The following is a 134,246-nucleotide window of genomic DNA, read 5'->3' on the forward strand; positions in this document are numbered from 1 at the left end:
TGAAAGACAGCTGGATTGAGGATGAGAGAGAAAGAGGGAGAGAAGGGGACTATTGCTCATCATAATATGACCTGAGCCGAGGAAAGGGATGGAAAATTACAGAGGCTCCTAAGTGCACTTTTTGATGCTGAAAGAGCAGGTAAGGCTCTTTGAAACCAGCCCATCAATGCTTTTTTCATGGCATAGTGGCAGGCCATACAAGCATGGGTAAATAACATCTGCAGCACTCAGTCAGTGTGACCCAACATACAAACACTCCTCAACATCAGACAGGTGTAATGTGTGTGTGTGTGCATTTACTTGTTTATGTGTAAAGCGCTTTTTTTCTTTCCCATTAGAAGTAAACTCAAGCGTTGCTCTCGGTTTTAGGCATTGCTTCTCTCCTCCCATTTTCATTCTCCCTCTGCCCTCTTTTACACAGTTTTCTAGTTTACCTTCTGCCTTTATCCTTCCACAAATGTCTCAGGTCAGTTCGTCGTCCACGTCCTCTGACTCTTTTTCTTTAGACCTCATTTTAATTCTTTACACCTTTAAATATACACTGACTGTCCAGTTTTCTCTCAAGGTTTGTTTCAAAACCTGTTCTTAGACCAGCCAGCATCACAGGTTTTCTGAATATGCTGCTCACTGGATCTGTGACTTCAGTAAACACTTAATGACTCTATGCTATCTTTTGCTATTTGCTGGTATCAATCTGTATTCATATTCATTTTCTAAGTCATGGCTCCAATTGCTGTACTGTGCAAAAGTAATATACTAACGTGCATCATATCCTGTCACCTCTCAGTCTGTTGGGAACATCCAGGATATTTATAGAATTCCACCAAGTTTGCTCAGAATGCTTTTTACTTCCTTACCACCACACTTAAAACAAAGAGCATTGTAAATTAAGAAGATTTTAATTACAGTTTTTCTCAAATGTTAAAACACAAAAGCCAATCCTGTAACCCAAATGACCAGTAGTCTAAACACATTTACTAAATGTAGCCACCATATTCCAGTACCATAAACACATGTCACATGAAGACACAATTCACAAAACACAACCCTCTGTACTCATAAATCTAAACACATTTTTCCTTGCTAAAACACATGTTGCAAAACAACTCTGCTCATATTCTCAAATGAAAGCCCATGTGATGCAAAATGCTTGCCACAGTCACCAATCTTTGAACACAGGGAACACACCTGGCGTCAGTCACTACACACAACGACTCAAAATTGAAGACACCTGTTGCTAATGATGTGACCCCACCTATAAAAGCATAGTTTGGTGAAGATGCCAAACAATCACAATGGATGAAGGCATTCGAGCGTGCGGAAGGAGAAGAGCTGCAGGCCAAAGAGGAAGAGGGGTTGAGATCAGAGGAGGAAGAGGTGAAGGCCTAAGAAGAAGAAGAGGAGTTCGGAGTAGAGGAGGAAGAGAAGGAGGCCAACAAGAGAGAGGAGAAGGTCCAGGTGGGAGAAGAAGACAACCTCGCACCATCATAACAGATGATATGCGAGCAACAGTAATTGATCATGTCATTGGCCATGGCATGACAATGGCTGAAGCGGGACGAAGAGTACATCCAAACCTGAGTAGGTTCACCGTGGCCACCATTATCAAGGCATTTAGACAACACAACAGGTATAGTACGCTATTGCTTTCTTTGTCACACTACAGTTTTACAGGCCTGTGAAAGTGGTCTGTTACTTTACATGTAGTTTTACATATAAATCAGTCAATTGACAACACATGTTTCTTTAGAGCTGAAAGGATGCCACATAGAGGTGGGAGGGTTGCCATATTCACAGCGGCACAAGAAACCCTCATTGCAGATATGGTCCGTGAGAACAACTGCATTAGACTCCGAGAGATCAGAGACAAAGTCATTGCAGATAATGTAAACTTTGAGAACATTGATGCTGTCAGCGTGTCCACAATAGACCGAGTTCTCCGGCGCCAACAGATGAGGATGAAACAGGTCTACAGGGTTCCCTTTGAGCGCAACTCTGCGCGACACATAGAACAACGTTACGAGTATGTGCAAGTACGTATACATCCATGTCCACAGTACAGTTAGTGGACATACTGTGTTGCTTAGTGGCCTACATTACTTCTGGACAATACTGTGCTACCTGATTGACCGTTCTGAACACCTGTACGCTTTTCCATGTTCACAGAGGATAATGCAGTTGGACGCGATGGCCAGACCCCATGAGTACCTCTTCCTGGATGAGGCTGGCTTCAACCTCCAGAAACGAAGGCGAAGAGGCCGTAACATCATTGGCCAAAGAGCCATCACTGAGGTTCCTGGCCAACAGGGGGGTAATATTACTCTTTGTGCAGCTATGGGTACGGAGGGGCTTGTCCACCGGCATGCTGTCCTTGGGTCTTACAACACCCAACGTCTCCTCACCTTCCTAGAGGAGCTAAAAGACATCCTCCTGGACCGTCAACAACACCATCCTAGGCTAGCACATCACATGTATGTGATCATTTGGGACAACGTCCGCTTCCACAAAACACACCAAATCAGAGAGTGGTTCACCACCAACAGTGACCACTTTTTAAACGTCTGTCTGCCACCCTACTCCCCTTTCCTGAACCCTATAGAGGAGTTCTTCTCATCATGGAGATGGAAGGTGTATGACAGACAGCCATACACAAGAGAACCTCGTACGGGCAATGGAGCTGGCCTGTGCTGACATCCCAGTGGAGGCCTTCCAGGGATGGATTCGCCATTCCAGGGCGTTTTTCCCGCGGTGCCTAGCAAGGGACAATATAGCCTGTGATGTGGATGAGGTCATGTGGCCCAATGCAGCTCGGCGACATGATGCCGCACAGTGACAGTGTGTAATACTGTAAAAAGACCGTGTAGACAATAAAAAAGACTTCACACCCTGATCATGTTTCCGAGAGTACTGTTGTGTGCGATAGATTCTGTTTTTGCATTGAGTTGTGTTACAGTAGTGTACGTACATGCAGGATGTTTTTATAGATTTATAGTCTTCATGTGAAACTCACAAATCTAAATGCCTAATCCTCTGCAGGGTTCTATGACGATCCGTTACTGTACGGTTTATAAAAATATGCATTGGCAGTTATGAACCAAAGAACCTTCTCACAAATTGAGCATTGTGTTTTCAATTGTTTTGCTGTAGTGTGTAATGCTGTGTATAGTGTTTACAGTTTTGACAGCTTCGAGCTGCTCTCTTGGTGTGGGAGTTTGAGTTTTGCAGTGGGAAGGTGTGGTTGTGTTTATGTAGCTTTAGAGAAGGGTGTTGTGTTTGGACACTGGGGGACCTGGTGGTAACGTTTGTGACATGTGTTTTAGCATTTGAGAAAAACTGTAACGCCTGTGCACTTCGATGCTTGTCACTCATCGTGATGAGCTGTCACTTATCCTGAGGCTCAGCAAACCATCGCTGTGCACCTTCCATTGGTGTGGTAGAAATGATATCCTAAAGGTGACCATTTGCAATTTGATATTTTTTTTATTCTGGGTGTCTATGTCTACAATTAACTATTCAAAATAAACCATATTTAACTTAAATATGGATTAGGCCTGGTGCAACCCTCCAGTTTATTTACTGTCTGAAACAAGCTATTTTAGCACCGTCAGATTCTCCATCTTTCTTCTAAACGCCATAATTAAAGATTTGACCAATAAGTTAGAGCATAGTTTCAAAACATGGAAGTAGCTGTAATGTTCAAAGCCCATACACACTGGAATTTCACCCAACAATATTTTTTGGGAGTCATAAGTGATGATATTTTGTCAAGTCAATAAGAGATAAGTGGATACAAATGAAAATCAAATGTACAAGGTTGATCAGTCTATACCATATACCAGGGCTGGGCAATTCCAGGCCTTGAGGGCCGGTGTCCTGCAGGTTTTAGATGTGTCCTTGATCCAACACGGTTGATTTAAATGGCTAAATGACCTCCTCAACATGTCTTACCAGACCTCCAGAGGCCTGGTAATGAAATAATCATTTGATTCAGGTGTGTTGACCCAGGGTGAGATCTAAAACCTGCAGGACACCAGCCCTCGAGGCCTGGAGTTGCCCACCCCTGCCATATACCTTTAATGACATTAAAAAAGAATTTGGTGCACAAGTTGAATTTATTTTGGACTCTAAACCACACGAGGTCAAATGTGCACACAGACCCCCAATAGTATTTGGTTACACGTCACTCTTAGTTAACTGTGGCGGCACGGCAGCAGCACACAAAAGCCACTCTGGACAGACACACACACACACACAGACTTTCATACACCAAGTGACTTTTTGCACAATACTCAGTCTTTTACACATTTCTATTGCACTGTTGTGTCTGTATAGTTCTGTTCTGTCTAGTGTTGCACTGTCTTTGTTTTGTCTGTATCTTTGCACATTGCACTTTATGTGGTCCTGTGTTAATTGTCTATTACATGTAGCACCATGGTCTTGGAGGAACGTTGTCTCGTTTCACTGTGTACTGTACCACTGCACATGGTTGGAATGACAGTAAAGCCACTTGACTTGACTCTTCAGATGCTTTTGGTAGCCATCAGCAAGCTTCTAACATAGTTCTGCCTGGATATTTGACCACTCTTCAAATATTGGTAAATATTGATAGAATTTGTTCAGATTAGTTGGTTTATTGTCACAGACACGGCTTTTAAGCGTAGTCAGCAAATAGCATTGGGGCTGGGGTTTTTATTTCCTTTTCATTAATTTCTCCAAAAAGGAAAGAGGGGGATCAACGTATTATTAAGTTTGCATTAACTGATTTGGCGAGGCTACCAAGCCAGCTCTTTCTGCCAACCCTTAAGTTAAAGGTTGTCCCCAGATGGTAATGAGAGCAGAGCAGATGCCATTACCCAGACAAAATTGCATGCAGATACAGATCATATTAGTATCAGATGAGGCGTGGATATCTGTACAAAAGAAGACACTCTCCACTTATAATCTCTTCTCACTGTGACCCTCCTCTCAAGCCCTGTTTGCACTACTATTCAGCCATCCATCAGCCTGGGTTTTTCCACATCTCGCATCCTTCCTTTCCTGACTGACGGACATCACTCGACTGCCTCTGGCTTCCTGGCCCCTCCCTCTTCGTGTACAGTCAGACAGATGGACTGATGGGTGGACGGATAGCAGTGACAGAGGAAAGGTAGATTTGCCACTCCACCTCTGCACTGCTATGATATCGAACTCCCGCCCACTCCTGTCATCGCCTTGGTAGCAAATAGATTGCCCTTACAGTCAGCCACTTCACGCGTATGAATAGCTCTCCCCTCTTCCTTGTTGTGCTTTTTTTCTCCCCTTTATTTCCCTTAAGCTCTCCACTCTCTCACAATACATCTCTCCGGAGTTTCATTTTTCTTTCCACCTCTGGCATATAAGCAACACTGGCGTGACGTTAACGATCAATTTAACAATATATATTGAGCACAGTTCCCGGGATAAAATTGTAATCAAGAAGTGTATCGATTCAGTGTATTGTTCTGTGGTTTGCTGCGAACGCTGGAACACAGTCACATAATAATGCTTGATTATGGGGCGATACATCCCAATATTAGTTGCAAAAACAAATACACAAAGTTAATATCTTGGATTGAGTTCATCAAGAAAAAATACATATATATATATATATATATATATATATATATATTTGTCAAGAGTTACTCAGTGGATTGGTTTGTACTTTGACAAACTGTGAGGGTGCTGAACTCCATTTAGGTTTTGCAAGGTACTGCATGCTCTGGTTCCTACTTTTGTTGACAAATTCAGAGTTGCAGCAAGGTGAGTGACAGCTAGTGAGTAGCAGTATATATTATCAAGATTGCTTCTTTGAGATAAAGGATGATCATGCTTCACAGTGCAGAATAAATGGATCAAGATAAGCAGATGGGCCAAAACAGGGCACAGAAACACAACCTAAACACCAGATAAAACCCCATCACATTCTGCAGCCTTATCCAGATTCACTTTGAAGCCCTTCTTTTGGACTTCCGGACAAGTGAAGACAATCATATGTCCACAACTCTTGTGTCTTTATCTTCCGTGCATACAGGTCAGACTCCTAAAAGGTGTGGTAAAGTGAAACATATAAAGTTCCCACAGTCCATCAGATTTAGGCTTTCCTAAGTCTTCCTGTTAATTCTTGTAATTCTCGACCGTAATCTGTGATGTAAACATCAGAGTTGTACTCGAGCAACACTAAAGTACCTTCTAGCAGCAAGTCTTGCTACTCAGCATCTATCTTGGTAACACATCGAGGTAGTTATTGTGGCAATTTGGGGGCGTTTTTATAAAGCCCCTCCCTTTATAAGGTGTGCAATGACTACATTTTAAATGGTGAAATTTAGAATGATTTAGAAAAAAGTTTATATCTCTACCGGCCTTATTTCTGAACCTCATGGTTCACATGTTTCCCTGTCCAGCTGGTACATGGCTTTTATTTACACAAACATTCATACAAGTGCTTTTTTTCTATGCCTAAATGCTTGTTTTAAATCTAACATTCACAGTCTGATAAGCACATCGGGCTGAACTTCAGTATGTTGCTCAAGGAATGCAGACTGGAACAGCCAGGTATCGAACCACCAACTAATTAGTACACTAGATGACCTACCCAGCCACCCACTGGTACTGAAAGCACCAGACGTGATGCTGTATTCTCTTGAATAAATGTTAGCAGTCAGACAACAGTTTTCCTGCAGAAAGTCTCTTTGTTTCAGGCTGTTGCAGCATCTCCCTCTGTATAATCTGGAAATCCCCGAGCCGCTGTACTGATACATCACTCAGATATGGTATAAACTGACACGAGCATACACTCGTGGCTTCAACCCAGCCACAGAATCCACAGAAACATCCCAATTCCTTCTAAGTGGAATTCAGATTTTCTTCGTGGTGTCCATAAAGGTCACCAAACATTAATGCTGACTACATTCATGCCTCCTGTAAGTATCACTGTATGCACTAATGAGTTGATCCAAACCTGTATAATGACAATGTGACTGTCTCTCATTGAGCATTAGGATGCGGGGTAAAGCTCAATCAGAAACACGGACTGCTTCCGAGCGCTGCTTTTCATATGAGTTTTATCTCCTTCTGTCTTTGCACACACAAAAAAAACACATCATAAAAGTTGGCAGTGTTTGAAAAGAGAAAATGTTGTCAAGGATCAGCAAGGAGACTGTTGGTGAGAGTTGTCCTGGTATTGTGTCAAAAGAATTCCAACTACACTTGGATGAATTTAACTTAACATACTTGGATAATGTATGTGACTCCCAACAAAAGGACATTTGTTGTGTTTCATCCACCTTTCTCTCTCTTTTTTCCATAATTTCTGTCTGTATCTCTATGACTGTTATTGAAAAACATAAAAATGTCAAAGAAAACAAACAAAAAAGTGCGACTGAGTGTAACTCTAATACAGATGTTTCAGGTTTCTAAAACTTCAGGATCACAGTTTGGGAAACAGACTGTGTATAAAATGTGCAGCAACCCAGGTTACCCTTGGGAATTTGCTTCCACAACACCTTACTGCACTGTTCTTCTTCTTCAGAGAGGAAGTTGGAGCGAGGAGCGGGCCAGCTGTGCCAGATACACTCAGCAGCTGGCAAAAGTGACAGCCCCCTTGTGACAATATGCTGTAGTACCTCTTGATAATCCATTTCAAAGAAGCAAGCATGGCTTGCGACACTCTTGGCAGACGATGAAAATTCCACTTTGAAATCTGAGCGCACGGCTTTGATTGTATTGCTAATGCTGATGTGAGTGATGTGACACTTGCATCCACCTTTTTTTACCGGCCCTGTATTTGCCTGCTTCAGCCTCCAAAAGAACACAAACACAAATACACGTTTTCCCCCGATTTTATTGGCACATGATGCAGTAGTATCACTTATTTATCGTCTGACAAGCTATTTTCAATACCTTTAGTAAGTAAACCTATCGATTTTTCCCATTATTATATATATTTCAAAGTAGAGAAGCGCTTTAATTAAGAACATGTTGATGGCGTCTGTGATAGCATGTCGCTGAGGTTTTACTTGTTTTGTTTTGTTTTTTTGAATGTGGTTATCTTAGCTCAGCGGCAATTACGAGACTCTTGAGAGGAGTCTTTATCTGGAGTGTTTTCTTGAGTTTCTTGTCCACGTCTTCATATTTCCAACTGGCAGCAACACACCTGTCTGCGCCCGCCTTCATATCTGACAGAAAAAGAATGCCAACAAAGGGAGCATTCAGCTGTGAATTATTCAACTTCCTACAGCAAGCTTCTGAGTCATTGTCATATTGAAACTGTGAAACTGTGAACTGCTTTTCACTCTTACATGAACAGTTATATGATTATGTGTCAGAAAAAGCTCATATTAATGATGCTCCTCAGCAGTGAGATAACTATCTGTGATTTGCATTATTCAAAGACAGTCAGTCAATTCAATTCAATTCAATTCAATTTTATTTATATAGCGCCAAATCACAACAAAAGTCGCCTCAAGGCGCTTCATAGATACAGAGAAAAACCCAACAATCATATGACCCCCTATGAGCAAGCACTTTGGCGACAGTGGGAAGGAAAAACTCCCTTTTAACAGGAAGAAACCTCCGGCAGAACCAGGCTCAGGGAGGGGCGGCCATCTGCTGCGACCGGTTAGGGTGAGAGAAGGAAGACAGGATAAAAGACATGCTGTGGAAGAGAGACAGAGGTTAATAACAGATATGATTCAATGCAGAGAGGTCTATTAATACATAGTGAGTGAGAAAGGTGACTGGAAAGGAAAAACTCAATGCATCTTGGGAATCCCCCGGCAGCCTACGTCTATTGCAGCATAACTAAGGGAGGATTCAGGGTCACCTGGTCCAGCCCTAACTATATGCTTTAGCAAAAAGGAAAGTTTTAAGCCTAATCTTAAAAGTAGAGATAGTTTCTGTCTCCCGAATCCAAACTGGAAGCTGGTTCCAAAGAAGAGGGGCCTGAAAACTGAAGGCTCTGCCTCCCATTCTACTTTTAAATACTCTAGGAACAACAAGTAGGCCTGCAGAGCGAGAGCGAAGTGCTCTAATAGGGTGATATGGTACTACAAGGTCATTAAGATAAGATGGGGCCTGATTATTTAAGACCTTGTATGTGAGGAGCAGGATTTTGAATTCAATTCTGGATTTAACATGAAGCCAATGAAGGGAAGCCAAAACAGGAGAAATATGCTCTCTCCTTCTAGTCCCTGTCAGTACTCTTGCTTCAGCATTTTGGATTAGCTGAAGGCTTTTCAGTGAGTTTTTTGGACATCCTAATAATAATGAATTACAGTAGTCCAGCCTGGAAGTAATAAATGCATGAACTAGTTTTTCAGCGTCACTCTGAGACAGGATATTTCTAATTTTAGAGATGTTGCGCAAATGGAAGAAAGCAGTCTTACATATTTGTTTAATATGTGCGTTGAAGGACATGTCCTGGTCAAAAATGACTCCAAGGTTCCTCACAGCGTTACTGGAGGCCAAGGTAATGCCATCCAGAGTATGAATCTGGTTAGATACCATATTTCTAAGATTTTCAGGGCCGAGTACAATTACCTCAGTTTTATCTGAATTAAGAAGCAGAAAGTTAGCGGCCATCCAGGTCTTTATGTCTTTAAGACATTCCTGCAGTTTAACTAATTGGTGTGTGTTATCTGGCTTCATGGACAGATAGAGCTGGGTGTCATCTGCATAGCAGTGAAAATGTATGCTATGTCTTCTAATGATGCTGCCTAAGGGAAGCATGTATAATGTAAACAGAATTGGTCCTAGCACTGAACCCTGTGGAACTCCATAATTAACCTCAGTGTGTGAAGAGGACTCTCCATTTACATGCACAAATTGGAGTCTATTAGATAGATATGATACAAACCACTGCAGTGCAGTACCTGTAATACCTACAGCATGTTCTAATCGCTCTAATAGGATATTATGGTCGACAGTATCGAACGCTGCACTGAGGTCTAGCAGGACAAGCACAGAGATGAGTCCACTGTCAGAGGCCATAAGAAGATCATTTGTAACCTTCACTAAAGCTGTTTCTGTGCTGTGATGAGCTCTGAAACCTGACTGAAACTCTTCAAATAAACCATTCCTCTGCAGATGATCTGTTAGCTGTTTGACAACTACTCTTTCAAGGATTTTTGATATGAAAGGAAGGTTGGAGATTGGCCTATAATTAGCTAAGACTGCTGGGTCTAGAGATGGCTTTTTGAGTAAAGGTTTAACCACAGCCAGCTTGAAGGCCTGTGGTACATAGCCGACCATTAGAGATAGGTTGATCATATTTAAGATCGAAGAATTAATCAATGGCAGGACTTCTTTGAGCAGTTTTGTAGGAATGGGGTCTAAAAGACACGTTGATGGTTTGGAGGAAGTAATTGTTGAAGTTACCTCAGAAAGATCAATTGGAGAAAAAGAGTCTAACTTAACATCAATGGTACTAAGAGTAGCTGTAGATAATATTACATCTGTGGGATGATTACTGGTAATTTTTTCTCTAATGATAAAAATTTTATTTGTGAAGAAGTTCATGAAGTCATTACTAGTTAACGTTAAAGGGATGGTTGGCTCAACAGAGCTCTGACTCTTTGTCAGCCTGGCTACAGTGCTGAAGAGAAACCTGGGGTTGTTCTTATTTTCTTCAATCAGTGATGAATAGTAAGATGTTCTGGCTTTGCGGAGGGCTTTCTTATAAAGCAGCAAACTATTTCTCCAGGCTAAATGATGATCCTCTAAATTTGTGACACGCCATTTCCTCTCCAGATTACGAGTCATCTGCTTTAGGGTACGTGTTTGAGAATTATACCACGGAGTCAGGTACTTCTGATTAGAGACCTTAGTTTTCACTGGAGCTACAGTATCCAGAGTCCTACGTAGTGAGGAGGTGAAATTATTAACAAGATAATCAACCTCTGTTGGGGTAGCGTTCAGATAGCTGCTCTGCTCTGTGTTGGTACAGAGCATTGAAGATGATAACAGTGGGTGGATTATATTCTTAAACTTAGTTACAGCGCTTTCAGAAAGACATCTACTTTGATAAAATCTACTCTCCACCGCTGTGTAATCAATTATTGTAAATGTAAATGTTATCAGGAAATGATCAGACAGCAGAGGGTTTTCAGGAAACACTGTTAAATGTTCAGTTTCTATGCCATATGTTAAAACAAGATCTAGAGTGTGATTAAAGTGGTGGGTGGGTTCTTTTACATTTTGAGAGAAGCCAATTGAGTCTAATAACAGACTAAATGCCATGTTGAGGCTGTCATTTTTAGCATCTACATGGATGTTAAAATCACCCACAATAATTATTTTATTTGAGCTCAGAACTAAATTAGATATAAAGTCTGAGAAATCAGACAGAAACTCTGTGTAAGGCCCAGGTGGACGATAGATGATAACAAGTAAGACTGGTTTCTGAGTTTCACAGCTGGGGTGGACAATGTTAAGCATCAGGCTTTCAAATGAATTAAAAGTCTGTCTTGGTCTTTCATTAATTAATAGGCTGGTGTGAAAAATTGCTGCCACACCGCCCCCTCAGCCTGTGCTTCGAGGTTTCTGGTAGTTAGAATGACTCGGGGGTGTTGATTCATTTAAACTAACATAATCATCCTGCTGCAACCAGGTTTCTGTAAGGCAGAGTAAATCAATTTGTTGATCAATTATTAAGTCATGTACTAACAGAGACTTGGAGGAGAGAGACCTAATATTTAATAATCCACATTTCACTGTTTTACTCTTTGGTTCAGATGTGGATACTGTATTGTTCTTTCTTTTTGATTGTTTATGTTTAAGTTGTTTGTTGCTGGTTTTTAGTTTGTTTTTTGTCTTTTTGGAAGCTGACACAGTCTCTATGGAGATGGGTTTTTGGGGGGGTAGCAGGAGGAGAGAAGCTGCAGAGAGGCGTGTAAGACTGCAACTCTGCTTCCTGGTCCCAACTCTGGATAGTCATATTTTGGGGGGTTTAATAAATTTGTCCATATTTCTAGAAATGAGAGCTGCTCCATCCAAAGTGGGATGGATGCCGTCTCTCCTAACAAGACCAGGTTTCCTCCAGAAGGTTTGCCAATTATCTATGAAGCCCACATCGTTTCTGGGACACCACTCAGACAGCCAGCAATTTAAGGAGAACATGCGGCTAAACATGTCACTCCTGGTCTGATTGGGGAGGGGACCAGAGAAAACTACAGAGTCCGACATTGTTTTAGCAAAGTTGTACATCGATTCAATATTGATTTTAGTGACCTCCGATTGGCGTAACCGGGTGTCATTACTGCCGACGTGAATTATGATTTTACTGAATTTACGTTTACCCTTAGCCAGCAGTTTTAAATTTCCTTCAATGTCGCCTGCTCTGGCCCCTGGAAGACAATTGACTATGGTTGCCGGTGTCTCTAGCTTCACATGTCTGAGAACAGAATCACCAATTACCAGAGTTTGACCCCCGGCGGGTGTGTCACCGAGTGGGGAAAAACGGTTAGACACATGAACGGGTTGGTGGTGTACCTGGGGCTTCTGTTTAGGACTATGCTTCCTCCTCACCGTGACCCAGCCGCCCTCTTTCCCCAGCTGCTTGGGGTCTGCCGGGGAACAGCTAGCGGGGCCTACGCTATCTTCGGCTGCACGAGCTACAGGGGCCTGGCTAGCTACGGGTGAATGAAGGGTGCGAAGCCGAGTCTCCAATTCAGTAATCCTGGCCTCCAGAGCTGCAAATATGCTACATTTGTTACAGATATCATTACTGCTAAAGGAGGCCGAGGAGTAACTAAACATCTGACACAATGAGCAAGAAAGTGCAGAAGGGACAGGTGAAGTAGCCATGGTGCTAACGAGTCGGCTACGAGCTAAGCTAAACTAGCGAAACAGTACAGAGACAGTGAGTGAATACTTTGGCTATAAATTAGGTAGTGAGTACACAGAAAGTGTGCTTCGGATGAAGCACGTGAAGATTATACTATGAAAGAAGAATGTATTTAAAAGTTGTTAATTAAATTGCTAAGCAAATAAGCTACTCAGAAACACCACTGTGTTTGAGCAGGAACAGGAAGTGATACTCTACCGCAGAGCGAGCGAACACCAAGTCAGAGACCAGCAGTAAGCTGGATGATGTTTAATCACCCTAATAACTGTTATAAAAAGCAGTTATGTTCTATATCATATTCTAAAGTTACTGAAGACGCTTGACAGCAAAATCCTGAACTTTGGCTTGTTCCACATGACACTATTTGCATATCGCGTCACCAAAATGAAAAAGTTGAAAGGTCCCGTTTGTGACATGAGTGGTCAGACTAGAATTTTCACAGAGTGCTGGAGGTGGTGCAGGAGGTGCACAAGGACATGACTCTGAAGTGGATCTGGGTCACATTTAAATCATGGGATCAGTTTTCACCTGCTTGTGCATTCACATGTTGACAGTTATATTTTTGCTTACATTTATTCTCAGATTATTTAGAACCAAATTATTTTAACAGGGGTAGATGTTCAGTTTTTACCAGTAAAAGCTACAAATACCATTACATTACATTTGCATTACAATATAAGTCTATGAAGAACTGCACAGATCCATGTGATCACTGATGACACTGAAAAAAATAACATTTCCTCTCTACCAGAGGCCTGGGGCTTGAAGGTCATGCACAGTATCTTTGCTGTTCCTGCACTAGATCAGAGATCTCAGATATCATTCTTGGGATCTGCTGGAGTCACTCGCCAGTTTGGGGGTCACTGCACCGAGTGCTGTAATTACCACTGGGACCTCTGTTATCTTCCAAATCTTCTCTCAGCCCTTGGTATTTCTCAAGCTACTTATGTTCCTTCGTCCTGATGTTGCTATCACTTGGTTTAGCTACATCTGTCACTATGGCTGTCTTCTTCTGCTTGTCCACAACTACTATGTCCAGTTGGTTAGCCAGTTCACCAGTTTGCATCTTGATATCTAGAAGTCTCACTGGATATCAGCTTGGTCAGTCTCAGCCACCTTTGATAGTGTATCCTATTGTAACTTCCAGGCCATACTCGACACATCCACTCAGTTATGGTTACACTTTATCCATTTGTGGATAACGGATCTCTTGGTGGTTCACTGGAGTCTAAAAGCCTTAGAAAAGGCTTTGTAACCCTTTCCACACTGATAGAATGACTTTGTTTCCCAGTTGTTTTATATTGCGGCATAATGGATCTTTTAGCCCATTTCACTTTGTCACACAGGTTCTATTTATGAAATATGCAAGTGTTACAAATATGCATAAAGAATAAAAAATACATTTTGAAAGCTTTAAAAGGTCTATTCAATGACAAACTGTGCCATGAAACATCAAAAAGAAGATACATTGACCAAAAATGCATTTTCAAACGGCGTGGGAGGGTGGGGGTTTAAGCCTTGGAGTGAGGATTTGACGGTGCCACAGCAAAGCTTTTGAGCAGCTTCCAGGGGGCCAGAATTTCTAGGTGCACCCCTGTTTCTCACATCCTCCGGAAGTTATTGATTCACACTTCCGAGCTAATTCTCCATGTGGTGAAAGCTTGAATCACTGTCCCCTTTGGTTCATATGCAGTCACAGACCAGCTAGCACTGCAGCCAAAAAACAAAACAAAAAACACAAAGCCGACTTATGTAGCTTAAAAAAAAATACTCATCACTGCTGAACTTTTTGAGTCTATCACTTTTTGTGTCGCTCTGTCAGGCGCGTAGCTTTGGGTATGCTCTTTTCTGAATATGTCAGCATGGGGTTGTATGTTTACTCCAAGAAGTCCTCCAACATTTACCACTGAGTGCCACATAAAATAACTCCTCGCGATCCCCAATAGCCTCATATCCAGCAGCGTTCAGTGTTTTGCCTTTAATGCACTGACCTGCCGGGAACCCTGAGTAAATGGAGGCCCTGCTGTTGCAGCCGGATCACAACACAACAAACCAAACAAACACAACAAGCAGGGTTCAAGTCAGAGGAGACCCCATCACAGCTCTAATGGAGCGTTCACTGGTTTCATATTTACATATGGCATGCTTTAATTTCTTCTCCCTCTTTTTTTTTCCCAAATAATTGTCTCTCTGAGGATGAGTGTGAACACACGCAAGTGTAGCGTAACGGTTCTGTTTGTTTTCCACCGAGTTCAATCACAGCGAGGCTGCGTAAACAACACACGCCGATCGTCGCTACAGCATCCAAGCCTCCGCTGTGAAGACATGGCAGGAGTCAAGCAGCTCGTCTCAATGCCTCTGCTCCCTGCAGTAAGGCTTTGGCACACACCATCACCGCACGCACATCCATACAGGCGTCTCTATGTTGACATCACCTCTAAGAATCCTAATCCATTTAGTTCAGCCGCCGTTCCGTGTTTGTGGCTTCACGTGTGTGAGTGTAATATGTGCCCATTTCTAGCATAGGATTATTGAACTAAGACTTGTAATTGAAGCTTGATGAGCCAAATAACGTTAGATAAATCTCTTTTTTTCATAAAGCATAAGGTTTGTGAGACTTAGAAAAGTCCTTATCTCCCTATACAGCTCCAGGCTGCTGTTGCCCGTTACTAATCTCTCATCCAGCATGAAAACGCAATGCCGTGTTGAGTGGCATTTGCTCACAAAAGTGCTAAGCTAAGATTTATACTAGGTGTTAAAAACATAAAAGTATACTGAAATATACTGTGACAATTCAAATTTCATGAGCCTGCACAGCATTAATGTTACTTGAGTGGCTGTGGCTCAGGAGGTAGAGTAACATCCATTTTTTTGAAAATCAGTGTACTTGAGCAAGACACAGTGTAGTGCTGTGAGGATGTGTCAGTGCATGAATGAGGCCTGTACTAACTGGTCAATAAAAGCAGAAGAGTGATAAAAGTCAGTCCATTTATTCAGGTGGATTCATATCAGAGTAAATAATATTCATCATTTCAATACAATACTTTGTTCTGCTGCAAAACCTCAGGTTTTTCCATTTCTGTGGAGGAATTAGCCAAATTATTCGGCTACTGTAGGCAGTATAAAGATGGAAACAGCTACTGGGGCTGAAAAGTGAAGTACCTTAAACCTGTATTCTTTTTAATGGCCACTAGGAGACAGTAGCTGTGGTTCCAAAATTAGTTCTGTTGCTATAAAGGTCTATGGGAAAACTGCCCTCTACCCTGACCTTGTTAAAGACTTTCCCGATGTGTTTATGGCTTCAGTCATTTGGAGGACAATCTGTTCTTAAACAAAATCATGGATGCTTTGAGGTTTTCTTCACTATCTAAATAAATGTGTCTTATTCCATCTCAGTTCTCATTTTCAGGTTTTAGATTTCAATTTAACCACTTTTGTCTTTGTTCTTTCTAACAATTTCTTCAGCATTGAGTTAGTGACAGTGTTTTCACTGCCACACAGCAAACAACTTATTTAATTCAGCAAACTTTACTTTCCAAATTGTAAACAAATATGGTTTAAAACAGTACTTAGATTGCTGCCATTGTGTAACTTGGTTTAACGCAGTAACCTGTCATTTAGGCTCCGACCTCCAGACTGTCAAAACTTGGCTGATTCGAGTGAGCGGGATTCATCTCTGAGATTAAAGCTCTACATGTGCGCAGCTGCTGTTTTTATGCGCGAGGAACACAGTTGCACAAGTAGCAATGAATACGATTATGAGTTGCAACTATTTGGCTCCGTCCATTGGCCCCTCAGTGCAGTGAAACTGTCCTTTGCCCTTAACAGAAAAACAGTCCCAGAGCATAATGTTTCCACCTCCCTGCTTGACTGTGGGGATGGTGTTCTTTAGGTCATACTCAGCGTTTCTCTTCCTCCAAACTTGGCCTAAGAGTCAGATGCCAAAGAGTTATGGTTTCATGTGACCACAATACTTTCTCCAAAGCCTTCTCTGAATGGTTGAGATCTGGAGTGTCAAACTTACAAACTTCAGCTCTGCTTTGTCTTAATGGGCACACCATGCAGCCAGTCACATGCAAAAACCGACTGGGATCATACCATTGTGTCAAGGAGGAAAGGGGGTAAACATTCCCAACACAGCAAGCTTAGTGGTACAGGCCACGTGCACAGAGAAACGGGGGAGCTGGATTTAAATGCAAGAATGTCGGGAAAAAGTGAATAAATGAGCGAAAATGTGAAATGACAAGCGACTGGCTGCATTTCAAAACATTTAAAATGAGGAGCTGGATAAAGTGATTCCCGTTTTTATTTTCAGTCATTTTTTATTGTGGAGAACAAAAGGTTTGAAACTTCATTGAAACCATTCTGTGTTCTCTCTAGTAGAAGCAAATGCATAAAAATAAGGCTTTTATGAAACTTCTGAATAAGAAATTGCTTCCTTGAAATAGAAAATTTACAGTTCAGGGTTGAACATTAGATAAAATAAACTATATGCAAAGTGTCTTTGAATGGCAGAGATGCAGAAATGTCTGCATGTAGCACAGAGCCATGGCTCAGTGTCTAAATGAGTCTCACAGGCCTGAATGTGCACTTGAAGCCATTTAAAATTCTGAACTTGTTTGGTGTGCTGCTCACCACAAACAAGCACAAGCAGACATTTCGAGCTTTTAACTGTAGCTTCTCCTACTGATGCACACAAATACAACACAACAACACGAAGTAATTAAGAAAAAAACAATTACATTTAAGAAAAGTTTTAGTTTTTCACTCTTTACTACTACAAAAATGTATTTTATTTTACAACTACTGTTTAAAATAAAGCTGGACAGTCTGGACAATGAGCTTTTTCTGTAATTTACACATTTATTTCTTACAATTTAAGTCCGAATAGTTGTGCAGACCGTTTTCTTTCTTTGGCACAGCAGCTTTTTCTTCACCATGTAGAAAAACAGCTAAATATGTAACCTCTCTGACAGAAAGAGAAGTTTTACTGGCCTGCATCACTGTATAAGGTAGAGAGTGCCAGGATGGAGCTTGGTTTCAAAGTAGTATAGGCATAGGCAGCAACTGTGGGCAGGTCAAAATAGCTGAAACAATGTGCCCTGAGATTTGAGTTGACACGTGGAAGGGTATGATGTGTGCTGGCATTGACATCAGCTGATCTGAGTATATTATGGCTGAGCTCAACTTTGTGGCCTTCCCGAACTAACAGTATAATAAATTATAAACCTTGAATAAGAAGGTATGCGTGAAACTCCACAAACAGGTTTCCTAATGGCATTAAGCCACCTTGTGTGTATGTGTGTGCACGAGTTACCTCGAGTCAGTGACATCTATGAACTTGTCTTTTTAAAAGGTGTTGCTGTTTCTATTCTACTGTCATCACAAAGCTTCTATAGTCTCCTCATGAAAATTCATAATCATAAACAACCACCGCAGAACAACACATGAATGTGATGTAGGTGTGCTGCACAATGAAATGAAGATGTAAATAAATAATTTTAACAAGTGTCACCTCTCTGAGCTTTTGGGGATTGTGACACATCCCATGTGGCTCCGCCGTTTGTCAGCTAAAAGAAGAAAAAATCTAATCCTGTTGCGTTTCACCTAAGAGCTTAGGTACGCAGCGCCGCTGTTTCGGGATAATTTTTGTCTGGAGTGGACTTAGCATACATCAACCCCATTTTCGCTTCTTATCTTTCCTCTCTCTTGCTCATCACCCGCTCTTTGCTTCGTTCGACTTTGTTTTTGCGCCTTGTTGACAGATTCTGATCTTTTGTCTGTTGTTTAAACCAAGTGAGGATTTAGCCCTGCACTGACACAGCTTTTGGCCTCGGATCTGAACTGTTTGACTCCCGGCAAACAGCTTTTTTTCTTCTTCTTCATCTTTTTTTTTTCCTTCTCCGCACCCGGTGTAATCCTCACAGATAAAGCAACCTCTTCGAACACAGCGGAGTGTAGCAGTTGCTTAGGCAACAGACTATCCCATCTAATCCAACCTGTTCCCATCTCCCCAAAGTCTGAATACCTGTCGAATTGAAAAGCTTCCTAAGCTCACCACTTGTTAACCTTGAGTCTTGTGAATAGCATTTTCAACGAAGATTTCAATAACAATGTGTTACCTTATTCATCGACATTAAAGCTTGAGAGACCTCTGACTGGTCCAGCTGTGGTAACTGTGAGGATAAGATTGCACTTGGTTCGACTTTTAAAATAAGAAGCGACTCAAGAAGCAACAATTTTGTGACCTCGACAAGAAGATTTGCTGGCAGCAATGTGTCCAGCAGTTGGGAACTGACTGTAATGAAAACAGAGCTGACCTTAGCTTACCTCGCAGAGCACCACATTGTTTGTCTTCGTGCCCCCCTCCCCCCAAAAAATCATTGTTCAATTCAACTCTTAGTTTCCCACCTCAGAAAGAAATGATGGGGGAGAGATGGTCTCGCCAAGTGCTTTATAATCTTCCCTGGGGTGCCAGGAGCAGCAAAGTGTTGGGGACATAGTATTGATTTATATAAAACTCAATGTTCCCTCCGCTGCCCAGATCTGAGTGTGTCTGGACCGTGAGAGCGATAAGGGATTGGACTAATGTGAGTGCAGGGCAAAAAAGGCCTTGATGCCAAATGGATAAGCTCAGACTTTTAACAACCTGAAAGTTTGCACTCTCGCTGCTGTATGTTATTTTTTTTTTTTTCTTTCTTCTTCATCGTGTCATTGCATTACAGTGCTGGGTGTTGATGAATTGGCGCATTAAGGATTATGTTCTCCAAGAGATGCCCCTGGTGATTTGGGGTAAAAACTGGAATATGTCAAGTCACAGTCTGAGGAGAACTAGAAGCTACTGCATAGATTTTGACCAGATTTATAAGCCTAACTAGGCCAGCCCACACAGGCTCAGAGAAGTTTGCAGACTTTACCTTGTCATAGTTTTTTTATCTGATGCTATCTAAGGGCAGCTAAATCTCGAAACTGCTGCCTGGAAAGCATATACACCCCCTGAGTAGATGCAAACGCCCATATAAATACAGTATACTGCTTGCAAGGTGCAAGTTCAGCTTGAAAACATTCTCGCTCAGACAAACGACTGAAGTTATTTATAAACATTTTAATGTCAAATTTCATTTTTCTAATTGTCCTTAGAAACTAGGACTTATTATTTTCCAATTATCCAAAGAGGCTAGCCATTTATTTTTCTATAATTACTTTCTTATATTTTCCTACAATGTATAATAAACACATCCTTAATGATCAGTTCTATTATTCACTTGTTAATTAGGAAACCCTGTTTACTGAAATCTAAACTGAAACCATTGGTGTCTGTAAGAGGAATAATTATCTCTGGACGTTTTAATTTAAAGTGGATATGAGGAGACAGTTCTGGATGACGTATTGTCAACCTCTACCTGAGTAGAGTCGGAGAAGTTGTGAATTATTAAAAGATGAAAGTGTTTTCAGTATAATTGACTTAAAGAGTCACTTTTACCCAATAAAGGATAACTTCATAATGGCTCAGTCACAGTTAGGGATGTGAATCAAGAGTTCCCTGTAGTTCAATCTCTTGAAATTGTTAGTCTGCCTGCCCACTGATCCCGCTTATCGGTTCTTGCACTTGCGCTAAAGTAAGCTAGTTTTAGCTCATGTGCTGGAGAAGGAAAATAGTGACGCAGTCTACAGCGTGGATAAGGACATTAGTTTTATTTATATTGCACAAAAGAACAAGAGCGCGATGGTTAAGTAGAAACTGCATCCAGGATAGAAACAACTGCATTATGCTGCTACCAGAACTTGGGCTCTTTGCAAGCATCTGGACAGACAGCATGCTAATGCTAAGCTAGCCAAGAACCCAGAATGATGTTAAAGCTGAGTGAACAGCCCAGCAACCAGACCCTGAACTTCAACAGGTAATAACGGCATTGATGAGCAGTCAGGCTGCTCTTCATGTTCCACAGGAGAATCACTGTAATGAACGTTATGAAGTGTCTTTGTGCTGGTTTTCATCTTTGATTTGTGGTTTTGGCTTTGTGTTCATATCTAAATGCTAAGACAAACATCATATGTGTGTCCTCATTAGGATGGGGATTTTTGTTCTGTCGCATGGAAGGAATTTGCAATCAACAGAAATTCTCAGCTTCAGCTACACTGACGTTGAGAGTAATAGATTAATGAATATACATTGGAGTTGGAGAGACTATAGAGTTTGTGATTGCTTCCAACATGATAATGGCAGTTGCTATAGGGGTAAGAATACATATAGAAAAATACTCTTGTAAAATATCACCATTAATATAAATGTTGGATTTTAATATTGCCAATGTCAAATCGCCAGATATATGGTAGCACTTCAATTCATTTAGGCATGTAAAAACGGACGAATCGACCTGCTAAAGTTTTTAATCAATTGACTCTGTGCACGAGAAAATGCTAACTTCCTGGTTTGAGACCGGATGTGGGGTTGTACATTTCCGGTAGCTTTACTTTGCGGTCAATCGCTACTGCGAAAATATACTCCAAAATCATGTCCAAAACTCGAAAACGGAAAGATCGCGTTAAGTTACAAAGAGCAGAAGGTGGGAACACTCACCATTACTATGTCATAAAAAAATCTAATGATCAAGATCGATCAGTTGTTTACATCACTCAACACAAGCAGAACTGCATTACTGCAGCAGAAGACACATCGTCCACATTCAGAAGCACATCTCTGTATAGTGACTGGTCTTATGATTTAAACAGGCAAACGTTCAGCATTCAAACTACAGGTGAAGAATAGTCAAACCAGATGTTTCCCCGTTATGTCGATATCAGCTAGTCAAGTACACACCCGCACAGCATGTTAACAAACCGTGAAAAAAGCCACACAAAAAAATGAATGATTGCTGGTAAGGGTTTCTATACATTAGTATGTACGAAGGGTATGTTGTGACTTACCTTCAAAATTACAGTGGTCCCTCGCTAATAACGCGGTTCACCTTTCACCTCGCTGTTTCGCAGATTTTTTAGTGCAAGTTTGCATGCTTTTTTTTTTTTACATCACATTGTGTCCTGATTGCTGCAGACGATCTCCTCCGTGACGTCTCTCCTGTACAGTACAGAATCGCTGCATCAATCGCTAGCAGTGTGACTCTGAAGTGCAGTACTGTATGTCCACGATGTCCACGAAACGTTTTGCACCGTCAAAAAATAAAATTGGCTACTTGATTTCACCTATCGCTGGTTATTTTTAGAACATAACAGCCGCGATAAACGAGGGACAGCTGAGAAATATAACATTTGAATCCATTTTCTCTTTTGCTCTGAGGCGCGGGGGAAAATATCGACAAGTCGATGAACATCATTTACAGATATATTGGGTAAATGCCCAAGACATCTATAGAAATGTAAATCGCCGCTTGATTCATTCATTTGCTTAACTTGTTTTGGACCGTAAACAAGGCGCGAATAGGACACCGGAAACAAAGCTCCCCACAGGAGTTTCCGCACCGGAAGTAGCATATGCTAACGTGCACATAGTCTATTCTCAGAACGATGAAGAAATGTGATTAAAGTGACTCTGGACATGGCAGAACATGAAAACATGGATCCATATTGTGTTTTATGAGCAGCTCAGACTGGTGGTGGTGGTGGTGTAATGGTGTGGGAGATGTTTGGCACACTTTTCACTATGTAATACAAAATCAGCACACAAATAAATATACAGCCCACCCAAGTATTGTTGCTGATCATTTGCATCCCATAGTGTATCCAGCTTCCAACAGAATAATACACCATGTTACAGAGGTTGAATATTCTCAAACTGATTTCTTGAGCATAACGATGAGTTCACCGACTCAAATGGCCTCGACGGTCACCTGATCTCAGTCCAGTAGAGCAGCTTTGGGGTGTGGTGGAACGCGAGATTCACATCATGAGTGTACAGCAACTGTGTGATGGAATCATGTCAACACGGACCAAAATCTCTGGGGAATGTTTCCAGCAACTTGTTGAATCAATGCTACAAAGACTTAAGGTGGCTCTGAAGGCAAAAGGTGATCCAATCTATTACTACCAAGGTCAAAGGAGCTTGCAAAGAAAAGCGTCTGGACTTCTTTAAGTTACTTGAAGACGTTTCACCTCTCATCCGAGAAGCTTCTTCAGTTCTGAACTTCAGTTCTGAACAGTTCGGTGAACTACTTATATAAGTAGAAAGAAGTTGCACAACATGGAAATATTCTTGATTAGTACATCCATCCATTTATTTTCTCAAAGGCTTTTCTTATTCAGGGTCACAGGATGTTTAGTACGTTACTTTAGCAAATCAGAGAAATATCAGGAACACAGCTTTCATGAAAATGAAGAACTGCTGCTGCGTGCTGGGATTTCTGTCAATATTTTTTTACCATTGTTTCAGGAAGCCATTGTGCCATTGCTTTATGGGTATGACAGCAAAGATGTTGAAAAGCTGTGTAATCCATCACAGAAGAAATAAAAGCTGTGATCCTTTTTTTGTTGTTCTGAAAGTTACTTGCAATGCATTAACTCATACACATCCAAATATCCAGTAACTGATGGAATGTGTAAGCCCTGCAACACAACAACCAAAGTAACTGCATTCCTGTTATGCTGATCCATTAATGAAACAATAGGTTCATTAAGGTATAGAGCAGTCATTCATATGAGGGTTGGCAGACTTGACTTGTGGTTTGGACTACATGCAGTTTTATGTAAACCTGGCTGCCTTGAGCAGTAGGGAAAGCGCAGCCAAAACATGCATAGCAATGTTTAGCATGAGTGACTGATAAGAACCTCTGCCGTGCAGAAACACTGATACAGTTTCCAACTAGGTATTCGTGCTATTGCATCTGATTCATATCTAGCTATAGAGCAGATTTGTGTTCTCTCTGAGCTGCTTCTTTTACTTTGTGAATTGTGAATAAAGGTTTATTCTCGCAGCTTATTATGTCAAACTTTTCAGTTTTTTATTCATTGTACCAACTATCATGAACGCTAAAATTGTGTACACTGTGTGGCATATTTTTTTGTGTTTGCCTTTCAAACACGAAACTCACGGACAGACTCGTTCAGCACAGCTCTCATCTGGTGTTTCCATTACAAAGAGGAGCGCGCATGCTTTGATGGGGAAAGGCACTCTCTCGCTCCCTCTCTAAAACCCTAATTGTACCTGCTTCCAAGCCTATTTCTGGGACATCAAAGGATCAACTAGCCTAAGTGCTCATGCCACAGTGTAAGGGTGCATATTGAAGCCTGTATTTAGAAACTCCCATCATTACCATGCTGATGTAAGGAGGGTTATTTTCTCATATGCGCTCCATACCGAAGAGTGTATAACGTGTACATATGAATCAATGGCGCCATCACATGGACAGCAGAAGTACTTACTACTAGTGGATGATAATTTGTTTGAATAAAAGATGAAACCGCAAGAGACGGAGCACAACAAGTCTGGGGGAATTCATGCATAGCGCTAAATAGAAATTGATTTTGGGTAGCAAATAAGGGACAGTTATGGAAGCAGCCTCCCTGCTTTGAAAGTGAAAGCCTTCTTGTTATTTAAAAGTGTAAAGAGAACAGATATCCCATTCAGTTCCATGTCTAAAGGTTCAAATGTTGACCTCTGACCTCCCAAATTACAATACAAATTTCTCGCACGGCTCATATTTTTTGCTTCTCTGTTGAGTGACGAGAGCCAGCCCGAGTCATTTCAACTTGTGATTTTCTATGATGGCTTGAAAAACATCCTCCAACAGCATCTGCTGCTGGAGGAAGGCCAGAGTGATATATCTGTTGCTAAGCAACCACTTTGACTCTTATTTTGTTGTGCAGGACCACTAACTAGATTTTCAGACAAGGTTGCATCAGTTCGGTTTGATTCCTCTGCAATGTTGGAAACATGCAGAAATCAAAGGAAAGAGTGTGTATTATTGATGTGTCTGTGCAAGCTCTATGCGAAAAGACACATTTTGATATGAAGTTATAGATGAGAATGCAAATATAGGAATGGAAAGTGGCTGAAAGTCAGTGTCTATAATGATGCTTGGTACAGTTTATTCTCGTGCATCATTTCAAAAAAATCCACCAGATTTGCACGCTGTGAGGCGAGCCCTCACGGTCAGCAGTCAGAACTGCAGCAGTAACAAGGAGGAAAAGCCCACGGAGGGAATTAACATAATTGAAAAGGCCCATCTGAAGCAGTCCTCCTAAATAGCATGCTCCTTTTTTTCTCGTATCAAATCTGGAAAAATACACATCATTTAAAATTCAGTGATACGTCCTGTGCATTATCTGCAATGAGCATGTCAATAAGGCTCCATACATTATTTAAATGTCTTATCGGTAAATGGTTTCTTACACAGCTCTGCAGAAGTAGACCCAGAAACATCAGCTATTTTGGTCTTTTAGAACAACAAAATGACAAAGTCCCAGCGTGGTAATATGCTGGTGCAAATCTGCATGTACAGTGAAGCTCCACTGCAACTTGGGGAATAATATGTGGAATAATCAGTAATGCAATAGTGCTGTAGTTGGTTTTGTAGCTTACCTTTTCACACTGATGATGCAGATGTCCTAATATACAGAGACTTTAATGTAGCGGAGTGAAATCAAGTGTTTAAAAGTGTCTGTTGCTTGGTGGTTCTCAGACATCTCTTTTTTATAAAATAAATAAATAATTTTACAAGGTAAAATTGTGCCCTTCTGCTTCCTTGTGTTGAACTCTATTGTGGTAGCTTCTTTCAAGCAAACCTTTCAAACTTTTTTTTATTATATCACCCATAGGCTATGTACTCTTGGCTGGTTTGAAGACTGCATGCAAAAAAGACAAAAACAAAAAAAACTGTATGCATTTCTATGGTGTCTCCATTCCTGTTCACCGTGTACACCTCAGACTTTCAATATACACCACCTACAAAAACACTGGGATTAGTATTCCGCAGTGGCTCAGTGTATTCGTGATGGGCAAGAGGAGGTGTACAGAGGACTAGCTGTTGACTAGCAGGTTTGTGGAGAGACAGAAATCCTCTGCTTCACCTACCCACTGAATCAGATTCTACAAATCAGTGGGTATACTGCAAGAATTTTCACGTTCTGTAAAATATTGAGAAATAAAAATAGGTTTAAGTGAAGTCTGGTGCCTCACAACCTCGGGTTTAGAAGCTAAATCCATTTTATGGTACTTTAGGGGCTAAACCTTAAAACAACTGCTCTGGATTTCTCGTGTCTTCTTTATTCCCAGAGGCTCTTAGATGAGACATGTGGAGGAGAAATGACAGTCGTTGTCACTGTGATGTAATGCAGCAGGTGACTGGATGAAGAAGGCATCAGTTTGAGTGAGCAATGAAGCCCTGTTCAAGCAACTACTGTATAGTGTGGACGGCAGTGACAACACCTGGCTTTATGGGCAAAACAGATTTCATTTGCAGTGCTCCTATACACATCATGCTACAGTAGGCTCCAAAAAGCTACCAACCAGTGTTCTGCAGGTGACCTTGAGCTCTAGTAGAATCAGAAGAAAACTGAAAAATACAGGTTGTATAAAAAATCAGTGAATACTGGACTGGCAGAACCACCAACCTTATGAATTCTTCCTTAAAACAAATCCTTTTTTCATCCTCTCCACTGAATGGCTTTGATAACTGTATTTATTCATCTGTCAGAATAATGTCATGTGCCAGAACTGAAAGCCCACAATTACATTCAGTCTTATTGTGGGTACAGCAACCTTTGATCCAGGTGTTTTAAGAGAGCTGACAATAAAGTAATAAGCCTTAGTCCTTCCTGAAGGCTCTCTGATGATAAAGATTATAATTGCAGCACTGTGCAAAAGTCTTGAGCCACTCCTTATTTCTTTGTATTTTGCTCCCAAGAAGACAGACTTTCTTGTGATTTTTAAAGTGGTCTTGAGCAATAGTTCTCCAGCTTTTTGAAGAACTTTCTATATTTTTCTTTAGACATGGGTTGTTTTTTCACTCATTTTCAGTTCAGTCCTTGTGCCTGACCATTTTCAGAGGAATGCTTTTTTGCTTGTTAGGAGACTTAAGATTGTGACTTAAGGCACCTCACTCAAGAGATGAACAAGTGTTGTGTCTAAACATAACAGACAACTTAGGAAAAAACTAATGTAAAACTGTGTTTGTAGGCATTTTGTTACTAGCAACATGTGGCAAAGCACATATTTGTTCTCATTTCCTTCAGTTGAATCTATGAAACAAATTCAAAAAATGTTTGACAGACAGAAATGAGCATTTTTGCACCAACAACCCAAAAGGCTATAAGCTGAAACTTTTTAGAGAGGGCGGAAAAAACCTGCTATGGTTTCAAGTTGCCTTTCAGCCTGTAGTGTCGGGAATCTTCTCAGAATTGATGGAAATAAAAATGTAGATTTTGATCCTTTGTCCAATACTATGTGAAAAGTGTCTTATTAGCAACAGCTTAGCTTCTTTTTCAGCATGACAGTGATCCCAAACAAACTGTCAGTGCAGTAGAAGCATACCTGGATAGAAAAAAAAATGGAGGATTACTGAAGCAGTGTGAGATCTTCTTGACTGAGAACAGAAAATAGATCCGATTCCAGCATCGAGAACTATTTCTGAAGACTGTAACAACAAGAAAGTTTGCCTAAGAGTGTTCAGGCTGTACTGAAAGTGTTCCTACCAAACACTGACTTTCAAGCTTGTAGAAACCCTGTTTTTCTTGTATACTACAATTCCATATATGTTTTTGTGTTTCCCCATTTTCATATCAAAATAGGGTTGACTGAAAGAAAAAGGGTTGACTCGAGACTTTTGCACATACAGTGAAAGTTTTGCTGTGTAAGATATTGCAGGCATTACAGTTAGGTTTTCTGTTGTCACCGACAACAAACATTTGACCTCAAATATGAATGCGAGAAGTTTTGCTGAAGTTTTTGCTGAGCGGGGCCTGCAGATAAGTTGGTATTACAAACTAAGCATATTTAGTGTAATTCAAGTTGGCAACACTGGCCATAATATTTAGGTCCCTGTATTTGCTCTGCATCTAGCCACTTTGCAACCCACCTCAACCCCACCTTTTCCTTTGTTACTGCTTTCTTCTGCCTTGCTACTGCTGTTCTGAGTGTTTTCAATGTGTGTCACTGAAAATGTCTGATAGTGTAAAAAAAAAGAGCCAATATGCCAAATGTAAATATCTGTAGTTAATATTAACTAATATTACCCACCATAAGATAATCTCAAGTTTAGCAAGGCTGTGTTTTATCACTTATGAACAGAAAGAGGAAGGTTTTCATGTTTCATTGGTAAGAAGTATAAAAGACATACATATGGGCAAATTAGGTTTAGACTGATGTTTAGTCCATATTCCACAAGATCAATTAAGAGGCATTTCCACTGTAAAGTAAAAACTCAAACAAACTAAGACGACACAAAACCAGAAAGAGTAACCTGTACGAACGTGTACCATGCTTCTATACTCTATTATATTTTTGCTGCAAATATTGTACTTTTGTACTCCATACTATTTCTTTTAAAGCTTTAGTTACTTACTATTTTGCAGATAAATTGCAATATACCCAGGAATAAAAGAAATAAAAATCACCAAGAGTTGCAATGATCCAATAACATAAAGAACATGAATCTGAAAAGTGCTTCTACATAATGAGTACTTCCTTTAAATACATTTTGATTATCCAACTCATGCACTACTAAAGTACTTAAAGAAGATTATTTTACGTAATTAAAAAGTCTAAAAACTTTGTTTTCCTACTTTACAACAAACGGATCTAACACACAGCCTGAAAATCATGTTTATGCTTTTTGATGCCTGTCACTGAGTGAACACTGAGGAACAGTTTTCAGCACCAAAGTTACCAAAGTCACAGCTGTGGTCTACTACAACAGCTGGGGAACAGTCTGTTGTACCTTTGTGCTTCTTCAGGTATTAAAAACTGTTTATTGTTATGCTTGTGGGAAAAGTGAACTAATAGAAAATACTTTTATTATGCATTCCGTGACTGCTGGCTTAACAATATAACGAGTTCTCCTATGACATAGCACAGTAATACTTGTAAGAAGATGTAACACTTTGAGATAAGTAGTGGGTTTAAGGTATGAACAGTGTGTCAAACATAAGGCCCAGGGGCCAGATTTGGCCTGGACAGCTTTAGAACAAGTGAAGGAGAGGTATACATTTTGGACCTTTAGCTGTATTTTTTCACTGATAAAGACCTCCACCATGGCCACTCATACAAATGTAATTAAGTAACAGATATATGACAGAATATCTCCTGTGTTTTTTTTAAGTACAGAGTTTAGTTTTATACCAATAGTACAGAAATTTTCTATGGATTGACAAAATCTTTCTGTTTTTTTAATTACAGGACACTCAGTGGGAAATGAATTACTGAACTTTCGCTGTAATTTTACACATTTCTTACACTTTAACAGATGACAAATTGTTTTCCTTGTAACAACAGCAGGGTTTTAAAATCAAGTTTTAATAAAAGAATCTGGTTTCTTTGTTGTGCATCTGATTAATTAGAATGACTTTGTTACTGAAATACTGACTGTTGCTAGTTTTCTTTGCTATTCAAGTAAACCTGGAGACAGTTTTGCCCAGCGTGCTTTTACCCCATCGTGCTCTTTCAGTGGTTCTTGGTGGTCCCACTCTCTCTGTTCAGTAGCTACGAATACATTAACTGTTTTTTTTTTTTCATACAGCGCTTTTAAAAAATATTAAATAATTAACATCAACAACTCTTCATCCCTCACTAAGAACCTTCTTTATGGGATGTGAGACTGAGACGCATACAGTATGTCATTTTGACCAGGACTTCCAAATCCAGTTTATGGACTTTTATACCTTTCTGCCTGAAAGTACAAACTTGGTTGCACTGGGCTAAATGCAAATTTTCAACCAAATAAACTTTTTTTTTATTATAAATTATTATTATCAAAGTATACTGACGGACAAGGTGGATTAACATAGGAATACCACATAGGGATACCATTCATACTGGCATTTCCCTAGGGCTAAACACAACATGGAAGATCATATTGGGAGTCTTTCAATCCTAAGCCAGAGGTTGCCAGGGGTGGGAATAAATTCACAAGCCTCAAACACAGAAAAGTATTTTGGACTTATGTCCTTAAGGCCACCAGTTACCCAGGTCTTTTTGAGGCCTTACACCTTATGCTTTTTTGTATTCAGTACCTTGGTCTCACATTAGGGTGGCTGTTTTTGTAATTGACTAGAGCTGACCTAATGTTTTATCTTTCATTAGTAACAGTGTATGGGGCGGCGTTTGTAAACTGAAACATGCTGAAAGTCGCTGCAACATTTTTCCACATTTAGCTCAAAACCTTACAAAAACATGTTGTTTTTAGTCACTTTTTACAACATTTAGTAGAATATTTGTAACTTTTAATGTTTAAAACACAATTTTAAATGTTAAATCTAAATATTACATTTAAATCTAAATGTAAAACTTTAAATCTAAATGTTACAAGAAACTTATTGTACGGGTCAACGGAAATACCAAAATAAAAGCTTTACGAAAACTTCCGGCGCTAAAGTGATCCTGACAGTCACCGCTCGCCTACCAGCATGTCCAGGGATTTAGCTGAAAACATCGGAAGAGCCGTTTTGTCGGCCATCCAAAGGTTCAGCAGTAGTGCACCCTCAGCAGCTGCAGTCTCCACTTCACAATCGCCGCAGCACGTGTGCAGCTAAATCGCTGGACATGCAGATAGGCAAGAAGTGAAGCAGCTCATGGCGGTGAGAAGTGACCGTCAGGACAGAGCAGACACACAACCTGACCACTACCGGCACACTTTAGTGCCACATAACAGTGCTGCATATTTAATATTAATTTGACTATCCTGAGTTATATATATATATATATATATATATTGTGGTGTCTACACTATCTTTGGTTAGAAACGGGGCCGTGTACTTCCTGGATGATGGCCTCACTACTGCCCCTAGAGACTGAAGAAAATGATGCATGTAGTAAGTGTTAGCGCAGGTGTTTTGAGTGAACCCATTGTTGTTTTGTTTTTACTAGCTTTGTATCGCTACACCCTGAAGAAGGCACAACTAATATACTTTTTTTAAATGTTTTATGTTAGAATTGTGTTCTCAGATGTTCGCCCACCTTTGGAGAGGTAAGAGCTCCCTTTCTGATTTTTTTTGGCCTTTTTAGCCTTTCTGTGTTGTGCTGGATAAAACTAGAAATTAGCAAAAACTGAAAGTGCTTTCCTAGCATTATTTTTCCACGTAAAAAAAGAACTACTTGTCTTGATCCCAGATAACGGCTTTTCCTTGCACAACATAACTTTTAGTTGTAAAGTCAATTGGTAAACTTGATTTATTTTTTTTAAATTATGTGTTTGTCTAGTTTTGTTTTTGTTTATTGGTTTTGTCTTAACTAGGGGTAGAAAATGTAATGTGTTGATTGTGATTAATTAATGAAAAAACGAGTTAAAAATAACAAATTTAATGGAAGTTTGCATTCCAAGCAAAGGGCAACTTTGCTAGGACTGATCGGAGGCAAATTTCGTTTTCAAAAGACTACCCGTGCAAAAATGAGTTTGCATACCACCAGAGCACTTCAACCTTATGGTACCAACTAAATGCAAAACATGTTGCAGCAAGCACAGAAACTGTGGGAGCTGGTACCGCTAGCAGTTCGAGTACAAACAAAAGGTGTCGGCAGTTCAAACTTGATGAAATGACTGGTTTCAGGACCAAAATTATTAAGTCAACATCGGACAAACTTACAAATTTTCTCGCACAATGGATTGCTCGGACTGTAGACCACTATCAGGGGTTAGAAAATAGGGGGTTAGAAAATGTCCTTCAAATTCAGATGAGTTTGTACAGCGCAAAATCCACCATTAGCCAAACAGACTGCAAACCGCTGCAGTGGTGTTCCAGTCGAGCAGGGACCCACCCACAGCTGTCCGCCCTGGCCTGGCCTGCAAGTATTTGTTTAGTCCTGCCACTTCTGTCCCATGTGAGTGACTGTTCTCACTTGCAAGTCACATGGTAACAAAACGGAGAGCTGCCTTGAGCTCTGAAAATGTGAACAGGCTAGTTTGTCTCAGTAACTGGCTGAAAGAGATGTACAGTAAATAAGAATGGAGATATTGTGAGTCCAATGGGTTTGTTTTTTTTGTATTTGCACTAAAATGTTCAATGGTAACACTGTTTTAACCTAATGTACAAAATAATTTTGGCTAAGGTTACTCAGAGTTTAAAGGTGAAACTATTCAAGTAACCTTTTGTTTTTTGTGTTATTTTTTTTTTTTTTTCAGAAGAAAAACTGCACTTTGTGTTGAAATTTTAATTATTGTTATTTAAAGACGATACCATTTTGAAAATGTACTTAAAGTATTTAAAATAACACTTTATTTTTAAGTCTGTTATAAAGTCTGCGTTTTTTTATCTCTGTTTTGCATTGCAATGCAGTTTAAATGTTTTTTTTTTTTAATTAAAAAACCTTTTGCGCTTTGGGGCATATTTTCTTGTGCGATCAAATGTGCTTAATTAAGATTAATTAATTATGAAGCCTCTAATTTATTTTTTTAATCGAGTCCCACCCCTTATCTTAACATATTTATTATTTTTTCTTTACTAAAACTGCATTCAGAGAAGGGCCCCTGCACCAGTGCATGTATGCTTTTTTGCTACTTTGAATGATCATGATACACACCAATTTAAATGATTAATTTTAAGATAAAATTATTAAGCTTTTCCTGATATCTTTCCTTTGTACTTTTAGGTACAGACAGAAGCAGACCGATACGGACTGATGGTGGGATTACAGCAGAAGGCAGAACAGATGAAGGTGTGCAGGGTGAGAATGGAGAAAACAGCAAAACATTGATACAGTTGTAATTTTCATCTTTTACCCATCTTATTCTTTCTTCCTATTTTCATCCCAGTCTATCCTCTCTGCCTCCCGGTTTTCCTCCTTGTCTCCCCATCTTCCTCACTTCTCTGGGACTTCTTCACTCTCTCTATAATGCTCTGTTTTCCTCCTTGTCTCCACTCTGTCTCACTATCTTATTACCTGTCTTTCACTCTGTCCTGGGTTTTTCCCGTTTTTTCCCCAGTTTACTAGAGTTGTAATAGTTTTGTGTCATATGATTAGTTTTTATTATTTTGTTTTGACTTTTTCTTTTTAATTCAGTTTAGTGTAATTTAGTTTTCAGAGTGTTTTGGCTTGTTTCAGTTTAGTTTTCATTTTTAAAAAGTGTACTCTTTAGTTTTTATTATTTCAGTGTTACTTTCAATCTATTGCTTCTTCTGTCCCCAGCTGGTGGTCGGCAGGGGAGGTCGTCCACGAAGCGTCACGCTTTGTCCTCCAGTGAGCGGCGCACTGCTGCAGCAGAAGGCCAAACCATTGGAGTTGTCGCTTCTGGATCAGCTGTTCCAGCTCTATTCCTACCTCCACCTTCCTCTCTACCCATTTTCCTCCCTCTCTACCTGTCTACCTCTCTTCCTCACTCGCATCCTGTCTTTTCCGCTTCTTAGAATTCCTCTCCGCCTTCTTTCCTTGTTGTCCTTTGTCTTTACATGTCCTTACTTCCTTTCTGTTTTAATCGCTCCTTGTATTCCTGTTGTACTTCGCTTTCTCAATGTCTTCTTCCCTGAGTGCCCACAATTTCCTGTCCTTCTGCTATTCCTGTCTCCCTCTCCCATCCCTCTCTGTCTCCTTCTCTCATCCCTTCTTCCCTCTCTCCCTTTCCCTCCCCCTCTCTCTCTACCTTTTTCCCTCTATGTAACTTTTCCCTGTTTTATTCCCTCTTCCTATCTTCCTCCCTCTCCTCATGTGTTCTTCCCATCTGTCTCTTTATTCTTTCCTCTCTTCTCTCCATTTTCCTCACTCCCGTTCTGTTTTCTTCTCTCTTCTTTTTCTGTCTTTCTCCCTCCCTGTACTCCTGTCACCCTTCCTCTCTTAACATCTTCTTCCCTGTTTTCCTCCTGTTATCTCCTTAGTCTTCCTCCTTCGCTCTTCTCGCTGTCTCTTCAGTTTTCATTTGTTTTCCTCTCTATTTTTGTTTTTCTTCCCTCACCTCCCTCTTCCTTTTATCCGTTTTTCTTCCTTCCTCTTAATTTTTTCTTTTTCTTCCTTCCTATCTCCCTTCCTTCCTTGCTGTCCTTTTTTCTACCTGTCCTCCATCTTTCTATCTTCCTTTCTCCCTGTATTCCTTTCATCCTTTCTCTCAGTTTCTTCCTCTCTTGTTGTTCATCCTCCCTGTTATCGTTGCTGTCTTCCTCCCTCCCCTGTTGTCTTCTTCTCTTCGTCTGTTTACCTCTCTTTCCTTCTTGTCCTTAATCTCTATCCTGTCTCACTCCATAACATTATTCCTGTAGTCCTTCTCCTTCCTTTCTTTTTGTCCTCGTCTTTGGCTATCCTCAGTCTTTCCTCCTCCCTCCCTGTATTCCTTTCATGCTTCCTCTCTGTCTCTTCCTCCTTCCATTGCTCTTTTTCTGTCTCCCCCTCTGTCCATTTCCCTCACTCTCTACCTCTCCCTCCCTTCCTTGTTGTCCTTCATCTTTACCTGTCCTGTCCTGTCTGTCTGTCTTCTTGTATTCCTGTCATTCTCCATCTCTTAACATCATCTCCTGATTTTTCTACTGTTTTCTTCTCAGTCTTCCTGTCTTTCCATTTTCCCACTCTCCCTCTCTCTCAATGTCTTCTACCCCGTCTTTCTCTCTTGTCTTGCCCCTATTCTCTCCATTTTCCTCGCTCCCGCTCTGTTTTCTTCCCTCTTCCTCTTTTTCTGTCTTCCTCCCTCCCTGTATTCCTGTCACCCTTCCTCTCTTAATGTCTTCTTCCCTGTTTTCTTCCTGTTTTCCTCTCAGTTTTCCTCCTTTGCTCTTCTTGTAGTCTTCTTAGTTTTCATCTGTTTTCCTCTGTATTTTTTTCTTCCCTCATTCTATTCCTACTTCCCCCTTCCACTCTACCTGTCTTCCTTACTCTCTTCCTGTCTTCCCACTTCTTAGTTTTTCTCCCTGCTTTTTTCTGTCCTTGTCCTTCTTTCCATGTCCTGCCTTTCTTTGTTTTCATCCGTCCTTGTATTCCTGTTATCCTCCCTTTCTCAGTGTCGTCTTCCATGACTGCCCACCTGTCCTTCCACTATTCCTGTCTCCCTCCCTCTCTTTCCTTCTCTCCCTCTCCCTCTCTAACTTTTTGCTTCCCTCTTCACATTTGATTCCCTCTCCATGTCTTCTTCCCATCTTTCTCTTTATTCTTTCCTCTCTTCTCTCCATTTTCCTCGCTCCCATTCTGTTTTCTTCCCTCTTCTTTTTCTGTACTCCTGTCACCCTTCCTCTCAACATCTTCTTCCTCCTGTTATCTCCTTAGTCTTCCTTAGTCTTTTCTGTCTTCCTCCTTCGCTCTTCTCGCTGTCTCTTCAGTTTTCATTTGTTTTCCTCTCTATTTTTGTTTTTCTTCCCTCACCTCCGCCTTCCTTTTCTGTTTTTCTTCCTTCCTCTTCATTTTTTCATTTTCTTTCCTTCCTGTCTCCCTTCCTTCTTTCCTTCCTTCCTTGTTGTCCTTTGTCTCTACATGTCCTCCATCTTAATTTCTCTCTGTATTCCTTTCATCCTCTCTGTTTCTTCCTCTCTGTTGTTCATCCTCTCTGGTATCGTTGCTGTCTTCCTCCCTCCCTTGTCCTCTTCTTCTCTTTGTCTCTGTTCACTTCTCTTTTTTTTTTTGTTGTCCTTCATCTCTACCTATCCTTTTTTCCTCGCTCCCACTATTCCTGTTGTCCTCCTTGCCTCAATGTTGTCTTCCCTGTCCCACTGCCTCTCTTCCTTCCTCTCTACATATTTTTCCCTTCCTCTTGTCCTTTCTGTCTTCCTTCCTGTATTCCTGTCATTTTCCATCTCTTAATGTCATCTCGTTTTTTTCCCGTTTTCATCTGTCTTCCTCGCTCTGTCTTTGTTTTCCCTCCCTCTCATGTCTTCTTCCCCATCTTTCTCCCTTTTCTTTCATCTGTTCTCTCCATTTTCCTCACGTCCGCTCTGTTTTCTTCCCGTTTTCTTGCTTCCTGTTTACCTCTTTCTTTTGTTTTCTCCCCTCATCTCTGCCTTCCTGTTTATTCATCCCTTTCTTCTTTTCTTTCCTTCCTATCTCCCTTCCTTCCTTGCTGTCCTTTTTTTTTCTACTTGTCCTCCATCTTTCTATCTTCCTTTCTCGCTGTCTTCCTCCCTCCCTTGTTTTCTTGTCTTCTTTGTTTCCCTTCGTCTCTACTTATCCTTTCTCACTCGCTCCCATTATTCCTGTAGTCCTTCTTGCATCAATGTTTTCTTCTGTCCTACTGCCTCTCTTCCTCGCTCCTTCTTTTCCCATCTTCCTCTCGTGTTTCTCTATTCTTACCCCTCTTTGTCTCTCTGTATTCCTTCTTTTCTTTTTGTCCTCGTCTTCGGCTATCCTCAGTCTTTCCTCCCCCCCTCCCTGTATTCCTTTCATGCTTCCTCTCTCTTCCTTCTTCCATTGCTCTTTTACTGTCTCCCACTCTCTCCATTTCCCTCACTCTCTACCTCTCCTTCCCTTCCTTGTTGTCCTTCATCTCTACCTGTCCTGTTTGTCTTCCTTCCTGTATTCCTGTCATTCTCCATCTCCTATTGTAATCTCCTGATTTTTCTATTTTCTTGTCTTCCTCTCTTTCTGTTTTCCTCCCCTCTCTCTCTCCACATCTTCTTCCCCTTCTTTCTCTCTTGTCTTCCATCTGTTCTCTCCATTTTCCTCACTCTCGCTCTGTTTTCTTCCCTCTTCCTCTTTTTCTGTCTTCCTCCCTCCCTGTATTCCTGTCACCCTTCCTCTCAATGTTTTCTTCCTGTTTTCCTCTCAGTTTTCCTCCTTTGCTCTTCTTGCAGTCTTCTCAGTTTTCATCTGTTTTCCTCTGTATTTTTGTTTTCTTCCCTCATTCTATTCCTACTTCTCCCTTCCTCTCTACCCGTCTTCCTCACTCTCTTCCTGTCTTCCCGCTTCTTAGTTTTTCTCCCTGCCTTCTTCTTTCCTTGTCCTTCATCTTTCCATGTCTTTCTTTCTGTTTTCATCCCTCCTTGTATTCCTGTTATCCTCCCTTTCTCAGTGTCTTCTTCCATGACTGCCCACATATTCCTGTCCTTCCACTATTCCTGTCCCCCTCCCTCTCTCCTTCTCTCCCTCTCTACCTTTTTGCTTCCCTCTTCATATTTTCCTTCTCTTCCCATTTCCTGTCGTTATTCTCTATTCTTACTTCTCTTTTTGTCTCCCTGTCTCCTCTGTTTTCCTCCCTGTATTCCTTACTTTCTTTTTGTCCTCGTCTTTGGCTATCCTCAGTCTTTCCTCCTCCCTCCCTGTATTCCTTTCATGCTTCCTGTCTCTGTCTTCCTCCTTCCTTTGCTCTTTTACTGTCTCCCCCTCTCACTCTCCATTTCCTTCACTCTCTACCTCTCCCTTCCTTCCTTGTTGTCCTTTATCGATACCTGTCCTGTCTGTCTTCCTTCCTGCATTCCTGTCATTCTCCATCTCTTAACATCATTCGTCAACGTCTTTCGTAATGTTTTTACTTGTTTCTTTGTCCTTCCTTCTACTTCTACTGTTTTTCCTGTGTTGTTTTTTTTTTTTTTTTTTCTTCTCCTGGCTATCTCCTCAGTTTTCTTCAGTCTTTTGTCTTCCGCCTTCGCTCTTCTTGCTCTCTTCTCAGTTTTCATCTGTTTTCCTCTATTTTTGTTTTTCTTTCCTCTTCCTGTTTTTCTTCCTCCATCTGTACCTGCCTCCCTTGATTTTAATCCTCCCTCTCTCCAGGTCATCTTCCTTCCCGTTTCTCTCTCTCCCACTCTAAATGTCTTCCTCTCTGTTTTCTTCCCTCTTCCTGCTCCCGCCTTGTCTTCTTCCCCGTCTGTTTTCTTCCTTTTCTTTCTCTTCCTGTCCTCTTCCTTTGCGTCGTCTCTCTCTCTCAGTATGCTCTTCCCAGGTTTCCTCGCTGTTGTTCTTTCTCCCTCTCTATCAATCTTCCTGTTTTCTTTCCTTTATTCCCATCTTCTTCCCTCTTTCTTTTCTGTGTTAGTGTTAAAAAAAATTAGCTCTGAGTGTTGTTGATTTTCTAACACTGACACTGGTGTAGAACATTTCCACACTCCTCAGTCTTACTTTAACACTGGCGATTTTGCTATCCTTCCTCTCTTCTTTCCTTTCACCCCACCCCCCCAATCTGTCGCGGCAGATGACTGCCCCTCCCTGAGCCTGGTTCTGCCGGAGGTTTCTTCCTGTTAAAAGGGAGTTTTTCCTCCCCACTGTTGCCAAGTGCTTGCTCATAGGGGATCGTTTGATTGTTGGGGGTTTCTCTCTAATAGGATCTTTAATTTGCAATACACACCTTGATAAATTGAAGTGAAATTGAACAATAGGTAAAGTCTTCTAATTTGGACAGCCAACAATATACAATAAACTGAAATCAACAAACTCTTGGATGCATTTTTTTTCTTTCTAAGTCACTGTTCACATGGCACTCATGCAAGTTAATGACTGTGATGGAGGCTTTTGAAATTTCACATGCATTTTTGCCGCAGAACAAGGACTTCCCAATTTGCCTCCATCACAGTAATGAACTTGCATGTATGCCATGTCAACATTTCATGTGCCATTCTCTTTAACTGAGAAATACAACGTAGTTTATCAATTTTTCAGAGTGGTAGAATCTCCAATGATGTGATGAAAACAGATGTAATTGAAAACAAAAAGCTTGAAGGGCTGCTAATGTTAAGGGTTTTGTTTCTATTCATGTCTCCTCCTGTACGATTTTCCTGATGTACTGAATTGTCCTTCCTCGTGACACTGAACCTGTTGTTTATGATGCCATGTACCAATAAATAACCAAACATGACTCATAGCATGACAGCAAATCTGTCACACACACCAGTTTCTCATCTAAAATTTAAATCAGCCTCAGAGGTATGCTCCATCTTCCTCAGTGTTGTGGACTAAATCAGCCGCCTCGATCAAAAAATAACAGTTATACGATAATAACCAAATTTTTTTCAAGTTGTCTTTTAAAGGAAATTTAGACCAGTTCCAGGGCTTTGTTGTTTGTAGAAAAACAATTATTACACTTCCTGGGTTGGTGTGACTTTTCAGTAACTGAGTGCTGCTCTCTTTCCCTTTGAAATATATCCTATGAAGCAGTGGTGCCAAAAACAAAACAGCAGGAGCTGTTGAAGCTCGGAGAGTAGACTATTCTAATTTATTGGATCCAGTTCAACTAACAGCTCAGACCATTTCTCAGAAAAGTCAGAACTGAACAAACCTATCCAGAATTAATGATGCAGAATGCATAAGACGGTGTAGGAGCAGAATTATGACCAGATTTGACTTCACCTTCTGCACACTTTGACAGACATGGCTTTCTCCTTTCCTGAGGCATGCCTGGTGCTAACAGTGACCAAGTAAGTGGTATCTGATTGGTTTCTGAGCAGAGTTCAGACTTCGTTCGGTTGGACATAGTGCAGTTTACCCCTGGGCAGGGCAGAATACTCAGAGTAACTCAACCATCCCTGGCTGGAGAGGACCCCAGCTGACCCGAACACTAGTTTGTCCAGGCTCAGAAACTGTTAACACAGCTGGGCTCAGCACCTCTGGTGTGTAATAGAGACGAGAGCAATTGCTGAAGGAAAAGAAATAATATGAAGAGAACATGATGATTTTCACTTTGAGTTTCTTCTTCTTCACCAAACCATAAAATAAAATCTTTTACATGAGCTTTTTCATTGTAGCTTTTATTTTCTTATCATGGGCCTATAACAGAGACATTATATTCAGAATGTCAACAAAATTGACTTTACAGTGATGCATGTAGAACAGATTAAAAACAGCAAATTTCTAAATTTAAGAGACTGCAAAAGCCAATTAGAACTTTGACTTTTTACAGTTATAACAACATTTTGAAAATGTTTTGTGCCAGTTGCAAAGCCCCAGCCCCAGCTGGTAGAGATGTGTCGGACGTGAATTTCTTCAGCTCTGATAATCTCTGTTGGAGACGGAAGGACATTATGTGCACATGTTTTTGGGGGCAGGTATCTTCTATTTTTTTTTTTTATCATTTATTTTTCAAAAGAGGAGGAGAAATGATGGTGACAGGACAGAAGGAAGCACTAAAAAGGCAGTCGGTCAGCTGCCCACATAGACTCCCAGACTTTGGTGTCTAAATGCATTCACAGCTACAGCAATAAGACCATCTGAAACAGCCAACCCAGTGAGGCCCTGCAACAAAATAACAAATTCCACAGATGCGCTGTTATCTGCGATTAGATTCTATGCAACCCAGCAAGGACTGATGCGTTCCACCTTGTTCTACACAAGCCCTATTTTGTATTATGCATCATGTCTTACAGCTGCTGTAGAAATGCTGTAGTGTCCCTTGTGAGCATTATGGCAGTTACCTAATCCATCCAGAGAAATGTGTCATCTTCCAGGTCTCTGTATACGTATAAATATGTGTGTGTGTCATGTTGGGTATAGCGCTGGATGGAGCAAAAAGAGATGGTGAATCATTAATCCATTAACAGATTGGCCTATCTCGTTACAGGTGACTCCTACACATGCACACAGTGTCCCAGCTAGTTGGACTCCTGGTCTTCAGGAGCATGTGTGGTATTAGGGAGAAGCACAGAGAGACATGTAATACAGGATATAAGTGTTATTGTAGCCGTTTGAATGGAAGGGGGGTTTCTCAAAGCTACTGAAGTGTATGAGCAATCCAGCTTTGATTGGTCGATCAAGGTTCAATCATGAATAATAATTTTTCCCAATCGTTGTAATACAGGTATGTGCAGATACACAATTTTATTGAGCAGAATGTGTGTTGTGTTCAATCCAATAGCAATTTTTTTGTAATTATCTGTCATCCTCACTTTAATTCTTTAAATCTTTTATGTGGAACACACAAAGATGCTATCTATATCGTACTGGCATCCCGGAATTCCTTTGCCTGTAGCTCAGGAGGTAGAGCGGGTCATCTGCTAATCTGGAGGATGGTTGCTTCGATCCCTGACTGCTCTAGTCTACATGCTAAATATCCTTAGGCAAGATAATAACACCAAGTTGCTCTTCCATGCATCCATCGGGGTATGAATGGGTGTGAATGGTAGATAGAAAAAGCATAGTAAAAAGTACTTGCGTGAATGAGCGCTATATAAGAACCAGTCCATTTACCATTTACTTTGTGATGATGCTCACATCGTCAATATACACAAAATACAGGCGAGTTCAACACCTGGTATTTGCCATGGCCAGTGGACACGACCAGCACGGCCACACCCTCGTGTCTTACATCAAAATGGACAACCCATGCTGTCCTCTATCAATAAATCCACAGTCATTCTTTTTTTTTGGCCTTCTCTTTAAGCATCGTTGTTGTTTTGGTGCCTTCCTCCCAGTTACATCATATAAGTCAAGAAAAACTTGAGATCAACGTCTGGTCTGCCAGACAGCCATGTGCATAGTGAACAACCCAGTATGACTCCAACTCACTTCCCTGTCTTTGGTTTTGCTTCCTCTCTATTTTCTTCTGTGCCCTCTTTGAATTCTGAAGAAGCAAATACCTTTGTTGGGGGGGGTGTCATTATTGGTTGAACCGTATGTGCAGACCACTACACACTCTCTGACAGAAGAAGTGGAGCGTCTTGAAACAACCGGGGTCCAACAAAAACACCCATCCTTACAAATGATGTAATCTAACTCTTATAAAATGCAACATAACAAAAGTCAATACAATCTCTGAAAAAACGATTTGGGGCATCTCATAACTGGAGAGCTGTGACATTCTATCACGCTAAACGTGGAAATATTAAAATTTCATTTTCTCTGTTTTGTTGTTTGTGACAGGCGGCTACCGGAGAATAATTCAACTTATTTCTATTGTTGTGACTCCGGCGAGGAATATGACAGATTGTTTTTGGCAAGTTGCTAATAGAGTGTAGAGCGCAGTTTCAGCAGTGACAAGTGTCTCTATTTTCTGCTGCGAAGGGACACGCTTCCATTACAGATAGGACAGATCAAGATTGTCAAGGAGCCCAGGAAATATACACTTGCAATATGGAGCTATTCGCATAAAAAGACTGTGGAAATACAAAAAAAATAAAAGAAATCCAATAGTTTTTGTGGAAACGAGTCCTAAGTGTGGGAAGTGGAGGAATCTTGCCACCTGGGTATTTCTCTCTCTTGTGACTTTTCAGAGATTTGACACATTGTTGTCTGTAAATAGATGACACCATAACAATGCAGCGGTTAAGAACCCCCACCTGTCAAACCGTTTTTTCTCTCTGCTGCAGCTTGAATTGAATCCCTGAGAACCTTTTCTTGTTCATCCTATTAGAGCTCCTTCACTCTTCCGCACTCTGAAATAAAGGACACCCACAAGAGCGGGCTTCCCTTTCTGTGGAACAGTGGGCGTAGCGATGACTCGGCCACTGCGCTGTGAGCAAACTTCTTCTCCTGGGCTTTCACTGCACTGTGTAGCTGAGGACTTTGTGGGTAGACAGCCTGCAGCAAATGGGCACTAAAGCGATACTTTGTAGCTGTGGGTTCTACAGCAACATGTGGGGTTGACCTTGTTTGACCTTGAAGAAGAGCTCAGATGTTCAAATTTTAATGGTGTGTTAACATGAGCCCACTCTACACCCTTACATGGTTTTTATCAGAATTCAATGACATACACAAATGCCACCAAAAACATGATGGCTTGGGCTAGTCACTGCCACTAGTTCTCTCAGACAGGCAGCTTCATGAGGGGGGACACTTTCTGTCCACTAAAACTTTTTATTGGACTAATAAGGGGACTTTAATTCCTTTTTTTAAAGTATCGTTTTAGGAGGTTTATCGTATTAGTTAACTGATCACGTTACAAAACATGCATTAAACTTGCGTTAAACCGCCCAAAAAGTAAGTCAGTCCCTCGGGTCCCTTAAGTAAGTTAGTCCAGTTTACTGCAGAGCACATTGCTCTTCAGTTTGCAGCACACAGTAGTGGTTATGAAAATGCTGGCTCTCCTCTTAGCATCCTGCTCCATCTGCAATCAATCAAGACACTATGGGCCAGTTTTATGGGAAGTTAGTGAATAAAATCAAACTTATGAGAAAAGCTGCGCCCTTGAACCTAAAAATGATTGCACAAAGGATCTTTAGGAAAGAATTTATGCGAGGTGAACTTTTTGTTTTACTTTGACCCCAAGCCCATCTGCTAACATGTACAGAGCTGAGTTAATGGTCTATACTTCAAACAGACAGCAGGGGGCGAGAGAGAGGTGGTCCATGTTTTCTACAGTCTTGAACAGCCTGTTCAAGCATATCAACTTGCTAAGTAATCAACTTCATTTTGCAGTTCCTCACATTATTAAGCGATGCCCGGTGACCTGCAAAGTTATTTGCCAACTGTTTCAAGCTTTAAAGCACTGCATGGTCCCACGTCATCAGCTGTGAGAATGTGTTTTACTTCATAGTTGTCAGTTTTTATATTGTTGGTTGGACTAGAAAACATCACCTAACATTGCACTGCAGGATACCAACTGTACATGGTCGTTTTCACTGATTTCTGATGGAAACAATATAATCAACTGGTGCCATCTGCTGGCTGACATAGAATGTGATGTTAAAACACATATATACTCTCTATACTCTATTCTGGCTGTTTTATTTAGGCCAAAAGAGTCTCTTTTTTCTTTTCTTTTTTTAACCCTGGTGCCTGTTTTCTTTATGATCAGCAGAGGTCGTAGTTTACCAACATTTATGACTGCTGTTGTAAACTAATCTGAGACCAGTCCTATAAATTGAAGGATTTTCTGTGAGTGTAAACAGGCTCAGATTTTTCTGTATTCTCTTAATCCAAATAAATCCCCATACAGTATCCTTCGGATTTTCCCAACTCATTATTAGCTCTCTTTTCTGGTTTCCAGCTGTTTTCTCAGTTAAATGGCACATGTGCCCATGTGTGCCTTTGGGGGAAAAAAATGTTGAAAGCTCATGTTTCCTTCCTTATAAATCAGATTTACTGTGATGATATATGTACTTCTCTGTACTTTTATAGTCAAAACACATCTTAAAACTTTTATGACAGCTTTTCAACCACTAAAGGCAAAATATTCTTAATATTAAAACCATGCTCACAGCAACAGATCCAATGTCTGCTTCTCTTCTATTTGTTCAGCAGAGTAAGCGGATTTAAAATGGCACCATGCAGGTAACATTAGATGCAGATTTTGAGCCGATGCCTTTGGTTGCCGAACACTTTTTCCATATGTGACACCATCTTTTTTGCGCCAGAGAAACTAAAGGTGAAGGTTTTGTCAGATGCAAAATGAAAACAAAAAAAAATGTCAGCAGGTGATTTTTTTCACTTATCTAAAAATATGCACGTTGTCAGAAGGACAGTTGCCAAAATGGTGCAGACAAAGCTGCATATGCAGAAAATCACATGTCAATGTTTAACTGTGCACTGCCCAGGAGGTGTGGAAGTCATGGCCCAATAACAGCTGTGCTCACGTTAAAAAGCGACTGCAGAGTCTTGTTAATGTGGGACAGATGTGCTCAGTGACACTGCTGTCTATTCAGGCAGGGAAAACAGTAAATCAAAATGTATTAAGAGCCAGTTGATGTGCAGCAAAATGTGTGGATTCTTTGCTGCTCTTGGCTGTTGAAACACAAACCGGAGAGCTATTTAGAAGTGTGAGGAGATGGACTGAAGTGTGGACAGATCCCTCATGACTGATCACCAGCTTTCTGGAGGCCACATGGAGTCTGTGTTGTGGTCTGTAATGTGTTCTGACTTTGGCTACTCAGCTAAAGTGCAGCCATGTATCTTCGTTCTGTGTAATAGTGATGTGCGGATCGATACTGAAATATCGATTCCTCCGATACCAATCATTCATGTTCTAGAATCGATTCTCATGTTAAAATATCGATATTTTAGTAATGTAGGGTAAATTTGTAGTTTATCATTAACAGGAACAGAGTGGAAAGAAGCTATATCATTTGGATTGTCTACATTGGAAGGAACTACTTCCTCTTCCGCCTTTAATAGTCATGTGCGAAATACAGCTGTATAAATGTGTTGCAGCCTCTTGGCGTGCGCACTCACAACAATGGCTGGGTGTAAATGGAGTAATGTGTGGACGTATTTTACCTCCACAAACAGCCAAGATGCGGTTTGTGATACATGTGGCAAGAAAGTGAGGTGTTCTGGCAACACCATTTACCTTGTCAAACACCTCAGAGTAAATCATATCACAGAATATGACGAGCGTATGTTGAGGCAAACTGAAGACGAGGAGAGGGACAGGTGCTGCTAGGGCGAGACAGACGTCTCTCGAGGAGTCCTTTAGTGCTGCAGGCAGGCAACATGCTCAAATGGCACACAACTTCAGTTTTCTGTATGATAATTCTGCATTATTAAGTGATAAGAACAAGTAATCTGACGTCCTGTCATCATTATGAAGCTATAATTTGAGATACAATAAAAGATACAGTAAAAAAAAAACTTTTTGTACAAAGTATCGGATCAGTATCGCCGATACCACCCTGAATTTTACTTGGTATCGGATCGGAAAGAAAATCAGTGGTATCGCACATCACTACTGTGTAATACTGACAGACAGTGATCAGGGAAGCTACCGGCTAACTGCGTTTAGTTTAATGAGTACTGGAGCTTTTGCTGAGTAGTTGATGGTGTCTGTGTGGAACAGGAAATTGGCTGGTGCCTGTAATGCTCAGCTGGCACATGATAGAACAGTACTATCTGCAGATTCAGTTTGGAAAGCAATCTTACTTAAATCTCATCATCTCTGTAACAGAGTCTACCGGGATTGAGTGTTTAGGATGAGCAACAGTGCCTCCTGGTGGTGCAATCCGATTCCTGCATCCACTTTTAAAGGGAACCTGTTACTCCCATTTCCAGCTCCATGTTTTTCTTTGACTCTACTACAGCAGATTTGCATGATTCACAGTTCAAAATAATCTTTATTTGTCGAATATTGGCTGTCTGTGCGTATAGCTAACACAGCTTTGTGCCTGAGGTCACCTGATCTCAATGTCAACATACAGAGCCGAGAGTACAAAAATCTATCTCAGAAAATGTTTACATCTGAAGTTTGATCAGTGAGACTTACGATGACACTCATACAGAGGCTGACATCATTATTTGAAATTTGGTAAAAGGACCTCATCTTTTCACTGAGCCTCACCGTGCACATGATGTGCCTGATATCATCGTGTTATTGATGAGCGCAGCTCTTCCTGTGGTAGTAGAAGTGCTGAGCGGCAAAGCTAAGATGATGCGAGATAGAAGGCTGAAACACAGAAAAGCATCCACATCTGAGTCTGATGCTCTGTGAAACCACAAGTAGATGTGCTATTATTGTTTTTCCAGACTTAGCAGAATTTCTTTACCTTTTTTTTTTTTTTAAACAACCATGATCAAGAGAACTCAATACAAACGTTCAAAAAAGCAAAAGCAACACGAGACAGCTTTCACAGTTGGTTAGGTTTAGGCACTAAACTAGCTTTTGTCAAACGTGTTAAAAAGACTGCAAAAATAAGGTGTCATGAGGGATTTAACAGTTAGTCACTTTTACTTTTTTTCAGTTTACTTTACAGTTTGATGTTAATTTCAAGAGCCAACAGTGACAGCTGTCAAAGTTGATTCTGTGTCTTTTGCTAATTTAAATGTTTATATCTAGTTCTCTTGATCTGGCTTGGAGTGTCTCGCAGTATTAATTAGACTCAGGGTGGCGCAGTGTGTCGAGCACTTTCTGTTACACCAGAGAACGACTCTTTAGGTTTGCAGAGGTTTTAAAATGGAGCACATTTGTTTGAGTTCTCTGCACATTGTTGTTGCAGTAGAAGCTGCAGTGAGGCATTTCCTGTGGTTGGTTTGTGTTGTGTTAAAAACTATAGCTGCAACTTGTAAAACCATCAAGTTCCAGAAGTGTTCATTGGGGAGTAGTAAACCTGTTGACCACAGATCCACTCTTCAGTCTTTTCACATATGCACAAACTCCAGTACTTGAATGATGTTTTTTTAACCTAAATTTTATAACCATCTACTAACTAATACTTACACTTTCACATACAAAAATTTCAACAGGACTCTGAACTCCTTTCACAGATGAGAGTCCTGACATATCCTATGCAAGTCCACACTGTAATCCATCCATCCATATTCTTCCGCTTATCTGGGTCCGGGTCGCGGGGGCAGCAGCCTAAGCAGAGAAGGCCAGACCTCTCGCTCGCTCGCCACCTGCTCCAGCTTGTCCGGGGAAACACCAAGGCGTTTCCAGGCCAGCCAAGATATATAATCTCTCCAGTGTGTCCTGGGTCTGCCCCAGGGCCTCTTCCCAGTGGGACATGGCCAGAACACCTCGCCCAGAAGGAGCCCAAGAGGCATCCTGGTCAGATGCCCAAACCACCTCAACTGTAATCATATCAATAGAAATAAAATCAACACCGTCCAGCACTGAAGGTTACAAAATTTGAAACAAGCATATGTCAGCATTCGCGATGTTATTTTGTTGGATACCACCATAGGGTATAAATAGCCGTCCTAGAAGACAAAATTAGTTTCACTCCCAGGTCCCCCAGGACTGTTAAATATTTAGGAAGCAGTGTCTTGATGCATGCTCAACCAATCAGGTAAGGAAATCCCAAAAAGGTGATTCTGTTCATCTGGACACGATGTTTTCAGTGGGAGAAATGTTTTATCACTCATCCAAGTGACTTTCCAGTCTCCGTCCCAGAATCAACTTTTTGATATTTAGTAAGCAGCAGGCAGGTACCTTAGTTCTCTATACAGACTGGGAGCCGGTGACCTGAATCCATCCTGGAGTTTTTTATATGGCCATGATGCCAAAAAAAGTGTGGGTTGCTGCACCCCGGTGGACCACGGGAATTCATTTAACAAACAGGAAAATGTGATTTAAAAACTTTGAGAACATTTTATTTTATTGGAAAACAGGACTTACGTAGAGAAAATCTTTATAAAAGTAACATGGTGTAATTAATAAAATTCTCTATCATTTTTCCATTAAGTACCTTTGGACTTAATTGTAGTTACTATTTGTTAAGGGTTATTAGTTCATGCCATAGCGTCCTCCTTCTCTCCTTATTAAGGTTCTCTGTTTATTCATTTCCTCTTTTATTTTGCTAATTAGTTGTCTCTTGTGTTTACTTTGACTTTAATTAGTCTCAGCTGATCCTTTTCCCCACCAGTTTCCACTTCTGTTGAGCGCACTCAGTGTGTCTGTGTGTATAAATAACCCGAGTTTCCTTTTGTCCCTTGCTGCAGTTTGTTATCCTTTGGCTTTTTGCTGTTCATGTGCCACTGTGGATTTTGCGTCTTCTGTTCATCTACTTTTGACCTAGTTAGAGCTTTGTTCTGATTCACTTTGTTTTGTCTGCGAGTCCTGCTTTTGAGTTTTTTTTGTCACACCCATGACACCTGTCTTTTATCGTATTGTTAGCAGGAGAGAATTTAAAATGCAAAAAAGTGCTGTTGGAAGAGCTCAACAACAAGCATGAGATTAAAATGAATGAATGAAAATAGGAAGGAAATGTGTAATAATATATTTGTGTGAATAAAAGGTTGGGTGTGCCACAGAAGATTTCCTGAAGTTTGGAAAGAGCTGTTGAATGGAATAAACCAAGAAAATAATTCATATTTGTAAGTAATATTCAGACCTGCTGTTAGGTGGGTTTTGGTATTATTTTTAGTAACAATGCTTTCATGTTGCCTTCAGCGAGACGGTGAATATTAGATTTTAGAATATTAGAACGTTCCAGATTAATACTAATGCTGCTATGCATGCTGGATGTGAAGGCAACTGCTTTTTTGTTTGGTTGTTGTTTTTTTTCTAGTAATTAAAGAGGCATTTCATGCATTTCCCAAATGTGAAACTTCTTCTTTGACCAGTGGTCAGACTTACACACTTTAACTGGATAAAGCAACAGTCAAACTACAAAGTTCTGCTTTTGTAATAGAAAGCAAAAGTCTGTTTGGGGCACTACAAAGAGGAAGAAGACTTTGAAGACAGAAATTGGCCAAATCAAGCTGATCCACGTAGCGTACCTGTGTCATGCCTCATTTGAATTTTTTAAATTTTTTTTCTCTACCCACAGTTCATGGTTTAATATTTGTCAGTTTCTTGTCTTAGGATATGGAAAGTAAACCCAGGAACAGAAGCAGCATCATGACCTCAGCTCTGTATCCTTATTTCATGTTTTTTCTGCCTACCCTTCTGAGGTAGTTTTTCTCACCATGAGAGTTTGGCAAGAAAAAATGTCTGTCTGTAATGATTGAGTTTTGTGGTCATTTTTCCCCCCTTGAATGTAAAAAGAAATCCACATTTCTCTGTTTTATTTGAGCTACCATGGTGCCCTAAATGCCTCAACCTCAGCAAAGGTGGACTGTTTGGGCCTGAGTGCCACATGAGTGGATTTTTATACTCTTGGAACATTTCAAGTGGTTTCCCTGTGGTTAGACAACCCATTTGCAATCAATTCTCTGTGGTTTTACCTTTAAACTAGACTGAAGCAGGAAAGCCAAAGCTTTAGGAAAGGAAATTCAGTAGCATTCCTCTGCCATGAGCTCCTCCAAATATTTGGAAACATACAAGTTCTACAATAATTTGCAGCGTCTGTGCTGATAAAGCACCAGGCATGCCTCGCTGCTCAGCTTCTCCTGCAGTGACCACGTGCAAAGAAATAATATATTACAACTTCTGCAAATTTGGTTGGATCAATTTAATTACAAACTCTGTGTCTTTTTGATGTGGTACTTTAGAAAGTACTCGGGACATGACTGCCAGGATTTGGGCTCTTATGTAGTCCTTCATGCATTTAACTAAGTGTGTGCTGCTGTAGCTAAAGACCAGCACAGATTCATTCTGTGTCACCTGCGTCTTGGTGTCGCTGTACACTTTGTTATTGAGGTGACAGATCAGCAATAGCACCAGTTTATAATGCTGCTTTGGTGCACAGGCCATGTGGTATCCAGGGCATGCCACATACGAACCCAGTGTGTGCCCAGGCATTATAAAAACCACACATCACACTGTTTAGATTCAATCTTATAATGTCTGCATGCATATGAACTGGCATTAGTAGATTTTACAGTGTTATCCACAGATATATGGTGTTATCAGCCGGCTGTAAGGTTTCTGACAATCAATGTTTTTTGCCCAATGTTGCTTAATAACATAAAATGGAACCACGCTATTGCCGGGGGAAAATAGAGAGCGAGGCTGGGGAATTTATTTTCCACTCCCAGCTGGAAAACAACGAAAGTACCCTTGAAAGAGCCTTGTTTACATAATTGCCTGATAATTAGTGAATATAAGTGGAAAGATAAAACTGTTAAGGAACATTTGCTTGTTCTTCGTATTCCTTTTTTTTTCCCATTTAGGACTGCAAGATAATAGATGCTACATAAGAATAATGTTATATAAATCAATGTCTGTGAAGGTTCTCAGTCATCCATTGCAGTCTAAGGAGCTAGGAAAGAAAAGCATCTGGACATCTTTAAGTTTCCTGAAGACGTTTCACTTCCTATCCGAGAAGCTCTACCTAATCCTTGAGCCACACTCATTTTCACACTTGGACTCATGTGAATAAATAGGGGTCTATGATCACCTTGGGGACACACCCATAGGGCTTAAATCCAGGACTCGCCACCAATTACTCTTAGAACTGAAGAAGCTTCTCAGATAAGAGGTGAAACATTTTAAGAAACTTAAAGAAGTCCAGACGCTTTTGTTTTCCAAGCTCCTTAGAGTATATAGTTTGTAAATATTACTGTTGTTGAACTCATGTGAGGAAAAATCTCTTACATTTAGGTTTAATGCTTGCAACTGGTCCTGGCATAGAAGTCAAAGTTGTCCATGACCAGTAATGTCTTCAAATACTTTAGCACAATGTTGTGTTCTGTGTTTGCTTCCTTACCGTACAAATGCATTTGTTTCATTAATGTGAGCAATATCTCTGAAGAAGTGTTTGTTTAATAGTTTCATCTAGCATCACCATCCCTTCTGAAGGCGCACATGGCTTGTAAAATGTTGAGCTCACATTTGGCACATACAAGTTCCCCAGTCGGAGAGCAACCGTTAAAAGTCACATGTTTGGCCAGTCAGTGTAATTGCATTTATTTTGTGCGATAATGTTTTTTGAAGTGAGGTGGAGCAGATGCAGAGAATCTGTTGATTTAATCGTAAAATACACGAGTGCAATGGTTTGTGTACTCGCAGCCTCCAAATTACCCTGTACTCTTATTTTTAGTTTCACCTACCTTGTGTATCTTGCGTCTATAAAGCATTTTTCCACAAGTATTGCCAAAGGGAAATAAAAATTTCACAAGCAAATGCTATTCGTAGCTTTTAAAAGAAACACTGTAAAACGTGTCAAACCTATCCTTTCATTTTCCTCCTGCACAACGCCAGTCATCCAGATAGCAGATAATATACAGCGGCTTGCAAAAGTATTCGGCCCCCTTGAACTTTTCCACATTTTGTCACATTACAGCCACAAACATGAATCAGTTTTATTGGAATTCCACGTGAAAGACCAATACAAAGTGTTGTACACGTGAGAAGTGGAATGAAAATCATACATGATTCCAAACATTTTTTACAAATAAATAACTGAAAAGTGGGGTGTGCGTAATTATTCAGCCCCCTGAGTCAATACTTTGTAGAACCACCTTTTGCTGAAATTACAGCTGCCAGTCTTTTAGGGTATGTCTCTACCAGCTTTGCACATCTAGAGACTGAAATTCTTGCCCATTCTTCTTTGCAAAACAGCTCCAGCTCAGTCAGATTAGATGGACAGCGTTTGTGAACAGCAGTTTTCAGATCTTGCCACAGATTCTGGAATTGTGGAAAAGTTCAAGGGGGCCGAATACTTTTGCAAGCCACTGTATATATATGGAGAAATCTCTGTGCACAAGGGACAAAGCTGAAAATAAATTCTGGGTACTGATCTTTGGGCTCTCAGACAGCACTGCAGTACAAACAGGCATGATTCTGTCATGCCTCTGCAACACTTACCCTCAGCTGTCTGTGAATACATTTTGCTGTGCCATCCACACATGCAGGTTTAGGTTCTTTTAAAAGTTCAATAAAACCCTTAAACTAAAAAAACAAAACAAATACCATTACAAGAAAGAATAAAATTGCATGTACAATCATAAAAGATAACAAGTGTAAAAGCAGTAGTCTCACATTTTCCGTCCTACAGCTTAGAAAGTCCTTATCCATAGTGCTTTGTTATCCAGAGCAGTTGTCCAGGCCAGACCGCATGAGTCAAACTAGTCATCAAGGCAGGACCTACAATGTAAATTTTAAGCTGTGGTTCAGCTTAAAAAGCTGAAGTCAGAGTATTATGTAGGAAAAGTCTGACCTTTTGCTCTTTGATCGCAAATGGAGCAGATCTCGTGGGCTTTTAAGTTCCTTTTAGTGGCATCAGCGATGTTGATGAGTGGTAAACAAAGTCTGACTTGAAATAATTTTTGTCAAAAAACCTCACAGAAAACAGGCGTCTAAGAATGCAAAATGTTCAGATTGTGAAAAAGAGTGGATGTTTAAAGCATGTGACGTGTTGTGACGTGTTACAGGAAAGGTATTTTCATGTGTTTCAGACAGGCCTTCTAAACTTATTTCCTTACATCTCAAAACTGGCTTATTGTACCTGCCTCTGCTGCATGCTGGGCTCACATTCACAGGCTATTTAGCTAAGCAGAACTCAGAAAGAAAAATGTTTTTATTGATTATGTACAATACAGTTGGACTTAAAAACTCCCTTTTTTGACAAGAAGAAACCTTCTGCATAACCAGGCCCATGAAGGGACAGCCATCTGGGGATGAGAAGATCTCCATCCAGGTTATCCTCAGTAGGTAGATGGGTCAGTAGGTAGAGTGCTGGTCCCTTGATCGGAAGGTCGGGGGTTCAAATCCACTTGAATGGCTACCCTGAGGTACCCCTGAGCAAGGTACCGTCCCTACACACCGCTCCCTGGGTGCCTAATTGAAAATTGCTTGCATTTAAAACCGCAAAGGGAATTCAAAAAAAGAAAGAGCTTTATTCAAATGTAATGTAAATAATTACAGAAAAAAAGCCAATAAAGTGCCTCTTCACCACAGTCAAGAAAGAAATGAAATGTTTTGCCTTGGATCCCACAAAGTGCCATTGAATCAAACTTGTCAGCTGACACTGGGAAATAAAAAGGAACAGAAGAGAATTATCTTTACTTTCGTAATTACCCCACTGAAATTTCTGAAGGCCCCTCTCTTCCACTGACATCTTCTTCCGTAACACAATCACATTAAATATGCAGTCAGACTGTCAGGTTTAACTCACCAAAGAAACTATCCAATACAAACTACTGACCAACAGACATTCTCGCATGCATACTCAGTAGGTGCTATGGCTTGATGTGAGCTGACTCTTGCCCACTAACGTGCCCAGCGGGCATCTTCATCAAATTGTTTGATGACCAAAAAAGACTGACGCGGCTTGGCGCTTCAGAGAGAGTCTGGTGTGCAGTGTAAAAGCCATCATGTCAAGAAACATCGCATGATGTCTTGGTTTGTGATGGATGCTTTGCACCTCTCCAGCTGAGTTTCAGAAAGTGTTTTGGCATCTTTTGCCAGTACCACACTCTATTAAGATCTTTAATGATGTTTTTTTTGTTTTTTTTGCTGAATTTCTGCAATTTTAAACATGTTTTTCAGAAAACTTTGAGAAAAGGCACCTAATAATTCTTACCAAAAGTATCCAGGGGAGTTGTTTGCTTACTTTCCTCTGCGTCTGTGTACAGCATGTACCATTACACCCATAATATCTATAAGGAAATGAGTGGGCACACATCCACAATGAATCATGATTTCCATGGTGCATGTAATGGTTCAATTAAAGTGTTTGAACAGTCTAATTATCTCCTATAGGGTTACTAAACACTCTCATCAGACGAAACAGAGTGAGAAACAAGACACCCAGTGTCACAACAACCAGGGCAGGGGTTCTAAATTTGGGGGTTGGGGGGGACTTCACACCAACTCCACTGACTTTAAAAAACAAAAATAAAAAAAGATGCACTTTAACTAAATTTCATTGGTGCAGACTGAACCTGCATTTCACTATTTTAAAACTTACTTTTATCATCCTACTGCAGCAGTTTGGAATTTTGCAAGAAACAGCTTCATAATTAAAAATTCTGATGCTGCATTATTAACAGCTCAAAACTATTCACTTCACGTGTTGCTAACACCCCCCATCACCCCCAAAATGGAACTTTAACCAAAGCAAAAAGAAGAAAAAATGTTACAACTATACATATGTAAACTGCTATAGCATACAGTAGCATTTGTCCACACACACCATGAAGTCAAGCACTGATGCAATACAGGCAGATCAGCAGTTCCTGCTGCCAGCCAGTATCAGCTGATTCTCAGATCCTACATCCTTCCATACATCCAAATAGGAACCATGTCATGCAGGGAATCCAGTTTAAGGAGTTTTAGCCTACCCATTTTAGCTGCACATCTGCAAGCTGCTTTGGAACCCACCTCCACTTGAACTCCTTCTTTAACAATGAAGATAACCAAACTGGACTAATTATATTTTTTGCCATTGATCCCTGCTATGTTCTGTACTGGGATCTTGCAGCTGCTCTTTCCACCTCATATTTCATGGGTGGGGTGGATCAGGAGGTACAGCATGTCATCCACTAATTGGCTGCTTCAATCTGCTCGCCAAAGTATCCTTGAACTGAGCCCCAAGTTCCTCTCCAGTGTGTTCATCAGAGCATGAAGAATGTTAGACAGAAAGCACTGAATGTGTATGACTGGGAGTGAATGGGTTAAAAAGGCCTGTGCTTTAAGTGCTCCAGTAGAGTAGAAAAGCACTATACAAGAATCCATCCAATAGATAGATAGATAATAGATGGATAACTCTTTAATGTCATTGCACAGTCATTCATAGTACAATGGTACAATGAAAATGGAAAACTGTCTCACGTCGGCACTACATACAACACAACACGACACAGTAACTTAACTTTGACCATATATATGTGTGGAAGGGCAGGCGGGCTCAGAACAAAGCCTCCAAATACAAATGACTGCAGATGTAAAATAAAGACAAATTTTTATTATAGTGGTTCAGACTGAACTATGTAATACTTTATTTAGACTGTTCATTTATCCTCATAGAATTATAAAACTTTACATATATAAATAATTTTGATAATACTGATCCACCAGGACCATCCATGTGACTGTAGTTTCTGATTGCTGTACTACTGCTAACTCATTATTCTGCTTTAAACTTGCCAAGTGTTTTGGGGTTTGGGTTTTTTGTTTTTACTTCAAGGCAGTAGATTTGATATAGATGGATTGGATAATGACCACCTTACTGATTTAACTAGTCAACGCAGTAAAGGGTCACACTCCTGCAGTGGGGACAGGGGATTTACATGTAGATGTCCATAAATATCACAATGACAGAGTGATTTCTGGACTGGACCTTCTACATGGATACTGTGCCCGGTGCATGTTTTGCCTCTCTACCATGACCGATTTTGACTGAGGAGATAACATAATAATAATAATGGTTTGCATTTATATAGCACTTTTTGAGACCCTTAAAGTGCTTTACAATTCCATTATGTATTCCCTCTCACATTCACACACTGGTGGAGGCAAGCTACAGTTGTAGCCACAGCTGCCCTGGGGCAGACTGACAGAAGCGAGGCTGCCATATTGTGCCATCGGCCCCTCTGGCCATCATCCGGTAGGCAGTAGGTGAGTTGCCCAAGGACACAACAACCAAGACAAAAAGAGCTGGGGATCGAACCGGCAACCTTCCGGTTACAAGATGAGCTTCCCAACCACCTGAACCACGGTCACCCACAACATCAATGTTTCTGCCATATTTACTGGAAATCCCTTTCTTGGACCTCTATTTTTAAGCTCCCATTACAAAGTATTTCTGAAACAAAACAGTGTAGAAGGAAAATAAAATAGTAAAAACAACAATCTCATTTGGACTAAGTATCAACTAACATTTTACCAGAGATGCATGGTCAGCAGACAGTATGTAGTGCTGTATGACAGCTCTACAAAATGCTCTCTTTGCCTTTCTCACTAATGTGGTTTGCTGCAGTATATCTGCTGCTATGAAACAAGCTGATAATATGTATTTGGTATATTACAGGCTGAGTTTAAAACACTCACTTAAAATCATGTAGTGGAAAATGTGCCTTCATGTTGTGCAGCGCCCTGTTATTGTCTCTCAGTTTTAGAGTGCATGGCTCTACATTAGGCCGAATCATCCCAGCCCATCCCTGCACCGCAAACAGAAAACCACACGGAGATCAAAGCAATGGTAATGATGCTAAGGGCATGTTAGAAGGACAACTGCAAACGTTTACTTTCCTCAAGTCCCATCAGTCACTAATTAAATCCATTTATTTTAGGACTGAGATTCCTTCCAGCCTGCATTCATTTACCTGCAATTAGTGCACCCCAAACACAAAATCACCAAAAATCCAGACTTCCATTTCAGCCTGCTTGTTATTGAGACATTCACAAAGCCAAATGTGTTCACAGAGAATTATATGATAAGAGGGGAGAATGGAAGGCTTTCCTCGACACAGACTGTACATATTAACACAGTCAGCCCTTCTATTCATCAGTTTTGTTGCATGTTGAAAATATAATTGCTATTTGTTTAGATATGTGTAGCTTGTGGGTGATGCACACATGCACATGCAGGGTTATGTTGTTGTTTCTGAGTGTAGACAGGATTGGAGAACATCTTTCTGACCATCAGTGCTCACATGTTATGATACTATAACTGTCTCCTCCCTGGATGTGTCTTCTGTCACGTTTTCATTCTTTCCTGTGGGACAGTTGCTCCTCTCCCTCTCTTTTTCTATTTAACTTCCATGTTATCTCTCTCCCTTATTTCAGTTTTGGCTAACGTATGTAAAAGTTATATATTTGGCTGCTCAGATGGAGTGCAGGATTTACAGAAGAACGAAAAACTGTTTATCATCAGATCCTGACAAATCTCAGTTCTGAAGTTACACAGTAATCGTGTCACCTGATCGTGAGTCCCATTAGATTATTGCAAACAGATTATATATTACAGATCAGAGAGAAGAAAGAAAGAAACACATTCAAGAGATTTGCGCAGTTGCAGAGCTGTATGCCTGCACTTGTGTTCATTATGGATCGATTTCTGATTAAAAATGAATACTGCAAATCCATTGTCTCACTTTGGTTTTTGCATTGTTGCTATCCTTTGACGATCTGAAAAGAAAACTCCTGCAATTGTATGTCTAATGAGGTCAGCTGCAAAAATAAGCGTCCATGCGCCAGATTTACTAACCCCATCCTGGCTTTAAAGACCTACGTTTGGGATTTCAAGAAAATGGTAAATGGCCTGTATTTATATAGCGCTTTACTAGTCCCTAAGGACACCAAAGCGCTTTACATATCCAGTCATCCACCCATTCACACACTGGTGATGGCAAGCTACATTGTAGCCACAGCCACCCTGGGGCGCACTGACAGAGGCGAGGCTGCCGGACACAGGCGCTACCAGGCCCTCTGACCACCACCAGTAGGGAACGGGTGAAGTGTCTTGTCCAAGGACACAACAACCGAGACTGTCCAAGCCGGGGCTCGAACCGGCAACTTTCCGATTACAAGGCAAACTCCCAACTCTTGAGCCACGATCGCCCATAGAAGGGGTGCAGCATCAGTTTTCTACAGAAAGTGGTGGGAACAGGTTTGACTGCATGTGTGTTTGTTTGTTTCTCCTTCATGGCACCAGATTTTGGGGGAGAATATTTAAACGAATCACATAAAGATTTGAAGCTTGCAATTTAATGTTAAATTTAACACACAAATAAAGCACAGAAAAGCTGAGAGTGCAGCGCCAAATCTTTGACTCAGTGACTCCTCATGCTGAGTGCGCACATACACACGAACCATTCAGCTGCTCCCTTATTTACAAGGGCTCGACACAGCTGGTAGCTCCGCATGTTTTGATTTGGCTGACTTTTACACCAGACGCCCTTCCTGCAATCCCCAAAGGATTTGTGTCAACTTCCAACCGGGTATCAACCCGGGAATCTTTCACTTGTCCTGTAAATGTGCAAACTTACACTGTTTGATTTGTGTTTGATTCTTGAAATATAACATTTGACTTTAATAAGTATCTCCAATCTCATGCAGACCATAAAAAAACCCCAGAGCGATTGATGCCAGTGACTCTGTAACAGTATCTTCATTAGCTCACGTTCATCTTTAGTTCTGACAGTAAATCATGTTTTCTGTTCTGCACGTCGTCCAGGTCCACTGTTATAGACAGAGTTCAGGCTTATATGGTGGGATAGTTTTTAATAATCTGTCTGTCCTCTGAATAAATCTTACACTCCACCTCAGTCTCAGTCCTCAGGACCTCACACATAGTGTCCAGCAGCTTCTGTCAAAAGACTTCCTCCATCCATCTAACCAATCCAAGGTAGTTCACCCTTAAATAAACCTCATATTGATTCTTCTTCAGCCACTTCCTGTTTGTTTCTTAACTGGTGCACTCCAGAGTACCTAGAGAAACCCACTCCAGGAATCTTCTTGCTCTGTGCATGCTAACTACCCCACTACCATGTCATCCTATTACAGATCTCTTGCCTGTCTCAGTGCAAGGGGTTACACAGTGTGAGAAATGGATCTGAACAGATTTGGGTTAAATTTGACCGAGAATAGCATTAATTTATAGTTTTCAGTTAAGTGACCAACTTGCTGCCCTTGCAGGCAAAACACTTACTCCTTCATAACAGCAAATAGTAGATAGTGGGCGGTACTGCAGAACAAAAGTGTTGTTTCTTTCGCCTGTCTGCAGCCAAGAGTATTTGGATCATTTGTCCATGGAGGAAAAATGAAGATATGAAGAGAAACTGGGAATTTTGTGGCTTTGGGATCTAAATTCTACCCCAGCAGCTTTATTTAAATTCCTAAAAGTGCCAACTTCTCTCCCAGAACAGATGTTGGTGCGATACTCTACGCCCATCTGGCAGCAATAAATGAACATAAGTTGGTTAGTGCATCTGAGAGGTCAGCAACTATCTGGCATTATTGCTAAATTTAAACTCAAATACATGCAAAGTATGGCTGGAGGGCAAAGGACCCTGTTACTGTTTTTGCCCTCCAGCTGGGCGTGTCCCACGAACTCTGACTTCATGTGAAAACTATGGATTGTAGTATCTCTAGAACAGCATACATGGTTGTGTGTGTGTGTGTGTGTGTGTGTGTGTGTGTGTGTGTGTGTGTGTGTGTGTGTGTGTGTGTGTGTGTGTGTAATTTGAATCACTTTAGGACAAGTAATAAAATTTCAGGTTTACAAATTGCATTTAGGGTATTTTTGCTGGTGTCAAATGTCAAAACAAAATTTTACATGAATACAAGGTTTGGTAAATCTTCCTCTAAATATCATGATGACAGCTTTGACTGCTCTTTTTGGAATCAACTCCAGCAATAAATGCAGTGTGAAATTACATATCATTAGTCAAACCTGTGTTTGACAAGTCAAAATATCTCCAGTGAAAGTAATTTTTTGCTCTTCATAAAGGAAAAGTTTTGGAACCTAAGCTAATTTGGTTTTCAATAGTTAAATGAATACACTGACATAACTCCCATACTGTAAATAAAGATTAGTTAGATTTAGAGCTTAATCACATGTACAACAAATAAAATAAAGACCTGCAAGGCAAACTCAGTATTTTAATACATGTAAACCTGGCCTGCAAATTACATTACATCAGACTCTAAATTCATTTTTGTCCTCCTGATCATAGCTGTGGCCTTCACAGCATCAGTGCAAATACCAAAATAAGCAGATGGACACATCTTCATAGCATCTGCAGGCTATAAAGCTAGCTAACATGCAGTGCAATATAGCCTTTATTCAGAACTTAAACCAGCATGCTTTTGCGTATTTTTTTAAATAAAAAAATAAAAATAAATAATATGTTCGAAATTAAAACTCTGTATCCACTTAAAGATTGGTAATTAGTTGTTTCACCTGTTTTCATGCTCGTTACTTGAAGTTGGCTTACTACGGCTTTATTTGCAAAAACATAAACAAAAGCACTTAGTGTAGTTACACACTGTTTATGGCAATAAGTTGCCTGAAATGTTTGATTGACGGATATCTGCTATGCAAATCTGCAGGTGTGCAGATATGTGTCTATAGCGATTATAAGTGGTGTGTCAGCTGAACTGAACTGAACTCAAGTCAGGAAATAGAGCCAGAAGAATAGAGGCATGAGCACGTCTTTTCTCTATCCTGAATACAGTCAAACGATGGGTCTCTGCTCTCTGAAGAAAAGTAAAGTAATACTGCCACTGCGGTTATTAGTAGCAAATATCTGAGAGACTCTACGCTGTGTGGTAACACTTGCAAGAAAACAAATTTCTCCATACATGACCACAAACAATAGATTGAAGTTTTAAAGATTAAATTAGAGAATGATAAAGGTGTTCTAGACGTGTTCCTCAGGCCAACTAAAAAAGCTCTGGCTGTAAGCAGCAGACATTTACCACAGTACTAGTTAGTGGGCTGGTGATGAAACTCTACTCCAAGCCTTGTGGGTGGTCAGCAAACCATGAATCGGGGAGAGTTGAGTGGTAAAAGCTAACATTGACCCCAAACAACCACATAATCTGCCAAACCATTCTTAACTATGCGTCTCTCATTCTCAAGTCTCAGATCTCTCTCAAGTGTTTCCAAGAAACCCAAGAGGCGCTGCACATTGTAGGCCTAATGATGGGCATGTGGGTAATTACAGCATTCTCAAATGTGGCAGCACGAGTGGTTATACTGCTCACACACCGACCTGGCACCTCCTCACTGTCTCAGTGTCTGCCACGTCTTTAGCCTTTGTTCGGGCTGGGTCCTGCCATAGATGTGTGCTGTTTGGACTACTAAGGTACACTGCTGTGCTCTTTTTTTGTGTACATCGGCCTTTTATCTTGTTCAGGAATGAAAATGAGCGTTCTGTAGGGATGCTTTTGATAAAAATCTGTTTCGTTTAGTGGACTCAAGCCCAGTTTCTATTTTCTCTTTTGATGATTTTATCTCCATTCTTTGGTAACTAACTTAAAATATATCCCCTGTAAAACTTGTAACAACAACACACTGTACATGACATTTGAAGCAGTACTAGAACTCAGTAACTTCCCCGAGGCCTGACAGTTAAAAAGTATGTGTATGTTCAGAAGGGAAGTTTAACTAGAGTGTGAAAAAAAAAAAACCTGGTGCAAAAATTGCAATTTATGGAACTCTAGATATTCAAATCTTGAGGTTTAAGAAGAGGATTAAAAAAAAGAAATAATTACAAGGAAGTTAATAACACATTCATGTATTCCATGTATTTTTAATACATGAGTTGTTATTCCTGGTGAAGTGATGGCAAAATACAACTCAGCCTCTTCACTATCTGTTTTGTATGTTTATTAAATCTGAGCATTTACGTATTCTTTTATTTATGTAAGTTTAGTGATTTTTTATTTTGCTAAAAAGCCCATTGAAGCTTTACTTGTTTTATCCAAATACTTCATTGAACTGTTGCCATTTATACACTAGTTGTAGTCAAAGACAGGACATGCCATGGCTGTAGTGCGATGTTGCCTTCAAATGCTGGTCGTAAGCCGAATAGAAACATTCTGCTAATTAAAAAAAGTATATAAAGTTTAATGCGACTGTACTTTTTTCTGCCTGCCTTTTTTTTTTTTACAACAGTGGGATGACACTTCTTCCTTTTCATACAATACACAATACTGGGACAAGTATAACTACATTACATTAACTCAAAAAACCTCATCATGACCAAATTGTCCTGTTGTCCCTGAATGCAGCATTGATGTGGGAGAGTACGCGTGAGGAGAAGGGGGGTGTGACGTCATGGCAAGGGTGCCCGGTCTCCAGTTTGGCGGAGGAGAAGTTTGTGTAGCTTCGACAAACTCTACACACCACGGGCGGGGGTAGCAAATAGAGCTAAGAAGAAACAGGACTGTTAATAACTTTTGGGGGGACTGTAATATCAACATGACATTATTCCCAGTGTTATCTAAAGTGCCATTATAATTAATATTGTTGTTGTTGTTTTGTTTTTTTTGTTTTTTTAAAGTAGCGACCAGAGCGAAGTGGATTTATATCCGTGACGTTACAATTAACGGCTTTATTACTGCGCTGTTGTTTCTCTCTGGTTGGGCGTTTGCTTCACGTAATTAATGAATAGGTCCATATCGCTTTCAAGTGTCTCGTATCTGCCATCGGGCGGTCTCGCATGAACTGCGTAGAGGCAGCGACGAGGGGTCGGAGGCTCCGTCAGCAGAGCCGGGCTTCAGGATGAAGATGCCTCGGGGAGGACGCCTGTTTCTGGCGACGTGCCTCGGCTCGCTGTTCGTTCTCGTGCTGTACTTTCAGAGCATCACTAAACCAGGTAAGCCCACACATATATATTCCACCCACTGGGGAAACAGTGCTACACTCACGCTATTGGGGTACTATTTAACGAACATTTTTTTAAAAAAAAATGTATTTAAATACGGCAAATAAAACTGTGTTCGATATATTGTGTGGTTATCACAAGGAAGGAGAAAGCAGAGGGTCCGCACTTTATTGACGTTAGCTAAGCTAGCTCTTCTTCTCATTCGCTGTCGTGGAAAATACACGCTGGTGTAACGAGTGAAAGAAACTACAGATAATTAGGCACACACACTGGATTTAGGGTTTAGGGCAAGTGAATGACTAATTAATAGCGAGGAAAATACAAGTTATAAAGCTCTTCGTGCTTTTTGGTTTTGTGGTCTTGCTAGAGTCTGCATCCTTGGCAGGCAATTTTGCAAAACTGTGAAGCTTTAACGGTGGCATAATGAAGCGTGAATAAGCTCACATGGAAAAGGTGTAAGGGTTTGAAAGCCCCCTGCCTTTGGAGAGAGAGACCCCCCCCCACACACACACATATACATACATACATACACACACATATTCCTCCACCGTGACTCTCCTCTCCTCCTTTTACCTCTACTCTCCTCTGCCTTTGTTTGCTGGGCAGCACAGAGAAAAAGGACCGCAGACCTCCAGGGTGAGGAGTAGGGGGGTGAAAGAGATGTCCAGATGATGGATTTGTGCCTTGCCATGCATACTGAAGTGAAGCAGCACATGCGCTTAGAGAAGAGGAAGAACAAATATTTAAATTGGTTTGTCAAGGAGAGAAAAAGCAGCAGAGCACAGAAACCAGACAAATCAGCTGTAAGCGATATTTTTGTGCAAGAGGATTTTCCATCAGTCGGTGTGGGGATTTTTTGTTTTTTGTTTTTGTTGAACAGTATCCAGGGTAACACTGCACGTATTAAGGAAATGGCAAAAGAAATAATCACATGCACCCCCCTGAATATCAAAAAACACACACCTGAAACAAAAAACAAAAAAACCTTGAAATCACATTTTATAGCTTTCAGTAGCAGACACACAGACCACATATTGCCAACTCCACAAGCAGCACACTAAAGCACTTTCATTGACCTCCCCCTTCCATCTACAGATTATATACCCTTACTGGTTGACCCATTGAGGCTTGGCTGCATTAGAACCCGCTAGTAGCAAATGAAAACCACATGAAAAGCAGGTTGGAGCCACAATAAAGAAGACTAATTAACTGGATGTCAGCAGAACATCTACTTAGCGTGAATTTAAAAACCGAGATCCAAGCGTTGTTTAATTTACTTTTTTCTGAAATGAAACAGGGCACAATCTTTAGCATCTTTAGATACTTTTCAGCCTACTCCCTTTAGATATTCATAAGGTATTGCATTTTTCCATAGTTCAGATCTGTGGTTCTATCCAGAACTCGTTCCATAAGCCCTGGTGTCACGAAGGATTTTGTGATGAGTAACCTTAAAGAACTGTTTTTCCTGCAGATGCTTAAGTAGAGAAAAAAATGGATTTAAGACCTGAAAATGTGATGATTAACACAAATGTTGCAGACAGTTAATGGGATTTCCATTGTGGCTTTGGTGCAGTTACACTGACCATAAAGTCGTGTGTCATGGTGTCCTGGATCATCCCCGTGATTTCTGACAGATCAGTTAATAGTTTTATCTTTGTGCTGGTTTCCATTTCAGTTCCTTGTCTGTGTATAGTTGTTTTTTTGTTTCAGTATGTGCTTGGTCTCCCTTTCAGTGTACAGCGTGTCCCTGTTAAAAATGAAGGTTAGTTCCCTATAAGGACTTTTCCACTGGTACCTTCTCGGCTTGACATAATGCAGCTCAACTCAACATTTTCCATTACAATAAAGTACCACCTAATGTGTGTGTTGTTGTTATAGCAACATGGTCAAAATACCAGTGATGTCATTTATATGTGACACGAATGCCAAAACAATGGAGGACGTCGAGGTGAAGGTACCTGCTGCTCATTGGTGGCTTTTTGTCAGACTTTGATTTTTGTGAAGGACATGCTCTCATCATCACTGACTTTAATCATTGATTGAGACTAGCTAATCAGTGGCACGCATTCTGTTGACGTCACATTTTCATATCTGCTCAGATCACTTGGATCCCCAGTTGAGCACTACTAACAAAGTGCCTGGTACCAGGTACTACCAGCTCATGGAAAATGCTTAAAGTTGAGTCGCGTCGAGTTAAGCTGACCTCAGCCAACCCTTCTTTCCTTAGTTCCCCCCCCCACCTTGTTGCCTTGAATAAGTTTACCTGTGCCTTACTGTCCTTCTCAGTTGTGTAGGTGTTTAGTCTGCGTTAGGTTATCATCGTACTTCTTCTTTTTAAGTTTCTCTACTTGTGAATGTAGAGTTTTTTTGACAACGTCATGGTTACAAAAATCTGGACTTCAGATGTGTAGCAGCGGGTTGGGAAACAGCTTAAATATGTTAGCAGCTTTGCCCCGTAGTTAATTTGCCATGTTTCAAAGTTGTTCTGTTTTGTGACTTAATAATATGTATCGAAGAACAGATTTATTGGGAGTTCAACTGTGTGAAAATGTTGGATAATTGAGGTAAGACAGCAGAAGAAACACAAACAATTGTAAACAGCTAACAGAAAGCTAACTGAGTTTATCTGTACTGAAGCACAAGCACAAAGTAACATACACCCAGTACTAGGGTTTAAAAGAATCAGTACTCATGTATTAATAGTAATTTGATACTAAAATGAATATTCAATTACAATATTAAATTGCAACCACTGCAGGCAGACTTGCACATGGCTTCTTTTTTCATTAACAGCTGAAGTAATTAACGTTCATGTACTGCAGGGGGAATTTAGAGAGGTAAAGCTTCCATTTTAGCAGGTTAAGCAAGCTTAACCTGCTTAACCTAGCAAGCTTAACCTGGCCACACGTTAACATTAGCAGTTTATTAGCAATTACCTGTTAGCCACATTAGCCATCTGTTATCATTAAAGTAGGGGCTAGCAGTGTGTGAGTCGCAGATAGGATATTGAGCAGTGGCAGATACACTGGCCAGCCACTTGGCTGTTTGGGAGCAATAGAGTTCTGAGTGTGGAGAACTAATCCAAGCAAATAAAGAGTGAAATTGAGAATAGAACAGTAGAATCAGATGGTTTCAGGTTTGAAGAGCAGAGCTGAGGATGTAAAGAGCTGAAAACTGAGGTTGAGCAGTGTGAACGCTGGATGCCGGGAGATGTGGACAAAATGATAAACTTTAACTCTTCTGTTTTTACAATAATTTCTTTGAATTTATTTATTATTTTGTTGTAGCCAGCTATGATGTCAATTTTAAAATGCAGGTAGTGAGCGGTTCAGCCTTTTACAGTATGCGCTATGTTTTATTTTATTTTTTTTAAAGCTTCTTCGTTTTAACATTACTAATTCCATAATTTATCAAAGGTTCATTTGTAACTTGTCTATAATGCTCTTCTTCTCCAGTCAAAAAACCTATTTAGATGTGTTAATACATTTTACACTAGTGGTAGGCGGATCGATCTAAATATCGATTTTATAGACACCAAGTCGTCATCGGTATCGGATCGTTACTAGCCTGGTGAGATTGATTCTTTAAGTTCTGCTCTTATTTGCAATGCTGTGCTTTCGGCAAAGACGAAACAGCCTGGTCGCCGGACTCACCGCTCCTGTGTCAGCGCAGGAGCGGCTGTGAGGAACCTTGGGGTCACTTTTATTAAAGTATTTGGGATATTTGCTACAGCTGTGTAAAATACAATGCAGGTGCTTTTCTTTGTCCAGGTTTTATTTGTTTGATGTTTGAAAGTTCCTGAAAAGATGCAGTTTGTCTGGCTGTTTGACATGTTACATTCTGAAATGGTAGCTGCTGTGTGATACCTTGGAAAGAATTCTTTTGCAGAAATAAATCAATAAATCACCAATAATAGAGCAAAAGTGGGATGTCAGTCAGGAAACAAACCACACAACCAACAAGGAGCTTCTGTATTTAGCCTCACTATTGTTGCGTTTTCCCTTCGTTTTTGGAGCAGCTGATAACAGCACAGCTCTGAAAACACTTGCAGGCATGCGTTTTAACGTGAGACAATATGCCACTGATTATTATATAGATTATAGTTTTTAGTTGTAATGGTATATGATAACGATAATGGTATATGATTATAGACTTTCAACTTGTTTTCAGCTGGTTCTAAACAAAATTCTGGACCATAGCCACAGGAAATGCATTTACACACCAGGAGCATTTAACACACATTTTGACGAGATACTTAGTCTTAGATAGTCTTTCTTGTATTTGACATCTGGATGTCCCCATCTGATTGTGATATCAGTGACAACAATGTGATCGGCTAGTAGAGCAGGGCGATATGACCAAAAATATTTATCACGATATACATTTGAAAATTTGCGATAACGATATAACTGACGATATAATTGACACTAGACAAAATACTTTACAATCCACAACTTTATTAGTACAAAAAAACCCATCAATGTATTTTCACTTAAACAAGCAGCTGTTTTTTATGTGCATTAAAGTTATATAAAAATTTAACAGTGCAAATGCAAATTCCTTGCTGACAGTTTAACCAAAAGGCATTTCCAGTGGAAATTGGCCGACATATCCTCAGCATAAACATGTATAATATCCACAAAACTTAAAAAGAGGTTATACACACACAATACGGTAATATTATGTTGAAGCACAGTACGTATCACTCCGCGAGGCTCCTGCCTGCGATAGCCGTAATGCTCCGACAATCCATCAAGCGGTGCGGCTTCGTAGCTTAGCAAAGTCGTACTAAAACATTTGACAGATTTCGAGCGCCGTGTACCACATAAAATCGGATTATAAGGGGCACTGTCGATTTTCAGAAAAATCAAAGAATTGATTTTAAGTGTGCCATATTTTCCAAAAAACACGGTAATAACGACGGCCCACTAGCATGCTCTCCCAAAAATAGTGCTTTGTTGTGTATCTGACGGACGAAAGCTAAACCAGTTCCACACCACTGAAGTTGCAGCATTTTTACAAACCAATTCTGGTTCATCCGTTTCATTCAACGATCCACTTTCGCTCTTCTCATTCTCTGTCGCCGCCATGCTTTTTCCGCCGTGTGCGTATGAAAACAAAGGCACTGCGCATGCACGTTTTACCCATATTCTATCGCAATATTTAATTTTCTTATTGTTGCCCAACATTATTCACCGGTATTACCGTGAACGGTATGATATGGCCCAGCCCCATCGGCTAGTGACAAGATGATCGGATGGAGCACAGCGGCACCCATCAGCAGCAGCGTGCCTAAATTAGCTGGGGAGTTGTCTTAGCCTGTAGGAAGCTAACAGCAAAGTTTCATTTTGGAGGAATTTCTCTCTGACTTGATCACCAGGTTCTGTTTGCTGAAGTGTTTAATTTAACCAAAAACTGAGATCAAATGAGTTCTGATAATGATGCTTGATCTTGATCTTGATGGTCTCACTATTCTTATGTTGTTTGTTTGCAGGTTTTTAGTTTGCTTACATAACCTGTTGCCACCAACTTAACTAACATTGTTTCACTACATCTGTCTCTGTGAGGTCCCCTCCACATGTGGCATGTGTGAGAGGAGAGGTGAAATGAGGTGTACTCAGAACAAAGAAAAAAAACAAGATGAAAAAAGAAAATGAAAGTAAAAGGCAGCCAGTCTAACAGAGTTGCGAAAAGACTATTTGTAATATATTTGTTGTTGTCCTTTTGTCATTTATTATCTTATTAATAAATTCAAGTTCCAGAAATTGATGCTGTCGGATTTATTTGCTTTTCTAGTTTTATCAAGTTAGGAAATTAATTTTTAAGTCAAGTCTGATGCTGCCTTACACACAAAAGACTGATTCATTTATCACAGCAAAAGGCAGATACATTTGTTACCTTAAGCCAAGGTTATCATATCAAACCAAAGCTGGATCTGGATGGTGCCCTAATAAAACCAAGACTTACAAGTGACAGACTTCCTTGTGGGAGTAACCAGGTCTTAGCTGCAGTGGAAATCACTTCCAATAATAGAGTGTGACTGTTGGTGAAGGATTGGGTAATCAGTGTCAAACAGTGTGGACAGTTGTGTGTGGTTGGTGTTGCTTCACTGTGGTGTTTTCGTCACATTCACAGCCTTTTGAATTCTGTAACACTTTGTCATCCCAGTACAAAAATAATACTTGATCTCTACAGCTGCATACAAGATTATTGGCAGGTCTGAGCGATATGGATAAAAGTCATCATTTTTTTTTGTCATTTCAGTCAGTACTATACATTTGTATCATGATGAAGATTGAATCACTAAAATCACTACATCTGACAAACCTGACGCTTCATTTTTGACTCCTAAGTGGGATTAGGAAAATATAAGGTGAATCTTGGTTTAAATATTTTCTATCAGAAGCTGAACATGATAAATGTACTATAACACTGGACAAGAAAATGTAAATAAATACCATGGGTACGTATAATGAACTAAAATCTAAATTCTGGCAAATTCTGGCAAAAACTTCAATTATTACAAAAACTGCCTGTGAACTGCAGTCAAACTGTTTTAAATTGTTGGGAAATAATCCCACAAATTAAAAAACATTGATAATTTTCTGCAGTATCCTCAGGACAATTTCCATAAGGTGAACATAAACCAAAGTGACATATTTGCTGAATTCTCCATGGGAGAATCTATTGAGGGCTCATGAAAGGCAGTATAGTCTCAGTGAAGTGGGCGGTGACACTCATGCATGGGTCAGTTGTGTGACTTGTACATTATCTAAACACTCAAAGTCCTCATCAGGTTCCTTTTGAGCCCGCTGGGGTGTAATGTTCGATAACACTATGGCTAGAGTTTTCGTTCACATTTTCGGTTGTCATTTTGTCTTTTGTCTCGCTCACACTCCTGATGAACCAGTATGCAGCAGCCCAAACATTAGCACATGTGCTGCTGTCGACTGCTCCTCCAGTGCTCTGTCTTGTGTTTGTCAACCCAAAGACTTATTTCCAACTCTGTTCCAACCACATGACTCAAGAAAGTACAGTACAGTAGTCCCAGCAGCGACAGGAAGCATGGTGCATATAATTGTTGTGGTTCTATTGTCTGACTTCCTAAAACAACACCCTCGGTTGGGAGTTTAAGAAAGTAACACAAAGTCCTGTCCAGAGTGGTCTTATGAACTCATTTACCCAAGTCATGTCATGTGTTACGCCATTAAATGCTCACTTAGTTAGGAATTTGACTGAAATGAGATTGTGATGTATATTACAAGAGGCTTAGTGTTGATGTTATGACTGACCCTTTGACATCAATGAATATATTGTGTGTCTAATTCTTGATCAGCAGTGAACTATGGTCAGGCAGTTTAGATTGACAACATACAGTGTCCATGCAACCACTGCAGGGGGATGCTTGGACAACCAGGTGATTAATATGAAGGGACACAAAATTTAATATGATATAATTTTTAAAGAAAATAAGCAATATTTAAGATACTTACTCTAGATTGCATTGGGTTGGCCTCTAGTAAAACTGTTAGGAACCTTGGGGTCACTTTTAGAAACATCCTCTCTCAGAGTGATGCTTGTTCCTACATTCATTACTTTGCTATTGTTATCAGGTTGGTCTAAAAGTTTCTGAAAAAGCCTTCAGTTGATCCAGAATGGAGCAGTGAGAGTACGGACAGGGAGTAGAAAGAGATCATATATCTCATATTTCTTCTCTTCATTGACTCCCTGTTGAATCCAGAATTGAATTTGAAATACTTGTGCTAACATACACGGTCTGGAATATCACTCAGTGAGCAATCTCACCAAGATCTGTTAGGCAGAGGAAGTCTATATTCATCATTCCACTTTAAAGTGTGAACAGTAAATTGGTTTGATTGGTTCCAGAAGCAACATTACCATTCCCACTTACATTTTACTGTTAGCTCTCCCCCAAAAGTCAAACAAAAAGATTTGTGACACTGTTGAAATTTCCCTGACGTAACCTGTTTCCACCCAGTCTTTTTGATCAAACACATCACTGTTTGTACAAAAATAGAATTGAATCTTTTGCCACTCGTTCTTCTTTCATGTGGCTGCTCTGACCCAGCTAAGCTGCCTCAGTATCACTATGCGAGTGTCCTTTGAGCATCTAAACGTGTGTGTTGTCAAACCAGGAGCACATGTGTCACCTTTAAAAGTGCTTTGAACTGCTTCTGTGGCTGCGCTAATTTAAAAGGTTTTGTGCTCTTTCAGTTTGACACAGGAAACCATTTTCTTTCATCAGCGTAAAATTTACAGTTTGGTCCAATTAAAAGATGCAAAGCATCATTTTGTGTGGCCAAGTCAGTCGTCCTGCCATAGTTAATATAGGGTTTTGATTTTTTGTCATGGGATTTGCTAGAATCACCATTTCTGAACATGAATATTTTCTCCGCTCACGGTGCTGTTTGCTCTGTGTTCACCCTCGCCAGTTTTATTCCACTTCATTTGCTGGACAGCTGTATGCAACTTTGCCTGCTGTAGGGTGGTAAAGCCTCTGTGTCTGTGTTCCCTAGCTATGGGAAACAATAGCAAACTGTCTGCTCAACAGTGATGTGCCCGTGGCATCTGAACAATATGAGCTGTTCTGATTTACGTTTTAAGTCTGGAGTGGACTGTTATAGCTGCCACCACACACAGGAAACTGAATTCACCGAATGTGAAAAAGCAAACTGTCAGCCATGAATGACAGAGTTTTGAAGGCTGTTTTGACAGCCATCATTGATGCTCCACACAGGCCGAATCCTCTCTGGGTCTTGTGACAGTGATGGATTCCACATCAAAGCTCTAAACAGCATCATCAGGGCCCACTCTGTCATCTCACCCATGCACAGACTGTGGGGATTGTTTTTCACCTAAACATATTGTAGACAACCACTGTAAACCTTTGTCATTAAACACATATACAGACACAACCTGTGCATATCTATTCATACATGTAGCTTAATCCAATAAACTAAGTACAGTCTTCATTTGCATGTGTGCACACCACCACTTATCACTAGCCACTGACACTGATAACAGTGCAGCTGCTGTGACGCAACAAGTGATGTCTTTAAGGTCTCCAACAGAGCCAACAGCTCATTAGAGAGCACATCACACCATGTGCTACACCTGTCGGCAGTTTGTACTGTGTTAGTATTGCAATGTAAAAGGTGTTAATATGGTTAATAAGGCTAGTGTCTTAAGTACATAAAGATGAAGTTATTTATAGTCAGCTTAAACTGCAAAAATAGCATTGGTGCCACGTTTTTAGCTTTTTAGCGCTGATGTGTTTGTAACATTTAGATCTGTGTAAGAGACCGGAGTGCACTGGTCATATTGCAGAGGTTCACACAGGATTGGATTCTGTTTGTGGCAGCAGTGCGTATACCCAAACCTTAAATTGTGTTTTTTATGAACTGTTCGAGTTCATAAAAAACACAATGTCATCTTAGCGTGTGAACATTTTCTCAACAGTTGCACCAGGAGGCAGAAAATTAGTTCAAACTGGAGCTGTACTGAAGTATGCCTCACTTTATCTGACATGTTTTACACAACTGTGCTGCTCTGTAATTATGAATCAGACGTGTTCAGCTTCTTCTTGTGTAAGAATACTGACAAAGCCGAGCTGATGGTTGCTGGAGTTGGATGTCGAACGATGTGAGGTTTCACTGAAATTACTGGAACGTAAAAAAGACTTTTGAATGAACCGTGCTGAAACACAGATGGGCAGAGGTGTAGAAACAATAAAGGCAGATGGCTGCATCGACAGACTGTTAGCTGCAGTGATGTCTCAGATAGATCAGTTCATTACACGCTACATGTTGTTTCAGAGAAGATAAATTTCAAGCGAACCTCAAGTCTGACATCAGATTTTTCAGGTTTTTCAGGTGAAAAAGGATGTGATGACTTACAGGAACTGGTTAGTCAGTGCATCTGCTGAATGTTTGTAAGAGGTATGCAAGTAAAAGTAAGAAGAATAAGAGTAAAATGGAAAGCGGCTGCCAGCTCGCTAGTGTCACTTATTGTAAAACTACCAGATCTAATTTGTGTAATCACCAACAGTCTGTAGCACATGAATGTTGTGACACCGTGAATCGGGCTCTGCCTGGTGACACGTTAGTCTTGATAATGCTGTAGTCTTCCATGCCTTTGTCAGCTGCTGGTGAGCCAGACTTTTATTTACTTCACATAAAATACATTACATTTCCTCTTTCTTACAGCTCATGGAAACTAATAAAGATAGGCCTTCTTTCGAAGTGCAATTAAGCTGAATTATACACCCATGCAGTACAAGTGATGCAGCATAATTTTCTGTGCCTTGTATGCATTATGATCATAGAGGTGAAGAGGTTTCCAAAAGGGGAAGCAGCTTCTTTGCCAGTAAAGCAGGGCTGTGATTTGCCTTTGTAGAGTGGGGACAAAACAGCTGTTATTCCAAGTCCCACAAGGGCTTTTTGCATGTAATGAGACTGGGGCCTCTTCTGCTCCTCTTCAGCTATGGGTATGTTGTCACTTCCTGATATGAGAGGAAGTGGTGGTTTTCTGGTGGAGTGTGATAGAACACTCTACACACACATACACATAAAAAAAGAAAAAAAGAAACTAAGCTTCACAATGATCAGAGCATAGTAACCACAGATGTATTCGTGGTCATGTGATGTATTATAAAATATCAGAAAAGTTGGCCTGATAGAGGAATTCGTGATTGAACAATTTAGAGCCATTTGTATTGGTAATACACACCAGTGGACCGTATACACCCATATTTAGAAGTTATGCAAGTAAAGTGTGTGTCATGTTGACTACAAACTTGACTTAGATATTGCAACTGTCCTTATCAGCTGCAAACCACAAAAACAAACTAATGTATTGAGGGAAATGATATTTTTTGGCTGCAGAGATAGCAGTGACCGGGGTTTATCTGTTCACATCAATTTGGCAGTCAGTGAATATTAAGAGTCTGTCTTAATAATAGAAAAAGAATAAAGAAACAAATGCGTCCTTGGCACAAAGAGGAAATAAATAACAGCCAGAGTCCTGTGTTTGACAGACTGGTGAATAGATTTCTGGGATCCACAATGATTTATACAACATGTCACGATTATCCATCGAGTAGCTCTTTAAACATTCAACACTGACTGACTGACTCACAGCCTGTAGCCCAGCTAAAAGTTTTATAATTTGATATTCAAATATCTGACATTTCCAGTTCTGCCATGATAGTGATACCTTGACTGTGGATATCTGCTAAGTGTGTTTTTCTGAGTAGATATGTGAGCAGTGATCTAATACTAGTGTTAAACTATAATAGCTATTAGGGCTGCCACAAACGATTATTTTGATAGTCGACTAGTCACCGATTATTTTTGCGATTAGTCGACTAATCAGATCATGCATCCATTGGACGTAAAAGTACAGCTTATTGCACCAGCATGCATCTGCTCTTATATAACTATCATTAGCTTACAGCTTTAAGTGTTTAAGGTATGTGCTAACTAAAAATAAAGACAAGATGATAGTTTGTTAAATTTTAATGAAATTTGCAGATTGTTTCGGTGAAGTTTAATAAACTCCCTGCTATCTAAAATATAACAGGACACCGGAGTATATTCTCGAGCATCTCACACTTCTGATAATCAGTTGTCTGCTTGACGTTTATTCAGCTGTGTAAAAACTATAACTTTAATCTCAGCCAAACCGATTTACTCAGGAACAAATAAAATATTAAAGAAGCCAAACAATAACATTTTTAAGTTATCTAAATGACTTATATATCATGTTTAACCTGAGTAGCGAAAGACGGCGGTGGGTTTGAAAACGATTTGCCGGGAGTCCGGTGTTCTCACGGGCTCTAGTGAGCCTTGCCCCGGCTAACTATCGAGCTAGTGGGTAACAGACGTCTCCGAAAACGTCGGAGCGCTTTTGAAAATATGTGGTGTCTTGATAAACTGAGCAGATATTTGAGGTTTACACAGCTACATTCTCGCCTGAAAATATGTTAAACGTTTATTTTGTGACCCAGAAAGAATAATAACAGTAACATTAAAACTAACTAGCTGCTGCCGTTGTTGGAAACTGAGCTGGGCCGCGCTATGAATTGTGGGACAGAGCTACTTCTTCTTCAGGGTTTAACGGCAGCTGGCATCCTTGTACATGCAGTGCTGCCATCTTCTGTTTCAGTCCGTTATTACACTCTTAAATCCTACTACTTATTCCTGCGTCTTTTGGGATCTTACAAAGCTTCAAACGACACATCGACTATTAAATCAGTCGTCGACGATTTTGATAGTCGACGTAATCGTGACTAGTCGACTACTCGTGGCAGCCCTAATAGCTATGCTCCTTGCTCTGAGACCAGTAATCATTCAGGTGTGTGTAAGGCAGCGTCAGAGTCCACTGAATGTTGATTGTCTAACATTTTTAAATAAATACAAAATTATTATAAAAAGGTGATCTAAAAAAGGTGATATAAAAGGTCATGTGTGTTTTATTAAAATAATAAAACACATATTAACATTATTTAACTGAGTTATTTGCTGTTGTCTCACTTCAGCACAGTGTGAAGTGGGTTTTTAGTTTCCACATCCGCGAGTCCACTTGGGCTTGTGTGACATAAATTTCATCATCAGACAGTGACTGTGTCTGTGTCAGCAACAGAGTGTAGGCTTGAGAGTGCCTATTGCATACTACTGCCATTTATGGCCATGCTAGTTTCCCCTTTCCCTGCTTTCAGTCTCACTGAGTGCATCTCCTCAGACACTTGTGTCATGTATTGAGTGGAGCTGATGATCCAGTTGTTGACATTGGATTGTGGCCTATATTTGCCATTTCCTGAGCTTTCCTCGTGACTTTGGCATGGATAGAAAACCCAAACATTTCATGTCCATGTAGTGTTTATGCTCAAAACAGACAGTAAACTATTAACAAACCCTCCACAAGTGTCTCTTGACCTACTTTCCAGCTTCCTGAGGAAGTGTCCTGGGTTTGCTAAAGGCTTATCTGCTTAATAATTGTGGACCTGTGCTGTAGACTGAGGGCTCACATGCCTTATGTATTTTAATTAGAAATCTCTCGAAGTTGCCGTCTTATTTTAAAGCCTTAGTGTTTCACATCTACAGGATGCCACTTTGCAGTTAGTGTGACTTTTAGCCTGAGTGCTGACAAAAAACATCTTTACTGGTTTAGACAAAATCATATCAGAAATGGCATGTTCTTTCTTTTGGCCTGGTGTGGATTTTCGTTATGTATCCAGGAAGACTTGATGTCTATCTGTGCGTGTTGCTGATGATGTGGCACAGATTACCCAGAGGAAGTGGAGGATTTTGATGGTTCATGTGAGCTCACGCAGAGAGGCTGTAGCCCAGGCAGAGGTTGTGTCTCCACAGCCTCTGCCTGCCTTGAGCTGAGATACGCTGTCTTCTTGTTGTGTGAGTGCACATTACACATTTGCTCTGTCACCATTTGTTCTCCTTTTTGTGTTTGCTTCTTCCTCAAAATGGAAGGAAGCAGTTGTGATTTACAGCTTTGTGTCAATCGTGTTTTTGTCAGACCAGAATGCACAGCTGATGGGTTTTTAAACATTTCAGAACAGCAGGGGTTCGATTTTATTTGTTTGATGTAGTTCAGTAGAAAAGAAGAGACACAGTAGGAGAGAAATGGCCTCCGTCTCCATCTGGATTCCATACTTACAGCATAGCCATTCACCTTGCTGGTTAATATTCTTTCCATATGATGGTATGGAGACACCCCTCCCCCCAAAATGCTAAACTGCATAAAGCACACTTCCCACATCTACTTACCTCTGTCTTACTCTGGCGTTGTGCCTGATATAAAGCAGCCCTCTGCATCATTTAGCCACATGTGCAAAACAAATTTCTGTTCTCACGTTAGTGCCATTAGCTGCAGACCTAAACACTAACACTGTGTTCGCAGGGAGGGGGGTGTGGAGGGTGGCATAGAGGAATGGAAGAAGAAGACAGATGTGTTTACAGAGGCTGAAGAAGGAGGAAGGGCACAAGTATCTAGACTCTCGCAGATCGTCCAGTTCAGCCTAACATCATTCGCGTCCACAGCTAACTGTTGTGTGCGTTTGTGAGCAGGTAAAGGTCTTCTTAAAGCAAAGAGAGGCTAAAAGAGATGCGTTGATAATGTAGGTGTTGGAGTTTTATAGAATCTACAGTATAAATGAATGGTGGGAGATCACGTCATGACTGAACAGGACCAGCAGATGGGTGGAAAGTTGGCTCTGTCCGTAACTCCATTTGGACATCTTTACAGCGAAATTTAATCTTGTGCAAATATATGAGACGCTGTTTCTCATTAGTCACCTACATGCAGACTGAATTTTGAAAAAATAACAGTGAAGTGGTTACACTTAAATCAGTGGTTATGGATATATGACACACCATGCAGCAGACTTGCTGCAGAACACCTCTGATCCATCAGAATGAATGCAGGACCTCTGGAGGTGTCCTGTGGTGCAGAGCGGGTCCTGTGGGTTATGGGGCAGGAACTTCATGGATTGGGTTCGTTCCAGTGCATTTATCAGAGTATGGTGAGTTTGGAGTTTATAATCAAAGGCTTTGGCATTTTTTCTAGGCTTCATTGCTTATTTGGACAATTTTTGTTGCGTGGTGGAGCTAGGGGAGACCACAGCCTTGGGGAGTGTTAAGCAACATTAACGCACTTTTCAGTACTCATAGCCGTTAATGCTTTGAAGCGCTCACTGCTTTGTCCTCCTTTGTGACTCTGCAGAGGCAGAAATGAACGTCCTCCATTAAAATTCAGTCAGGAAATACTTTACTCAGATCACCCAAAAGAGAGCTTTCACAGGTTGTTTCCACATACACTTCTACACAGTCATTCTTTGTTTTGCCCCCAAATGAGTTTCCCCAATGCTGAATATTATTTAGTGCAGGTTTAAGGCACCACTGAATTACTGTCACTTTTCAGACCTGGGAGCAGAGGCGCTCGTTTTATGTGGAGCATGTGATCAGCGAGATGATCAGTTTTGTCCACTTCACGTCTCAGAGGTTTCAGTGTCCATTTTAGTAAAACGCGTTTGTTGTTTAAAAGCAGAAGCTGCTTTGAAGGCTGTCACCAGACCAGGGAAAAGCAGGACAAGTCCACTGCAGACACTTTATAATGGAGACCAGGTGAGAACAATGGCACATATTGTCCCACCACACACACACGCACACACACACAATCGCACACACATAGTGTGACTTGAGGGCTACAGCTAGTAGGTAGCAAGTTTCACTTTCACTGTACAGACTGTACCAACTGCAACATCTAAAGCTCAGTACTTAACACACTTTAGTATTAAACATAATGCAAAATGAACACTTGGGCTCAGGCTTCCAGTCTCTGACGAGATGCTGCATTTAGTTAAAACACTTTAAATTTGTATCAAGCTGCTTATTAACATTCAAACATTCAAAAATCCTTGAAGGAGTTAAACTCTGTACTGACAGCTGGCCTTCAGCAGTTTTTAAAAGGCTTTTGTTGAAAGTTGTTTGTGCCTCTCTTTCTCTCTCTGCATCGTCCTCATCACAAGCAGCTGGAGCTGTTGGCAGCTCACAAGTCCCTCCAAGGCCGCAGGGAGCTGCTGGAGCAGGCATGTCTGAGCCACACGAGGAAGCGCCGCGTGCTCTCGCCCGAGGATCTCAAACACCTCATTGTTGACGACAAGCACGGCCTTATTTACTGCTATGTACCCAAGGTTGGTAAGCACGTACAGATGAAATGAAAGAGGTTTGAGAGAATGTGAGAGGAATGGATGATGGTAGAGGGAGACAGGTGCATGTTTTTATTTCACAGGTGTTTCCTTTTCTGACTTGCAGGTAGCCTGCACTAACTGGAAGCGTGTCCTCATGGTCCTCACCAGCGACGGCCGCTACACCGACCCCCTCGCCATCCCCGCTAATGAGGCCCACGTCGCAGGTAACCTCCGCACGCTTTCGGAGTTCTCGGTCGTGGAGATCAACCAGCGCCTTCGCAGCTACCTCAAGTTCATCTTTGTGCGGGAGCCCTTTGAGCGGCTGGTGTCAGCGTACAGAAACAAATTCACGCGCAGGTACAACACTGCCTTCCACAAACGCTATGGAACCAAAATCATCCGCCGGCACAGGCCCAACGCCAAGCCGGAAGCCCTCGAGAAAGGAGATGATGTGACTTTCCCTGAGTTTGTCCAGTATCTTGTGGACCCTCGGACGCAACGGGAGGAACCTTTCAACGAGCACTGGGAGCGGGTGCACTCCCTCTGCCACCCCTGCCTGATCCACTACGACGTGGTGGGGAAATACGAGACTCTGGAGCCCGATGCTCAGGCCGTGCTCAGATTGGCTGGAGTGGAGGGGACGCTTCAATTTCCAACGTCCGGCAAGACGACCAGGACAGACGGCCACATGGCGGGGCGTTACTTTAAGCACATCAGTCCTTTCTATCAGAAAAAACTGTTCAACCTGTATCGCATGGACTTCATGCTCTTCAACTACTCCACACCAGAGTATCTCAGGACTTGATGAGCATCACTTGTCCTTTCAGGCACTTTTGTGTCGCTCCCTGCCTCGGAGTGGTCCACCACAAGCAGAGACTTGACACTGGGACTCTCCAAGGAAAACAGTTAACGGCTGTGGAGAGTGGCTGGATTTTCTGGTTTCAGTAAGTGAAACTAAAAACTGCCTAAGAAGAAGACAGATGCTGTGATCTACTGAGTGAGGATGGAGTTTGTCTTTAGCACAGCAGACTGCAGGTGACACATCATCTCTTTACAAACAGATCCTTTTTGTGTTTGTTGCAATTTCTTGCCAAAGTTTTGCTTCATCAAATTTAGCAAGCCTTGCTTTGACTTTAGTTTGAGTGTTGTAGAGCTGGTTAAATGTGCCTCATCAGCATTTTTCTGCAGCTCTCACTACAGATTTATTTTCTTTGTTTTTGCATCTTCTGAGAGGTAGTGAGCCAGAAATGAAACTTGAGAGGAGCAGGTTCTCTTCTCACAGGTAAATGTGCTGACTGTGAAACTGAGCACAGTGTTGCCGTCTCTTAGGAAGGCCTTTATTTATGTCAGTATTTATTGTTTTGGAAAGCAAGGATGTCAGGCTCATTTTTTTCCCCAGAGGAAATGATTTTCTTTTCTTAAAGAACAAAAAGCTTTTCTCTTTCAGAGTCAATATCTTTTTGCCGTGTCAGCTTTTGCACATTAACCGATGCTATAACAGAAAACCGTCAGAGCGTACCACATCAGCCTCCTGCTTTAAAAGTGCACAAATCTCGCAGCTCTCGTTCACACCGGCTCCCACAGATCCCAGAGTGATTTCCAGTCGCAGACGCTCCCTCATTCCAGTAAAAGTGTGTTGCCGTCCCTCATCTATCGTGTGCCTGTATTTAGCTCTGAGCAGGTAGGCTGAACAAACAACCACATAGCTGTGGTCAGGGCTGCGTCCAGCCCAGGACTAGCCCTGGTCAGAGCTCCCCTTGTTGGGCTGTAGGCAAGCACACCAAGGTTTAATCCAACTACGGTCACCGAACAGGCCTCGTTCAGTAAATATGATCAATACACTGTTTGACCTTCATTAACTCTTTGAAGACAAAATATGCATTTAAGATGGACTTGAAATATTTGCCAAAGATAAAAATAACTTGTTTAAAATTCATATTACCTCAGATATTTCCTTGCAAGCACTATAAGTGAGAGACAGTTTGTATCATACATATCTTTTTATATCCCAGCGTCCACTTAAATTAAAGGAAGATTAGATTACGCTTTAAAAATAACTCCCAAAGGCATTTCAAGGTGCCTTTAACCAACAATAATTGGGCACAAGATAAGAGATTTGGATCTCTCTTAGACGAATAAACTGAAATCAAACCAAACAGTGCTTTGATTCCTTACAATAATCTGAATATCTCAGTGCTACACAGTTTATCAAGATTAAGAGCTGGGATTACTTAGTCTTTGTAGATATTTGAGACATGATCTCAAAACAACAGATGCGAACGTTTCCATAAAAAACACACCCACGGTTTGCTCAGTGTACACTGAACCTTTGGCTGTTTATTCTTATCTGCACATCCTTCTGTTTCTTTTATAAAGTATGTTTAATTTAGTCAGACACGTGCCAACCTTTCTTATTATTTTCCTGTAATTACGCTTTGAAAAGTGCAATATTAGTACGTGTTAAAAGCTGTGTCTTTATTCAAGCCTTAATTTTGTGCCATATTTTATTTTTCTATTCCAGCCATGGATTACAGGGTGTTCCTTTCCAATGCTTTCCTGCATAGCAGTTTGTAATTTAAGTCGTAATTTGTAAGAAGCTGCAACTTGGCAAAACCTGATTACACACTTTATTTTTTTCTTCTGTTTTATGATCTACTGCACAAAATGTATGTTTCACCTTTTAATTTAGAATCTGCTAAGTTTTCATCTCAGATGCCCTGACGCTGCTGTGTGGGACACAGCTAGCCAAAGAAACCATTTTCTGTAGAAATGTTCTTTGAGTCAGATCTTTGTCATGGTGAGTCATTGTGAAACGGCAGACAGAGCACAATCTGAAAGAATCTCTCATGCACTTGTGACACCAAGCTGTGAATCTGATAACTGAAGTGCACTTGCTGATGTGATAGTGAATGACTGGTTACCTTGAAGTTTTAAAAAAAATATAAACCCACAATGACAGCACTGTGTGTGTCTGCTTTATTATTATGACAGTTGTCCTATAGTTGAACGCCATTTGAACACAGGTGTGCAGAAACTGTATTTTGTGTGGTTTTTTGCAACTAGTGCAAAAATCACTGTTCGTGCATTCTTTACACTTTCAGCAGTAGGAATAGTAAAATTGCCCCAAACTTTAAAAACCATACACATGCTGGAGTAGCAGGACTTTTTTTTTCTTATTTGTATGATAATGCCACAGACAATCGGAAATTAGTCTGTTAGTTTTTTATTAAAATAGAACTGTTCATAGCCACAAAGTCACATTAACACTCACCAACAATTTTGCTTTAATCTCCAGACACATAAGACAGCACAGTGTAGGTATGGAAGCTTGAAGAACTGAACACAGCAAGATTAGAAAATAAAGGCGCTTTAAAAAGGCCCTAACGTCATAACGTGGCAGTGTCAACACTGAAGTACAGTACAAGCTCTGACAAAGGTAAAGGAAAAGACAAAGAACTGTTGCAACATTTAAATACAGATTGTTTTGGTTTTTTTAACATTGAGATGCTTGTAGACGAGATTTTAGTTACAACATGGTTGACATTTTTGCTTTCAAGGCAACTTCAGACTACTAATAAAACACAGTGCAAGTTTGCAGTCAGATGTTTTTGTTCCAGTTGCACTCCATACTGTCCAATAGGGCTGGACGATACACTAAAAAAGAAATAAATAAAATAGAGGTTTGCTTTCTTGCAAAAAGCTAGATGCAAAGACTGACCACTCTCAATTAAAAGCCATTTAGCAGTGAGCTAAGTTGAGCTAATAGCTAGCAGGTATTGAATTAGCAGTTAATGTTCGTTTCCATTGTTTATAGCTTGTAGATTTTTAGGCCTCACTCACACAAGCCTAGAGACTAGTGGACAACCCTGTCTTCCCAGTTTCACTACCACCTGTCGAATAGTTTTTAAAAGTCAGCATCTTCTGGACAATTTGCTGAAGACCGCAGCAATCTGCTAGTGACTAAAGCAATTTCAAGGAGGTTTTTGGTGCAGTACCATATATCTTTCCATATATCTTTCTGCAATCATTTTCATGCTAGTGACTGCACACAATACAGAGAAACCAGTTGCCAGTCGAATGCACACTGCCCTGGTCTCTAGGCCCGTATGAAATGAGCTGAGCAAGCAACCTCACAGTGACTTCTCACAGCAATTCACAACTGATCAGAGAATACACGTTTGGTTGTTGCCAGATGGTTGCAGACTGTATGACTAGGTCCTTAGGTTATGTTAGTGCTAAGATAAATAGTTATCACTCTAAAGTTTAAAGCAAACAAGTATTTAGCTATCTTTAACAATTAGCTAAACTGCTACCATTGCTTCACTTTAAAGGTTTAGCTGTAATTAGCAGGTGCTAGCTTACCTAAGCCAGTTAAACTTATTCTATACCTTACACATATAGCTCTATTGAGCTATACATATAAGTATAGCTCAATAGGGAGCTATGCTAGCATAAAGTTATGCTAGTTTTAAGGTACAGAGTGTTTCACTATTTAAAGTTCATATTACAGTGATTGCCTTTGACATAGATAAATAGTTAGTTTTTTCCATTTTACAGGTTAAGCATTTAACTGGGATAAAAGGCAGCACTGTGAACAAGTTATCGCCATCACTAGAACTTGGGTCCATGTTTATAAAATTACCAAATTAAATGCTCAAGTAATGTTCCCATGTTTTTATCTGTGATTGTTCTCTTTTAACCATTTGGTGTAGTGGTCTGCAGGTATGCGAGACTCCACTTTGGATCAGAACATTTTGTAGTTACAGGGTGACCCCAATGCAAATACCCTCTGATTTGTTATAACCTGGCAGACATCACGCCACCTACGGTAGACTACAAGAACATCATTTTATATGTCGTCCATGTGAACATGAATGAAGCGGGGGGACTACTACAACAACTCTGGCTTTACCAGCAACATCCATCCTTCTTATCCAAATATTTTACTCAGAGTAATTTAGTTACTTGCATTTTTAGAAATGGCAGTTGAAAATAATAATTTATTAAAACACTAAACCTTTCCTTTTAACAGTTTTAAATTAAATGTGCGTCTAATTTGGATCACTGTCAAAAATTCAAACAGCAGACAATCCCCAGTCAAACAATCATAATAGTCTAAATAACTAATTTCCTAAAACTGTCATATTAACCTTAATTGTTATGTGAATGACAAATTTTAAATTGTATCATCCAGCCCCTTCACCCACACTGGTTACGACTCACTTGTGTGCTGGTACAACACAATCTTAGCTGTGGTCTAAATCTCACAGTATCACAGTTAATACACTAATCTCAGATGACTAACCTGGAATTCAAGTAGTACACGTCTATTGTTCTTATGCATCTAGTGCTTAACAGTGTTACAATAAAAGCTTTTAGCAAAGACCTATTAACACTGCAGTACCTCACATAAATGTTCACTGAGAAGACAGGTTGTTGACAGAAACACATTTATGTCTGAGGTTTACTCGAAAAGTGCATGCACGTGAAAAATGAGAAACTCTCCTTGTGTTTAATGAGTGCATGTACACACACATTCGTGTTTCAGTGTTATTTTGAAACATCATGTAAACTCAAACAGAAAGACAAGGACATAGTTTGGGCCAGTCGGATTTAGTCACCCAAATGCTGTCATGAACTTTTACCAATTCTATCTTTTGTGTTTTATTGAACATTTGAATGTGCAAAGTCTGAATATAAAACAGCATAAACATGACTTTAACTGTTACGTGAATTAAAAAAGGGCACAGTGAACACAGGCAGAACGTGACAACAGATGCAAATTATACCAGCGTGGATTAAACGTGTCCACAAGAGTGGGATATTTCTGAACTCTACTATTTTGGGGTTTTAAGACAAGACAAAGAAAATCAAGGATATCAAGACAGACTATGACCAAGAACTGGGGTTAAAGGTAAGTTTTGGATTTGGTCAAGAGCTGAGCTAAAACCTTAAAGTCCAATATGTGCAAAGACTTTCCATAACAGACAAAATAAGTATGCACTCTCTGCTGTAATGATGAGGTCTTCTGGTTCTGAAAAACATCACTATGAATAGTAAGGCTTTGTTGACCCTCCATTAAAGGGATGTAATATCAAGTAGTGAGAGAATTCCAGAGGCAGCTGTCTGGTTTTTTAAAATCATCAAGTGGCAGCACAAAGTTCACAACTATCAAAATATTGCAGAACGCTTTCTGAACATTGAGATCATGACGCACAAGGTGAGAGGTGCACACACATTTTCACACTTCAGTGTTTAGAAACACATTTTTTAACAATTTCTAGTATGATGTGAAATCTGAACAACAATCTCCTTTCTCGTAATCATTAGCTTATTGACCTAATGTGCACGCTAACGATACTGTACATTTATCTAGTGAATGTCCAACAAGAAGCTCTACATAATCTGAACATTAGATATTCAGGAGAGCGCTGTGCATTGTGGACAAGAGAAAAAAAAAAGATTTACAGATGTCAAACATTTAACAGTTATTATTTCTGTCCGTCCATCTGTCTCAGTATCTCAACATTATAAATCTGCACAAAGACTGGTGTCTATTTTGGTTGTTAGAATCCTTGTGAAGTACATTCTGTGGATTATGATAGAGATAAGAAGGTTATCATGAGAACATTCCCCATTATTTTATATTCCAGTTAGTGCAGCAGTCCCCAACCTTTTTGGTGCCACGGACCAGTTTAGTGTCAGACAATGTTTTCACGGATCGGCCTTTAAGGTGTCGTGGATAAATACAACAAAATAAAATAATATGACCAAGACAAAAACCGTGGTATTTTGTAAGTATAATAATAAACGCGAATTCACTGTGTAATTGTGTAACTTTATTAGCAGCATCCTTCTGAAATGGGCCAACAACATTGAGAGTAACATCCTCTTCTCTGCCCCTTAATGCTCTCTGGTCGCTTTGGTAACGCATAAATATTTCTTTGAAAATAAGTCTCACAATTAAAACATGGGAAAAGACCCAGGGACACTGAGTTAACGATACATTTCACACCTGAGCCTCAACTCACGTGGCCCGTACCGAACGATTCCAGTCGGTGGCCCGGGGGTTGGGGACTGCTGAGTTAGTGTATGACATATGTCATTTATACGGTGACATATATCATCCTCTCCATCCTCCAAAATCAATGCATAGTGCAGTGCACCCAAACACGGGCTGCTTTAAGTCTGTTCTATCCCTTAGATTTAAAAAGACAAAACAAAATCTTGCCGTCATGCCACTATGATAAGTTGCTACATATTCCACGCAGGGTAACCACATAAGGACCAAGAAACAGAGGAATGACAGTCAACATTAATTCAAAATGAAGGACATCATTTTGGCTAGGCAAAAAAAAAAAAAAAGATTGATTGGTTGCTAGGCTTAAAGTGGATGTGTCCAAGCAGAATAACCTATCCAGATGGATGGATGTAAATGGGTGGATGTCACCAGTGCTGTACCTCCCATCAGTGTAAAGGTTTGAATTTGTGACAAATACGGATTTCTCAGGCGCAGTGGGAAAGATCCAAAAATGCTTTATTGTCCAATCAAAAGCATTTTTGTTAATGCAACAAAATCGGGTTCAATACGATGGTGGCAGGCTAAGAGTTCAGTTCTTAATGGAAACAAAAATCAGTTTATAGACCCAGGCTTTGAACCACTGACACACAGCGGAAACAGAGAGCCAGGAAACCAGTGCCGAGCAGGTCTCCCAGGGCAGTCAGGTATGGGATGGAGAAGTTGTCAGGGTCCAGACTCCGTCTCCACATCAAACGGACAATTAGGTCAGCAACATAAAGGAGGATAGCCACCTGAAGAGAGAAGACAACTGGGCTGTGAGTGTCAAAATTAGCATCAAACGTTAGAGTACTTGTAAAGTTAGCTTCTTTTCTAACTATTAGCTGCCAGTAATGGACAAATAATCTAATGATATACATGATTTAAACAGCTAAAAGGAAAAGATGGGCGGTTGAAAGTATGGCTAAAGGAATAAAGTTAGTGAATGTAATGGCCCAACTGTCGAAACTGAAAGACCTGTTGTAACAGTATAGTAATATTTAGCAACTGAAAATAAAATGATGGGGAATTTGAATAGTTTTCTAAAGGTTGTCTGCGAAGGTTCTCAGTCATCCAGGTCAGTCTAAGGAGCTTGGAAAGAAAAGCGTCTTGAAGAATTCAAAGAAGTCCAGAGACTTTTCTTTCCAAGCTCTTAGACTTTTCTAAAGGTTATGGGTAAGTTGTAAAAATGGCTAATAGTTAAAGTATGGTTAAATCTGTCCCTAAAAGAAATGGACAATGGTTGAAATGAGGAAATGTCAGTGAAAAGTAAAGCAAATGATTTAAATAGTAACTGTAACATTATTAAGATTCAGGAAAAGTAAAAAGGCAAGGGCAAACTGTTGAAACAATTCAAACTAATAAACAATGGTTTAAGTATTAAATGTTAGCTCAAGCTGTTGGACAAAAAAATGGTTTGAGGTAATTACCAAACAAATGAGATTTTTAAATGCACATCATCAACTGCTGGAACAGAAAGTAACTGAATAATCAGTTAGTGATCCAGTTGCCTAGGTGGTCCTCTAAACCATTTACTATCAAGTTATATGCCAATCAGTGCTTCCCTGGAACTTGTGAAAAGTGTATCCCAGGTCCTGATCACTTCCCATCACTAATGCTTATGTCATGCGTAGTTCCTTTTAGTTGCCCAATGTCATTCTCCGTCTGTGGTCTCTGTTTGGCGCTTTGCTTCTAGTTCAGATGCAGCTTAAGACGCAGCTCTAACTTTGATAGTGAATGGTCTCTGTTTCCAGTTTGTGGCACACTTTAAGTTTCAGTATCATTCTGTGATTAGTTACCAACTGCCTGGCATCTAAACACGTGCGCCATATACAAGCGTGCACACTGGGCGACCGCAGCAATGTGCTAGTGACCAAAGTAAGCAACAGGACATTTTTGGTGCACCACACTTTCTGAGACAGATTTGAACCAGCAACCTCGGGTGATCACGCACCAGTCGGTCGGAGAACGTGCATTTTCCCCTGAAACCGACCTGAGGGAGCGACGGGGTTTTCAACCGGTCTCTAGGCCAGTGTGACTAATGCCTAAAGTGGTAGAAGTAGAGCTGACTTTAAATAAATAAGATAAGATAAGTGGTTTAAAACAACTAAAAGTAAACAGCTTTCTAACAGTTGTTTATAAAAAAGAAAGAAAGAAAAAACAGCTGTCGGAGAGAAAAAAATAAAACCTAGTGGATGAATAGTTGGAGCAGATGATTCGAATGTATATCGAAAAGTGATGGTTAAATGGTTACATGGTCTATATTGATTGTTGTAAGTATTTGATTATCAGCTGAAAAATCAGTGATCCGTGGCAGTGTCCTATGAAGCTTCCTAGAAATGGAATCAACTTTTCTGGGCTTGGGCTGTTAGGAAATCTGACATCTGGAACCTCCGGGAGATTACCGAGAGTGCCAAACTATTATTGACTTGGTATCAAAGGACAAAACACAGAATCCTGTTCAGTAACACAGACTTTCCAAACACATGATAGATGATGTTATGCTGGGGATTGTGGTGTACATTCTGCTCTGTCCTGGAGCAACTCTTTATCCCAGTGAGCTGCTCAAACACACACCTGGTACAGGTCATTTCACACTTTGGTAACAGGTGGTTGCGGCCATTTTGATCAGACTGTACAAAGTCTAAGTCTATAATGTACCTTCTGATGACTGGTTTTCACAGTCTCTGTCAGACTATCATTGGAAACTTGAGGGTCAGCTGAGAGCCAACGAGTTCATGAGAAACCACTGTGTTGGCTACCAACAACAGGAAAACCCAAATGATTTCTTACAGTGTATGTGGCATGGGGCTGAATCAGTGTACCTGTACCAGAGCAGCACACAGGTAGCAGACAGTGAAGGCTATGGTGATAGGTGCCTCCTCTCCTTGTAGCAGAGAGATGGCGTAAAGGAAGACCAGGTGACCGGGTATAACGAGCATCAACAGCACCCGTGCTGACTTTGAGTTGACCCCTGGGAGACAGAAAATGTAAGAAAATAGTGCCTTTTGTTATCAACCACTGATCTCTATCACCAATCTTTTGACTCCAACTTCTAGTCTAAACTTTACTGTGATTGTATGATGTAACATAATCTGAGTTATTTTACAAGCTCCACATTGTCAATATTGTCACCACTTATAGTTAATCTGACATCAACAGCTGACTTTTTACACATTCTGCAGACTCTGATTGACATCAGCATATTTGGAAGTCTTATTTGCAGTCAGCTAATAGATCAAGTCCCACATTCACACGAGCTGGCCGTTTGTCTCTGGCTGAAAATGACGATGATGGTGGTGAGACAGTGAGTTTAAAACTATGGTGTGGCGGGGCCTGCTGGGTGGCCCTGGGGCTGTAGCTCTTGGGTTTAGATTTCGTGAAGAGGCTGGCTCTTCCTGGGGTTCAGGCAGGTTGGGGTGGGCTGATTGTGTTTCTAGAATGCTTGATTCCAGCCCCTCATTAGTAGAATTTGTTTTTTACCAACGCCTGTTAGGACCTTTAAAGTCAGTTTCCTTAAATCGTTTAAATTTCTGGTTTAGAGAGCTTCCACCGCATGGCATCATTACCTGAGGAGAAGAAGGTGATGCAGGGATTGGGCCAGTGCTGCCTCATCTTGTAGGGTAGCACCCCTGGGATGCTCCAAAAGTGCAGATAGGTAGAGATCCTGCTGGCCTGGATGGCTACCAAGTTGCCACCCACTCCTATGCATGGGAAGAGAAGGCAAGAGGATGAATGAGCTGAGTCAAAGATGATGTAAACAAAGCAAGAGAAACTACAGGGTGGTTATCAAAGTTCTCTCCCACAAAGAACAGTAAACACAGCTTTAGTGACGCTTAATCTCATTTATTGCTGCCGGCACACAAATTAGGCCAAATAATGACACACTCTTGGCACAGCTGTGATCTGGACAGGGTCTACAGAGAGACGCGAGCCAGAGCAACGCTAAAGCCTGACCACTCGAGTCACAGTAACTGAAACATAAGAGAGATGAGTACAAAAGAGCACTGCAAAGTGTGGAGACTAGTCGCACATGCACGTGGAACACCACACAAATAAAACTCTCTAAAAATCAGAATGGGACAAATTCTGGCATAAATATTGTGTCAATACTGGTTGAGCATAAACTGTTTGATGAGCCATTTTCTGATTTCTAATGTGCTCCAGGTGGGTCACACAATCAAACTGGAAGATAAGATTCTGGGTAAAATGAATTTATTCGCCTCTTCAAAGTCGTATTTCGACACAATCAAGGACAGCTTTTGCATCCCGCTGCTTTTTACAGTCCATTTTCATCTGGTGTTGACAGTGATATCTGTGACTAACTCGGTTATGTCAAGCACCCTTCCAAGTACTTAGCCCCACAAAAAACAAAACCAAACAAAAAAAAAGAGGCACAGTTGCCATTAGGATAGGGAGAGGGGTGTTTTGTGAGGAAAACATAATGCTGGTTATATTTTGCAAGCCAGAATAGGAAATTTAAACCAGATGGGAAATTTAGAAATTATCAGCGTGGCGCAAAGAGCGTACGAATTATGAAACAGCCAGAGGATGGGCAGAATCAAAATGAGAAACAGTGACAGGGAGGATCTGTGGTTATTCAAGGCCCTATGAGCTGTGCCAGCACACTGGCTGTGCATCATTAGTGGTTTACATTGACTTCTCTCCTATACTCATCGGCTCTCTGCACGCATCACCTCACAGCCAAACCACTCGGCCTTAGGGCTGCTTCTTTTTTGCTTCCTCTTCTCTATGTCATGATGCAGTTTTCATTAAGGCATAAGTTTGACACACATTAAAGATGACGATCAGGTCTCTATAAGCACAGTGTGACGATCTCTCTGCTCGTCCTTATGTTTATTTGACAGGTTTGTGGTACACACTGTACTACTGCGTCTCAAAAAATTTATATTTTACAGATTCAGTGCACATAAACAGAAATATTTCACCTTTTTCTTTTAATTGCTCATGATAAGCAGGAATCCAGTATCTCAGATTTAAGTATGTCAATAAATTACTATTCAAACAGCATAAACACCTTACATCTGTCACCCTTGTTTAGCACATACAGCCGCAATCATTTGGCAAACTGCTGATTTAATGGTTACCCGGATGACGATCATCCACATCCTCCAGGAGAGGATGAACAGTGTTAAAACTGCTACCAAATGGTTCACTGACCATGTTATTACTGTCCTGCCAACTCACCTCACCTAAACTCCATAAAGAATCTTGAAGGTATTGTGAAGAGGAAGATGAAAAACACGCAGGCAGAGCTGAAGACTGCTGTCAAAATAACACCTCAGCAGTTCCACAAGCTGACTGCCTCCGTGCCACGCTACATTTATGCAGTAATTTGTGGTGATGGAGCTCCCAACCAAGTATTAACATCTTAAAGAAACATACATTTCAGAAGCTGGACATTCCTGTACTGTAAATCCTGTTTTTTTTTATTGATCTGAGGAGATTTTCTAATGATTTTTGGGATGCTTTTTAATGCTGGTAAGTTGGACACATGGGTACTATGGGAACCGATTGGCTTTGGGAACCAACACCAAGTGGCCACTAGATGAACTGCAATTTTTAGCTTCATTTTTAAATTTTTGTTTGTTTTTTATGCTTGCCTCTAAAAGAGTAGCTTGACTTGCTGCATCTTATTACTCATGTATTTGCATCATTATAATGGCACAATCGAATCGACCACAAATAGTTTGCCAAGTCTACTCAGCTGCTGTTGCAACGCTCGACCTTTTCAAATTTTGTCTGTGGCTGTTTTGTTTGTGATTGTAGCTGCTCTGACAGTTGGTTCTTCTTATTCTCTTCTTATTAGACACAACAGCAAAGGTGATGTAGATAAAGTCAGCATCCTCAAAAGTAAACGACCTAAGTAGAAGCTAGTAGTCACATCAAAAGAGCATTTATTTTATTTTATTGTAAAGATAATAGTATTAAGTCAAACAATATGGGAATGAAGAAACTGTAGTTCCTGTCCAGTTATGGCAAGCTCCAACACTGATGTTAAAATGGCTGATTTTAAAGCAGAAATAATATGTTTATAGCCAGGTATAAAAAAACAAAATAAAACAAACAATATTTATACTGTAGGCAGTTATACGGTACTAAGTGCCTGCTAGGTCTTCCCAAATGGTTAGCTGATGACCTAGCATGCTAGTAGGGCTGTTCGATATAACGATATATATCGGATGACGATATAAAAACGTCTATCGTTTCATTTTACGCTATCGTTTGTTTTGTGGTGTCGGAAAATAAACTGTTTACGGTAATATTTTTTCATGGTTTTGATGGTCACTGTAGTGGCTATATTAATTTCTTAAAGTTCTCTTTTTCTCTTATATTTAATATAACCACACTACGGACAGACAAGCACCTGTTTTTATGCGTTGTGGTTAGCAACAACAACGGTAACACCATCGTGTGTCTGCTTGTTTATGTTCCACATAAACCTTTCACAATAAAGCTCAAGATCCTGTTGAGACTTTTCAAAATAAACTGAATCACGTGAAAGAGCAGATTATTTACGGATGAGAAGTAAAAAAGAGCCGTCAGGTGCTAAAAAATAAACCTTAGACGCAAACGTTAGAACAGGCTTTTCCCCGCAGCACGCCATGTAATAAATACTCACAAAGAAAACGGTGGCTGTTACAACTTATGTCTAAAAATGTATAGTTTCATGCATCTGTTAAAACACTCGATTCCAGCTACATGACGCGCAGCTGGAAACACTTCCCGCAAGTCGAGCTGCCCGAGATTCACAGAATTTACAGAAAATGTTACATTTTTGTGATTTATATCGTTATCGGATGATAGAATTCTTATATTGGGATATGAGATTTTGTTCATATTGCACAGCCCTACATGCTAAGCCCTTTTCCAAATATAAAAAAAAAGCTAGAGTCAAGAAACTAAACTTCAAACTTTAAAACAGTCGTCCACAAACCAGTAGTTGATGTCATGCTGGCTAGGTCCATCTTTTATCTGCAGTCTATAATTTAGAACCATATCCCTGTTTGGCTGCTTCGCTTTCAATAGTTGGTCAAATAGGTGAGAAACTAGATTTATTCTTCACTCTTTTCCATTTTTAAATCACAAAATATTGCATTTTAGGTACAAGTGATTATATTTTGGTAAAAGAAGAACTCTGATTAAGCAAAATACAACATAGAAATTGAGTTTCCAAAAGATGCATGAAAGCAGTTTGATGCCCTTACATCATGGCTCTGGTGCATAAGGAAAAAGTTGGTTCTTCTCAAATGTTCCATTGGTTTTAAGGCTTCATTTACAGGACATTTTGGCAGTTCTTCAGGTTTTAGCCCATTAACTTCAAATCATGTGTACTTTAACATTAGGGCTGAACATTTTCCGAAGCATCACATATGATTTTAGACTGGTTTCCCGCTAGCAGCTGGTTTCAGTTCATTTCACAATGGCAATTAACATCCACTTGGAAAAAAAAGGCTCAAGTACTTGAGGAGAGGTCATCATGCATGGTAATTTAGACTGTTCTGAATGCCCCCAATTGGTATTACATAATATGTTCTTAGTGCTTTGGCGGTGAATATAAACAAAATTGTTGCCAAATTCAAAATTTTACTTCAGCAAAGTTCTTGTCCTGCTTCCTGTGTTTAGACAAGATTTTAATATTATGAGAAATATGGCTTCAGTTTTCAAATTAAATAGGATTATGTAGAAAAACACTGAACACTGATATCCAGCCAGTCTGGATGGGTCATCCACCGACCACATTTATATTTTTCTTCCGCGTTTACAGCTTTTTAATGTCAGACGTCAGAGCTGTTAAACAAAATAGAAGCGTTTTCTTGGAAGGAAATCAATAAAGAAAAATCCTTTGATCAAGTCAAAGTAATTGGATGGGGATTTTAGATGCACTCAAATCCTGGTAAAATGAAATATTTCAGCCGGGCCCCGAGAGGTGGACTGTGCTGTTAAATCTGTGCTTACTGTGGTGCTCATGCACAACAAACCCGAACATGAGCAGCTATCACTATTTCTAAATCAAATGAGAGTTTGACATTAAATTTTAAGCTCATTTGATTTAACTGCAGCACTTTATCAAATTTTATTACTATACCCATGTGACACAGATCTCAACTTCCCACATCTTTGAGCTGGCTGATACACAGAAACTCACTGTCATCAACTACCGCACAGGCATTTGTACAGACATGTTCAAGTAATTACATGTGGCACCGTTTCATTTTAGAGACCTGCTTACCATTAATGACAGGAGTGAAGATAGCCATACCCTCGAAGTTGGGATCACTCACCGTCTTGTCCAGTATAAGGCCTCCAAAGCTGGACAGCACAAACACAAAGGCAATCACAACACAGCAATACAACCTATGTACTCATATGCTGTACATACAGCGTGATGCATGATTTCTTCGTTTTGGTCCATATTTGTCACACTTACAGAGTTCACATCATCAAACAAATGTTATTAGACCAACGTAACCCCAGTCAACACAGATGCTGTTTTTAAATGAAAAGCTCTCCAAACCTACCTGCCCTACAGACAAAAGTAACAGCCACTAATTCTAATAAGCTGCTGTGCCACCATTGGCGGTGAGAACTACAATGAAGCATTTGTGATAACTGGCAGTGACTCGTTCCCATCGTTGTGGAGGAATTTTGGCTCTCTCTTCTTTTGCTTTTAGGATTTGTGTCACTAGACCACTCCAAAACCTTCATTTTGTCCTTTTAAGCCATTCCGAAGTGGAGTTGCTGGTGTGTTTTAGATCATTGTCCTACTGTATAATTTGAGTGCCCTTGAGCTTCAGGGCACAAACTGATGGCCAGACATTCTCCTTCGGGATTTTCTGGTAGAGAGCAGAATTCATGGTTCCATCATTTCCATCAGTCATCCAAATCCTGAAGCAGCAAAGCAATCCCAGACCGTCACACTACACTTGGTATGCCGTTCTTTTTTATTAAATGCTTTGTTAGTTTTATGCCAATTGTAACGGGACTCAAACTTTCCAAAAAGTATATTTTTCCAAAATTCTCAGCGATCATCAAGATGTTTTTTGGCAAATGTGAGATGAGCCTTTGTGCTCTTGTTTGTCAGCAGTGGTTTTCTCCCTGGAACTTTTTGTCAAGCGTCTTTTTTATTGTTGAGTCATGAATTCTGACCTAAACTGAGACGAGTGGTTCTTTAGATATTGTTCCGGGTTATTTTGTGATCTCCGTGATGAGACGTTGATCTATTGCACTAGCTTTGGTAGGCCAGCCACTCCTGTGAAAGTTCACCACTGGTCCAAGTGTCCTCCATTTGTGGACAATGGCTCTCACAGTCACCTTCATTCTGTCAAAGTCCCAAAGTCTTAGAAATGTCTTTGTAACCCTTTCCAGACTGCCACTGGATATATGTCATTGATTTTGTTGCTCAGCTGTTTCTTTAGATCAGGACAAGATGTTGAGGTCTTGCAGCTTCTTCACTCCACTTCTGGGAAGATTGGCAGTTAAGTGATGGACATCAAATTGCTGTGGAAATGACCTTATAGTATTTCCCAGATTGATGAGCAGCAACAATAGCTCCTCTCAGATGATTGTTAATGTCTTTCCACTTTGACACATGAATGATCCAGATCTCTATAAAGTTGCTCACACTTTATAGGGCTAAGCAGCAGCCCAGGGCTGCTGCTGCTGCTTAGCCTGTTAATTCTTATAGGAGAAGTGAGAGTAGACTTCATACGTCCTGTGAAAAAATACTTTTTAATAGGCCTGTATATGTGCAAGAGCCATAAACACACAAAAAACAAATCTATTCACATATAAAGTGCTGTTTATTATTATTCTAGATTAAGTGTTTGAGTGTCTACCTGCTAATGGACATGGCCACTATTACGGGCTGCCATCCTGAACGGAGAACCTCTCTGATCTGAGGGCTTTGTCGGGCCACCAACACCCAGACCGGGATGAGACAGAGAAAGACCAGACACACCATAGGTGACAGGTACCATATGTCTAAAAGAAAGAGAGACAGAGAGACAAAGACATTATACTGAAGGTCTCCAAAGAAAGGAAGAAAAAAAGGAGACAAATCCAGTCTCCTTTTTTTCATACCCATGTCTGCATGGGTATGAAAAATGTTATTCAACACAACATTAAAGGCTTTACAGTTTTATCCTACATATACAGTAGCTAGGAAACTGTTGCTTTATTTGCTTGTGTTCTGTGATGTAAATGATACTGGCATTTTATTCCCCTGTACACATACATGCCAACCCTCTCCATTTTTCCGGGAGAATCCCGAATTTCAATGCTCCTCCCGAAAATCTCCCTGAGCCACCACTCTCCCGAATTTCTCCTGATTTTCCACCTGGACAACAGAATTGAAAAACCATATCCCAGAATTCATAGCGCAGCCCAGCCAATTCCAGTTTCCAACAATGGCGGCAGCTACTTAGTTTTAAATATTACTCTTATTACTCTTTCTGGGTCACAATATAAAGTTTTAGCATATTTTCAGGCGAGAATGTAGCTGTGTAAACTTTAAATATCTTAACCGACGAGAACAGCGAACTCCCAGCACATCGTTTTCAAACCCCCGCGGTCTTTCGCTACTCAGGTTAAACATGATATATAACTCACTTAGATAACCTAATGTTATGTAAAATGTTATTGTTTGACTTATTTCAGTGTTTTATTTGTTCCTGAGTACATCGGTTTGGCTGAGATTAAAGTTATTAGATCAGAATAGATTAAATAAAACTTTATTAAACCCTCGGGAGGGTTCCTCTGGGGTTTTCACACATATATACATTTACATCACATATGCCAAATAACTAGATGCAGAGAAACACATCTATAATCACCCTTTTTTTGTGTATCAAAATGTCTCAGGGTGTCATTTTGATACACAGTGCACACACACTACAGTGTGTTTTGTGTATACACAGTGCATTCTCACAGTGTGTGTGGAAAAATCTGCCTTTTGCTGCCATCTTCTGGCAGAAAAAAGTCAGTTAAATCTTTCCTTCCAAATTCCAAGGGCACCAAAATACCCTGTATCACTTGTTTTTCACATTTAAGGGTTGTTATTGGTTGTCACTGGCAGCCACCAGTGCTACCCCTCAGCCTCCCAGCAGAGGGCATCTATGGTATAAATTTGAAAACCTAGGCGATTTCCTTCTTCAGTTATTACACTCACAAGACTATCAGAAAAACTGACCTCTGACCTTGTCCAAGATTTCACCTCATCTAAGATTTTTAGTAGCAGCACCAATGGGATGAATTTAAAAAGCCTGTGTTGCCTCATTTGAAGCACCGTGCTACGCAGCTCCGGGGCCACAACAGTTATCTCAAACAATAAACTGTGTTAAGGCCGTGGCTTGTAACACAACACCCATTTACTTTCTGAGAGATGTCATTTATTAACAAAAAAACAAAAAAAAGAAAACATGCAACCAAAACAGATCAAGCACAAAGGCTGGGTCATGAAGGAGAACAAGTGGGTAGAGCTAAGGAGGCGAATGGCCACAAACCAAATACTTCACAGATCACCAGAGGGCGACACCTAGGACATCACATGCAAACAAACACACACACACACAGACATTAACAATAGCAGTGCTAGTGATCTGTAATATTAGAAACTACTTATAATAAAATTTTATTATTATTATTTAATTTTTTTGTAAATTCTGGATGCTGATCTGGACATACTCCAAAGGTCAATTCTAAGCTGTGTGAAAAATGAAATTTATAATCCAGCCATAGGTTTGTGAATATAAGGAAAAATAGAACTGAACTAATCATGTGACCTCTTACGCACAGTTAAAGTAAAAAAAAGCAAGGAACTTTAGTGAAACCCAATAAGCTTGAGATCATATGGTTGCTACTGACATCTCGGCTTTTTCCTCACCTTTATACTCATAGAGCGCGCTGCTGACCCCAGCCAGCAGGGACAGGGTGATCAAATCCCCCAGACTCGCAGCAATGGGAGTGGCCACATTGTCAGGGTTGATTCCCACTTTCCTCGAGCCGATGATCACTCCAATCATCACCAGGCCTGCACAACAGAGTGTGAAGGGACAGAAACACAAAAGACGTGAGACGCTTACACTTTCAATCAACATACGGGGAAAACACAACTGTAGAAAGAAAGAGCCAATTCAGCTTCTTTCATCATGTTTGTGAGACAACAGAATGCTGATGGAAGCTTTTAGCTGGAATTTGTTCGTTTTTCTATATCAACAAAGACAACTGTCAACACGCCAACCTGTCTCACAGTGATAGCTGGCCTGGAAAGAGAAAAGAAAAGAAAAACAAAAGGGTATGAGTAAAAAAACAAATTACAGAGAAACTGAAATGACAGTGTAAAGAAAGACAGCGACGAGGTTTTCCCCTGCAGAGCAAAAAATGAAACAAGGACAGTTTTGTACCTTCACGCATCAGTCCTGCTTAACACCAGAACACTTAAGGTGAGCATGAATTATGGATTATTCAGGGAGTGCATGCTGAGACGGGTAATATAAGGACAGGCGCACAGATGAAAACTGTTTGATTGAAATTTGTTTCACAACATTGAGAAGCCACCCTAAAACACTGTCAGAATAATAACATTAGCTTGTATAACTGTCAAACTGTTACGTATTGTTTGTTATAGTTACAACGAATCACATTCACACCTAGCAGCTTAAATAAGAGTTTGTTACCTTAAATTAAGACCTTAAAAACGGTAGCATCTGCATGGGTGTGTGTCGTTGTGTCTGTCAACAGGACAGCTTGAAAAGTTTTTTGTGAATTCTGAGAAAACCTTGTGGGAGTGTGGAGTGGGGTCATGTTAACAACCTATTAAATCCACCGAGGTCTTCAAAGTCAACTTTATTTATTGGTTGAAAATTGGCAAAAAGCCTTATAACATAGAAACTATGATTATTACACCTGTGGTGTGTATTCCCCACATATAGAAAGTCCTGTATAAAGATTAAAATATCATGACACATTTGACCTCTGACCTCAAGTTCAACAGATTGATCTGAAGGTCAAAGTGATAATAAAGCTATATAGAGCTATTTAGAACTATGTATCTTACTGAGGTGAGTTAAAAACATCCAATCAGAAAGTTCCTCTGTCAGGAGGTACTGATGGTGCCTTTTTTATGTGTCTAGTTTGACTATCATAACATCATGAAGAATGTGAGTACAGCTGGTACTCTGGAGTGAATGCTTCATCTGGTTCTTCTATAGTTACAGCTTCCGATTTGACCCCTGACCCCTAAACGAAACTGTATGCTTGGGCGACTATATGCTGGAATAACTGACTGTTATTCGAATTTCCAAATAAAGAACATCCCCGCAGCTTACTTACCTAAAGACAGAGCAGCTACAAAGGCGGTGGTGATACTGCTGGCGCACAGGACAGCTGCTTGTTCCAGTTCAATGCCTCCTCTGGAAATCGCCCCTAAACAAATTGCTGCCACTGCGGCGAGGAATCCTACCACTGTGGCCTGGACCTGCCGAAACAGGACAGAGCACAGCAGCGTCAGGCCCCGGCTACAGTAGGATAGTGAATTTAACATTCAGAACACTGACGGACAGATGTAGGAAGCAGCAATTTTCATGAGTGAATATTTTTTGGCACATTTTTCTCAGAAAAATGGCTTCAGGAATCGTTTAGCCTAAAAAACTGAAGTGGAGTGAGTTTGTACTTAAACACAATGCAGAGAGCAAACTGAAGACAGGAGTCCTGAACTGTTGAACAGTGACAGTCCAGCCCATTATTTACTCTTTTCATATTTTGTGTGTAAATTTCTCCCCGGCATACCTTACCTGAATAAGTGCCAGATTGCTGCACACCATGGTCCATTGTTTATCAGGGTCATCCATTTGGCCTGTGTTAGCCTGCAAACATGGAGTCATGATTCATATGTTGAGGCAAAGGCTCTCACTCAAATAACACAGATCTGAAACAATGAAGTTTTTTGTTAAGACAGATAAATGGGTCTTTGTTAGTCTTTATTATATATATATATATATATATATATATATATATATATATGGCAGCCTGTTCTAACGTTTGGGTTTGTGGTTTATTGTTAGCACCTGACAGCTTTTTGCTTCTTATTCATAAACTCTCTCCATACTCTTTCACTTGATACTTGCGTTGATGGCAGAAGAGGCCTGTAGTTTTTGGTCACTGGCAGGGACCAATTTGCGGCATAATTTCATAGGCAATGAAAAATATCTTGCAGTAAACAGTGTTTTGCAACAGCATGACACAAAATGATAGAGTATAATATGAAAAGGTAGATGTTTTAATATCATCATCCAATGTTTCCATCGTAGCCCTAGTGGTAAGTGTGTGTTTCTAAAGCAGGGGTGTCCAACTCCAGGCCTCGAGGGCCGCTGTCCTGCAGGTTTTAGATCTCACCCTGAGTGAACACACCTGAATCAAATGATTAGTTCATTACCAGGCCTCTCGTGAACTTCAAGACATGTTGAGGAGGTAATTTAGCCATTTAAATCAGCTGTGTTGGATCAAAGACACATCTAAAACCTGCAGGACACCGGCTGTTGAGGCCTGGATTTGGACACCCCAGTTCTAAAGCCTCTCCACCAGAGGCCTGGGAGTTTGAGGGTCCTGTGCAGTGTCTCGTTGTTCTTAGGACTGCACTCTTCTACACAGAAACCTCAGATGTTGTGCAAAGAATCTGATGGAAGCACTCTTCCAGTTTGGGGGGTTACAGCTCCTAATGCTCCTATTACCACTGGGACCAGTTTTGACTTTACCTTCTACGTGTGCCCCAGTTACTCCTTCAGGCCCTCTACTCCTCTATTGTTGCTGTGTGCTGGGATTGCCACATCTATCACAACTGCCGTCTTCTGCTGCTTGTCAAGCATCACTATATCCATCTCGTTCGCCAGGAGCTGCTGGTCCATCCAGAACTCAAAAGTCCAACACGACCTTACTCATATTGTTCTCAACCACCTTTGGTGGTGTCTCCCATCAGAAGTTTGGGACTTTTATTTCATTTACAGTACAATTATTTCTGTACACTGTCAAAATCACTACACTAAAATTGGCTACAACCTTCTATTGTGTGTTGGATGTCTCTGGGCCCACACTGCACAATCTGGAACTTGGATCCAGCTGTGTGTGTGACTCCTGCCTCTATGGATCTGGTCCTTAGGACTTGTTCTGTGCTGTCCTTTAAGATAGCCTTTTCTAGCCATTGATAGGACTTTTTAATGTTAGCCACTTTCTCTATCTGTCGATGGTGCATCCTAGGCAGGGTCATTCATGATGGTTCCTCCTCCTTTACCTCACCAACTTCTGTCTTTAGCTGCCTGAAGCTTTCTTGTAGCAGCTCCTCTAACATATTCTGGATTATGGCTCTGACTCTCTCTCTCATCGTTGTTCGTAAAGCCTTAGGGTGCTGGACTTTGGGTGGAGACATCTATAAGTTATAAGGATTCTTTGTTTGGATTTGGCATCTACTTCCTCCTGTGGCCAGCTCATTAGTGTGACTGCTGATTAAGCATTCACAGTACTGAGATCCGAATCTTTCTTTAAACACCATTCAACACCATTACCACACGCACACACACACACACAGCAGATATTCTGCAAATATTCTAGTTTTTCATTTGCGGTTCTTCGGTTTAGACATTTAAAATGAGTCATTTTTTTTCAAGGGATTAAAAGAATATGAGCTTTCAATATCCATTCTGATTTTTTCAACCTCTTTTTCTAATGTACATTTAAAAGCTATTCAGCTACTTCCCAACCTTGAAACTTCTTCTGTGTGAACAGCTTTCAGCAGTTCTGCACTTTGGCTTTCGGGTGAATGATTATGTGTATTTCCGCTCATTCAACAGTTTTTTCACCAAAGATTCAGCAATTATAAAAATTCACCTCAATCACTTAACTGTCAGCATTCACACTGCACTAACATTTCTATGCTTCACTTTATTAGTACCATTTGTTGGCACAGAGGTCTCAGAGGTTTAGGGGAGAAGCTACATGGTTCCAAAGGCACCATTCACAACATATTTTGATAATAAATGTTCTGCCCATCTTCTGAAGCTTACACCACTACCTAAATCTCAGAAATGCTAATTTATTATGATACTGAGGTGACTCATATACAGTGGCTTGCAAAAGTATTCGGCCCCCTTGAACTTTCCCACATTTTGTCACATTACAGCCACAAACATGAATCAATTTTATTGGAATTCCACGTGAAAGACCAATACAAAGTGGTGTACACGTGAGAAGTGGAACGAAAATCATACATGATTCCAAACATTTTTTACAAATAAATAACTGAAAAGTGGGGTGTGCGTAATTATTCAGCCCCCTGAGTCAATACTTCGTAGAACCACCTTTTGCTGCAATTACAGCTGCCAGTCTTTTAGGGTATGTCTCTACCAGCTTTGCACATCTAGAGACTGAAATCCTTGCCCATTCTTCTTTGCAAAACAGCTCCAGCTCAGTCAGATTAGATGGACAGCGTTTGTGAACAGCAGTTTTCAGATCTTGCCACAGATTCTCTATTGGATTTAGACACCAGACAGGTCAGGGATAAAGTTATTGAGAAATTTAAAGCAGGCTTAGGCTACAAAAAGATTTCCCAAGCCTTGAACATCCCACGGAGCACTGTTCAAGCCATCATTCAGAAATGGAAGGAGTATGGCACAACTGTAAACCTACCAAGACAAGGCCGTCCACCTAAACTCGCAGGCCGAACAAGGAGAGCGCTGATCAGAAATGCAGCCAAGAGGCCCATGGTGACTCTGGACAAGCTGCAGAGATCTACAGCTCAGGTGGGGGAATCTGTCCATAGGACAACTATTAGTCGTGCACTGCACAAAGTTGGCCTTTATGGAAGAGTGGCAAGAAGAAAGCCATTGTTAACAGCAAACCATAAAAAGTCCAGTTTGCAGTTTGCCACAAGCCATGTGGGGCACACAGCAAACATGTGGAAGAAGGTGCTCTGGTCAGATGAGACCAAAATGGAACTTTTTGCCCAAAATGCAAAACGCTATGTGTGGCGGAAAACTAACACTGCACATCACTCTGAACACACCATCCCCACTGTCAAATATGGTGGTGGCAGCATCATGCTGTGGGGGTGCTTCTCTTCAGCAGGGACAGGGAAGCTGGTCAGAGTTGATGGGAAGATGGATGGAGCCAAATACAGGGCAATCTTGGAAGAAAACCTCTTGGAGTCTGCAAAAGACTTGAGACTGGGGCGGAGGTTCACCTTCCAGCAGGACAACAACCCTAAACATAAAGCCAGGGCAACATTGGAATGGTTTAAAATAAAACATATCCATGTGTTAGAATGGCCCAGTCAAAGTCCAGATCTAAATCCAATCGAGAATCTGTGGCAAGATCTGACAACTGCTGTTCACAAACGCTGTCCATCTAATCTGACTGAGCTGGAGCTGTTTTGCAAAGAAGAATGGGCAAAGATTTCAGTCTCTAGATGTGCAAAGCTGGTAGAGACATACCCTAAAAGACTGGCAGCTGTAATTGCAGCAAAAGGTGGTTCTACAAAGTATTGACTCAGGGGGCTGAATAATTACGCACACCCCACTTTTCAGTTATTTATTTGTAAAAAATGTTTGGAATCATGTATGATTTTCGTTCCACTTCTCACGTGTACACCACTTTGTATTGGTCTTTCACGTGGAATTCCAATAAAATTGATTCATGTTTGTGGCTGTAATGTGACAAAATGTGGAAAAGTTCAAGGGGGCCGAATACTTTTGCAAGCCACTGTAGATGTTATAGAGGCATTGTATTTCTGAGGAGCTACTCTGAGCTAGAGGATGAGGGGATTATGAGGTTAAATGTTCAATTCGACTTATGCTCATACCACAGATAACATAAGATAATTTATAACATAACCCTTAAACTTTCTTACAGCGGTAGAGAGGCGAGCAGCCAAGGTCATCTCCAGGTTTCCTTTGAGTCCAACCAGAGCTGGAACCAGGATGAAAACTTCTGTGATCACCTTAAACACCTCCCAGTGCTGGAACACACACATTGTGTAATGAGATACTGAATAAACAATTACAGAGCAGTGTAAAAAATACAAAACCAAAGCAAACATTTCTACTAATTATGCCTGACATATTCCTATTATAAAAACAACTGCACCTGATTAAACTTCTTTATGGAATTACGAAAGACAATCAGATATTCTAGACTAACCCAGTAACCTACTTTCTGTTTCCACTCCTTTGAGCATTCGCCGCCACGCCATACCGTGCAGCTTCACTGGGTTTAGAAGACGTGCAGTTCACAGAGTCCGCCTCATGATGGTTTAGATCTTTAAATAAATGCGATTATACGAGAACACAGCTACAAAGAGCAGAATGATGTGAAGATGTGACAGCCACATAGGGAGGGAAGGAAGGAAGAGTGGAGGGGACTGACAAAGTAGGTCAGTAAAAGTTTGATAAGACGTTTTGTTAAATAGGTGACGTAGTCAATTATAAAATATAATATAACAGAAACTAGACATAATATATAATTTTTTTGAGCACAAGCATGTTTAAAAAAACAGCTTGTGCTCAGTGAAGACTCTGTTTTATAGCAAATACATCCTTGTGTGAACTTCAAAAGATTAATTTCTGCAACAAATATAGCTCCCGTCAGAGGGAAGAAAAAACCTATGCAGGTGTACAACCACCTACATGCGCTTCTTAACTAGCTGACTCAGCTGATCCTGGATGGCATGTTGAAGAAAACAGGGAAGTTATAGAATTTCTCTCTCTTGCTTTTAAACTTCAGATGTACTCGGAGCCACAGTGTGGGAACCCTGAAACTATTCATCTTTAGCTCTTATATATAGTGGGGATCGCATTCCTATAATAAACCTTGCAGAGCCTAAAGTCAACTTGAATTCAGAGTTACATGGAGCCAACAGATTCTAAATTGGCAGCAAGGAGTATGATTGAGCTTGAATGGTTGTCTCTCTGTGGTACGAGGCTTTTACAGAGGACTGGGTTCAAAGGACAGAGCACAATAAGCACAAAAAATATCCAGAAATTTATTTAAATTCTTTCTTCTCAGACGCAAAATCCAAACCAATCGGTCCCCATCACATCTTAAATACCTCATAGTACCACAATATTCTAATACAGCACTTTTCCTCCAATTCTACTTTTAGAAACTCTGAGAACCACAAGTAAACCTGCAGTCTGAGAGCAGAGATTTCAGCTTTCAGGCCTCGATTCTGTGGAACTAGCTCCTTGTTTGGATTCAGGAGACAGACACCTACTCTACTTTTAAGATTAGGCTTCAAACCTTCCTTTTAGCAAATGGTTAAATAACTTATATCTTTCTATTCTTTCTTTTATCCTCTTCTCTTTCTCCTCACTCCCAACAGGTAACAACAGATGTCTGCCCCCCCCCTGCCGAGCCTGGTTCTGCCAGAGTTTGCTTTCTGTTAAAAGGGAGTTTTTCTTTCCTGCTGTTGCCAAGTACTTGATCAAAGGGGTCGTCTCAATGTTGGGGTTTCGGGATTTGTGAGTAATAACCTAGTGCCTATTAGATTTACCTTTATTAGAACCTTTATTCGACTGACCCTGTTCTAGCAGAGCTTTTTTTTTATATTCCTCTGAATTCTCTGGCTGTCACACAAATGTCAGAAACCCACTTCCACTGGAAGTTATGCATGTCCATCACTGCCTCTGACTTGTTTCATAAGTGATGAAGTATGTTTATGACATGCCTTCTTCACACTTTGTCATTTCAGTACAGGTCAATCTAAATATCATGCCCTTTCCATTCTTAAGGGTTATGAATCATTTCCATGATGTTCTGAACCCTACAAATGGAGCTACATATTGATGAGCAGTAATTCATTATCTCTCCTGTTTCCAACTCCTGGAACACAAATATTAATTAACCCATCAGTTACTGATTACTGTGTGCCAGTTAGCTAGCTTAGTTAACCAGAGCCAGTGGTTTGTCACATACAAGAACGACCCGAACACATTTTTAAATGTTTTTTAACCATTATGAACGTGCTAACTATTGCTCTGTTAAGTATTATGCACTCTCTAGTGTTTGCAACCAATTGGATCATTTCTGCCTCCTGACCTATTTAAACAATAGTGAACAGGTGATGAAGGTGAATGGATCCAAATAAGGGAATAAGAGAACTGAATGTCAGTCTTGTCAATGGTAGAGGAGTGTGTGTGTTGGTGTGAGTGCATCTCTATTCATACCAATTCCTCTCAGGTTCTGGATTGCTAAATCTGGCTGACGTCTGTCATACACGGAGGCTATCTTGGGACATGTCCCACTTCTGCTATAATACTGCTGCTACTGCTGCTTGACTGTGAGTGCGAGTGTGATGGGACAAAAGCCAACATAAGCCAGCTCAGTGCTACTGTAGACTTCCAGGGACTTTCTAATGTTGGTGCTGTCGCTGTCTTCAAAATGACTGATTCAGATACTTCAGACACACAAAAATGATATTTTCAGAAAGTTTTACACTCAAGAAGAATTCAGTATTTTATGCTCGGTCTATAATAACAGGTTTTTCCTTTGCTAACAGCATCTCTGTGTAACAAATACACTTCTTTTAGCCAATTACAAGTCAGGTCTCAAGCCAAATATTTGCTGGGGAATTGTAATGTGTTAAGTTTGCTTCATTACATTAAAAGTCTGTTTGCTCATGTTTTGCTATTAATGTTGTACTCTATAGTTTCTTTCTGGTCCCCTCACCACTGTGACCATTAATGACAAACTGGGTTATAGTCTTTAAAAGCAATAGTGACATTTTAAAAAGTACAGTCTGTATTTTTAAAGCCCGCAGTGACAAAAAGGAGGAAGCTCAGGTGTTTTTTTTGTGACCGATTCTGTTGCACATGTATTTCTGGGGGTATTATTATGAACTATCTGGAGTGTTGGGGAGTAACGGAATACATGTACCGGCGTTACGTATTTAAAATACAAAATATGAGTAACTGTATTCCATGGAAGTTACTGTTTAAAAAGGTGGTATTCAGATTACAGTTACTTTGTAATCTGGTGTATCTAATCTTATTATAAAATCTAAATCATCCACCTGTCACCTTGACCCTCTTTCCACTGTGTTAGTTAAAGCCTGTCTTCCCTCATCAGCTCCTCTCATAACCAGTATTATCCATTCCTCCCTGAACACTGGAATCGTTCCTGAATCACTGAAAAAGGCTTCTGTTATTCCAACTCTCAAAAAGCCTGATGCGGACCCCAATAACTTTGATAATCTTCGCCCTATATCAAATCTCCCCTTTATTTCAAAAATTCTTGAAAAAGTTGTCGCCTCTCAGCTTCACTTACACCTCAATAACCATAATCTCTATGAACAATTTCAATCTGGTTTCCGCCCCAATCGTTTCACAGAAACTGCTCTGTTAAGGATTACCAATGACCTTCTGATGGCAGCTGATTCTGGTCTCCTATCCATCCTCATCCTTCTTGATCTTAGTGTGGTGTTTGATACCATTTCTTACAATATTCTCCTGAACCGGTTAGCATCCATTGGCATTAGTCATACCCCCTTGCCTGGTTTACCTCCTATCTCTCAGACCGCACTCAGTTTATCCAATTTAAATCCCATTCTTCAAGTCTCCATCCTGTTTCTGCTGGTGTGCCCCAGGGTTCAGTATTAGGGCCCCTTTTATTCATTATTTACATGCTCCCTCATGGTCCTATATTCCGAAAATATAATATACATTTTCACTGTTATGCCGATGACACCCAGCTCTACATTTCTTCTAACCCCAATTCATCCCTCCCACCTCCCTCCCTCTCAAACTGTCTTATCGAGATTAGATCATGGTTCTCCTCCAATTTTCTTAAACTAAACAGTAATAAAACTGAAGTTTTACTCATTGGCACAGCCTCTATCTTAACCAAATCCCACAGTTTTTCCATTAACATTGAACGTTCCCCCACCCTTCCCTCCCCTCAGGTTAAGAGTTTGGGTGTCATACTTGATAATACTCTCTCATTCCAGTTCCACATTAATTACATAACCCGGTCTGCATACTTCCACTTACGTAATATTAACCGACTCCGCCCCTTCCTTACTCCCCATGCTGCTGCCATCCTTGTCCATAGTCTTATTACGTCCCGCATTGATTACTGCAATTCCCTCTTATTTGGTCTCCCTAAAAGGTCCCTTCACAAACTCCAACTTCTTCAAAATTCCGCAGCTCGTGTCATAACTCCGTCAAGAGCTCATATTACCGCGGTTCTTCAGCAGCTTCACTGGTTGCCCATAGAAGCCAGGATAAACTTTAAAATCTTACTTCTCACGTACAAGTATATCCATAAATCTGCTCCTTCCTATTTGTGTGACCTGCTCCATATCACCAGTGTTTCCCGCCCTCTCCGATCCTCATCTGCTATTCATCTTACTGTTCCGTCCGCACGTCTTACCACTATGGGGAACAGAGCGTTCAGTCGATCTGCTCCTCGGCTCTGGAATTCTCTTCCTCCAGCCATAAGAAATATAGACTCTCTTCCCGCATTTAAGTCACAGCTAAAAAACACATCTGTTCAAACTGGCTTATTCGCTTTGGTGCTGATTTGACCTGTTGTCAAGTTCTGCTTTGCAATTTTAACTTATTTTATGACTATTGCTTCTTTTATTAATGTTGTTCTTTTGTAAGGTGACCTTGGGTTTTTGAAAGGCGCCCTCAAATAAAATGTATTATTATTATTATTATTATTATTATTATTATTTGTTGAAATGAATGGATTACACGGCGGTCTTTTCCTGTTTCATATGTTAGACTATGCTCTTTCTATTTTTGGTAATTCCACGCCGGTGGAAACCCAAACAAAACACCAATTAAGAGATTCTAATGCCTGTGTGTCAATCTCATGGCCCATGTCACCCCTACTTGCGGCCCGCATAATGACGTGAAGGAATATTTAAAAAAATATTATTAAAAAAATATTTAATATGAAGGCAATAGGCAGAGTGTTACAGGCATCGCCCTAAAGAATGTAGCCTCATGGGCAGTGTAGTCCGTGCTGCAGGGAGAATGGACTGCCATACCCGTTATGTGTCTGGATCAGGTGACCCTGAACCATTCTTTATTTATGCTGCAAAATGCTGGTGATGCAAAGTTGGTACGTTCCAAGTCTGAGCATAGAATGACTGAGGGGAATTCCCATAACAGTACAGAATACCAGGGATGGACATATGACAGGGCAGTGAATACACTGGAGGGTTACCTAGGTAACCAGAACTACTACCCATCAGCTTCAAAGCAATGCACGAGGAACACTTCAACTGTGACAATGTTCTTTACTTTTAAGGAGCTTGGAAAGAAAAGCGACTGGCCTTCTTTAAGTTTCTTGAAGATGTTTCATCTCTCATCATTAAATTACTATGACCTGGATGACATATGCCCTTTACTTTTGTTTTTACCTTTTTAAGTAAAGAACTTGGTGACAATTTCAAGGGAGATGCAGTGTATATACAAAGTCATCTCCCTCTCTGGCCTTCTTTTTCTCTCTCTCATCTCCAAACCACTTATTGAATTAACTGTTCAATGCAATCCCAAGGCTCTCGTCTCTCTCTCTGGTCTAAATCTGATTTAGAAAGCTCAGAAAGGTGGATGTAACACAAGACTCCATCTGTTAATCAGAAAAAAGCACTGTCAACGGTGAACCGGCAGAGCTGTGCACGCATGTGCAATCACAACACACGCATTTCTTGTTTAACCAGTTCAGGGTTTTTCTTTTAAGGCTCTCAACAACACGGACTGAGTTCAGAAAGCAGGCCAAGTCACAAAAAAGGTAGCTGAGACAAATATCTTATATTTAACTAAGGCCAGCATTAGTCTGAACTAATTCAAGCTTGTGAATACCTGAGGGGCAGGAAAACAAAAAGGTCTTTTTCTCCGACTAGACCGTTTATCTATTCTTCATAGCAACAGTTGTCAATACGTGTCTGTACTCGGTATGCAAGTACCCACCCACCTTTCCACAACATCCCACAATCAGAATCTATAAGTGAGGTCAGTCCATTTCTCCCAAACATCCATTAACAGGACTGGGTCTCAAATTTCACTGCTTGTTTTTCAGCACTGGGAATCAAAATTAGTGAAGTAGGGAGCTTGCTCAAATATTCTTTGATCTCTTTGATATTCAAAAGTTATTCCACCTACTCCAATACAACACCACTTTCAGGTTAACCTACGAAAGATCACCTCTTTATAGAAAGAGGGAAGTATGACGTGAAGGTGGTGCCCTCGAGCAACAATCATGACACGATAATCAAAATACTTCCAATGGTACCCAACTCTACACATCTATTCACATTATTCTTGGATAATTACTTGTATAAGGTCCATAACGATACCCGCGGAGACCATTCCAAGTCCTGATATGAGGTATGGTACGATAACCTGCGCCCCAATGAGCCAAGAGCTCTCTGGTAGGAAACCATGTTCTGATCGAGTCAGCTTCCAGGTCACGCCACGTAACTTCTTGCCTTGGTAGCGTAGCTCCAACTCCAGACGAGTCACAACCATGTTGCACAGGGGATTAATCAAAGCACTTAGTTTGATGTTTAGTTATCCCATGGTAAGTGTAACTTCATTCCAAAGGAAAAAAAAAACTCGGATTAAAAATAAAAAAGGTCTGAGGGGTCAAAATAAAGTAAGGAAGTGAAATACCAAAGATGAAAATAATCAATGAGTTTGTCCTTGGTTTAAAACAGGGGAGATGTTTCAAGCAGTTCCTAAGGCTCTTCCTGAAGAAATGAGAGGCAGCATTTGGGAGCATATATATGTTCTGCTCTCAAGGGATGACCCAAAGACGACAGCTACTTCTTGCATCATTCTTGGCAGTACACAAGATAAACATTCAGCATCCCTTTGAACCAAACTGGAGATCCGATATCTATTCAAGCAAGCGAGACATTCGTCATGTTTCCATTCCTTCCAATCAATGATATGTTTTCCCAGGCAGAATCAAATTTAAAAGCTTTAACTCCAACTTGAGGGAGCTGGAGCATGGCATCTTTGGACCAGTGGTGAGTCAGCAGTGATGAGGTATCCATTTGTCAGCACCTCTGGGGAAAAACAATCATTAACACGATTTCTGATTCATCAGTCAAAATGTTCCACAAACACAGATGATCCACATCTGCAGTCAAAGTCTTAAGTTTACCCGGCAACCTGCAAAAACTAACATTAAAAATAAGACTGGTTTATGCCAGTAAATTAATGCTGAATAGCTCAGTGGTCCTCCAGTTGTCCTGAACAACTCTAGAATCAAATAAATCCTCTGGTTGAGTTTCTTGTTTGTTGGATGGAGTCCTCAGTTGATAAGATCCAGCTTTAAATCTACTTGACCTCCAGTGTAAAAGGCACAGCTGGATCTTGTGAACCCAGAGCTCGGAGTGACAGCTGAATGAGTGACAGGAGCAAAAAGATGAAGAACAGTCCAAAAGGTCTTGAGAGTTTAGAAGCAGGAGGAAGACTTTATATCTTTGATATACGAGCCTAATCTCTTATTTGGCGAGGTGAGCTCTGTGATGTCAATAGGAGATCCACAGATGAGATGCAGCACACAGTACCACTTGAGCAGACTAAAGTGTTCCTCTCCTCCTTTCAGCATCAGGGTAGTCCTGCTCACTCAGCTCTGCTGTGACGTAGCACAGAAAGAGGCAGGGCTGTCTGCACTGTGCAAACTCACAAGAGAAACGACCGGCTTTCTGCCACGCACTCTCCCTCCAAGCTATTTTTTGCTGCGTGTCTGCCTCTTATCCTCCCTCCCTCCCGCGTATGGCATCCATCGTTCTACGTCGAACAGTCTTGCTGCATTTCACATCCCTCTTTCAGTCGTTTCCATATCTCTGTATCGTGACTCATTCTTTCCCTCCATCTTTTCCTTCCACTTGTACCTCTGTTCTAGCTGCTATAATCATTTTGGAACACCGTATTTAAGAGCAAACAAACATACTGTACAACTACTGATTTCCAGGCATCTTTCAGGTCTTAAACTAAAAATCATTCCTCTCAATGCATAGTGTTCACAAAAAAAAGAAAAGAAAATGTTTTCATACACAAAATATTAATTAATGACATGTAAAAAAAAAAAAAACTTGTAAAACATGTAACATGTAAAATCTATAAAGTGCCACATTAACAATAAGATTACATCATTTGAATACAAGAAATAAGGTTTTGGATTGGCTAAATAGAATTAAATAAATTGCCTTCGCTATAGTCTCAGATCACTTCGACATTGTGTAATAACACTGATGTGTTTCTTCTGGAAACTGCTGAGGTTGATTTGACAAGCAAGGCAACTGATTAGCAGCAACAATGTAAAAAGCTTATAATTCTTCTTATAGGATGTACATTACTTTGCAAAAGTCTTGAGCCCCATTTCTTTATATTTTGCTTCCAAGGAGCCAGACACTTATTTTTTAAGGTGGTCTTAAGCAATAGTTCTCCAGGCTTTGTGAAGGTCTTTCAAAGTTTTCCTTCAGACATTGGCTGTCTTTTCATTTATTTTCAGTCCAGCCCTTTTTCAGAGGACCATTTTCAAGGCAATTTTTTTGTTATTTGTTATTATTGAACTGCTTACCAATGAATAAACCAGCGTTGTATCTACACATAAGACAACTTAGAGACTGAACCAATTTTAAATTGTATCTTTAGTCACTTTGTTCCAAGCAGCCTTTTACAGAAACTCATCAACTGTTCTCATTTCTTTAGCCAAATCTGTGAAAAATCCCACAGATAATGCAGTCTGATAGATATAACAAAATATTTTTATTACAGCAAGGTGTTTTCCAAAGTTCTATTAGCTGAAATCTCTCAGCATGGTGTGCAGTGTGTACTTAAGAAATTTGAGGAAACTGGTCAGTTGGAGGACAAAAAGAAGTGGCAAACCTAAATTTTATTTACAGCAGATGAACAACATGTGAAAATCAAGTCCTTATACAGGGAGTGCAGAATTATTAGGCAAGTTGTATTTTTGAGGAATAATTTTATTATTGGACAACAACCATGTTCTCAATGAACCCAAAAAACTCATTAATATCAAAGCTGAATGTTTTTGGAAGTAGTTTTTAGTTTGTTTTTAGTTTTAGCTATTTTAGGGGGATATCTGTGTGCGCAGGTGACTATTACTGTGCATAATTATTAGGCAACTTAACAAAAAACAAATATATACCCATTCCTATTATTTATTTTTACCAGTGAAACCAATATAACATCTCCACATTCACAAATATACATTTCTGACATTCAAAAACAAAACAAAAACAAATCAGCGACCAATATAGCCACCTTTCTTTGCAAGGACACTCAAAAGCCTGCCATCCATGGATTCTGTCAGTGTTTTGATCTGTTCACCATCAACATTGCGTGCAGCAGCAACCACAGCCTCCCAGACACTGTTCAGAGAGGTGTACTGTTTTCCCTCCTTGTAAATCTCACATTTGATGATGGACCACAGGTTCTCAATGGGGTTCAGATCAGGTGAACAAGGAGGCCATGTCATTAGTTTTTCTTCTTTTATACCCTTTCTTGCCAGCCACGCTGTGGAGTACTTGGACGCGTGTGATGGAGCATTGTCCTGCATGAAAATCATGTTTTTCTTGAAGGATGCAGACTTCTTCCTGTACCACTGCTTGAAGAAGGTGTCTTCCAGAAACTGGCAGTAGGACTGGGAGTTGAGCTTGACTCCATCCTCAACCCGAAAAGTCCCCACAAGCTCATCTTTGATGATACCAGCCCAAACCAGTACTCCACCTCCACCTTGCTGGTGTCTGAGTCTGACTGGAGCTCTCTGCCCTTTACCAATCCAGCCACGGGCCCATCCATCTGGCCCATCAAGACTCACTCTCATTTCATCAGTCCATAAAACCTTAGAAAAATCAGTCTTGAGATATTTCTTGGCCCAGTCTTGACGTTTCAGCTTGTGTGTCTTGTTCAGTGGTGGTCGTCTTTCAGCCTTTCTTACCTTGGCCATGTCTCTGAGTATTGCACACCTTGTGCTTTTGGGCACTCCAGTGATGTTGCAGCTCTGAAATATGGCCAAACTGGTGGCAAGTGGCATCTTGGCAGCTGCACGCTTGACTTTTCTCAGTTCATGGGCAGTTATTTTGCGCCTTGGTTTTTCCACACGCTTCTTGCGACCCTGTTGACTATTTTGAATGAAACGCTTGATTGGTCGATGATCACGCTTCAGAAGCTTTGCAATTTTGAGACTGCTGCATCCCTCTGCAAGATATCTCACTATTTTTGACTTTTCTGAGCCTGTCAAGTCCTTCTTTTGACCCATTTTGCCAAAGGAAAGGACGTTGCCTAATAATTATGCACACCTGATATAGGGTGTTGATGTCATTAGACCACACCCCTTCTCATTACAGAGATGCACATCACCTAATATGCTTAATTGGTAGTAGGCTTTCGAGCCTATACAGCTTGGAGTAAGACAACATGCATGAAGAGGATGATGTGGACAAAATACTCATTTGCCTAATAATTCTGCACTCCCTGTAGAACAGGAACAATCCAGCACAGGACCTGAGAGATGCTGACCCTTCAGTTGCTTCATTCACTCATCATTGAAGTCTCATAAGAAATAGTCATGGATTGGTTGATGAGAAACTCAGACAACCCCAAATCAAAGAAAATACGACCCAGTGAAAATTAGAATTTTAAACACTAGCATTAAATACAGAATTTTTTTTATGATCTAATTTTTAAATATCTTGAAAAATAAAAATGAGTGTTTAAACAAAAATGCTAAGGATACTCAGTTACTTTTGTAATGTGTATTCATTACAAATCTATCAAGATATGTTCTTTTTTTTTATACATATCTTTATGTGAACATTTGGATTGAATTACAGTGACAACTAAAACAGCAGTGGGATGGGTTTCAGTGTTTTTGCTCAGAAGATAAAAGACACTTGTACTTACACAGCAGGGGTAAGACACTGGGTAAGACTTGTAATGACTGCTAATGGTAAACTCTTAGCCTAAATGCTGCTAGATATCAACACAACTGATGCATCACTGGCCCATTTGTTTGCTTCAAGTATTCAAAGAATTTATAACTATAACAGTTTCTGGGAGCCTGTCCAACTAACATTTAAGTCTCATTTAACCACCATAACTGTAATTTAAAGAAGTCAAATATTGCATGTTTGCAATAGTCTAATGTATGGACGATCTAATTTCACATTTTATGGAGCGAGCTTTTATAGTGCTCTAATTTGGAAGCTAACCAACAGAACAAAGAGAAGCTGACACAAATGGCACTGCCTCCGTCTGTCCATCCATCTATTCATCTTCTTCCGCTTATCCAGGGCCGGGTCGTGGCGGTAGACCTCCCTCTCCCTGGCCACCTCCTCCAGGTTATCTGGGGCAACGTCAAGGCATTCCTACGCCAGCCAAGAGATATAATCTTTTCAACGTGTCTTGGCCCTAGGGCCTCCTCCCAGTGGGACCAGGCCAGAACACCTTACAGAGGAGGCATATAGGACGCATCCTTGTAGAAGCCAGAACCACCTCAACTGGCTCCTTTCAATGTGGAGGAGCAGCGGCTCTACTCTGAGCTCCTCTCGGACGGCCGAACTCCTCACCCCATCTCTAAGGGAGAGGCCAGCCACCCTTTGGAGAACGCTCATTTCCACTGCTTGTCCCCTCATAGGTGAGGGTGGGGACGTAGATCAGCCAGACATTCGGGAGCTTCACTTTTACGCCTCGTTCTCTCTTTACAGCAACAGCCATCACTGCAGGCGCAGCACCAATCCATCTGTCAGTCACCCATTCCCCTCTCCCGTCACTTGTGAACAAGACCCCAACAAATTGCATGTAGGATGTAATTGAAAGACAGGCCAACAGGATGTGGTTGTTTAGACAATAGCTACCATCACAGGCCACAGTAACAATCGTTTTTGCTGATAGTGTAGTGTCGCCGTCTTTATCGACATTTTAGATCGGCTACTCTCCACGTCCTTGTGCGTCCGCTGTGCTTTGAGACGCAGCTCCCAGCCAAGCTCATGACTAATCTTCCATCTGATGCAGGAGGGAAACTGATACTGTAGACTGCAGAGTGGGAAGAAATACTGATGAGCTACAGATGGAGGAAAGGGAAGTAGCCATTTGAGGACGGACGTATGCTTATCAGTGGAGGACGGAGGGGAAGAGAGAGACCAGCTCATCATAGAGCAGACAGCAGTGTGTCTGATTTCCCTCAGCTCAGATGGCTGCAGGCTAAATGCCAGGGACACCTGGCACAGGACAGACACGACTAGCTCAAACTCATTATTAAATGTACTATCTCATTATTCCCACCTTATATTCCTATACTGTATCCTACAGTATGATTCTATACCATTGTGTAGAAAACACAGCCATCAGTCAGTTATATTCTTGAGGTATTTTGACCAAGGATATTACTGACATTTAATTAAGATCTGATGGGAAGGTTAAAGGTATAGTCACAAATTTTTGAGGTCATTTAATAGAAAAAAAGTATACTATAGTCTATGTACATGTACAGCAGTGTGTAACTACATTTTCAAATAAACTGCATTCTCATAAACATGTAATTAATCTATTAATAATATATAGGAGTGAGTTTGCAGTTTCTGGAAGTCATCATTTTCTTCCAACTAATGGTGTTTTACATAAATGGTAGAGACAGGCCATGTATGTAGTATGCCAAATGGGGACTAGAAGAGAACTTGTTTTATCATCTGAGAATGGACCCCCTTCATCAAAGAGATAACACCACACCTAAATAAATCTTCATCCTCTTCCTCCTCACCTCAAGATTAATCTCCTAAACAGAAGTCGCACGCTAAGACATGAAAACTTGCATAAACATGCTTATTTATTCCCAATACTGTTGTAGTGACATATTGCCAGTAGATCAGACATGCGACTTTCCTGTCTCTGGAGAGTTGACAACGAGCCGGGTGAACAACAACAGCTGATTTTAAGGTAACATTATGCCAGCTAATGTTAGACTCAAGTGTCATAAAAATCACACTTTTCCTCTGATAAACATTTTGATTACATTCTCACATTCTATGAGCGTTTATTCCCTAACTGTACGAGTCCAACAATGTTAAATCCACGTTAGATTCACTAGCACAAACTAAAACTATCTATCAGGATATCCTCAACAGCTCACCTTAGTATGGCTGTCATCAGTCAGAGGTGAGCTTTACTGACTGACTCGCCTGTATTGAACTCCTTTTACAGTTTTACAGCTACACATGGATGCTTCTCACCCAGCATTGACAGCTGAGATAAACAGAGGTCTGATTGCCTCCCACAGAAAGGAAAAATCTCGATTATAGGCATAAGCTGTTGTGTAGTCGTGGCAGTTATGATATAATGTACCCTAAAACATGATGTTAGGTTTTTGAACATAGTGTAATGTTTTGATCTCTCTTAGCTAACTAAAACATGTTTGTCCTACAGGAGCCAATGTAGCAAGGATTATGCACTTGAATTGGGAGAAGTAAGAAAACAGAACTGCAATACACTGACATCTAGCACAGAAAGATTTTATACACTGTAACTATAAAGAGGGGTACTATTAAGTTATAGTAGTCTTCTAAGTTCACTGCAAATCACATTGTGCAACGTGGATCTCATAAATTTGGGTAGGACATTATGTTTGATGCACATACAACATGTAATAATATTAGCCCACACACCGGCAGCTATCTCTTAACTATTGATCTACATTGTTACATGCTACTGAAGATGTAATAGTATCAACATATTCACCAGGGACAGCAGCAGCTATGCCCTGGGGTGCATTCAACTCACTCAAAAGGCCATTTTGCCCATCCAGTCAGTTTATAACTCCTGACAGAACTGGCCCAGTGTACACCATGTTAACATGATCAGAGATACGATAATACTTAAGTCAGAAGAAGATGGCTTTATTGCTCTGAGCCAGAAGACTATTTCAAGGTAACAAGTACACATAAGCATACACACAGTCCCACCTCCTGTAACAAAAACAAACAAAAATACACACTTAGACGAACAACCTGTTCTAACCGGTGCAGCTGAGTCACTATGTTGCTCATGTTGTTATTTATTCAATACCATAAAGTCTCTGTGTACTGTCCAGTTTTTCATTATTGTGACGCTCTCTCTCCTTACGTTAACACGTTTAACGAGAGAGAGTAACCATCTGGGTCATTACTGACGTATTTTGCTGTGCCTCTGGTCTCCTAGCTCTTAAATCTGTCAGAGATCTTTCCTTACCGGAAAAGAGCCTGCCACTGTGTGCATAGATTTACTGTCTGCTAAGAGACGCCTTAATATTCTGTTGTACATTACATGCCAGACAACGTGAAAATAACTTCCCTGTACAATAAACACTTACTTATGAAGTACTTTATATGTAAAATGAAGGGAGACAAATTTTGATGTTTTCCCCCTTCACGATTTCCTATTTTTTTGTATGTTTGTCACACTTAAAAGTTTAATACTCGGTTAACTTAGATCTGTGAAGCCTGCAGTTCTTTAATGTTCTTCTGGATCCTTTTGTGACACCCAGGATGAGTCGGCGATGTGCTCTTAGATGTGCTCTTTTCTCATTTTGGTCAGCCAGTAACTCCTGGGAAGCTTCACCACTGTTCCATGTTTTCACCATTTATGTATAATGGCTCTCGCCGTGGTTCACTGGAGTCCCAAAACCTTAGAAATGTCCTATGATGTGTTCCTTTTTAAGGTCTTTTAATCTGCTTTACTTTGTCAGATGGTTTCTATTTAAGTCATTTCTTGATTCAACAGGACGTCCAGTAGTGGTGCAACGGATCAAAAATATCACGGTTCGGATCGGATCACGGTTTTAAGTCACGGATCGGATCAATTTTCGGATCAGCAAAAAAAGAAAAAAAGACAAAAATTTAACATTTACTTATTCACTTATTGAAGTATTTTTTGCCTGTTAAAAACATTCAACTCAAGACTCATTCCACGCAATTATTTAAAAAAAATTTATGGTTCAATATAGGGCAGTACAGGGCTTTGTATCTACCACTCAATTCAATTCAATTTTATTTATAAAGCGCCAAATCACAACAACAGTTGCCTCAAGGTGCTTTATATTGTAAGGTAGGCCCTACAATAATACATACCGCTCATTATATCGCACTCTGCTGTGATATAATGAGCTGTCACGGTCACGTAGCTTTCCGTTGCTACACCCATTTGTAGTAGTTAGGGCAACAGAAGATGCCTGGGACAGTTCAGGCATAACTTTAATCTTTTCCTGCTCATACATGCTTGGAACGATCTTGCCACTAAAGTGGACGCGAACGGGATATCATAGCGTGGCTCAAGCACGTTCATCATAGTTTAAACCCCTTGTTTTGCACAATGGAATATGGCCTCCTGTCTGCAGCTAAACAGCCCAATAGCTTTTGTAATAGCTTTAGCCCGGTCGGATTGGGCAGCAAAGGGCTGCTTAAGTACCGCAAACTCCTCTGCTCCTCCACTTGGACCGCTAGCGCTGACCATAACTATCGCTTGACAGACCCACCACGCGCACCATACACTTTTTTTTTCTTCTTTTTCGAATCTTCGGATCACGTGCGTGCCGAACTGTGGAGTGGGATCGGTTCGGATTACGGATCAACCGTGATCCGTTGCACCACTAACGTCCAGTAATCGAGCCCAAGTGTGTTTAGTGAAACTGAACTCAGCTTTCCAAAAAATGTGGTTAATCACAGTTAATTCATGATTTAACAAAAGGCGCCATTTTAACAGGACCAGGTAGTTTTGGGTAACTTTTCTCCCTTGATCAGTGAAATCATCATTAAAAAAAACTGCATTTTGTATTTACTCGAGTTATCGTGGTCTAACATTAAAATGTGTTTGATGATCTGAAACATTCAAGTGTGACAAATATACAAAACACTAGGAAATCAGGAAGGAGGCAAACACTCTTTGACACCACTATACCTGTGTTTTAAGCACTAAGAAAAAAATGGTCAGGTTTTATTCTGGGGGTTTAAAGAGGGTCTAATAATTGTATCCTTTGACATAGCTGCTACATTTACACTGGGGTAAATCTAATCATAGTTTTTGTACACCATCCCCGAAAAAATCATCTTGGAGAGCGGTGATGCCAGCATCTGATGAGGGATTCAAATGAGCAGCCTGAAGGTTTACCTGTCAGCTAGTAGGCCCCAATATCCACTATTATGTTAACATACTTCATGCTTTTCCACTCTCAATATGTGATATCACTCTCCAAGCTACCCTAAGGACCTTACCTGTACAATGTCCAGCACCATGCCAGCCATCACCATGCCCATTCCAGCTAGCAGGTAGGGAAAAACCACCTGAAGACAGATGGCTATGGATGTCTCTTCCTCTACTTTGGCAACAGGCACTTTCCTCCTCTCCTCCGTAGGCTTTTTAGGAGGAGGTTGCACGACTGGGGGGAAGATGAACTCATCTTGCCCGTCTAAAGTGCTTGCCAAGCTGGCACTAGGACTCCCAGTGGGACTCTTCCCCTTGGAGCGGGACTTCTTGGTCTTTTTCCTCTGGCGGGCCTGTTGTGATGGTTTATCCTCCCCAGGCATGATGACAGCAGTGGCTGTGACAAGTAGGGTTGTGTTAGTTTAATCTGGGAACACAGAATAGATAGGGACAGTAAGGGTCTAGTTTGGCACAGCTTTACCATCTAAAAATGTAGAGATAACTGCGTCCAATCTTTTGAATCCATCCACTCCACCAGGATGATGTGCCAATCAAACCAAATATGCTTTCCATCAGCTGAACAGAGGATTAGCTCTCATATTTTGCCATGGAAGGAGACAACAGTTTCTACTGGTGATCCTTCACTTTGTTATATCTAGCTCTATTTGGAAAGCATGCTGAAGTAACATATATAGTTGCACAAAGGGAGAAAAGCACCATATAGTTTGGATAAAGTGTATAGAACAGCAAGAAATGTAAACTCTACACATTTCCACCACTGTTAAACTAATGTGGCGGGGCATGGTCGGCGGTGCCGCTGCAGGGGAGGCAAACGCACCTGCAGGGCATCCGTAGTCACGCCTCGTCAGGTTAAAAGTGTGCTGGGTCCTGGATTCCAGTTTTGTTGTTAGTGTTCGGCTGGCAACTGGAAAGTTGCAGCCGTGTGTGTTTGTAAACAGCGACCGATTGTGTCAATAAAGTTAATGCTGAAAAGCAGAAACATGTTGCCGGTCTGCCGTGGTTATATCACAACTAAACTCTGCTCTTCCTTTTATTTGCCTTCTGTTTCCCCTCAGCTTTCAACTGGGCGTGACATAAGGCTGACGTTCCCTGAGCCTGGTTCTGCGAGAGGTCACTTCCTGTTAAAATGGAATTCTTCCTTCCCGCCATCGCAAAGTGCTGCGTATAGGGGAGCCTCTGATTTTGGGCGCTTTCTAATATTGTAGAGTCATTATCTTGCAATATACAGCTCACAGAGGCAACTGTTGCAGTGAATTGACACTATATAGACAATAGGTTAAAGCTTCAACTTTTTCTGATAGACTGATGCTCTGTTTTCAGGAAAGCTAATCAACATATTAAACACAAGGGCATAACAGAGAACTGTAAATACTATACATAAACAGCCCCTTCTTTTCTTAATCCATGAATATCTTTTATTTTTATTATTTATATCTTTTAAACAAATAACTGAGCTGACAGCTGTGTTAAACAATCTGTAGCAATCACTAGGGTAGTCAGTAATGCACTGCTAATATACCAGCTTTAATAAAAACCTTTATGTTGATAAGTTGGCACTGTTTCTCATTTCTCATCATACTGTGGTTTACAATAATTTCATAAATTAGTTTTACTTGGAGTATCAAACTTTAGAGTGAATAGCTGTCATCGTTTCTTTTAACTCTTCACTCAACTGTTTTATTCAGGAAATTTCATTATGACACTAATTACTAATTGAGAGTTTTTAAAATCATCAGTTCAAACTCGGGACCGACGAGTAGCTGGTGTGTGATACGTGGTCTTAAATCACAAAGTGCTATCAAGACTGCACAGAAAGGGAAACGTTTGTCTTCTTTTAAAAAAGCAAAACTCACACATTAGCAATACAAACATGCTCGACACGGAGTCCCGGAAACCTCCCAAAACGTCTGAATTCATCTGCAGGTCCTGAAACCACGCCGACCATACAGAGCAGAATTCTTCTGTTGACATGCATTCCCTCACTTGGACGCTGCCATGTGCATATCCCATAATACATCTGTACTGGTAACCACGGTTACACAACCAGGTGCTTTCTGATTGGATAAACTAAAGAGTAAAAGCGAGAAAAAAATACTGCGTAAGCATGTAGCCCCGCCCCCTCGCGTGAAGAGCGCGAGCAGCTGCTGTTTGTAATAATGAAATTCACAGTTTTATGACTGTGAGGATGTTTAAATATTATAATATATAATGATACGTTTGAATAAAACAGCTGTAGAAACTATTTTTGAAAAGCGTTTGGGCTGAGGAAAAGATTTATTTTTAGTTTCTTAATTTCAAAGACCAGAGAAAAATGTTTTATATCACTTTACGTGGCGGTTTGCCTGGCGCTTAGACCTCCAGACCATCCCGGCTCATCAAAGTGACTTAACTTATGATTTAATAAGTTGATATGTGTCTGACATCAGACTAATGTCAAAGTCAGAAAACCTCTCTGTCTCAAACTCCCTGGTAGTTTATAGACGACAATATGAAAATCTTTGAAGGCATGGGGGGAAACACCAGTGGAATCACCAGCGAGACATTTAATTATAGCAGTGCACAGAGCAAACCAATACGTGTTACCATTTCTAGAGTCTGTACTGATCACGACACACTCTCATTGAACATAAATTCATAAAGTTCTGCTTGGACAGCGTGCTCTCTAAGGCCACAGAGCCACATTAAGCCTGGTGTATGTTAGTTTCCATATTAGATTTGATTTATCGTCCTTACCTTTGTCTCCAGCCAGAACTCGTGAAGGTTTGCGGGGAAAGCAATAAGCTCCCGAGAATAACCGTGTGTGCCCTTGCTATGCTGTGTGTATGTGCTTGAATGGAAATGCCTGTCTAATTTAGGATATGTGTATGTTCCTCTCTCGTGCATTTGCTTTTTTCTATGTGTGTCTGTGCGCCGAGCTCTGCGCGTGCGTGTTTGTGCAGGGTACGAGCTGGCGCGCATGCATCATGGGGCACCGTCTTGAATTTCATGGCATTAGCAGATAAGGATGACCCCCCCTCACCCCCCTCCTCCTGTCTCTTTCCATCTCTGTCCGGCTGGCTGGCATCTATACAGCATTTTCTCTTTTCCATTCACAGAAAGAATAAAGTTTGCAACGTCACAGTTAGGGAAACCCTCCTAAAGGATTTGTGGGGTCGTGCCCACACACACACACACACCTCACTGAGGTTTTTATGAGCTTGTGTAGGAACTATAACCATTCATTACAATCAAACATCATACATGTTTAAAGGACACTATTTAATACTATTAGGTCGCCCCCTCTTCACTAATTTATGTTTTAAACTGAACAGCCTGGTTATTTATTTACTCTTGCTTGCAATATGACACCATGCCATGGGCATGCAGCAGTTTTTTACGGTTATGTGATGGCATGCTGGGTAATGCCTTAGGGGTCAGTGTCTAATAGTCGTGTGTTTTTGGTATCGATCTGATACCAGATAAAGACAACTTATGTAGGGTATAGCAGTGTGTCATGGCTTACAGTACGAGACGAATCATCCGTGATTTGCAAATTGTGAACATAATTTAATGACCACTCGATCATTGTGATTTTTACTTTCAACAGTAATAATGATTAGTTATCTCAACAAAACGCACCTTTTAGCTTTTCATCCATTTTGAAACTTCTTCTTGGAGACCTGAAATGTAAATGTGCCTATCACTAGCACTTTGAGCTCTTCTGTTGTTTAAATGTGCTATAGGTTATAAATAAAATAGACATCACAGCCAAAGATTCATCCACGCTGATGTGAAAGAAATGTGATTCATCAGACTAGCCCACCTTCTTCCATTGCTCCTGGTCCAATTCTGATGCTCACATGTCCATTGTTGGTGCTTTGGCCATTGGACAGGGGTCAGGATGCACATCCTGTCTGGTCTGCAGCTATGCAGCCCCATACACAACAATCTGTGATGCCCTGTGTATTCTGACACGTCTATCAGGAACTGCAGTAATTTTTTTTGACAATTTGAGCTTCAGTAGCTCATCTGTTGGGTCAGACCGTATAAGCCAGCCTTCACTCACTGCATGCATCAGTGAGCCCTGGCTGCATATGACCCTGTCACTGATTCACCACTGTTCCTTCCTTGGACCACTTTTGATAGATACTGACCAGTGCAGATCAGCTCACAAGAGCTGCTTTTGCTTTGGGGATGTTCTGACCCAGTCATCTAGCCATCACAATTTGTCCCTTGTCAATCTCACTCTTGCTCATTTTTCCTGCTTCTAACTCATCAACTTTGAGGACAAAATGTTCACTTGCTCCATAATATATCCCACCTGCTAACAGGTGCCATGATGAAAAGATGATCAGTGTTATTCACCTGTGAGTGGTCATAATGCTATGCCTGATCGGTGAATGTATTAGACTGGGTACATTCTGTTTAAAGTACACTACATTACAGTCACTTTGCTTTTTTTCCACTTTAATATGTTGTTGATAAATCTGTAACTGGTTTGCTTTAATTAATACAACAATAAATCTGAGACTTGCCATTTTCAAATAGCTATAATTCAGAACAAGTCCCTTCACAACAATTACAGCTTTGAGTCTTCTTGGATAAAATATAAGCTTTGCACACCTGGCCATTATTATTGGCAGATCCATTTCGGTCAGGTTGGACGTCAGCCATCCAAAAACTGCCATCTTCAGTTCTTTTTGGCTGGAACAGTTAAGGACAGCCAGAGACCTCTTCTGAAAGTATTCCAACGTTGTACTGGCTGCTCTCTTTGGTTCACTGTCATCCACCCAGTCTCAGGTTGCACATTAGCTGGGTGGATAGCAGTGTCTGGTGTTTGTCAGACATAATGCTTGCATTTTCATTCTTAAGACATGGGTATACTTTTTTGTCTCCACATGATCTCATAGTTCTTTCAGTGCTGCCTGGCAAACTCTAAGTGGGCAGCATTGTTCCTTTAGATTCTTCTTCTGTCTAGTCCCATACAGGCCTCACTGATGAAGCGCCGCTGACTCTTTCTGGCAGGCTCTACTATATCTGTAGAGGACTGTTGCAGTTTTGTCACAGTGGCCACTCGGTTCATGGTCACCTCCCTGACCAAGTTCTTCTTGGTCATTTGTTTGATGTGGCAGGATAGACAACATACTAATTCAATTCAATCTTATTTATATAGCCCCATATGATAAAAACTGTTGGCTCAAGGCACTTTATATTGTAAGTCAAAGATCCTGCAATGATACTGAGAAACATTCAGATGACCTCCTTCTGAGCAAGCATTTAACAATAGTGGAAAGGAAAAACTCCCTTTTAAGAGGAAGAAACCTCCAGCACAACCAGGTTTAGGAAGGATCACCCACCTGCTGCGATTGGTCGTGAGGAGGGGTTGGGGTGAGGGGTGAACAGGACAGGACAAAAGACACACTATGGAAGAGAACCAGACATTAACAATAACTAATGATTAAATGCAACATAGTGCAATACTTTTGCCCTGAGCTTTACATTATGGAAATTCTTTGTCTATACTTTCCACAGTTGAGGTTTTAGACATTTTAAGGATAATTCAATATTCGGAAGAATTGTCTGTCATCTTGATCTTGATTGCCTTCAAGATCCAATCTCTTATGTCTTATGGGGAAGAAAACCAGGCAAAGATTCACAAAAACTTGAAAGAAGAAACCAGTTTTGAAACAAATTTCTATGGACTGGCGAAACAAAAATCAGCCTCAATCAAGAGATGGAAAAAAAGAAAGAGTGGATGAAAAAAAGAAAAAGAAACAGCTCATGACCTCATTTGTCAAAGTGGCTACCAATGGAACTGGCAGTTATTGATGATTTCGCTGCTGAACGAAGTAGCAGACCGAATTCAGAAGTGTACAGGAGGTTTCTGTCTGTGTTTTCAGCCCGAGGCATAAAATCTCATTGGATGACATTTCATAATTCAGTGCAGATTAAAAGCAGACAGACTTTACAATACCCAAGAGCTGAAGATGTCTGCAGGAAAGGTCTGAGGGAGTATTCGACAAAGTATTAAATATGTGGCCATGCGGTGAAAGTTAACTCCATTACCAGATCTTCCTTCTGACATTATGCATAATAAAACATTGGCTATAGATGGACTGACATCCAAAGAACCGAACACACCATCCTTAGTATACAGTAAACAGTTTTTCATGGGTTTTTTTAAAGGAACTTACACTATTTAGTTTAAGTTGGAGTCCTCAACATAACCACTAGGTGGCAGCATGGATTAATGAGAAACAAAACAGCAAAAGGTTTTGTTCACATCATTAGAACTTTTAGAACTTTCTAAAATAGGCAGATTTCTCACCCACTTGCAAAATTATGCTGAACCTAAAACCCGACCCCAGCAGAGAGACTTTGTTTCTATAAAAACTCTGTTCTCTTTAGGCCGGCTCAACTGATGCAATCAAAACAAAGCAGGCTTGTAAAAATGTTCCACTTATTAAAGTTGACAAGAACGAAGAGTAATTTTCCAAAATGCTGAGAAAAAAAAGAAAGAAAAAAAAAGCATTCAGGTGCAGTGGATTTTGGTGGTATCAAATACATGGTGGTCTGTTAGGATGATCTGTCTCTAACAGCCTTTAAGTCCAGGTCTTATTTAGGTTTATAGTAATATGATCCATGTTGTAGTTATGGATTCCTTTATGTCCCTGTTCAGAGGTGGAAAGCCCCTGGAGGTTATGGAAATATGGTTTCCAGTTGCTCAGTGTTTATTTTCAACTCATATTAACTATAATCGAAACCAGAAATGGCCGAGATTCGCCGTGCACATGCATTCCTATATGTTCTGCCTTTTGTGCTTTTTTAATGTGTACAGCACATGGTTTGTGGTGTTCTTTGGCTTCAGATCATCAGGGCTGTGTGAGCCCTGGCATTTTCAGCACCTCATTAACACCTTCATGCACATACAGTACAGTCACATACAAAGATGCATTTATTAAACTCTCTCAGAAAAAATATTTACTGTACCTTGTACAGTATTTACTGTACCCTGTACCCTTTGCAGAGAGCACTTTTAAAAACTGGTGACTGTTTTCACTTTAAAGTAATGTCAATAAAATGAATCGCTAGAGATCTTGAGGTATTGTATTGTTATTCATTCATTGGGATTAGTTTAGCACTTGTCTAGACTTGCTTACCACTCAGACAGCTTTATCTATCCAAAATCTGAGGCTAGAGCCAACTTTGAATCTCACATTATCCTAACATACAAGTGTCAGAACTACAGTAAATGGTGTACCTTTTTTAAACTGAGACCACTTTTTACTGCAAGTCTCATTCATCCAATCGCATGCAATCACACTGTGCTTTTATCTATGCTTAAGCACTTTTCATAACATTTACACACACACACTCACAGTCTGATGGATGCACAGGGGGAAACTCTGGGTTCAGTATCTTGCCCAAAGACACTTCATCATGCAGACTGGACGATTGAGAACTTATCCCCTGCCCTTCTGATTGTTAGATGACCCATTCTACCATCTGAGTCTAGAAAACCTACAGCCACTCACTGTGGGATGAAACTAGAGAAAATCTATAATGCACACCGAAAATGGTCATATACCTTTGTACTTCTTGGAAAGGTATCTGTGTTTTGGCCTTTGATGAGGACGCAGAGTTACCTCAGGAGGTATACAGTATGTACTTAAGTGAGTTAAAGTAATTATTATGACTTTATCAGTCTTTCACATTTCTTCAGTTCATTGTAGTTTGCAGGCATTCATTTAGATCCAGCTCTCTTAAGGTCCCACCTCTCCCACCCATCAGGTTGAGGTCTGGGCTATGATTGAGCCACTGCAGTACCTTGATTATTTTCTTTTTCAGCCACAACGCTATTGATGTGTGGTGTGTTTGGGATCATTGTCCAGTTCAGTGACTCACTTTAGGCCAACGTCTAACTGTCACACAGATGGGCTAATTTCTAAGTGTATAATATGTTGATGTAAGGAGGAATTTTGTCATCAGAATGGCTGTAAGGTGCACGCGTCTTGTGACTGTAAAAGCCATCACCACTTTGCATGACAGTTGGTATGAAACATTTTTGCTGATATGCTTTTTGTTTTGTTTGGGGGTTTGTTTATAGCCAAACATTTCCACATTTGGTCTATAAAAAGGAAATTGTTCCAGAAATCATCTGGTTTGTTCAGATGTGACATTGCAAATCTAAGCTGTGCTGTGCTCTTTTAGGACAAATAAGCATCAGTAGTTGTTCAGCTTTTTTCTAACTGTACTGTCATAGAAATTTGACGTGCTAACTGAGGCCTGTAGAGTCTGAGATGAAGTGTTTGCTTTTGTTTTTTGCAGTTTAGCTGAGCATTGCACAGTCTGACCTTGGGGGGAATTTGTTTGGGAGATTATGGCATTGTGTCACAGACCAGCCAACTGCCAAAACCTCCATTAAAGGTGTGCTTAGTTTTTCACAGTACTGTAAATAAATGCACATATTTATCAAATATGTCTTCAGTTGATTACTTTATTAGCTTAATACACAATACCAAACAAACAAACAATAAGAAAAAGTCATTTAACCAGAGTCACAGACGTGACTGACATTAGATTAAGATTGCTCTTGCTACTCTGGCTAGCTAGGCTTTTAGCCAGCCTAGCTAAATGTGTTTTAGCATTGCTAAATATTAGAAATGTTTGGTGTTGCATTTTTCTTTGACTTATGATCAAAGTAGTATCATGGAAAATATAAAGAGTTATTTAAAAGAGAAAGTGGATAAACAATTAAGATTTTAATACTAAATCTTTGCTAAGAATGCCTTTTGACGTTTTGCCTTATGATTGCGAGTTTGCTACCCAATTATTGTGCCTGTCCCCCAAAAATGAATGATTCTACACCATTGCTACCAGTATATAGCAACACCCCTACTTATTATAGAAATGTTAGTTTTTGTAGTTTGGCTAATATTACAGACTAAAACCACAATATTCTTGCCAAAGGTGGAAGCATTACAAAGCAGTTCAAACATGCCAGCGCCACATCATAGACTGCAGTGTTTCAAAGCAGCTTTTTACATACCATACTCTATGCTACATCTGATTTTTGTACCAAGTGAATGATAGCATGATGAGCATTTGCCATTAGTGTGTTGGTGAGAGAGCAGCTGATTTCACCATGATAATTACATACATTGTTACATTCCCCAGAAGCATGCTGACATTGTAACATGAGCGGATAATGAGTGTTGTACCCCATATATACGTATGCAAACCCTCTTGACTGCACTAGTGATATCATCTACAAGGAAAACTAAAAGGAATGACTAATGTGTGATTCAGGTTCATGCAGTGTTTTATAAGCTGCTGCCGACAGAAGTGCTTTGGTACTCGCGCGACGATATGCACAGTGGTTGATAGATAGCTATGTGCTTCCAGGGTCCCTGGACTGCGTGGTGGAAACTATCATGGAAATTCGTAATGTTGCTATAAATAAATGACCCTATCCTCTGTTGCCAGCCACGCTATCAGTCCTTTAGTCAGTCAGCAGACTGTCTGTGTTCTGTCCTGCCTTTCTTGTTGGGATACTTGTTTTTCAGCTGTCTATCTGGCTTAAGTTGGGCTAAATGGTTTTTAATGCTAATGCCTAATAACCTTTAACTATAAAGGAAGATGAAGATATTGGCTGTAGCTGGAGAGTAAGACTATATCTAAAGCAGGCAGTCAGCGTAGGTGAAAGTGTCACAAAAGACATCTCGTTTTGACTGACTTATACTCTCTGGTGCACCTCTGATGTACCTTGGAGCACCTGTCGCTGGTCACACGGGCAGCTGTTGGCCTTGTGAAACTCCCACTGCATACACTCTATCACCATCTCTTTTTACACTCACGCACATTACTGTGCTCTTGTGTCAACTAATATTTCTAACCTAAATCTGTGTGAGTGTTCTCTGTGGAAAGGAAGGAAAAGATAAAATAATCTTGAGAAAAGAAGTAATTTTCTGTAATTATTAGTATTAGATTAGCATTAGCAGTAGTAAAGTACTGCGTAGGCTTTTTTTTATTCAACAGGATTAATGAGCAGAATTAATGATGATACTGGTATCAATAAAGTTGTACCATGTCCCATTTTTATCCCACAGTCAGTCTGTGATATTGATATTTTAGGAACATACAGCACTGTGCAAAAGTCTCAGTGCCACCCCTCATTTTTTTTATATTTTGCTAGACAAATTGGAAAATGGTGCAGTGATTTTTGAAATATAAGGTATATACTTGTACAATTCTAAGAAGCTTGAAAGTGAATATTTGGTATGACCACTTTTATTCTTTAACACAGCCTGAACTCTTTCTAATTTAAGTAGTCTTCAGCAATCGTTCTCCAGACTTGTTCAAGGAGATTCAAAGCTCTTCTTTGAATGATGGCTGCTTTTGCTCTGTTCTCTGTCAATAATAGTGTTTGATTATTTCTTCTTCTATCTATCTTTTATGACCTTACGTTGGTGATCATTTACAATTTTTGCACAATAGCTCCCAAATAAGTGCCTTAAGGTGTTTTGAGATGGCTGCTGAGTGGTGAGATTTGTTTCTAAGTGGACTTTGGTCTTGTTTGTGTGTGTATTTGGAGACTGTGTAAAACGCCATGAGCTAGAGTTTCTGATAATGACCTCACCAGTTCTGAATTTGAACCCAGAGACGATGAACTCTAGGTTTATGCTATCTATCTTAAAGTCAAACAAGCTGATGATTCAGTCCAAACGTGGAAAACAACTCTCAGACATTTTGGATACATATATATAGATACTGTAGCCAATATAACCTATTAGCAAGGGGCTGTGTTTAGTTGGAAAAAGCTACAAAAATGAGTCTTTCATGTCAATAATAGAGACTGAGATACCAGAGAATCTCAGACTTGAGGTGTTTGTACTCATCACTGTGTTGTCATATAATGCAATAATGGCAACATGTAGACCCACTAGGATGTGATAAATGTATTTGCTTATTTTCTAATACTTGTATTCAGGCATTATATAAAGATTCGCTGGATGTTCGCACTCTCGACCATACAAGAAAACATTTTTTTGTGAGTCATCTTCCATGTATGGAAATTCCACAATGTGGTGCTAACGCTCTCTGCAGATGTTTCTTCTCTCTGTTTTTGTTGTGAACAGTGAAGAAATGACAGAAAAGCAGAGGGAAGACATACGGCATAGGTGTCAAAATCTGGCCCGTGGGCCAAATTTGGCCCGTAGCCTAATTACATTTGGCCCGCAAAGCCATACAAAATTACTTTTAGAGCTGGCCTGCTGGTATTATACAGTTCATGTACTGCTAATACTACAATTCCCAGAATGCTCTGTTGGTGTTTTGGCACGTCAGTCACCACAGGACCCATTAGCACCCTCTCCTCTGTTGACCATAGTCATAGCAACCATGCAAATACTGCCATGCTACCTATCCCAAAATGGCAAAAAGAAAGGCAGAAAATAGGAGCTTTCTGGACAGGTGGGAGAATATGATGAAAATCTGATAAATGATAAAATGATAAAATTTAATTCAGAAGGCTGCAAATACAATTTTTATTTAAGAAATTAATTCCACTGATGTGTTATTTAATTGGAATTTCGATTTTGCATGTGTGCAATATTAAGTTATATATCCGTTTATATAAGTTATATATATTGTTTAGTATTAAGCTTTGCTTGTTCCATACTCAGTTTTTCAGCAAAACTTGTTTGAGTCCATAGGAAAAGATTCCTTGTTATATTTGGAAGAAGATTTTTTTTCAATGAATATTAATGTTAGCCCGCAACTTTGATCCAGTTTTGAATTTTGTGTATTTCAGTTTGACACCCCTGTCATACGGCAAAGGGCCATGGGTCAGACTTGAACCCAGGCCGGCTGTGCTCAGCCGTATGGCATGTGGCCACCTGCTCAACGCACTGAGCTAAACCAGCACCTTTTTTATTATACTTTTTGTCTTCTCTGCAGAAAGTTTTGTCTCAGCTGCATCAGAAGGGAAAATGAAGTAAGGAAGTTTTCACATCTACTATAACTTAGGAGTCAAGGAGTGCAGGGATGGGGCAGAGATGGAAATGGGAGGATGAAAGGAGGGAGAAAGCTGAAGCTGTTAAAAGTTGGAGTAGGTGAATGATAGAGAAGAAGAAAAAGTAGAGATGAACCTCAAACTTTGTGTTGCTGGGACACAAAGCTGCTCTTTGTTCTTGGCTTTCTTATCCTGCTTTTTTCCCCTCCTCATCTCTTTTAGGTTTTTTCTTTTTTTAGCATCGTGTTTTTGCTTCTTTTTTGCTTCCAATCGCTTCAAAGCTCTCCTCTTCTAGTGCTTTCTGGACTTCCAACAATTTATTCTTTATACTTGTATATATTTGTAACAAATCATTGCAAACTGGAATTTTTCCAGACGAAATGAAAATTGCCAAAGTGATCCCATCATATAAAACTGGTGATAAACAGATTGTGTCAAATTATAGACCGGTATCTTTACTGCTTCAATTTTCGAAGATTTTTGAAAAATTTGCAAACGAACTAGATTATTTTATTGATAAATATGATTTATTAAATGATCATCAGTATGGGTTCAGAAGAAATCATTCAACATCTCTAACTGTGATGGGAATTTATTGAAAATATTGCAACGGCTGTGGATGAAAAACAGTTTGGAATAGGTGTGTTCATTGATTTACCTAAAGCCTTTGATACGATAGATCATTCTTTACTTTTACAGAAATGTGAAAGGTATGGTTTAAGAGGTGTTGTACAATTTTGGTTAAATAGTTACTTGAATAATAGGTTCCAATATGTGAGTATTAATAACATGAAATCTAAACTTAGAAAAGTAACTTGTGGAGTTCCGCAAGGATCTGTTTTGGGACCTAAGTTATTTTTACTTTATATAAATGATATTTGTACAGCCAGTGATACTTTAAAATATGTGATGTTTGCTGATGATACAAACTTATTTTGCTCTGGAAATGACATAAAGAAATTACTGAAAACAGTGGAAACAGAACTCATGAAGTTAAATAGATGGTTTGTATTTAATAAACTATCATTGAATGAAAGTAAAACAAAATGTATGTTATCTGGAGGTAGTAAAAGTGATATTAAAGTAAAATTGAATTTAAATAATGTTGAAATTGAAAGAGTATATGAGACAAAATTTTTAGGCGTAATTATTGATGATGAACTTTGTTGGAAGCCCCACATAGAACATGTGAAACGGAAATTATCCAAGTCTATTTCTATTCTTTACAAAACAAGAGATTCTTTGAATAAGAACTGCCTTTATTTATTGTATATTTCCCTTTGTTTGCCTTATATGACCTATTGTGTGTAAATTTGGGGGAACACATACAAAACATATTTGGATTCAATTTTTAAATTGCAAAAAAAGAGCTATTAGAATAATAAATAAAGTTGGATATAGGGAGTCCACCATTCAGTTTTTTGTAGGATCATCTATGTTAAAATTCATGGACATTATATATTCTAAAAAGTTAGAAATGACATGTTGAGTGATGAAAAAGAATGTTCCAATTTGTATTTTAAGTATGTTTAAACTAAGAGATGGAAATGATTTGAGGGGGTCTTATGTGTTTGAAATACCTAAAGTGAGAACCAATGTTAAGTATAGATTTGTGTCAGTTTTGGGAGTGAAATTATGGAATGGACTTAATGATGAACTGAAGATATGTTTTTCTTTGTCATTTTTCAGGAAGATTTTAAAAATTTGTATCATACAAGGTTATAGAAATTTGGTTTGATGAATAACTTTGTGTTGATTTAATTTCTTGATTTATCATTGATTTCTTTTCAAACTGTTATATAACTTATTTATCAATGCTATTTATTTTCTTGGTTAAGGATTTGATTATTCCAATGGGAGTAAAGGATAGGATAATTATAAGCCACAAGGCTTCAGCCTATTCCTTTTTCGGTTACTGTTTGATTGAGTACTTTTATGTAAAATGATAATCTGTTGTTGTTGTTGTTGACCGAAATAAATATTTCACACACACACACACACACACACACACACACACACACACACACACACACACACACACACACACACACACACACATACTTTCAGCATCTTTCTTTGCATTTTCATTTCCTTTTGCCCCCTCCCTGCATTTCAATTTTCTTGTCTACCAGTACAGAATGTAACAAAAGACAGCCAGCATCCAAAGAAGAGCTTTGAATGTCCTTGGATAGGTGAGTTGATGTGAGCTGATCACGAATCTGCAGCATCAGACAGCAGAAGAAGCAAAAAAAAAAAAAGGCTGTTACCTAACTCACTACTGTCTTATTCTTGTCTAATGAGCTAACGTTCGTTTACGTTATCCTTAATTTTGTCTAACAAATAGTCTCTTTCTCTCTCTCTCTCGGTGTTAAATGTGTCACCAATTTTCTAATTAAATATTTTTCTCAAAGTGCTATTGGCTTGATATTCGCATCAAATCTTAGTAACAGTGCATCCAGTCCACACATACAAAGAAACCAAACCATATGTGTCCATAAACTTATAAACCATAAAGTTATGTGTAACAATGATCATTGACACAGGAAAAAGTATTAAACACGCTTACAGAAATGTATTTAATACTTGGTATAAAGGCCTTTGTTGGTGATGACAGCTTCAAGATGCCTTCTGAATAAAAAAAAAAAAACTAGTCACATGCATTGTGATTTTGTCCCATTCTACCACTCAAATCCTGGATTCTGGTCAGCTGATTGGCTGGACCATTCTAGCTTTTTTTTTTCTTTCTCTGTAAACAGCTGAAAGTTTCCTTGGCTGTGTGTTTGGGATCATTGTTTTGTTAAAAAACATCCTGCCTCATTTCATCTTCATCATCCTGGTAGATGGCAGC

General features: G+C 40.3%; 3 protein-coding genes across 8 annotated transcripts; 2 read left to right on the forward strand and 1 right to left on the reverse strand.

Annotated features, from left to right (window-relative positions):
- The first annotated feature begins 30,407 nt into the window (after positions 1–30,407).
- Positions 30,408–38,700, forward strand: LOC146364261 (uncharacterized). 2 transcript variants are annotated; one of them, XM_084918268.1, is made up of 4 exons: positions 30,408–30,838; positions 30,958–30,993; positions 32,613–32,687; positions 33,150–38,700. In XM_084918268.1, exons 1-4 carry the CDS (start codon positions 30,790–30,792, stop codon positions 33,365–33,367), a joined length of 378 nt encoding a protein of 125 aa, XP_084774394.1. In that variant the 5' UTR covers positions 30,408–30,789; the 3' UTR covers positions 33,368–38,700. The 2 variants fall into 2 exon arrangements, with proteins under 2 accessions (XP_084774394.1, XP_084774393.1); XM_084918267.1 differs by lacking the exon at positions 30,408–30,838 and having other exon boundaries at positions 30,883–30,993.
- Positions 38,701–61,839: 23,139 nt separating this feature from the next.
- LOC146364262 (carbohydrate sulfotransferase 11-like) lies at positions 61,840–81,069 on the forward strand. Of its 4 annotated transcripts, none has more exons than XM_084915990.1 (4): positions 61,840–62,372; positions 77,463–77,542; positions 77,947–78,111; positions 78,233–81,069. In XM_084915990.1, the coding sequence occupies exons 1-4, from the start codon at positions 62,279–62,281 to the stop codon at positions 78,911–78,913; spliced, it is 1,020 nt and encodes a 339-aa protein (XP_084772116.1). In that variant the 5' UTR covers positions 61,840–62,278; the 3' UTR covers positions 78,914–81,069. The 4 variants fall into 4 exon arrangements, with proteins under 4 accessions (XP_084772116.1, XP_084772118.1, XP_084772117.1 ...); XM_084915992.1 differs by having other exon boundaries at positions 77,950–78,111; XM_084915991.1 differs by having other exon boundaries at positions 77,466–77,542.
- Positions 81,070–81,171: 102 nt separating this feature from the next.
- Positions 81,172–121,424, reverse strand: LOC146364263 (solute carrier family 41 member 1-like). Of its 2 annotated transcripts, none has more exons than XM_084915988.1 (11): positions 121,277–121,424; positions 119,457–119,812; positions 103,083–103,190; positions 98,980–99,051; positions 98,519–98,663; positions 97,071–97,217; positions 95,026–95,170; positions 93,420–93,499; positions 88,735–88,869; positions 87,997–88,139; positions 81,172–85,920 (listed from the first exon to the last, which is right to left on the reverse strand). In XM_084915988.1, exons 2-11 carry the CDS (start codon positions 119,766–119,768, stop codon positions 85,747–85,749), a joined length of 1,461 nt encoding a protein of 486 aa, XP_084772114.1. In that variant the 5' UTR covers positions 119,769–119,812; positions 121,277–121,424; the 3' UTR covers positions 81,172–85,746. The 2 variants fall into 2 exon arrangements, with proteins under 2 accessions (XP_084772114.1, XP_084772113.1); XM_084915987.1 differs by having other exon boundaries at positions 87,991–88,139; positions 121,277–121,423.
- Between the last annotated feature and the right edge of the window lie 12,822 nt (positions 121,425–134,246).

The sequence above is a fragment of the Perissodus microlepis genome, chromosome 20 (genome assembly GCF_051167445.1).
Source record: "Perissodus microlepis isolate ML-2025 ecotype Zambia chromosome 20, ASM5116744v1, whole genome shotgun sequence".
Lineage (NCBI taxonomy): Eukaryota > Metazoa > Chordata > Actinopteri > Cichliformes > Cichlidae > Perissodus > Perissodus microlepis.

Coding starts and splice junctions, on each gene's coding strand:
- LOC146364261 (XM_084918267.1), top strand. CDS start 32,643: ATGGTGGGATTACAGCAGAAGGCAGAACAGATGAAGGTGTGCAGG. Junction 32,688..33,149: donor AACAGATGAAGGTGTGCAGG/GTGAGAATGGAG, acceptor TTCTGTCCCCAG/CTGGTGGTCGGCAGGGGAGG.
- LOC146364262 (XM_084915990.1), top strand. CDS start 62,279: ATGAAGATGCCTCGGGGAGGACGCCTGTTTCTGGCGACGTGCCTCGGC. Junction 77,543..77,946: donor CACTTTATAATGGAGACCAG/GTGAGAACAATG, acceptor CCTCATCACAAG/CAGCTGGAGCTGTTGGCAGC. Junction 78,112..78,232: donor TTTACTGCTATGTACCCAAG/GTTGGTAAGCAC, acceptor TCTGACTTGCAG/GTAGCCTGCACTAACTGGAA.
- LOC146364263 (XM_084915987.1), bottom strand. CDS start 119,768: ATGCCTGGGGAGGATAAACCATCACAACAGGCCCGCCAGAGGAAAAAG. Junction 97,218..98,518: donor TGTAGCTGCTCTGTCTTTAG/GTAAGTAAGCTG, acceptor TCTGTTGTGCAG/GCCTGGTGATGATTGGAGTG. Junction 85,921..87,990: donor TGTGTGCTGCTCTGGTACAG/GTACACTGATTC, acceptor TTCTCTCTTCAG/GTGGCTATCCTCCTTTATGT.